This window comes from Diceros bicornis, chromosome 2, assembly GCF_020826845.1.
Source record: "Diceros bicornis minor isolate mBicDic1 chromosome 2, mDicBic1.mat.cur, whole genome shotgun sequence".
NCBI lineage: Eukaryota > Metazoa > Chordata > Mammalia > Perissodactyla > Rhinocerotidae > Diceros > Diceros bicornis.
In genome coordinates, this window is record NC_080741.1 from 92,375,083 (window position 1) to 92,519,261 (window position 144,179).

At 49.6% G+C, this 144,179-nt stretch overlaps 1 protein-coding gene across 1 annotated transcript; it reads right to left on the reverse strand.

Moving 5' to 3' along the window:
* Positions 1 to 4,329: 4,329 nt before the first annotated feature.
* MGLL (monoglyceride lipase) lies at positions 4,330 to 117,597 on the reverse strand. Its single transcript, XM_058566905.1, has 7 exons — positions 117,467 to 117,597; positions 77,965 to 78,071; positions 34,792 to 34,928; positions 33,384 to 33,494; positions 22,153 to 22,242; positions 8,126 to 8,341; positions 4,330 to 4,520 (listed from the first exon to the last, which is right to left on the reverse strand). Exons 1-7 carry the CDS (start codon positions 117,589 to 117,591, stop codon positions 4,395 to 4,397), a joined length of 912 nt encoding a protein of 303 aa, XP_058422888.1. The 5' UTR covers positions 117,592 to 117,597; the 3' UTR covers positions 4,330 to 4,394.
* Positions 117,598 to 144,179: the final 26,582 nt, after the last annotated feature.

A 144,179-nucleotide genomic window follows, 5' to 3' on the forward strand; every position in this document is an offset into this window, starting at 1 on the left:
GGAGCTTCTGATGGTCCGTGAACACTCACAGGAGGCAGGAAAGGCCAACAAAGGCAGGACGCTGCCCAGCTTTGACTCAGTTAGGCTCAGGGTAGACTTTGGTCAGCTGTAAGTAGAACACAGACCTGGGGGAGCAGACTGTCCTTCAGGTCTACGCACTGTCTGAAGGGCCTCTGCACAGAGGGCAGGGCCAGGGCAAGGCCAGCTCCACTCCACGTGCAGGGCCCCGTGCGGAATGGCTAGGTGGGGCCTTGTCCAAGTATGAATGAGGATTTCGACAGCAGCAGCAGTGCGCTAAACCAAATGGGGGCCCCTTTTAACGCAGGCCCCTGGGTGACTGCATGGGTTGCACGCCCACGAAGTTGACCGTGTCCATCACCCCAGTGTGAAGCTCAGGGTCTGGCTCAGAGAGAACATTTGTCCCCCTGTTCTGCTCCCAACCCTGTCCCTCCTTCATTCTCCAACTGGCTCTCTCTCTGTCTCTCCCTTCCACCCTGCCTCCATGGACAGATATGTCCTGGGGGCCCCCCGAAACCACACAGAGGTCTAACGCAGCACACAGGCTCCTGCAGCTCAGTTCCAGTGCGGGGAGAGAGCTGCCCAGTGGTCAAGCAGAGCAGGGGTCGTGGCAGAGGGCAGTGAGTGTGCTGGAGGAAAGGCAGGCAGGGAAGGGGCCAGGGTGGGTGTGATGACTTTAGACAGGGTGGTGGGAAGGTGGCCAGTGGGGAGGCTGGCTTGTGGGGGCTGGCGGGCACAGGAGCAAGGGGGAGCAAAGGTGGGGAGGCACAGGCCCAGGGCCTGCCGGCTCGGGACACGTCTCACTATCTGAGTGAGACGGGAGCCACTGTCTGACTCATCTAACAGCCCCTCAGGCCACTGTGTGGAGAAAGACTGAAGGGGGGACAGGGGAGACCCTAAAGATGCTGCTCTCACCACTCCTGGCTGTGCTTTGGAGGCAGAGCCGATAGGATCTACCTGCTGCTGGGTCAGATGTGTTGGGGGACCGGGGAGTGGAGGAGGATGTCCAGACCTTTGGCCTGAGCAGCAGGGAAGCTGGGGTTCCCTATGCTGAGAAGGGCGAGGCCGAGGTGGAGCCGCTGTGGGGGTGAAGCTCAGAGCTTGTTTCTGGACGTGTCGGGCATCCGTGGGACTGTGGAGGAGACGGTTAGCAGTGGAGTCGGAGCTGGGCGGCCAGGGCTCCACTGGTACCCAGCGTGGTGGAGGCTGTGAGAAGAGTGTACGAGTGGAATCTGCTCCCCGGGCAGTCCCCAGGCGTGGAGGAGAGAATCACACCCACACACGTTGGTTTGTATTGGATGACCGGCTCAGCCCAGACTCTCAGCAATATCTTGCAAAAGGGCCTGCTGTTCTCTCTGCAGGGAACACTGTAGTCCTCGGTCAGACAGACAGACAGACAACACCATTCAGAAAACACCTGGTTTATTAGGATGAGCTGTGGCGCACATTGGTTCCTTTAACAGTTCTAAACTGATATGCGTGTCCCCACTCACAGTACACGTGTAGGGATGTGGTTGAGCGGCAGTGACAAAAACAAACCGGTAAATTGCTCAGAAAATCATTGTGATCCTAATGGGTTTATGTTAGCAATCAGCAAGAGAAAGAAAAGGTAGCGAGCGTGGGGTCTTGCCTCGCGGTGCTGAGCAGAGCCAGGTGGGTTCTCACGGCATGCTTTACTGCTCTCACCATGAGCCCCAGTGCGCCCCAGAAGCTGAGGGTGAAGCTGGGGCGCTGCTGGACGGGAGGGAGGCTGCCCATCCCTGCAAAGGAACGGGGCCTGGTGGGGTTGGGACCCCCCACTGGCTGCAGGCGGCATCTTTTCATGAAACCCCTTTCTGTGCGGCCCGCATGACCTCTGAGTCATGGGGGAAGGTGCTGTGTCCACATCAGCGCTCAGGCCTAGTGTCCCAACTAGCCTGTCCCTGCCCCCAGGGGTTTGGCTCAGCAGCGTCTCCGGGAGCCCCTCCCTGGCCTTTGCCCTCCTCTCACTTCTCAAGGCCAGACCGTGCATGACCTAGCTTCCCTTCCAAACCAGCTCCTCTGCGTGGCGGCGATGGCACAAGTTTGAAGCTCCGAACATCAGCATGGAGCCGTCAACATTGAGGGTGAACTCAAGTCAAGATTCGCACAGCCTTCCAAGGACAGCAGGGGCGGGAAGCCCCGGAGTGGCTGTGTGGGAGACTCCAGACACAGCTCCTGTCTGCCTCCAGCGCCCGGTCCTGATTCAGCAGGCGAGCGTGGCATGGTGATGTCCCCTGTCCCCTCTCCCAGACTAGGAGACTGTCCCGGTTTCAAGTAACTATTTTCTTTTAATATAGGCGATTCTTTAACCAGATATGTAAATACGACTGTAAGAACTTTCATATAAATAAATTCATGCATCAGAAAGATTCCCGCTCAAAGCATGTGGCTGATATTTAATTTGGGAAATGGCATTGCCGTCACGTGCTTCTGGGAGAGGTGATGGGGCCGCGGGGTGGGGACTCTGTGTGATCTGTGCTATCACAGCTCCAGGCTCCAGCTTCCAGATCTGGGCTCAGGAGTGTCTGGCAGGTTTGGGGGTTTGTGGGTAGAGTTTCTGCTGTTCCTTAGCTGAGGAGCAGAAACATTCACACCCAGCTGCCCAGCTGAGCGGGCAGGGGCTCACCTGCTTTCTCAGCGCATTTTTTACATTTTTCTCCTCCAAAGAGAAGCCAGAGAAACAAGATGGGGTGACGGAAGCCGCTTTCTGTGGGGATCTGGGCCCTGTGCCCCTGGGTGGACGCCTGGGCACTTTGCCCCTCCCAAGAGGCAGGATCAGGAGAACATAAACCCTGGCCCCTGTGCAGGCATGACCTTCAGCTGCGGGCTGGGCCGCCCACCCGAGGGGACCAGCTCTGGCTCCACCATGGTGCGGTCAGGGTCTCTGCAGGGAGAGCAGAGGGGCTCCCCTCCCTGGGAGAACAAGCCCCAGAAGAACAAGGCGTGGGTAAGGGGCAGAGTTCCCGCTGCTGGAGGAAGAGAGGTGGGAGCCCCAACTTCCCGCCTCCGTGTCAGGGGCCCGGCAGGGGGAGTGGCCGCCACGGCCTTCGGGCCCCTGACTGCAACTTCCATGGGGTTCAGGGCCCCTGGCGGCCTCCCTGCGGCTGGGCAGGTGTTCCCCAGTGGCTCCGCCCACCCACGGCCACATCTGCACTAAGGGGCCTCATGAGGTCACAGCGAGTCCACTTGAAGTGGAAGCGCTTCCGCGGTGGTGGTGTTCCCCGTTTATTGCTGCCGCTAAGTGAGGGCCCAGGGCGGGCGGGGCTGGGGGTGGCACCGAGAAAGGTCAGGCGTGGCTGTGGCCTCGCTGGGAAAGGGTGGCCCATCGGCTGTGGCCTCAGCCAGCCGGCAGCTCTGGACAAGGCCACCGCGTTGGGACTCTCTTCTCCCGCCACCAGAGGTAGCTGTGCTGCCAGCACCGAGGCTCCCAGGGCGGCTGTGGCCCAGGCGGGTGGGGTCCAGGGACAGGCCTGCCGCTGCCCCTGCTGGCGCTGCCCACCTGCCTCCCAGGGGCTCCTGCGCCTTCAGGCCCCCCTTGTCGCACCTACCCAAATAGTCTCTGTTTTAGAATATACATTATATATTAGACATTTCATCGTCAATACAACTGTCCCCTCATCGTGTCAGGTAGAATTTGTCCCAGGCGGAAAGGCAGCACCTGAACACACACACAGCACTAGGGGCGGCTCCAGCTCCCCTGGCAGGAAGGCGGGGAAGGGGTCTCCTGCCTAGTCCCCCTTCTGGGCCAGGCCTCATCTTGCCCCAAAGCCCAGCTCCCAGCCCACAGGAACTGCCTTGGGTCACTGGTGGCTACTCATTTTGAGGATGTATTCGGCATTTTCTGGGTCTCAGAGGGCACAGGAGTCTGCCCGGGGGAGCTAACACTGGCCACCCCAACCCATGGCCAAAGAAGAGCCACTGAGCAAGGCCCACGGGGGAGGGGTGCTGGGGGGGGCTGGAGGGGGCAAGAGGGGAGGCCCCCCCCAGTTATTGCAGTCAGGTGTCCCGGGAACGCCAGAACTCCTGGGAACCTGTGGGAGCTGGGAGAAGCAGGCAGAGGCTGTGCTGTGTTCTCAGGACATTTCGGCACATTCTGTCTCCAGAAGACTGCCTGTGACCCTTCTATGTGTCTGCATAAAGCGTCTACTTCTTAAGGTAGACCCCGTGGCAGACAGCCTAACACAACAAGAATGTCTTTTTTTTTTTCTTTAAGTAAATTGCACTAGGGGTTCCTCCAATTTGTGGGGTTTTTTTTTTGTTTTTTTTTTTTTTTTGGCAAGCCACATCTGAGAAGCTAGCTTCTGCCCTTCCTCTCCCTGCTTCCCTGACCGTGGATGGCTGCTGGGCCAGGGCACTCAGGGCGGGGACCCCCTCCCTGCCGCCACGGTCCTTTGAGAGACCCACATGTTTATTTCACGGAAGACGGAGTTGGTTACTTCAGGAAGCTCTTTGTGGAGAACGTGGTAGGCACCTTCGTAAATCTGCAATTAGGAGAGACAAGAAGTCAGGGCTACAGGATGTGACAGGTGAAGGGAGGGAGACCATGGGCAGCGGATGGAGCCCTCCAGACTCTCTCCCCACACCCCAGGACCCCCATCTTCATGGTACCAACGCCTGTTGATCAGATGATGGTTCAAATAAACGAAAATGTCCCAACATGTTCTAGCACTTCCTCTCTTACATCAAATGCACACCTTGCCGTGATTCCACTTCTCCCTCCAGCTGTGGATGTGAGCTGTGCCTCCATCTCAGAAGGGTGACTTCCATTTCCTGTCTCCATTTCCTTGCCTTCCGTTTGACCTCAGTTTATCCCAATCTGACTTTCACTCCCACCGATCACGGCAACTGTTTTTGGCACAGGCTCCGACGACCTTCAAGTTGCCACAGCCAGGGAACACTTTTGTTCTTGTATGATGTGGCTTCTCAGCATCATTCAAAAATTGACCAGTGTAACCTTCTAAAAACACTTTCCTCTTGTGGTTTCCACGGCTTTCTACTCTCCTGGTCTTCTTCCTACCTCGCTACCAGCTGCTTCTCAGTCTAGGCTGGACCACCTGATTGACTTCTATAGGCTGGTGTGGCCTAAGGGCGTGTTGTGGCCCCACGCACTCTCTCTCTCCCTAGTAATCTCGTCCAGTCCTGTGGCTTTAAAAACCATCCATGTGCTGATGACTGGGAATTTCTACCTCCAGCCAGACCTCTCTCTGAATGCTAGATGTGTATATCCAACTGTCATTCCCAGTTGAATTTCTAATAGGTATCTCCAAATTAAACCATTGTAAAAAACACATAAAATTTACCATCTGAACCATTTTTAAGTGTACAGTTCAGTAGTGTTAAGAATATTCACATAGTTGTGCAACAGATCTCTAGAACTTTTTCAACTTGTAAAACTCAAACTCTGTACCCTTCAATTCTCCCTCCTCCTTCCCCTCTCCCCAGTCCTTGGCAACTACCATTCTGCTTTCTACTTCTATGATTTTTGACTACTTTAGATATTTCATATGAGTGGAATCATACAGTATTTTTCTTTCTGTTTCTGGCACATTTCATTTAGCATAATGTCCTCAAGGTTCATCCATGTTGTAGCAGGTGTCAGGACTTCCTTCCTTTTCAAGGCTGAGTAACATTCCAGTGTCTGGATAGACCACATTTTGTTTATCCATTCAACCTGTCGATGGACACTTGGGTTGCTTCCACCTCTTGGCTATTGTGAATAGTGCTGCAATGAACACTGGTGTGCAAACGGGTGTTCGAGACCCTACTTTCAATTATTTTTCCAAATTTCCTTCATTTTTGAGGAAGATTGGCCTTGTGCTAACATCCGTTGTCAATCTTCCTCCTTTTCTTCCCCCTTTTCCTCCCCAAAGCCCCAGTACATAGTTGTATATCCTAGTCGTAGTCCTTCTAGTTCTTCTATGTGGGACGCCCCCTCAGCATGGCTTGATGAGTGGTGAGTAGGTCTGTGCCCAGGATCCGAACCCACGAAACCCAGGCCACCAAAGTGGGAATGCACAAACTTAACTGCTACACCACTTGGGCTGGCCTCCATTTTTCCAAATTTCTAATGGGACTCTCTAACAGGTATCTCAAAATGGAACTCTCGATATTCCCCAGATCTGCTTCTCCCCCACTGCTACCCATCTCAGAATAGGGTGTCACGGTCTCCTCATTAGCACAAGCCCAGACCCCAGGGTTCATCCTTGATCACTTTGATTTCATGCTTTCTCCTGGTCTGCCAGGTCTCCCCCGCCTTTGTTGCCCCACCCCAGCCCAAGCCCTCCTCTTGGCCTGGGTGACAGCGCCATCGTCCACCCCATCTCCCTGCCTTCTCTCTTGTCTCCACATGGCAGCTGGAGGATGCTTTGAGAACTGACATCAGCGCATGTCACTCTCGGGCTCAAAGTGCTCTTGTGGCTTCTTCATTGCACTAAGAGAAAAAGTTCAGCTTTCTCCTGCTGCTGAGGCTCCCACCCTGCCACACGCCGTCTTGCCCTCGCTCCGCAAACTGCCACACGCTCTTTTGGTTGTTTGCATACACGGGAACTATCCAGTCTTGGGTCTTCACGCTTGCTCTTCCCTCGGTCTGGAATGTTCTTCCACCACTCCGGTCACTGTCAGATCTCAGGCTTGCCTGCTCTGTCTGAAGTAGGCGCTTCACCCTTCCTCTGGCCCCTACTCAACCCCCTGCTTCATTTCCCTCAGGGCACAGACCCCTCCCTCGTCATCTGTTCAGCTGTTTGTTTCCCACTCATCCCCTTAGGACATGGGCTGCATGGGAGGACAGGACTTGGCCTGTCTTGTTCTCTGGGCCTGGCACAAAGTAGGCGTCTACTGAATACTTGAATGAAAGAAGAAATGAATGAATGGTGAGTGAATGAATAAATGAGTGTCCTTCCTGGACTCCTTTCATAGGGTCAACAAGGTTCCATGCTGGCGAAGGGCAAGATCCGTGTCACCTTCACCCAAACCGCAGTGTCCGTCGTGTTCACAGTCTCTAGCACTAATAAGATCCGGCTTTCCTTTTCCTTTTTCTCCATCATTCTGTTCATCCACGAGTCCGTATCTGGTAGCTGTGTGGGCCAGGGTCTGCAATTCATAATGTCATGAGGGAAGCACTTGATGGTTCGCAAAGAAATGAGAGTCTTTGTTACCACAGTGTGGAGCGAGCTAGACAGTGTACTCAGGTCAGAGGATCTGAGTTCAAATCCCAGCCTTGCCTCTCAGTAGGTGTGGGCTCTGCAATGACTGCCTGCTTTCTTTATAACTGAGTGGGAAGTGGCCCTGGACCCCGAGCCTCCACACAGCCATGGCACAGGCTGTGGCGGCACAGTCCGGAGACATGTCTGCTCATGAATGTGCCCTGGGGCTGTGCTCTGCCGGACTGACCAGAGAGAGCCACCTTCAGGGTCAGCTGTCACTGGATGGTACATAGCAGGCGCTCTGCTCCCCCCACCCCCCCATCCTTCCAGCTGGGGCTCTTCCCAGTTCAATCAGACAAACAAAACAGGAACTTCTTGACCCCAAAACAACATTTTCCATCTCAAAAGGCCCTCTGAGTTCGTCCACTGCGGTCTTTTGGGTCTTTTGCATCTGACTTGCCACGTGGCTAAGCCGCAGTTCCTGTGCCCTCTGAGGGACTCGCTCTCACAGATTCCCTTGCAGATGAGACCCTGACAAGTCCCAGCAGCACCTGTGCGCCCTGAGCCCATGACAGCGGTGCAGGATGCCGACCCAGGGAGGTTGGGCACCACACACGCCCCCGGACCTGGGACACGACAAAGCGGAAGACACTCTCCGGGGGGACTTTTTGCTCAATGGCCAGTTGCAGCTTCTTCTCTTGACCATGACATCTTCTGAGTGTTCTCTCTTTCTTCCTTTCGAGCTCATTCATGTGGACAATCAGCTAAGGACTCGTGTACTCTCTTACAATTACAGATGCCTCGTATTCCTGGTACTTACTTCCCAGCGGCCCGGCTGCCCCTACCCCGAGGTGCCTTGCCTGGGGGCGGCCTGGGGGTTCTGGGCAGACGTGCCCAAAGGGATGCCACCTCCCCTGGCCTTGGGGAAGGGGGCAGCTGCTCACCTTAAGTGTCTTGTCCTGGCTCTTGGAGGACTCCATGAGCAGGTAGGCCCCTTTGCTGTCGCACAGGCGGTCAGCAGAGCCCTGGAGCAGCAGGAAGGGCAAGGTCAGCTTGGGGAGGGCCCGCTCTACCCGCGAGACGGCATTGAGGAGCTGGATGCCGAAGCACACTTTCAGTCCCGCCCGGCAGATGAGGGGGTCCGCGTTATAAATGTCAACCTGGAAGGAAAGGGAGAGAGGGATCCATCAGCTCAGGGGCGGGGGCTCCCCTCCGGAGGCCCAGATCTAGTTCTTGTACTTCCTTCTGCTCTGGCCGGAAGAGCCAATTCCATTCAAGTCAGCTCTGTCTGGGGAGCGGGTGCCGAGAGCCAGCAGCTCCGCGGCCAGCCCCTCAACAAACCCGACCCAGGCTGCTTTCTCTCCTTCCAGGCTTTGTTCTATGCATCCCACATTCATACATGTGCCCGTAGACAGGGTCAAGTATTGTTTTTCTTTTTTAAATATGAGCAGCATCATGTTGTTTCCTCTGATGACGTCACTCAGGAGGAGCTCTGAAGATGTTTTGGCGTTAGTCTGAGTGGACGTTTTTTTCTCTGTCTCCCCTGACTTAACATCCGCCTTGTTGACGGGGGTAAGGGGCACACACAACGTGCGGGAGCAGTGGGGGCCATGCTGGCCCGTGGGGCCAGTGTGAGGAGTGGGCACTGCTCCACGGGCTTCAGGAGGTGCCCAGTTTCCGTGCCCTCTGGGCTGCAGAAGGCTGCCTGCCGTTCTGACAGGGAGGGCTGCTGCTGTCCTGCGCTGTGGCCATGTCTGCTCCTCTTCGGGACATGCCTGGAGGCTGGGGCCTCCCTCTGCAACCATCAGCCTGCCAGGGACCGGACTCTCACACTCTCCCTGCCTGTGGCTCAGAATCTGACCCAGCCTTTTGTGGGGCTACCCCAGCACCCTGTCCTTCGTTTCTGGCTTCATTCTTCTTGCCTCTAGGGGACAATGAGTTGCCTGCTTACTATGGCCGAGCTGGGGCATCTGCCCCACAGGATCTGGGTGAGAAGTTTCTAGAACTCTCTCAGGCCCATATGGGCGGGTGTGAGGCCATGACTCATCTTCACTCACTTCCCTCATCCTTGCCAGTGAGTTCTCGGCTGGTTGGAGAAGTACCACATGGTGTCAGGACTGGGTAAGGGAGCACAGGGGCCACGGGGACAAGGAGCGCAGGGACAGCTGCCCTGTGAGGCTGCCAGAGTGTCCACTGTGTTTCAACTCTGATTCTCCAAGGGTAGGGGGCTACATCTCCCCTTCTGTTGCCACCGCCTACAAGGCCTCGGCCAGAATTCTGGATGCGTGCTGAGAGGGGACAGGCTGTCCTTGGTCACCCCTGCCATCCCTGATTCTTCCCATGCTGGGGACCATGCACAGCAAACGAGACCATTTGTGAAAAGCCACATGAGACGGATTAGCCACTTCCTGCAGCTGAACTGGCACGAATCCTGCAGGGCCAGGCCATCTGTTTGGGGGGCTGAGAGGACAAGGTGCTGGCAGGGGCAGTGCAGGGGCAGCGCATGGCTGCAGCAAGGGCTCACTCAGGGTGTGCAGGAAGCCCTGTTTGGAAAGAGGGCTGTGGGGCCCACGAGAGAGCCCAGAGCCTGGAGTCAGTGGAGAACTGACACTAACGACAAGGGCAATGGCACTGCGGCACCACTGACCCGCACAGACTTCATGCCCAGCATGGTGCCAGGGCATCACGTGCAGGATCTCATTTAGCAAAAAGAAATAAGGATAGCTAATATTTCTGAGCTCTCCTGACATGCCTGGCACTAAGTATTCAACACGTTTAGCCTTCATAAGCACGCTGTATGAGGGATGGCTCTCACTATCCCTGTTTTACAGAGGAGGAACCTGCCTGTTATTAGTTACCCCAGTTCCTGTTCTCCCCTATAGAACCCCGGATGTTTCCTTTGGAACACAATCACCTGAATAAAGACTACATTTCCCAGCCTTCCTGGCAGCCAGGCGTGGTCACGTGACCAGGTTCTGACCAATAGGAAGTAAGCAGCAGTGCCCTGTGTACCCTCGGTCAAGGGCTTGTCCTGTCTTCGCAGCTGTCCCTCCTCCCACTGGCCAAAACACGGGCCGAGTAGGGAGAGAGTCGGGGCCACAAGGAAGAGGGCTGCACCCCAGAAACAGTGAGCAAAAACATGGGTGTCATTGATGCTGAGACGTCACCATACAGAGGAATAAGCTTCTCTCCTGTTGAAGCCGCCGTTGTCCGGGGTCTACATCCCAAACGGACCCAGGCTCCAGAGCCCATTCGACGCTGGCTGTGGGGTACGTGTCCTGATGAGTGCACAGGGCCAGATCCCGTTAGACCACCTCCCTCCTGAAGCAGCCTCCACTTTGCCTTGCTGACCCGGCGTGTCCCAGGCATGTAAGGCCCCTCGGGGAGTCTGCTCCCGGGTTCAATTGCTCTGACGGCCCACGTGGCTTCCCCCTCTTGGCTTCATTTTCCCTGTCTTGATCACGTAGGCCCTGTTTACACAATGGCCTATTTTGGGCCTGGGGAAGGAGCTGCCAGATGTGTGGGGGAGAGGGCAGGCCCCCAGTGCAAGCCATAGCCGGGGCAGGAGGCAAGGAGCAGAGGGAAATGGACCAGGAGGGAAGAGGAGGGCCATACCACGTAGGGAAACTGAGGCTCAGAGGGCCCAAACCCTCCCCTCAAGTAACCATTCTGGCCCAATCATGGCAGCCTTTGTTTTTTCAAAGCTTAAGATCTAAATCCACCAAAAGTCCTCCTTGCCGGGAGGGTGTTTCCTGTCGCCCCCAGGAAGGACACAGTCAGGGCTCTCCCTCTAGACCAGGCCCCAGCCCAGAGCACCAGTCAGCAGAACAAGCCCATTCAAAACCAAAGACCAAAACGTCAGTCCCCAAAGACGACACAGTCTGACTCCACTTCTACGACATTCTTGAGACAACAGAATTAGAGAAACGGAAGACAGGTTAGTGTTTGTCAGGGCTAAGGAGGTGGGGGTGGGAAGGAAGTGGGTGTGGCTATAAAAGGGCAGCACAAGGGGTCTTTGTGGTGATGGGATGGACAGCATCCATGTCAGTGTCCTGGTTGTGATGTCGTCCTAGAGTTTTGCAGGATGTCACCACGGGGAGGAGCTGGATAAAGGGTACTTGGGATCCCTCTGTAGTATTTCCCATGACTGCATGAGAGTCACAATTGTCTCAAAATAAAAAGTTTAATTAAAAACCCCTGACAAAGACCCAGTCTTTGCCACTCTCTCTCACATCTCCACGCACCCCCCCCCCCCATTTTTTGGACCACAACTGCTCCTGCCAGCTGAGAACAGTGTCTGCTGGGGGCGTACCAGCTGCAGGCTGTGGATCTGGGTCAAAGTGACCGCACCTTTGCTCCAGATGACCGACCTCTGGGGGTGCCTCCACTGGCTGAGACTTGGAGCCTTTTTTCTTGGGGGCTCGCCTGAACGATGTGACGAAGACTGGAGGAGTGAGGACCATCCAGCCCTGACATTTGTGTGAGGGGCTGTGTGATCCAGGCAAGGCTTTTCTCTCCAAGACTCAGTTTGCTGATCTGTGGAATGGGGCTGATGGTGGAAGCACCTCAGAGGACGTGGGGAGATCCAGTGAAAAGAAAGAGCCCCAGCGTCAGGCCCAGGGCCTGGCCCACAGCGGCGTCGAGGATGTGTGGGTTGCATCTGGATCTGACTCCGGGAGGCAAGGGGAGGAAAGACACTCTGCTTGAGGCCTTTCTACCCAGAGACCTCAAGCCACACGACCTTGGGTGAGCCCTACTCCTCCCTGGGCCTCAGTTTTCCCATTGAGGGGACCTGGAAGGTTCCTCTTGGGTTTGAAGTTTCAAAGCTGTGAATATTTTCCCGGCCTCCTGTGGGGTGTCAGCGATCCTCTAGTCCGTTCCCTGTTTCCTGGGGCTCTGAGAGCTGTCAGCAAGGTTGAACTTGACACCCAGGAATATGCCAACTGGGGCTTCTGACTTTTGAACACTGTCTCCCTGGGGGAAGAAACTTTGCACAGTAAATAGAGGTGCAATCCACAGCCAGGAGTTTTCTTAAACTTTTGGTTGAGCAAAATCCAGGCCCCACCCCTACAGTCAAATCTCTTGACCTATTTTTAAAAAATCTGTTCCATGATGGATTGCAAAATTACATTTTTAATTAGAATAATATTAAAAATAACTAACACAGTGAGCCCTTAACTCTGCGCCAGGTGCTGTGTTAAAGCACTTGCGCTTGCTCATCAAATCTTCGCAGCAACCCTATGTAGGGACGACTATCATTATCATCACCATTTGACGCATGAGGAGACGGAGGCTCAGTGAGGCTAGGCGACTCACCCAAGGTTACACAGCAAGTAAGGGGGAGAGCCAGGGTACGACCCTAGGCAGTCGGGCTCCCCCCTCAGCACTGTTAACCACCCACCATGCTATGCTACCTGCCTAGAGAAGAGAAAGTAAAGGTGGGGCCTGCGGACTCACGGGACAGCCAGGATGTGGAGGTGGCGCTCCTCAGAAAAGAAACTGGTGGGTCCCTGGTGAGGACGATAAATACCTGGGCCTGACGGAGAGTGAAGTGACTCAGTGGGTCCCAGAGGGCGTCCCCCTTCATCACAGAGTGCCACAGGGGATGGGGGCGCCCTTCTGGGCACAGACAGACGTGCCCTCCCCAAATGACATTGCTTCCCACCTCACAGAGCAATACAGCCCAGCAGGCCTAATCTCCAGCAGTTCCCCTCAGGTACGCACAGATATGTCTACAGCTGGGTTTTCTTTACCCTCCTTCCCTCCAGCCCCCTCCCTTTTCCTGTGGAAGCCTCACCCTTCCACTTGTGCTTTAGAGCTTATCCCAGGATTCCCACCTCCTTCCTCTATTGTTTAGATCTCTCTTAATCCATCCATTTTCACCACAGGGAAATCAGATAGCCTTCTCTGGCATACTGGAGAGAAGGTGCACAGCAACTTGACCCAAGTGATCTCTGTGAAATCTAGAAACTTGTGGGAACCCTAAAATGAATTGGCAGGTCTTTGCGGAGACAATCTCTTCATTCCCTCCCCCCCCATCTTGAATGGCAGGAGACACGATTTGTTATAGAAAGAGTTGGAGAAAGAAAATCCTCTCCTGTGCACAGTGACTTCCACCTCCCACCTCATGTGGTTTTCTCAGCCCATCACTCTTAGGCTAATTAACATCCACTCCTCTTTCAGGCCTCGGCTCAGACATCCCCCCTCCAGGGAGGCCTTCGAGACCCCTCACAGGCTCTCATGGCTAGCGGTCCTTCTGTGGCCCCACACTCACGCCGCTCCTTGATCAGGGCTTTGTGCCCCTGTCAGTCCCCACTCGAGTGTCGCCCCTAGGGCAGGGTCTGCCTGTCCTGCTGGCCGTGTCCGGGCGCAGGAGGCCTGGGTCAGCATTGGCTGCAGGAGTGGACGAGCCAGCCTTGCTCTAACCCAGCCCGAGGAGGGCCCGGTGCAGACCCGACTGCAGCTGGGAACCCTGGCTCGCTAGCTCACAGCTGGCAAAGGGCTGTCACAGCTGGAAAGACACTCAGCGCCTCAGAGGAAAAGTCCCTCATCCCTGCACCCAACAGAGCACGAGTGGGCGCGAAGGAGGGAACCCCAGAGATCAGGTCTGTGGAGCTGCCGCCCTGCTTTCCCTGCGGCTCACGGGCTGTGTCCTCACCAATGCGAGGCTCGTGGAATATTCTAAGTGCAAATAAAAACTCACCATGGAACCTGGTCTCAATACAGAACGTATGGAGCGCAGGCATGTCCGTGGCCAGCACACGCTGCCTCTCTGCACACGTCCCCTCCCCTCGGGCCTGACCAGTCTCCTCCAGCGGGCTTACCGCACTCGACCACCCACACGCTGTGCCCAGACTCCCCCAGGACCCCTGCCCCTGAGAACCCTGCCACGCTTCTCACCACGCAGGGCCAAGTCCAAACTCCTCCCGCGGCTTGGGAGGCCATGTGTGATGGGGCTCCAGCCACCCCTCCACCTCCACCCTCAACACTCTTGGCCCCCCTGCACCTCTGGGCCCTTGCATGGCTGTCCTCTCAGCTTTGGCTGCCTATAGAGTTCCTCTTCTCTTTCGACACTCAGTTCAGGTGCCCCTTCCTCCAGGAAGCGCCCCTCCCCAGGGGCACCATGTGCGCCCTCCCCATCTCCACTCCTTCCCAGGCTGTCTTCATGTGCTCATCTTCTGCACCTAAGACTGGGGGCTGCCCCTGATGTTTCCTGTTTCCAGATGGCCGCTTTCCCACGCCCTTCCTCCTGTCTGCCGGCAAACCCCTGTCCCCTCTTCCAGGCCCAATTCAAGTGTTTCCTCCCATCCATAGGTGCCCAGACACCATCAGTGAAACTGCGCTTCTCTCCCCTGGGCCACTGTATCTTCGCCGACATCTCTTTAAAAACAGCCATGATAACAAGAGCCCCTGTCTACCCGGGTGTCCATGCTGTGCCAGGCCGCTGTGCGGAACCCCAGGGGACCCGAGGATCAGCAACACAGAGTGTGGTTTCCAAGGTCACACTGTGGCGCAAAGAGCCGGAGCGGGAGAGCTGGGTCCAGCCTCGGGTCTTTCTGCTGGGAGGCTCATGCACATCACATCCAGCCCTCCGCCCGTCTCTGTCCTCTGTAACAGAGCCAGTGATGCGCTTTCCCCCCACCCCGCCCCGACTGTGACTTATCAGAAGTCCTGGCCTCTAGCCCAGGGCCTGGCCGGAAGTGGGAGCTCCACCCGAGTTAGTGAACATGGTGTGCCGCCTGCACGATGCAGAGGGTAGATGAGGGCCCCGCCTGACTTGGCAGAAAGCCTCCTCGACCCACTGGACCAAAGCAAGCCCTGCTTACCAGGAGGCCCGAGTTTCCACTAGGACCGCCGGAGCAGGCGCCCAACTCAGTGGCTGAAATTTCTGAGCCAGACAAGAACCACTGGAAATAAGGACGCCACAGTTCCATTTTGATGTGAAGAGGATTAACCAGGATTAGCCTACATGTATGAATTGCCCCTGAACCAAGGGTATGTGAATTACTGAATATTTTTTCCCAAGAATTACTTTTTGCTATTAAAGCTCGAACTCCTGGACATCCTGGTATCTGGTTTTTTGAGCAATGAGCTGGGCCGGCTCATCACGGCCCTGGGCACGTGGGCGCAGGCAGTTTGCACAAACCCACCACAGGGCACTGGGGCCTCCTTCTGGAGGGCTGAGGGTCTTCACAGCCAGAAGTGATGCAGAAAGTCATCGCTTGCTCCTTTCAAGTGGAGGTTCCTGAAGTGTGACCCTAGACCCAGACATAGCTCCTGAGTGGTCCCCAGGGGAAGGGAAAAAGCAGCCACCACATTCTCCACCCAATCACACCGTCCATGGCCACCTCTTCACAGGCCCAGGGATTGAATAAATCATAAGAGAAACAACAAAGAATCCCCGGGATCTTGCAGGACCACTTTCATAATTGCTGGTCACAAATCAGCAAGATCATGTAGTCTTAAGTCTTAAGATCAACAGTTGGTGACAACTAAGGAATCAGAATCCGGACCAGAGAGAGAAGGATGATAGGGAGCTATCGTTATTTTCCAAAGTGTGATAAGGTATAGGGTTATGTGTAAATGTCTTTATTCTGGGTCCTTCGTTTACGCAACACAGGCTGAAGTATTCAGGGGTTAGGATCATGGTGTCTGCAACTTACTTTCAAAAAGTTCAGCCAAAACAATGTATCCACTTCATGACATTGGATTAGGCAATGATTTCTTGAATATGACACCAAAAGCACAGGCAACAAAAGAAAAAAACAGATAAATTGAATTACATCAAAATGAAAACCTTTTGTGAATCAAAGAACTAGTGTGGCAACTCACAGAATGTGAGAAAATATTTGCAAAGGGGTTAATATCCTGAATATATAATGAACTCCCACAACTCAACAACAAATAACAACCTGAGTAAAAAACGGACAAAGTACTTGAAGAGACATTTCTCCAAAGAAGATATACAAATGGCTAATAAGCACATGAAAAGATGCTCAACATCATTAATCGCTAGGGAAACACAAATCAAAATGATCTGGCAATCCCACTTCTGGGTATAAACCCAAAAGAATTGAAAGCAGGGTCTTGAAGAGATATTTGCACACCCATATTCACAGCAGTATTATTCACAGTAACCAAGAGATGGAAGAATCCCAGCATCCAGTGACAGATGAATGGATAAACAAAATATGGTCTGTACATGCAATGGAATATTATAAAGTCTTGAAAAGGAAGGAAATTCTGACACATGCTACAACATGGATGAACCTTGAGGACATTATATCAAGTGAAATAAGCCAGTCACAAAAGGACGAATACCGTGTGATTCCACTTATGTGAGGCACCTAGAGTAGTCATACTCCTAGAGACAGAAAGTAGAATGGGGATTGCCAGGGGCTGGGGGAGGGGAAATGGAGAGTAGTGTTTAATGGGACAGAGTTTGAGTCTGGGAAGATGAAAGAGTTCTGGAGATGGCTGCACAACAATGTGAATGTACTTAATGCCACTGAACAGGACACTTAAAAATTATTAAGATGGCAAATCTTATGTTCTGCATATCTTACCACAATAAATTTTAAAATATTTAATATATATATCCATACTCATATCTTCATATCTAAGCATAGATAAAGTACGGCAGAATATTTCCAATTGGTGAATCTTGGGGAGGTAGACATGGGTGTGCGTTGTACTCCCATGTCAACTTTTCTATAGATTTGAAAATTTCCGTAACTAAAATTGGAGAAAAAAGCTGGTAAGTGGCTTTGACCTCTCCTTTCCCCACAAGCTCAGTTTTCACATTCTTTATTTTGATTCCCTTTGCCAGCAGGAGCCACCCGTCCCTTGGGCAGGCTTGGGGCAGGAAGACCCCTGTGGTCAGAGTCCCTATTTGGACTGGTGTCTGGCTCAGCCACCTCTCCCAAGCCTTGGCAAGTCAGTTGCATGCAATCCTCACGCAAAGGGAGGTTCAACCCTTGGCTCCCGGGCTGCTGCAAGGTGACCGATGGTGTCGGGGAGAGCTTTGCCCACGCTGTGTTCCTGTGTGAGCCCAGCTGAGCAGGCCACTTTCTTCTTTGACCGCACGAAGGTACTGGCAGAGAAGCTTAGCTGGGCCTGAGGGGCCCAGGGAACATCTCATTTTGTCTTGGGTCTGGCTGGCAGCTGGGACTACCCCGACAGTCTCTAAGGAATGACTGGCTTTTCTGCTGCCATTAAGGCTGCTGACCTCAGGGACCTGCCTCTCAAGCACTCAGGTCTGCTTCTCCCAGAGTCAGCGGCGGGAGGAGGGTTGGGAGCAAGAACATCCAAGGGAGGGCAGGTAAATCAACAGACCTCACGCGTACAGGGCCCAAGAGCAGGTAGATCCATTCACAGGTTCCCCCGCCAGCTGCCCCATGCAGAGCTATACACGCCAAGAGAGGTCCTAATGGCTCATCATTTGTTCCGTAAGGTATTGCTAAATTATTAGCTGCCTCAAATAGACAAGTCTTCTGTGGGGACTATACGATAAGAATGATGGAGAGTTACAAAATACACTCAGCTAACTAAACCTGGCGTACTGGAAAGTTAATAACCGGTTCTCGGAGGGGACTCGGGTGGGAGGCTGTGTCCTGGGGACAGAGTGGGAGGCTGTGGCCTATCTTTAGCTGTGGTTACAATTAGTCAAAAGCCTCAGTACAGCTGGGCTTTCCAAGACCTGGCAGGAGCCTTCCGAGGGCTGTGGGCAGACATGGCCTCCCAGCAGTGTGGGTAGAAGACACACCGGGAACGGGGGGGCGGGGGGCCTAATCCTTAATGCTGGGCACATCTGGAATGCTGGGTGGGGGTCTGAAGTGGTGGCCGCCCACAGACATGAAAGGAAGCAGAGCTGGCCACTCTGCACAGCTCTCCAGGCACCCAGAACTCACCATATGGCCTGCCAGCACGAATATAAACTAGCCAGGATGCGCCTGGAGGCATCCCAGTGTATTTATAGAGAACAGAGACTTGTTCTAGAAGACAAATTGCCCCAGTATATAAACAGTGCATGTCTCTAGTAGAAGGAGCACTCAGAATGGCAGCGTCTCTCCTCCCGGCTTCTGCCCAGTCCACAGGGCCGAAAGATGGAGCGCGGAGAGAGAGCAGCACACTCTGTGAGTAATCCGATGGTTGTTGTTGGTTGAGGGCCTGAGGAGACCCTCAGCAACCTCTCCTCCTCATGTCTTCCCCCTGTGTCCTTGGCCGGAGAACTATTTAGAATATTCAAGGCTTTTCAGAGTAGGAGGGATTCAAGGCTTTTCAGAGTAGGAGGGATTCATCGCATTCTGAACAACCCATTGTTGAGGGTGGAATGATGAATATGCCAGTACTCCAGTGTTCTGAGCAGGGACTCTAAAAGTGTGGACAAACATTAAAAAAACCTGAGTAGCAACTTCTTTGTTCCCGGGATTTTAGAGCCAAGAGCACTTGGCTCAGAGTAGAGAGATCTGGGCTCAAATCCTTACTTAATAGCCGTGTGTCCTTGGGTAGGTGACTTGCCCTGTCTGGGCCCAAGCTGCAACAACTGCAAATACTGGTAGTGAGACTGACTTCCTGGAGCTGTGGCGAGATGGAAGGGCTAGTGTGTCTGACAAAGAAGAGGGGCACGACAGTCGTGCGCTGGATGGTGCAGGAAACAAGGCACTCTCTGCCTTTACTCCTGGAGGCTCCACGCGTGCCGAGAGAACGTGCCTCTGTGGGCTGGCAGATGTGGAGTGATGCTGGTGAAGAGTGTCACGCTGACAGTCCTGGGTGGGTTGTGAGAACACTAGCCACAGCAAACACCAAACAAACATCCTGCTTTTGTCATGCGAACGACAAAGCCAGCCGGCTTCCCTAGAGCCAGACTTCCAAATCCCTGCAGGGAGCCTGCGCCGCCCGCACCCTGCGGCCCCGCCCCTGGACCTGCTTTAGTGAACATGGTAGGCAAACGTTTCTTTCTGAGGCTTTTACAGCTGCAGGGTTCTGTGGGAAATCTCTTAGCTAAAGATGTGCCTGGAGACACCCTGATGTGAGACCGGGCGGTCCTCTTCTGAACACATTTCCTCCCGGGCGCTGCTATTTTTAAAGCTCCCCAGAATGTTCAAAGGGAGACTCAGAGTGGCGACAGGTAAGGGGCTAATTCTCTCCGCTGAGGGATGGCAACTCTTGCTCCTTATTTATTCCAACGGGGGAGCAGCCACCTCCCTTCCTCTGAGTCTTCCCAGCAGGGAAATTTATTAGTGTTTCTAAAGAATCATCCCATTCACCCGACTAGTCAGAAACCTGGTGCATGACAGTGTGCAGCTGTGGGTGCGGCGGGGACGAGCAGAGAAGGGAGAGCCTGCATGCTGTGTGTCTGCACCAGGCTCTTCCCTTTTTCATAAGGCCTTCAGTGGAATTTTCCATTTTTTCAAAAATGAGAATAAAGCTCTACAATTAGCTACTTTTAAACAAAGAGGGTTTGGAATCATTTCATTATCTCTTTTTTCCTTCCTCCTCGCCTACGTATTTTCAGGTGGTAAGATAAACAACTCGGATTTACACCTGGATCTTTCCTCTCAAAGATCTCAAAGGGAAGTCCCCCCCCCCAGCCCATTGTCGTCCTAGCACAGCTGCCACAAAGATAATTGGTGTCACCACACACTGCACATTTAAACCAGAACCATTCTTCAGGACTCTGGCAGGTGGGGGAGGCCCTGTCCCGCACTGAGGTCTCCTCACAAAGTGAATCCTGCACACAGAGCAATGGCCCCCGCCACAGGCTTTGTGGACCAGTCACTGTACAACAGGAAAATGAGCTTAATGATTATAAAAGCCAGCTAGAAGGAGGCACCCAACCATGGACCTTTACTCCAGTGGGTTCAAATTCTAGCTCTGCCCCTGACTGGTTGTGCAAGTTTGGACAAATTATTTAACTTCTGAGCCTCAATTTCCTCATCTGTGAAATGGGGTTAATGTCGATCTCATTCACCTCAGGATTAAATCAAACAGCATATGTTGGGCCTTTCTGGGTCCTAGTGGGTCAAATTTGGCCCCAAGATGTGGGTTTGGGAGGCACTATGGGTTCTAAAAATTAAATTAAAGAATTTTAATTGAATGTGATGACTTGGATGGATCAGATACCCTCTGGCTCCCACAGGCCCCACTGCTCCCTAGAGGGTCTCACCAGCCTGGTTCATAAACAGCTGAGTCTGGGAGGCCTGGGAGTTTTGACCCCTGATCAAGGATGTCTCCTTCCTACACAATAGGGATGACTCTTGTTTAGCTGCCCACTCTCTGAGTGACTCAGAGGCCAGGAGGTCACATTTTATAATGAAGCTAGAATCCAACTGCTCAAGTCCCGGAAATCCGAGAAAGCCAGCAGAATGCCAGAGCACCCCACTCCATTGCCCAGGTCCTCACGGAGCCAACAATTTCGTGATTTCAAATTCCTAAGGCAAGAGGGGAAACTGAGGCAGAAAAATGGCAAAATGATTTGCTTAATGCTGAAGCTAATCCAGTATCTTCCCGATGCCCAGGGTTGCCTCTCACCAGCTGGCCCCAAGCCTGCAGGAGGCTGCTGCCCCCACAGACAGAGCCGGGCTGGACCACACCCACTGAGCTCTCAGGTTCGCCCTGCCAGCGGGTGACCCTAGGCAAGTCCTCTCACCTTGCAGAGCCTCAGTCTGCTCATCAAAAATATGGGGCTGCTGTGCGTGGAGGAGCGTGCAGCGCCCGGCCTGGCACAGAGCATAAGGGCCCAGTCAAAGGGAGGGACGGTGCTGGCCTTTCAACAAATGGGAAGTGGGTGGGCTCGCTGAGCAGTCTCCAGGCTTGTGGACTCTGCTTAGGCCCAGTCCCAGGCACAGGAATTCACCCTGACCCTTTGTCCATGCTGCTCTTGGTGCCTGCTCCCAGAGGCCGTGACGCCAACTGGAGGGCACGACCTCCCAGCCTCTCTCCAGTGCCACCTTGCCTCTTCTTTCTGAGCTTCTTTCAGCTGGTTCTGCCTTTATAGAAGGCAGTACAGGCTGTGACATCTTCCTGGCAGGGCAGTGGCTCCTGGGAGACAGGGTTCACGGGGTGCCTTATGATCTGACCTCAGATCACCCCTCACCACTCACCTGCTGCCCTCTATATTGTGGTGGAACCAAACTATTGGCAGTTCTGCAAATAGGCTGTCCTCTCTTCACGCCAGGTCTGTACCAGTGCTGTTCCCCGGCAGGGAACCCTCTCCCTCTGACCCCCCTTCTGCTCCGGCACGGGCCCCCACCAACCCGTGGACATATGACTTTTGCCCTGGCCTGAATGCATTCTTCCGTCCTCTGCTACCACTATCCCAATTCCCAGCCCCCCTTCCTGGGGATTGCCCTTCTCTACTCTCAGTCTATGAGGTTGGGTGGGGTTGACACTGCCCCCTTTCCTGGAAGTCAGCCAATAAGATTCAGCCCTGAGGCTTTTGTTGGAAAGAGGTGCTATCTTTCCACTGGAGCTGCTCAGGTAAAGCTGCTGGTGGCCAGCTTTGTCTCCACTTGGGGAAAGTTTGGCTGGGAATGAAGCTAAACCAGGGGATATGAGGGTTGGGGAGAGGAGATGGTGAACAAGACTTTTGAGCCTCTGGATCCAGCCATGCCTGAAACCTTTAGTTACATTCATCAATAAATCCCTCTTTTTGCTTATATCACTTTGAGTTGGGTTTCTATCACTTGCAACCAAGAGACTTGGCTGATATACACACAACTTCATCTGGTTAGCTCCTTTGCATATTTAGGACACAGCTCAGGCATCACAACCACTCATCCCTTCCCACCCAATTCTGAAGCCGAGCGACGTCTCACACGTCTTCTTGTCCCCATCGCTTGCGCAGGGCCTTGGCGAAAGGGCAGCACAATGCCGCGGACAGAGCTAAAACGTGGATTTCCCACTAGGGCTGCTGCCCTCACTCTCTCACCTGCCCCCAGCGACCCCAGGTTTTCGGAAAAATTCTTACCTCTGTCTTATTCCGAGAGAGCATGCTGGTATCGATCGGGCCCAGGGACATGTTTGGCAGGACAAAGTTGAGAACTTTCGCAGCAAAGACCTACCCGGGGAGGGAAAACAAAGGGTGTGAGTGCAGCGGGACCCACGCCCAGCTCTGCCCACGGGACAGTTTACAGTAAATTAAAGAAAGTGACACCCAAGCTGAACATCGGCCAGGTTTGTTTCCAAGGCTGAACACCCAGGACTCTGCCTGCTCTGATTCAGACAGCCTCCAGCTAGTCTGGCTCAGATCCGCCGTGGGTGAGCCGGGCCAGAGGCGGGCCGCTGCGGCGGGCGGCAGGGACGCTATGCCTATTTTTTGCCTGCTCCAGCTTCTGTGTGGTTGCCCTCCCCGAAATCACTCATCGGTTGTAATTTTGAATTACTTGCAAGAGCTGCCCACCTGAGCTCTTGTGCACAAGCCACTTCTCAGGGGACCCTAAAAATTCACAGCAGGAGCAGAATCACCCAGGTCACCAGAGAGTGAAGTGGGATAGCTCAGCAGGCCCCAAAGGAGCAGCTCTGATCAGAAAGAATCTGTTGATTGTCTTGGTTTCTCTTGGAAGGAAACAGAAATAGCCACCAGCCCAACTAGCAGACGTGTGGCAGAGGGAAGGAGACTGGTTGACTCCTGGCTCTGCCGCCTCGTGCACTGAGACAGGACATCTGAGCATCACTGAGTCTCCGCTTCCTTAGCTGCCAACGGGGACCTTGGCACCCCCCAGAGGACCACTGTGTGCAGAAGTACCAGACACACAGTAAGTGCTCAGTCCACGCTCCTTGAACTTGAACCTGATGCAGGTACAAGCCTTCCTACCCCACCCCATCTCTCCTGCTGGATCCGGTGTTTACCCAGGAAAAGCATGACCCTGGACGGAACACTTCTGCCTGCAGACGGGGGCTGTTCTCATTTTTGCACTGTGCACAGACACTTGGGGATGAAAGATGCTATTTCAAAAGTGAGCTGTGAAATGCTGAAATTAGAATCACATGGAAGGTGGCGAGCAGTGAATTCTCGGTCCGTGTGGAGAGCGCACATCATAGAGCTAAGAAGTCACGTCCCCTCGGTCCCGCTGGTGGGAGGTGAGGGTACGAACGTCTGCCGAGTAGCAATCTTTCAGTGTGTCAGGCACAGTTGTAGGTGCCCCGTCTTTAATCTTGACAACAGTGCCATGAGGTGAGGGTTTATCCTGATGGCACTGACCACAGAGGCTCAGTGCCACCACACAGTCCGCTGGAAGGCGGCAAGGGTCTGGGGGAGGCCGTCCTTTCCCTTCATGCCACAGCCTTCCTTATTCTCCCTTTGTATGAATCAACTGGAGGCCTAGCCTTTCCTGTGGATGCCACTGTTACTCTCCACGGTGGCACATCGCTGTCCTTCCCCAAATCTCTCGCTCACTCACAGCTATAAAGCGTCCTATTCCCCGGGCGGCAAAGATGTAACCTCATACCACAGCTGTTTCTCAGGCTGCCAGCCATCAGGCAGAGAACAGAAAAGGGCTTTGCTTCTAAAGGATCACATGTGCGTGAACCTATTCTGAGACCCACACTGTCACCTCTCCATTTTTCAGTGCAAGCATGGCAGCCCCTGCCTCTAAGACTGTCGTAGCTCATTGCACCCCAAGCTTGGTGTCCAACAAGCAAACCCCATTCATGCTGACTCGCTGTCATCGATGTGCCGGGCGCTACGAGCCCTGGGCTGACCTGCGACAGTCTAGCGCAGAAATAAAAGGAAATCCAACTTGGAGCACTACGTTAGCGCCTTGAGTCAGGCACACAATCCAAAGCCTCATGGGATGGACATGATCTGTTGGGTAGGTTCAAGACTCAAGGTGGGCTTGGGGGCCCGCTCCACAGACAAGCACAGGACTGGAAGGGCTCAGAATTCTGGGAGCTCTACAAAAGGAATTGATCGGGGTGTTTCCAAACACCGATCAAATGTCTGTGAACTCCAGGAATTGGGGGCTCCTCCGGGAACCCAAAGTCAGGAGTTGGGATCTGTGCTTTCAAAGGTTAACATTTTAAATGAAGAGAAAATACAGCAGATCAGAAGTGCACGGCTGGTGTGCAGAGAGGTGAGGGGCTTCGGCCCTGTGGCCTTCCCTGGGCTCCAACTGTGTCCGGAGGGTGGACTTCAGGAGCTAGCTCCTCCAGCAAGAGGAGCTCAAGGACAACATTATTAGGAAAAGGACTGAATGTGCATTCCGGAGTTTGTGGAACTGACTTCTAGATATTCTGCTGTTCTTGATGACTCTTGCCACGGCTCCCTGAAAGGACACAGGGTCAGGCGTTGACTCCGCGCGTGACCTGCCACGCCCAGGAATCACCAGGAGGCTGTGTGTGATAGGAGCTTGCACAATGCCAGTCTCCAGACACTGCTGCCCAGTGTGGTCTGTCTGCCTGCCCGTCTGGCACTGCCTTCTCAAGGACACGGCTGTTTTTCTGCAATCCAGCTTCCTACTCATTCCCAGGTTAGATGGCTGGGAGCCAGGAAAAGTCCCAGGGAGAGTACCATCTTGGCACCTGCCTGCACAGAAGTGAAGGAGAGAGACTACGAAGCTTCATTCCATCTCTCCTGAGCCCACCACCAGACTTCTCGTCTGCCAACAATTTATGTTTTCTTGCCCATCACCTGATTCTGTGTGGACCTGGGCACACCGGTGCTGGCCACTGGTGAAGAGACAAACTTACCTTGGTCTTTGAATCTATGCCCCTGCCACTGGCACTTCTTAAACCAAAATATTTATACCTCAAAGTGCGAAGGCCTCTACTTCCCAGAGAAGACGCTAGCAGTGTAGGCTTGACCAGGATTGGAGAAGGCAGCGCTGTGGCTCAAATGCCCTCTAGTTTCACAGGAGGTGGGGAGGGGTACTAGAGAGCCAGGGAGGACTCTATCTCCAGGAGAGAATTACAGGAAAACTTGCTCTGTCCTCTCTCTGAGTGAACAGTCTTTTCTTCCTCTTAACAGGGGAACTTTCTGCAGCTAAAAGAAGCTTTTAGGAAAAGAGCTTCACAAGAAAAATAAGAGGAGGGCCAATTCTGGAGAAGTATTTGCTTTACAGAAGGAACAGCGCAAGGGTTTGGTCCCTGGAGGGAACTAAATAATCAATGGTAGTTCAGTTGACCACCTACCTCCCCCCTTCCCAGGACAATAAGCCAAGTCCTGGTGAGGACTCTCCCTCCTGCCACTGCCAATGACCCATTGCCCAGGGCACACAGGAGGAGGCGTGGCCAGGACGCATTATGGGGAGGCCTGGGTGTGGCAGTGGCTGGGCAGCTGTACGCTTCCCACCACAGGGATCCATGGGCAGCTGCTGTTCTTGCTCCTCTAAGGCAGCTGGTGCTGACGGGTTCAGGATGGAGGAATGCGCCTAAGAGGACCAGCTCATAACAATAAGCTCAAGTGGCTGCCCACGTCCTGGAAGATCCTGGTGTCCGAGCACCAAGAGCTGGTGGTTCTCCCACAGACACAGATGAGGCTCAGACCTCCAGGAATGCAGGTACAGAGACTGCAGATGTTTCTCCGCTCAGCACCACTGTGTCCTGGCACCAAACCTGCAGGATGTCACCCCGAGAACACAAGGGTCTCCGTGTGTAGACAGTTGCTAAAGCCCTGGGTGTGAGTTAACGCCAGAGGGAGGCCATGGAGAGGCCCCAGGCAGACACACTGTTCACGGGACAGGTACAGGGAGAGACTTCCTGAAGTGACCTGTGGCTTCCTGTCTTCCCAGAAAGACAGCAGCTCGTTTGAGTGCTCTCTTCCTCCACCCGGTTAGCATATCGGTAGGGAGGCGGCACGCCCGTCCGGCCCATCCCTTCCTGATGTGCTGTGGCTTTCCTTCTCCAAGTGTGGCCCTCAGACCAGCAGCACGAGCAGCTCCTGGGGATGCCCCCATCGGATCAGGACCCCCAGGGCAGTCGTGGCGCTGTGAAGGCTGAGGGGCTGGCAGCCTGTGTGGCTCAGAGAAGTGTCACAAACACCTCTTCCCAGGTCCCCCCGAGAGATTCCGATTGAGCTGGTCTAAGGTGGGGCTCCGGCATCGGGGTGGTGTTTAAAGCTCCAGAGGGGATTGCGACGTGCAGCTAGCACAGAATGCGTGCTTAGGGCCCGGCCACGGTGTCCCTAAAGGGCAAGCCATCCTTTTGAAGGGGCCACCACAAGAGATGTTGGGATGGCCCTGACCCTCAGCTCTCCTTCTAAACCTGCACAGCAAATCCCAAACCACGTTTCCAACAGACCCAGTTGGGTAGAGGTAAATCTTTCAATGACAATAACATCATGGCTTAAAAAAAACGAGGTGCTTGGCCCCTTCCGAGAAGCAGAAGAAGGTATCATGCAGTGGCAGGACGCTCTGAACGGCTGCAAAAGATATTCCCTTCCCCTGGTCTTCTGGGGTTTACTTCACACGCCTGACGGCTAATGGAGGAGGAAAGGGTGGGATGGGGGAGAAAGAGCCAGCAGAGGCAGTGGGTTCACTGGAGCAATGGAGGAAGACAGAAGGCTTGAGAAGGGGGTCTTGAGGTCACATGAGGAGGAGGACAGAGAGAGCCTGGCAGACCCCACACCCAGAAAGATCAGTTTTGTCCAGGTTGCCCAAGAGGCTGCTGCTGTTTCCCGTCATAACTTACCTCAGCCTCCACCAGCAACGGTGAGAGCCCCTCTACCCATTTCCAAGGGAAGACCAAGGAAGCCGGCAGAGGTGTGAGGGAAGGAGGCGGCTCACGGAATTGAAGAGATTACAATTCTTGTTGCCATTTTCACCAAACTCTTTGGATAATCCTGCAGGAGTGTGGAGAGAGCCTCGGATCCAGCTCAGGAGGGGGAGACCCCAGATGGGCCTCCCTTGAGGTAAGACCCTCACCCTCATCAGGACCCCGACAGGCTAAGTCAGGCTGGTGCAACCAGAGAGCTCCCAGCGATGCCGACTCAACAGGATCCAAGGTCTCAAGGCCTGAGGATAATCTGGGGAGCTGAGACCCATGATGAATGGACTTCTGGTCGCTGGACCCCAGCCCAGGAAGAGGTAGGCTGTGAAGTGGAGGAATCGGACCCAGAGCCTCAGAGCCAGGCAAATGTGGATTTAAACTCTGGTTCTGAATCCCCGAGAAAGTCTGTGATCCTTAGTTCCCTCATCTCTAAAGTGGGGATAATAAAATGATACTCGCAGGGTAGCTGTGAAGGTTACGTGAGACCTGATTCCCACAGAGCTCCTCCCTGTCTGCCTTTCTGGCTTCTGGCCCCAAGAAGCCACTCAACAAATAAGGGTCCGCTGACCAAATGAGTGAGCACAGGCTGACGATACTCAGAGTGGAGGCTTCAGGAAAAGGGTGTGACCTGTGGCTGTGCAACAAGTGTCATGGTCACACGTAGAACCCCCAGTTACTTCACTCACGAAAGGGGACAACTCTCTCAGGAGTGAGCTCCAGCTCCCGAAGAGCAAGAGACCAGAATGTGTCCCTCAGCCTCGACGTGCCCTTGGGGCATTGCTGGGTTCGCTGCAGGCCCATCACTTTAAATACTGGCGACTTGCACAAATGCCTTTATTGATCCAAAAGGTTTTAATGGCTCCTTAAGATCATTTTTAAGCTTCTGCCAGTGAACGACTTGACACGAGGGAGGGAATTACAACTGCTATCTTCTAAAGTGGCTCCAGCGAGTTGGCCTGTCAGGAGGAGGCTAGAACTGCACGCCTTCTATAGTGGCGGCATCACACGAGGTCACAGGACGCCAGGATCTCCTCTCGGGATGGAAAGTGCACCCTCAGGCAGACAACAAGAGAAAGCGCCCTGAGCCTTTTCTGGTAAGCAGGCTGGAAAGGACGGGACACTTGTGTAACCGCGGGCTCTCCAGGACAGTTCAACTGACCCCATCTCTTATCAACAGAGTGATTAAGAATTGCCTTTCAGAAAATGTGCAGTCATGTAGCCAGAGCATGGGCAGAACAAGAAATCTTGACCTGAAATGACCGCAGAACCAAAGATCCTTCTTCCCACGGAACTCAAGGCCCGGGACATGACCAGAACTTGAAAGCTGGACTTTCATCAGAAGAGAGGGCTCCCTCATTCAGGAAGCTCTCATGTTAAAATTCCTTCCTCACCTCATCAAAAGTGTTTAGAACCCTATCATAAAAGTTTAGAATCTCATCTTAAATGTATAGAACCCTGTCATAAATGTTTAAAACCTTACCATAAATACTTGAAGCCCACCATTGAAACCTGTCCCACCAGCGTTTCCACGTGCCAGCCTGTTCTCCCTAATGTCTTTTTTTTTTTTTTTTTTTGTGAGGAAGATCAGCCCTGAGCTAACACCCATGCTAAGCCTCCTCTTTTTGCTGAGGAAGACCAGCTCTGAGCTAACATCTATTGCCAATCCTCCTCCTTTTTTTTTTCCCCCAAAGCCCCAGTAGATAGTTGTATGTCATAGCTGCACGTCCTTCTAGTTGCTGTGTGTGGGATGCGGCCTCAGCATGGCCGGAGAAGCGGTGCGTCGGTGTGCGCCCAGGATCCGAACCCGGGCCGCCAGCAGTGGAGCGCGCGCACTTAACCGCTAAGCCACGGGACCGGCCCCTAATGTCTTAAATTTCACCCCAAATCCTGAATCGGTGAGACAGATCTGAGAGCACACGCCCCGTGCAGATTGTCTTGCAGAATAAAGCTGATTTCTCCCTCAAAAGCAGGCGCCATAATCAATTTTTCTGCGTGTCGGGCAAGAGTACCCCACTTTCATGCGGTAATGCTTGCTGCTGCACGCCTAGTGCCAGACACATAGCAGGTGGCCCCCGCAGATGTGGGGGTGACTTAGTCGGAACCCTCAGCTATTAGAGAGCTAGAACCTGCAGGACAGGGGTGAAGCTGGGTCCCTGAGGCATAGTGTAGATGGTGAACCAATTCGATGTCTTCCCGCGTGACTTGAGGGGTGACTTAGGGGTCTTGAGGATTTGTGAGCTTGTTTGCTAGAGAAAGAGAATGCCTTTGGGGAGGCTGTGATCACGGATGGCCGGCCCCCAGCAGCAGATGAAGCCCAGAAGTCAGATTGCCCAGGGGCTCATCGAGAGTGACCCCTTTGTTTCCCCGAAGCCCCTCCTGCCAAGCCCCTCAGCTCTATAAACCCCCTGCTTTCTGTTCTTGGGGAGGTGGATCTGAGTGAACCCAGGCTGCCGCCTACTCCTTTTGGCCAATTCGAAGTAAGCTTTCTCCATCTCCAAGCACCGAAGTCTCAGTGTTTGGCTTGCTGGGCGTCAGGCACGTGAACTTGAGATTAAGAGGTTTGGTATCAGAGGTACCCACTCCTCACAGCACATTGCTGCTGCCAAATGGGCCAGTTCATGATCACAGCTAAGTCCCAGAATCCTGGGTCTAACTTTACCTGAAGTTTGAAAGAGTGGTAACTCCCCACACTCCCACCCATCTCCCCCAAACCCCCCCGCCCCCACTGCCCCAAGGGCCTTCTGGATTCTGGTGACTGAAAATAGAGGAGTAACATTCAGACGAGAAGTAGGCTAAAGTCAAGGGAAGCTGCTCTTGGGCACATTTCAGGGTGAAAGGGAGCATCCTGCCACATTTGCTGCCCGAGCTGGTGCTCAGGCTGACCTTGAGTGAGATAATTGGCCTCATTTCCTTGTCTGTAAGTTGGGAATAATTTTCCCTCCTTACAGGGTGGTGATGGAGAGGAAATGAGATGATGCATGTCACACACAGAGGGCTAGGTTCATAAGTGGCCACTCACTTCTCCCTACATGGCAGGTGCCCTTGTTGACCAGCAGTGGAAGCATCTGGAAGCACTGGGCTGGCTCCTGCATCTCTGACCCTGGACCCCAGGGGACAACCTCCAGGCAACAGGCAGAGAAGGTCATTTAGAAGATTACCCTCCTGGCAGGCTGAGCACCCACCCTGACCACAGGCTCTGCTCAGGGGGATTTCTGGTTTTGCTCCCCTCCCTCCGCAGCACGTTCCTGAGTATTATCCCAGAACAAGTCCAGGTGAGGAGGCCCGAGTCCAGGGCAGAGTCTGACACCCTACTACCTGGGCAGCAAGTGTTCCCCACTGTACTGGGGAATTACTCCAGCCCTGCCTTCCCCAGTGCATGGGACAGAGAAAATCTCCACAAAATGGCCTCATAAGCAGCTGAGACTTGTTCTGATGCACTGGAATTTTGTTTCTAAATTTCTCCTGCTGTCACATCCCTTGTGCAACCACATTCTTAGCACAGACAGTGTTTGGGGGCCAGAAGCCCCTGTTCTCCTGTCTCTTCTCCAGGCTAAATATACCCCAGCTTGTTGAAAATGGAGCATCAAGGTAAGAAGCAGATGTACTCGAGATTTAGGGGGATCTGGTGTCCTCATGTTTCCGGGAGGGGCTGTCATCTTCCACATGCCTGTCTGTGCTCAAAGGCTTAGGTAGCTCATGCTGCCTGCTTTGATGATTGCGGGAATTTCTCTAGCAGGAACTCGGTGCCATGAAACAAACGGTTGAACCGTTGATGAGCTGAGCTGTGGGCAAGGAGTCACGAGGCCAGGCCTCGGCTCTGCTCTGCTCTCTGCGGCCCCCTGACAGTGCGACTCCACCCAGGAGAGGCCCCCTCCTTAGTCTCAGCTTTCTCAGCCAGAGGTCGTCGCTAGGAATCTGTCCATCCTTGGGGTCTGTAAGAGCAACCAACTGGAAATGACCCAAAAGTCGGCCAGCAACTAATCCAGAACCCATCCCGAGAGTGGGACCCTTGTTAGTCCTGATGGGGAAGGAGCGCCAGGAGGTATCGCTAAGCAAAATGACCAAATTAAACCCCACAAAAACAAACAAGCCAACTAGAACAAAACAAACAAAAAAGTGCAGAGAGCATGTTCTCGTTTGTGTAAAACACAGGAACAAATGGAGTGCGTGGGCACCCACAGCAGATGCAGAAACTCTCTGCTAACCAGCTGCCCACCTCCACCCGGGAGGGAGACTTGTCACCGTATGCCCTCTTTTTATCGTTCAGATTTTGAACTGTATAAATGTATCATTCTAAAAATGTTTACATTCAATTTTAAACAAAGATTCTGTGAGACTCTTCAGGAAGGTTTTCAGACAAGACCAGATGCATGGAGGGTAATCTAGTCGTGAGGGGGCAGGTAGACAAATGAATCCTAGACTGTCAGTCAAAATTGCCCAAGACCCAGGGCCAGCAACAGATTTCATGGTGGGGAGGACGTGTCCTCAGGTCTGGGGACAACAGGAGATCTAATTTGTCTTGGTTAATAAACGAAGACATGCATCCCCCAGGGGCAGCTGGCTCCTGATATGACGAGGTAATCTATTAGCACAAGGCTCTGAAAGGTCACGTTGGTGGCCTTGCCCAGAAGTCCCACCTCCACCAGCGACTCTGGGAGGAAATCTGGCTGGCTCCACCCCGAGCCCGGCTGCCCTGCCCTCCCTGACGCACTTTATCTGAAAAGCCCCACGGTTCCTGCCTTTTCTCTAGGGGAAAGCGTCCACTTTCTTCTTTGGGGAAGCAACTCTGCTTCCCCTCACATGCATCACACAAGTTGTGTGATCCTGGCGAGTCACTCATCCTGCTGAAGCCTCAGTGTTCCTGTCCGTAAAACACAGGTCGTGACCTCTGCCTAGGGGGATGATGGGAGCTGAGCGCGATATTGCACATGAAAGCATGGTGTGTGCTGGGCGCTCACCCACCGGAGTGAATCATGAATCCAAGTCCCCTCCGCTCCGTGATCCTGGTCTTGCTGATTCTATTTGGACAAGAACCCTTCACTGATTTGACCTCACAGGGTATAAGTCCAGTCATGATGGGAGCTGTTCAGGAGGTCCTGCCTCCTCTTGCACGTTTAAATGACCAAGAAGTAGCCCGTCTGCGCATTACCTGATTCTGTGAATGACCCTTATCTTTCCGCAGCAGAGGCAGGACAGCTCCGCCTCCACTGTTGTCCCATACAGCACTGAAATTTACTAAGGATAGTTGATTTCAATGAGTCAGTGGTGATTTCCTCAAAATGGAGTAAAATTCCAAGGAGCTAGCCATCTCCCTTCTTCAGTGGATTAAATAAATCATTGTTCTCTGATTAAACCATTGGAGAGTTCCAGGTTTCTCTTTTGCTCAGCCTGGCTCCCGTTCAGATTGGTTAGACTGTCTATATCTAACTGGAAACCCACACACAGGACCTGCCTGCCAGCTCTAGGGCCAGGGTTAAGTCTGTGGCTGTGGCTGGAGGAAACGTTTTGAGGACATTTTTATAAGGTGCCACCCCCTGTCCTGTGTTCCATTTTTTGGGTCCTCATAAGAAGCCAAAGGCAGCAGAGCCCAGGCAATTATTTAAATGGGCCCACTGCCATTTGACGGTGAGGCCAGGGAAAGTAGGGTAAGCTGATGGCTGCCCAGTGCCCCACGGCCCTGTGACCCATCAACTCAGCCCTCATGCTCCTTTGAGAGTCCTGAGAACCGGCTCGGGAGGCAGCAGCCCCACCGAGCACTGGGGAGAGATTGAACATTCCTTGGGGATACGCAGGGCTGGGATTCTCTTTCTCTGGGTTACGTATCTCTCTTAAACCTCATGCCCCTCAAGTTCAGGTCCCTAATATGTCAACCCACACCCACAATTAAGCAGCCTGCAGAGCCCACTGGTTTCATCTCCTTTTTCAGGGAGGTGGTATTTGTTGGCTCATTTGCCTTGTCAAAATAGCTCAAAGCCTCAGCTCAAAGTATGCACCACTCAGTGTGCCATTGTGTAACATTATAGTCAGAAAAACAAAACGATGGGTCCCTTAGAATCAGGGATGGAGGAGAGCTACAGTGAGTACCACTCTGTGTTGCAATTACAAATTGCCTACAATTCCACTCACTATGCTCTTCTGGCTGAACTTGGCAAATAGTCAGCGAAAAATCAGCTCGAGCCTTGCATGTGACTTGTTAACAAAGGTTACTTTGCTGGATTCCTAATTCGTGTAACCTTTTCTCCCTTTAACATTCACCAATAAAATATGCACAAACAGGAAGTCATTTTTGTTTTGTCTTTGGGAAAAAATGTACCTGACTTTAGAAATTATAGAACGCTGGTGGCAACAATGTTTGATATTTGTCCAAACCTTCACACAATAGTGCATGAAGTCTGAGAACAGACGTTGGCCCTTTTATCCAGACTCTAGCTGTAAGTGGACGCTTCGGGTCCCGGGGAAGCTGCAGGAGTTGCACAGAACCCGAAGTCTGTTTACCTTGAAAGTTGTTGCAGACTCAGGACTGGCAAGAACCAAAGGCGAAATCAGAACCATGCCAGCGAAGTGGCCTGGCCTCTCTGCTGCCGTGAGGATGGCGATAGCACCTCCCTGCAATGCAAAATGAGCAGAGTTGCTGCGTGCTGGCTACCAGCAGGACGTGTATTTCTAATGAGCATCATCAATGAACTCCTCCTAAGCTGGAGGACTGGCCCAGAGCCCTGAGGAGGCCTTCCTTGGAATAGACCCCATCAAATGTTGGATAAACCGGATCTGCAATTATTTTATTATGCATGTTGTTTCTCTGGGTTCTCTAAGAGCAAACATTTCAAGAGAGATATAAATAAGGTTCCTGCCTGTGGGCTGCAAGTTAAACAATAACACACTCCTACTTCCTTTCAAGCCCAAAGCTGGCAGACCCTCAATTCATCCATTCCGTCAGGCTTAATACGCGATTATTTTTTTTTTTTTTTGGTAATCTGGTGATAATAAGAGATTGCTACACTTTTTTCCCTGGTTCAGTAAAGGTCCCAGAAATTTAGGTTCCAAGAAAAGTACTTAATGAAGGTGGATGGTGCTGAAGGCAGGAGGCATTGGCTGCTGAAGCTGAAGGTGATGTGAACCCAGGGTTGAAATCCCTAATGCTTACAGGTCAGGCAGGTGAGAGGTGTGTAGGAACAGAGCCAGGCTGTGATGAAGGGGGCGAAGACCCTGGCCCGCTGGCATTCAAATTTGAGCAGTTCACAATTCTCTGCCAGCCAACCTGTCAGGTGGTCTGGAGGTAGAGTTGGCCTGGGCACTGCCAGTTGGAAGACCCCGATTTAAAGATTATACTTGGTTTATTCTTAAAGAATTTTATAAATTTAAAAGGTGAAAAGGATTTTGAATGATCTTTAAGGAACCGTCTCCACGGGGAGCCTTTGTCCCTGGTTCCCACGAGCACGGCACAACTTTGAAACAGGCAGGCAGTGTTTTGGCACATCCCGTGTGCTTCTCACCTACTGCAGAGCCATCCCTGCTCCGACAAGGGGCTCTGCAGGGAGGAGAGGTGCCCTTGGGCCTCCCTATGAAATGGTACCGAAGGGCCAACGGAGTTTGAAGAAAAGATCCGTTTCCCAAGAGGCCCCACACCTGAGCTCCTCCGTAAGGCCTGGCGGGCACCTGCGGGCGCCTTGGGCCCTGAGGGGAAGGATGGGCCCCTGCGAGCCCCTCTGGGGCTGTCTCCACAACTTGGAGCCTGGGAACTCCAAGTGTGGGGCATGCAGAAGGGGACGTGCCAGCAGGCAGGATGCGGGTGGGCAGGGAGGCAGGGCCGCCCCTTCTCCATCGCTGGGTACTCACACCTCCCATCCAGCGTGAGGCTGGAGACCCGGCTTGATTGGGACCGGGTCCTCTGTGGTCTACTTACCATGGAGTGGCCCAGAAGGAAGACAGGAAGCTCCGGGTAGTCTTTCTGCACCATATCCACGTGCTGTAGCACGTCCCTGACGAAAACGTGGAAGTCAGACACTACCATCCTCTCCCCTTCGCTCTGTCCGTGGCCAACTGGAAGGGAACGGGAGACGGGAGAACTGCAGTTACCAGGAGGTTGACCCCTGCCCAAGCTCAGCGGTTTCCTCACCAAAATTACCAGGCACTCCTTATCAAGGACCTGAACGTATCATCTCCTTGAACCCTTTCCAACCACTCTTGAACGTGGGAGTTCTTCTCCCCCCATTTCACAGATTAGGAACCTGAAGCATAGAGTGGTTAAGCAACTTGCCCAAGATCACACAGCCAGAAAGTGACGAATCGGGATGTAAATATCGCAAAGCCTGTCCACGCAGCCAGGATGCCTTCCTTGTGGCCGTTTCCACGGAAGAAAGAAAGGACAGGCACACGGAGAGTGTCCAAGAGCCTGGTTTTCTGCCCAGCGGGCAGGAGTAAGACAGGTGTGGAATCCTCCCAGGTTTTCCCTGTTCCTTAACCCTCACGGTTGTGTTTCAATGTCAGCCTTTCACCAGGTAAAGTGTTGCATCCTGTCACCTCACTTTACAGCTTTTGGTGACAATAATAAGACAAACATCAAATAAAATTAAATAGTCACATGTGCTTGCCAGAAATCTCAACGAAGCAGCAATAAAACTAGGTCAGGGTCTGCCCGTCCTGGATTTTATTATCTGTCACATATCCGTGCTTCCATTTCCCTTATTCTTTTCTTGGGGTCTCTGCACGTCTTCTCTCTCTGAAGGACATCGGTCACTGTAGAAACAACGATCTGGCTTCCTTATTCAGGCCGAGAGCAGCTGATAGTTTGAAAACTGCAAAAAAGAAAGAGCGCCCAGAAAGCAGGGACCACACAGCGAGAGTAGCTGCCCGGACCCTGCCTGCCGCCTTTGCAGGGAAACTGTGACGGTAGCAACAACAGTGACTCATTTCACAGATGGAAAGGGTGAGGACTTGTCAGCGCCTCGAACTGACTGGCTGCCCAGACCTCAAACTTGGAAACCCTCGTCATGGTCACCCCACAAGCTCCTGTTTCCTCCTGTCCTGTCCCCCTTGCGTCCCCACTCTCCCACTGCCCAGCCCCACCCGCCTCTCTGGCCATCACACGCAGCCCACAGCCCACAGTCCCGGCACCCTCTCAGCAGCACCCTCGTTTCCCTTCCCCAGTAAGGATGTTTTCCCTTCTTAAATTTATTTTTATTTTTTATTGTGGCAAAATATACATAATACAAATTTGACCATCTTAACCATTTTTTAGTGTACAGTTCAGAAGTATTAAATAGATTCACACTGTTCTACAACCATCACCACCACCCGTCTCCAGAACTTTTTCATGTGTCCAAACTGAAACTCCAAACTCGTTGTTAAGGCTCAATTGTGTCCCACGCCCCTCCAAATTTACAAGTGTCGAAGTCCTAAACCTCTGTAGCTCAGAATGTGACTGTATACGGAGATAGGGTCTTTAAAGAGATAATTAAGTAAAAATGAGGTCACAGGGGCGGGCGCTATCCAATCTGACTGGTGTCCTTCTAAGAATAAGACATAGACACGCACAGAGGGACAACCATGTGAGGATACAGAGGGAAGACAGCTGTCTACCAGACAAACAGAGAGGCTTCAGAAGAAACCAATCCTGCTGACACCTTGATCTCGGACTTCCAGCCTCCAGAACTGGGAGACAATAAATTTCTGTTGTTTAAGCCCGTGGTACTTTGTTATGGCTGCCTAAGCAGACTCCTACACCCATTCAACAATGACCCCCCATTCCCCTCTCCCCTAGTCCTAGAATATAGGCCAGAGTACTGTGTTCAAAGGTCAAATTATTACAAGTATGTAATAATTATTTTCTCTATATGCTATGTTACTAATTTAATATACTGTTAGGTTCATTAATTTAAAATTAAATTTGTTTTCAATTATAGGTTTAGCTTTTTTGCTTTTTAATTTAATTTTCTATTCTGAAGATGTGAACATTTACCTGGTACCACAGTCAGAAATTTGTAAAAGGTTCGTCCAGTGAAGTCTTGCTTCTCTTCCTAGTTCCTCCCCCCATCCCTCTTCTTCCCTGTGGTTAACCATTTTAATTATTTTCTGGCTTTTTCCTTGAAGCATTTTTTTTTCTTGCAAAAATGAGAAAATTACCTATCTATCTATTCTTATTTTCCCTACTTTCCTACATAAAAGGTAGCACGACACATATCTATCCTACTCTACACCAGGTTTTCTTCACTTTTAACCTATTCTGGAGACCGATCACTTTGTATCACAAACAGGCCAGGCCACAGAGTGCCTCTCCATTCGGTTTTACTACTGCATAGTGCTTCTTTGCGTGGGTGAACTAGTTATTCAAGCAGTCTCTTACTGAAAAACATTTGTTCTACATCCAATCTCTTATTAAACATGTGGGTGTAATGAATAACCAGGGAATATTTCATTCCATCCTTGTGAAGGTGTATCTTCAGGGTACGTGCCTAGATGCAGGGTTACTTGGTTGAAAGGTATGTGCATACGTCATTTCGGTAGATGTTGCTCAATCCCCTTCATGTGGGACATACAGTCTCCTCCAGCAAGGCCTGGGGGATGACTGTTTCCCTCAGCTTATCAATAGCATGTGCTGGTTGATGTTTGGATTTTTGCCCATATGACAGGAGAGAAAGTGTAGGTTGAGCATCTTCTCATATTTTAAGAGTCATTTGCATTTCGTTTTTGGTAAACTGAAATTTCATGTCTTTGCTTATTTTTTCCATCAGGGTTTTATGTTTCTTCTTGATATTTAAGAACTCTTTGTACATTAGTTGGTCGTTTGCCTTTTGACTTTGTTTATGTTGTGTTTAGCTATGCAGAGGATTTTTATTTTTAAATAGTCAAATTATCAATCGTTTCTCTTTATGGCTTCTGAATTTTGATTCTTAGTTACAAAGGCCTTCTCCACTCCAGGGTTATAAAGAAAGTCAGCCCTATTTTCTGTGAGTTCTTTTATGGTTTCATTTCTTTTTGTGTGGTGACATACACATAACATAAAATTTACCTTCTCAACCATTTGTAAGTGTCCAGTTCAGTGGCATTAAGTACCTTCACATTGTTGTGCAGCCATCACCACCATCCATCTCCAGATAAGATTTCATTTTTTACATTTTAATCTGATCCATTTGCAGTTTATCTTGGTATATGGTGTGACACAGGGATCTCTTTCCCGATGGTTCTCTTTTTTTTTTTTTAATTGAGGTGAAAGTCACATAACGTAAAATTAACCATTGTAAAATACCAATTCAGTGGCATTTAGTACATTCACAATGATCAGCTACCTCCTCCATCAAGTTCCAAAATGCAGATGAGTCTTAGAAGAGAATTTATGAAAAAGTCCTTCATTAGTTCACTGAATTGTGATGTCATCCTTATCATATAGGCAAGTTCCTTTTTCAGTTGAGTCTAGTCTATTTTTGGATTTCCGCTCACTTCTGCTGGTCTGCTTATTCATGAGTCAGCCCCTATTACTAAGGCTTGGTAGCATCTGCCTCTCTTGTCTACGTATCATGCGCAGGAGGCCCCTGGTCCTGCAAGCTCTCCCTTGTTCATGCCCATTGTTCCCATGCGATGACTCTCCTCTATTTTTTTTTTTTTTGTGAAGAAGATCAGCCCTGTGCTAACATCTGCCAATCCTCTTCTTTTTTTGCTGAGGAAGACTGGCCCTGGGCTAACATCCATGCCCATCTTCCTCTACTTTATATGGGACACCGCCACAGCATGGCTTGCCAAGCGGTGCATCCGTGTGTGCCCGGGATCCGAACCAGCGAACCCCGGGCCGCTGCAGCGGAGCACGCGCCCTTAACCGCTTGTGCCACCGGGCTGGCCTGCGATGACTCTCCTCTTGATGTAGATGTCCCCTAGCTACACTGTCTCTGGCTCTGCAGATCCACGTCGCCAACTCCTAGTGAGAAAGAGTCCCCTGGGTGTCCCATGGCTCCTCAAACTGCTTCCAAACTGGCTCTCCTCCTGGGTTCCACACGGTGGTCATCATCCTCCTGGATCATCCAGGCTCAAATAGGGCTGTTGTCTTTGACGTTAATTGTATTCTTCCATCCAGCTGGTCCCCAAATCCTTCTAGATTTCTAGATCCACAGCCTCCTGAATCAGTCACCTTCTTTGCACTCCTATGTCACTCACAGGGGTGAGATGCTTGTTGCCATTTAACTGGCGATAGCTCCCTAACCAGTCTCCCTGCCCGCCCCAAGCTCTCCCTGCTCTGACCCACTCTGCACTGTCCCGCCTCCTCTTCCAGAAGCTGCTCTGATCTTGTAGTGGTCAGACTCCCCCCACTGTTTCAGAACGCAGTCCAGCCCAGCACTGGGGGCCCCACAAAAAGCTCCTCCTGGTCCTTCTGCCTCGCGAGAAAGCACGTTCAAGCCACATCCACACCCATCTGCCCACTGTTCCTCCAGCACATCCACACTCTCCTGCCTGTGCCTCTCACTGAACTGCCCCTCTGCTGCGGTGCCCTCACCCCTGCAGCAGGCCAGGAGTTAAGTCCCCTAAGGCGGGTCTCAAATCCTGTTACTCCCATGGAGTCACTTTCCTCAACACAGGTGTGACTTTTTCCCCTTCCACACCCACACAGCACCTCTTGTCTCTATCACACTTGAGTTGATGAGAGTTCCCTCTCTCTCTCCTCCAGCACCACCCCTCCCCCATGGACTGAGGGTCCCTAGAGCCAGGGCGACAAACAGCTCTGATTGGTGGTTGGAGGCCCCCGGCTGCCCTGTGCCGTGGAGGATTCTATGGTGAGTCTGGCTGGACTGGGCAGAAGAGAGAGCTGTAAGCAACCAGTGATGTCTGTCATGCGGTTAGTGATGTCTGCCACGTGATCAGTGATGTCTACCACGCAATTAGTAATGTCTGCCAGGGACTGGGGGAGGAGGGTGGGCATGTGTGTGCCTCATATTTGCCAGGGCTGTCCTTGAGAGCAAGGATTGTACTTTATTCACCTGCATGTTCCTCAGGGCCTTGCACAGGCCTGGCAGAGGGTAGACACTTGATACACATCTCTTGAAATGCATTGTAGGTGGGATTTCCAAAATGGCCACTCACCAAAGAGAGTCAGCTCCGTTACTCCAACAATGGCTGATATGATACATTTCTCTTCCCACCATGGAAACTGAGTCTACTGAGCAGCAGTTCTGCATATGAAATTAAAATTCTTCTTTTCCTTGTATGTTTTTAAAAGAAAGAATCCTGTGCCACAGACCTTAATCCCATGTAGTTTTAGTTTTGTTTACCCTGATTCTGCTATGTACTAACTATATTTTTTATTTTCTGTACTTTGATTCTTTAACATCTGGGTAAAGCTGACCCTGGAGGGACTATCCCTCCCCGGGTTAGCTAATTTCTAGAGATGAGAAAGGACTCGCCTGTGAGCTAGCCTTTCATATGCAAACCAACCAATCCAGTGTCCACACCCTCAACCACCTCCTCCACTGAGCTCTCACACTCAGGGCCACTGCCCTAATCACCCAGGGCAGGTACCAGACAACTTGGGACAGCTTGACATTCCAGAGTCCTGAAATTATTCGAACCAGCCAGTCCTGAGCCTTTCCTGCCCACATCCCCCCCACCTCGTCCCCCTCCTGACCACTCGGTGCTTCCCCATGTGGCCCTGGTGTGGCCATGTTTCCTGTTTCCAGGGACCTGTGAGTATAATAAAGTCTTCCTCCATGACAGTCATTTCTGTGTCTGTGTTTCTTACCATACCTGATTAAAACAAATCCCAGGTACCCTTAAAACCCACTAGCACTATACTCGATGCAAAATAAACACTCAATAATTCTTTGTTGAATGATTACATAATCCTAGTCTCTGTCTCATATTAAATATGTCTACCTGAAAATAATTTTCCATGCTACTACTGTGTGCAAAAGAGAGATCACTGGGAAGTATCCAGAAGCTGATGATCCTATTAATGCTAGAACAGGAAGAAATGAACATTCCACTTCCCTTTTCTTAGGGAACCAGTTCTACTTAGTATCCCTCTTCTTACAAAAGAAAAAGCTGGTCAGATACAGCCTGGAGCAAGGAAAGAGAGATTAAGCATTCAAAAAGCAGTAATAACAACACCTGATATTTGCACAGCAGTTTACAATTTACAAAGCCCTTTTCCCAGAGTTCATTTCGTTTGATCCTCACACTCTGAGTTAGGGATTCTTTTTTTTTTTTTAATAATTTTATTTATTTTCCCCGCCAAAGCCCCAGTAGATAGTTGTGTGTCATAGCTGCACATCCTTCTACTCGCTGCACGTGGGACACAGCCTCAGCACGGCCGGAGAAGTGGCGCGTCGGTGCGCGCCCGGGACCGGAACCCGGGGCCGCCAGCAGCGGAGGCGCGCACTTAACCGCTAAGCCACGGGGCCGGCCCTGAGTTAGGGATTCTTTCCCCCATTTTCTAGCTGAGAAAACTGAGCCTCAGGTAAACTGGCTGGCGCTCAGCCTCCCAGTGCATCAGAGGCTGGGCAGGACTCGAATGCAGGTTTCGGACTCCAAATCCAGTGCTTTTACCGTCACAGCTCAGTGCAAAACGTGAGCAGGAAACAGGAGGTTGAGGGATGGATGGAATGAAAAGAAAAGCCCTTTCCAATAGGATAAAGAACCCGCTGTGAAAACACACAGCTGGCACCTTCTCTCCCAGCTTGTGTCAGGAGCTGCTCACACCCGAGGCGAGTCCTGTGAGTGATCCGGCGGCCGTCTCATGTGGAGATGGGTCACACTTGCCACGTGGCTGTGCTCTTTAGCGTCTGCAGATGTGCAAACGCGGAGGCCACCGGGAAGCGTTCTTTTGGAGCCTTCACAAATACTTAAGGGCAGGGTACGGCGGGAGCATAAGGGCTGGGCAGAGAATGACACTGGAATTAACCACAGCAAATAACAGCAGACGTTCACTGAAGACCTCACATCTATGAGCTCCCGTGATCAAAGATGTTCCCTGTGGCACACTTCATGGGCACACGTGTGAGCTTACGAATAAGAAGCCTGGCCCCTGGGAGGTTCAGCAGCTTCCCAGGCCCAGGGCTTCCTTGAGGAAGTGCCGTCTGAGCCGAGCTGGGAAGAGTGGCCAGGTCCACAGGGTGAGGTGAGCATGCCTCAGACCTGGGGACACAGTGGACAAAGATCCCAGGTAGGAGAAAGTGTAGTGCCTTGGGTCCAGGGCCACAGTCCGAGTGTGGCCTCTACTCAGCAAGTTGGGGGGCAGAGGAGGAGTTTAGGCACAAGAGTGAAATTTGCATTTTTAAAAAATTGGCCTCGTTTTATCACTTTTGCCACAAGATCATCACGGAAAGACTTGTCCGAAGCTTTGTCTATCAACTATATCTACATCTCCCTGGGTATAAGGACCCCAAAGCGGCCTTTGCTCTGGCTACCAGGAGTTAGGAGGGGAAGCTTTGCCTCTGAGTGGAGGGAGGGAGTTTAGGAGTGTGGAGCTGCCCCCTGGGGTGAGGCGGGGTGAACACACAGCACGTCACAGAAGATCCTAGATGCAGAAGGACGCGGTGGCTGAGGAAACCCTCTCTTGTCTCGCCTCCAATGAGTGAGCCACACAGAGGAGTACAGCCATCAACTCAAAGGAGGGCCTGCAGCATTGTCTACTTTCCTTGCAGACAAGGGGACCGAGGCACAAAGAAGTTGAAAACCCCACCTCCAGTGGTGGAACGGTAAGCCATGCCTGACTTGTATAATCAGGGGAAAGATGTGGCATGAATTAGTTAAAATGCAGGAAAATGAACACAGGTGTAACATCAGACCAGAACTTTCCCTCATCAGCTCCTTTATCTTCTGAAAGACGCAAGTCAGCGAGGCAAGCCTAGACTGTTGAGATGGGTTCCACAGGACGCCAGGGCGCCTGGCTCCCAATTTCGGCATCTTCACTGTGAAAGCATGGCCATCAGCTCTCTGGTGATGGGTCTGCAGCAGGGGCCCACAGTTTCAGTTTTCCTAACTCCTAACCCACATGCTCTCCACTGGGGGTTTCTGTACAAACAGAAATCTCTTCTCATTTCTCCTGTGCTCCTTTGGAGGTGTCAACCAGACAGTGCTTCCAGACCTTCCAAGGTGGCCACCCTCCCTCAGGCCACACAGGTGACCCTGAAGGATCTGCTCAGCCTGCCAAAGAAACCAACTCTGTTAAAAGACGAAAGAACTAATTTAGAAAAAGGGCACTGGTCGTGGCTTTGTCCCAACTCCACGACACCGACACCCCAGTAGAGAGATCCAAAGGCAATCAGCTCGTTAGCAGGCTGCTGTATTTATTCACAGCAGCCCAGCCAGTTCCTCCTTCTTGATTTTCCAGGGGATCTTTCCTGCTGTGAGTAAGGCAGCCATGGGAGGTGCACGGGGCTGAGCAGGGCCAACGTCTGGAGAGCTGGCTTTGGTTTCCCTGGGGACATCTGACAGGTGAGAGGACAGACTCTCTTTCCACCACAGTTAGGGTATCGGCCCTGCACTCCTGGCCAGCCCACAGGAGGTCAGCTAGTACCAGGAGGGGTACTCTTACAGGACGTGTGGTTCAGGCCGAGACAGACAGTCACTGTGGAGTCTCTGGCTTCCAGAACCACAGGACTGGACTGGCAGGAGCGGACATGGGAGTCACGGCTACTCAAACCCAAAGGGAGAATGACAGCCACTTGTGGATGAGCACCAGAGTGGAACACAGCGCTGTTAGGAGTAGGCAGGGGGACCTGATTAAGCCTTCACTTCTCAATTTAAAGGGAGCCACAACTCATATATGTTGCAGGAGAGAGACACTGGTACAACCACTTTGGAAAACAGTTTGGCATCTTGTAAGGTTGAAATTCCCTACTTTACAACCCAGCAGTTCCACTCCCAGGCACACCTACGACCGAGAGAAATTCCTGGTGCACACACATGCACCAGGAAAAAGGCATGAGTGTCCATGGCAGCCTGTGTCACAGCTAGAGAATGGACACACTGTAGCAAAAGGGATTATTCTACAGTAGGGAAAAATGAATAAACTGAAGCTACCTGCAGCGACATGGATGAAGCTTAGAAACAAAATATAAAGCAAGTCATAGAAGACTGTAAGTAGGCAGTTTAGCCATTTTACATAAAGCTGAAAAACAAGCAAAGCAGGGACCAGCCCCGTGGCCTAGTGGTTAAGTCTGGTGCGCTCTGCTTTGGCGGCCCGGGTTCAGTTCCAGGGCATGGACCTACACTCATTGGTGGCCATGCTGTAGCAGCGACCCACATTCAAAATGGAGAAAGACTGGCAACAGATGTTAACTCAGGGCAAATTTTCCTCAGCAAAAACAAAAAAAACAAGCAAAAGCAAACAATATATTTTTTAAAGAGCCATACCGATGTGATAAAAGCATAAAATAAAAAAGCTAGGGAATGAAACACAATTTGAAGACAGCAGTTACCTCTGGTCATTGCCCGTCTGTGGCATCTACTCATCTCATAAAGTTGGTGGGAGGGGAAATGAAATCACATAACATACCCAGCATGTCATGGGTCTTCAACCAGCGCTAACTACCACCCCCTTTTCAGAGGAGAAATTCATTAGTTATCTTGGTGTTCAGCATTCTTCCCTGTCAGAGATGCTTCTATATGTCTAACCTGTATTTCTCACTCATAAAAGGATTTCCTCGTGTTCGGCTCTCCAAAGAGACAGAGGACAGTTGGTCTGCATCCTCAGTGCAATCATGGCTTTCTTGTACTTGAAGCATTAAATTACCTTTCAGCTCAGTTTCCTTCAAACTAACAATTCCCAGGTTTAACATGTGACAGGCCTTTTTTTCCCCTTCAAAAACATTAAGTTAGATCTGCTGTGTCCTCCATAGATTATAGAAGCTCCCAGGTAGAGCTGTTACAGTTGTTTGGAGCTTGGGGTTGATAAAACAGGATGAAAACACAGAAACTCTGCCACCCAAGTTTAACTTGTGCTGAAACTGTAACAATGCTACTTTTAAAAAACAAAGGAGCTTGCAAGTGGTAAAATGAATTTCTTTAAAAAGAAGTGCAGATTCATTTCTCCAGGATGTGAGACTGTTATATTTTTAATATTTAAGGAGTGGAACTTTCTGAAAACCTTGGCGACACAAGCAACTAAAAGCAGCTGGAGTCAGGATCCCCGAGAGGTCAGGAAGGGCAGCGGGTGGGCCAGCATCTCCTCGACCACAGGGAGTCAATGGACATGACCGCAGAGCGAACGGGGCATGAGAAACGCTGCTCTGCCCTGGAGAGTTCAAACTTCCCTCCAAGGAAGGCACGGCTCCTGCATTTGTGCCCGGGCAGGGTGGCGGGGTGAGCGCCCTTACACATTCACTCCATGAACGGACGAGTGAACAAACACTGCTGCAAATTCAGACTCGCCTACAAGGTGCCGAGGTGAAAGAAGAGACTCACTGGTTGAGCACTTGCCACATGGGCGAGCCCTTGGGCCTGCCACTCCTCTTGCTTGATAACAACCACCCAAACCTGGATGGAGGAGTCACCATCCAGTTTCAAGATAGGAGACAAAAGCCAGAGAACGGTGGGAAAGACAGGACCGGGGTTAGGAGGAGGTCTGCAGTCTCAGCTCTACGTCTGAGCGACCCTGGGCAGGTGACTTCACCTCTGGAAGGCTCAACTTCCTCACGGGCAGGAAGGGGCACTCATGAAGCCCACTCCACAGGTGCTGTGAGAACTGACTGTGCGTGTGAGTGTCAGGTGGTCGGCACCGTGTGTAGCACTGGGTAAGCGCTCAGTGAACGCTCACTGCTGTTATTAGCTTATTACGGGACCAGAGCAGCCTGCATTCTTTGCACTGGAACATCTGCCAGATCCTTTTCAATTCCAGGACATCACTGACGACCTCCAGGAAACAGGGCGATCATCTACTGCTCCTTGAAACTGGCATCACTACTCACTAACACACGGCACATGGTAATATCATGTTAGTACGTGAGAATAATGTCAGAAGGGCTCGCGATTCCTGGAAGTTTGGAAATGGTGATCTAGATCTTTCCTGTCGATTCCTCAAGCAAATGCAGGAGCAAGCTATACCCCAGGATGTCTTGTTTCCTGAATCAAATGTCTACTTCATAAGGAGTTGTGTGGGGGTCCCAGCATGATGATGGTGGAGGGGTGGAGGCTGGGGGCCTGGAATGAGGCCTCAGGCATTCTACACCCACTCAGTCTTGTCAGAATAACAGACAAGGCAAAGAGAGGCCTTTGGCAGAAGCCATCTGCCAGGGCCGTGGGCGTCCTGCTAGCTTGAGCCCCGACCCCTCCCAGCCCTGCCTGGGAAGAGGTTAGAGACGGGCCATCTGGCCCTCTCTGCCTACCCTCGCCATCTGGGCACGCTGCTCCTCTCCCAGCACAGAGGGACAGAGCACGGTCCTGCAGCTACCAGCCCCGTCCCCTGGGGGAGGGAGCACTCCCAAGTAGACCGAGCAGACCGGGTGGTGGCCTGGCTTCTGCTAGCAGGGCACCGAGTCCTTCATGCCATCAGGCAGCGTGACTGAGGAAGGTGCGGCACCAAACTGCACTGTCCAGTATGGTAGCCACCAGCCACGTGGGTCAGTTAAACTTAAATTTAAATTAACTAAAATGAAAACTTCATTGCTCATTCTCACCAGCCACATTTCAAGCGTTCAACAGCCACACACGAGGGGTGGCTGCCATATTGGGCAGGGCAGATACAGAACATGTCCATCATCACAGAACATCCTACTAGCAGCGTTGAAAATGCTTTCTACTCAGGAGGTACCATGTGGACTGAAGAAAAACACCTGTATCCATTTGCCTGTGTTTTAAATAATACACCCTGCGTTCTTGCTCTGCTTATAGAAGTAACACATGTTCAAGGTAGATACTCGGGTAAAAACAGAAAGCATGGAAGCACCACTGAGTTAGATGGGTTAGGTGGGGCTCTGGAGTTAGGCCTCCTCAGATCCAGTCTGGCTCCATCATGGTGAGGCCCCAGGCAAGCTTTTCACCTTCTTTGGGCCATAGTCTCCTCACCTGCAAAGTGGGGATGACAGTAGTCCCTCCTGGGACATAGTCACTAGAACATGGCAGAAGCCGAGACACACATAGGGAGAAAGGAATTAGTGTAAGTCAAAAGGCAATAGTTGCTTTGAATGGGAAAGGAAAAGCAGAGAAGGCAGAGAGAGAGGGGAGGGAGATTCTTCAGAGAAGCCAGGATGGAGGAGCTGAGTCACCGGGGAAGTGCACTGGAAAAAAAAGAGTCCCTTGTTCCTTGGATTGTTGGTAAGATTAACTGAGATAATCTACACAAAGTGCTCCATCAGCGCTGGGCACAGAGGAAGTGGTCAGTAAATATTAGTTGTAGAAATGAAAAATTAAACAACAACAACAAAACAAACCACTCCTGCCCTTGCCAACCAGAAATAAGTATTATTAAAGTTTGGTCTCATTTCAATGGTTTGCCAACATGAGCTACATGAGCAGACCTGGGAAGACCTCTAAGACACATGGTTGAGAGAAGAAACTCAAATCGCGGAATGATGCCTACATAGCTCACCACTTAGGTTTTCAAAAACCACAAGATCATCCGTGGCCATCTCAGGCTCTTCTCAGCCAGCCAAGCTCCCCCAGAGAAGACGAAGCTGCCTGGTGTGCGTTTACTCTGCCTTTGTCAGGCACGAGGCTCATGCTGGGACACCATGACATGTGGGCAGGCGACGAAGGGGCAGAAGGTTTAGATAGAGGTGGCCACGGATGTGCCTTCCAGCAAGAACAGCCAGAGAGTGTAATTTGACTCCTTGCTCCTCAACACCCATTATCTCATGGTGGTCCTGAGGGTTATGTGCAAGGGCATGGGGTGGGGAGAAAGTCAGTCCTCCAACTGGACAAGGACTTTCTCTCTCAGGGCTGCTGCAGGAAGACGGGGAAAGCAGGTCATTTTCACCGGAACAAACATCTCCTACGTACCTGTTGTGTGTCAGGTCTTGGCTAGGTGCTGGGGACCCACAGTTGATTTTGAACTTAAAATGTATGATATATGAATATTTCCCTACGTTGTTACAGAATTTGTACTTGTGATTTATAGCGACTGCATGATATCTCATCAGGGAGATAAATCAAGACTCACTTTACTTCTAATGGCAAGCACTGAGATTGCCCTCAATCTTTGCTACTATAAATAACACTGAGATGAACATCTTTTTACAGATGTTTACAGAATTGTTAGGATAAACTTACCACAATGGGATTTCTCGATCAAAACACAGGAATATTTTTGTGAGTCTTAATTCACTGAACCAAAAATAGTTTCCAACTTAACAACTTTCATTGTCCCAAGCAAAATTTGAATTTCATCACATCCTTGTCAGCACAGGGAGTTAAGTCTCTGTTTATTATACAGGACGTGGCAAACCCACCTGCTTTCCATTATGGTGCTTGGTTTCCAGATGAAAACCCAATAGAAAGCTATTGTTTTGGTCTGAAGAACATGTAGCTCAAGTCCTATGTTTTTCTCTCCTTTTTGTAAGGTAACGCCTTTCTCCACCTTTGGTAGAGAGAGAGCCATAGAATGTACACATGCGACCCAAACAATGGGTCATAAAGCAGTCCAGGCTTTGGGCTGACTGATTTGGAAATCCTGATCGCAGGCAGAAGCTGTGTGACTGCTTGAGCCATGTCAAATGCACCCAAAAGGGATGTGACAGAAAACTCACTGAGTGGCCGCATCAGACCGCGGTCTCCCGGTTCCAGCAGACTTCTCTGTGATTGTTTTGTATTTTCTGATTCCAGCCTTTAACCTCCATGCTTTATTGGAATGAGGATGCCAGCATCCCCATATTTCCTTCCTGCTTTTAGGCTACAACGTGATTATGCTATTTAAAATTTAGATATCACAGTTTCAAACTCTGTTTTCTAACAAAGGTCTGGTTTGTTTTCTGTGCTTCTGTGACAACCAATAGCAGAAATCCCATTAGCAAGGGCATTCTATACCAAAGTGTAAGGACATTAGACTAATAACAAATTAAAAGTAAGGGAATTGCATCCTTAAGATAAAAGGTCATTTGTCCACTTGCTGCCACCAAAAAAATATGTTGGGCCATCAGCCGACATATTCCACTAACGCTAAAAATGTCCTTGTTAGGTTCCAAGAGCAGAGAGTGTGGGAAGAAAGGGAGACTCACAGTCCCAGGCCGAAGGCACTACAGCAGCGATTTGATCCAGGTTAGACGAGGACGGCGTGCTACCACGTGGGCAAGGAATATCGGATGATGAGGGAGGCTCTGCTTCTGTCTCTCTCTTTTAAAAAAACATGCATATGGCAAAAAGTCCAAGATCACAGCTTGTTGGCCTGGAAAACAGTTTGTTTCCCTCAACAAAAGCCATTTCCCCCTCTTCTGTTTGCTGATGGTCCAAACCTCCATCCGTGGACACTGGAACAACACGTTTTCGTCTCCCCAGCTACCGCTGCACTCGGGTACCTCCGGCCGCAGGAACGTGTCTCCCTTCGTAGCTCTCCGCAGCACCCGAGCAGGAGCCCAGTTTTACAAAGGACGTAAAGACAGAAATTAATTTCTTTACTAATTGACAACAGATTGAAAAAGGTATAAAGATGCCAGAAACCAGCATATGGGCTATGGAAACACATTTAGGCTCAGATTTTTTTTTTTAAAGCTGTTACAACATGCTTTATAATGTAACCAGCTAAAAGGCTGTTAACGGTGCGGCGTTTTAGAAATAATGCATGCTCAGGATTTCATATTTAGAGGGTTTATTTGAAAACATCCCACTCTCCACCGTATAAATAAAAGGAAACAGCATGACAGAAAGTGTCATAACTATGGTTCTTGGCATCTCACAAGATGATCTTCCTTTTGTATCCCGCTGCAGGATGATGATCTGGTTTTGGAGGACGGAGTAGGGCTGGTGCCCGCTGCAGGATTATCGATCATGTTCCCACGTGTCATGGCTGTGGGGCCATTCTGTCTCATGAACTGGTCGGGGTTGGGGTGATTCTGAGTTATCCAGAAACATCCAGAAATGCCAGACCTTTCACACAGATCTTTCCAATAAAAGTTGAATATACAGAAAGTGCCTCTGGCTTATAAACAGGCAACAGCTGTGGGGTGGGGAGAGGCGTTCACTACCAGAAACTTCCAGGAAGCAAGGAAATCAAGGAATAAAAAGTCTGTAACAAAAATAACAGGATGCTCTGCAAATTCCAAATAAGGTCTGAGGCAAATTACAGAACTCCACGAGATCAGCAAGCCTCAGGGTTTGAAACTTCAGAAAAATATTTAATATAAAAAAAATCCTCATGTACTTAGAACCAAATAAAGGGGAAACGTCACACAGATCGGCAACAACATGCAAAATTAGGCAAATTCCTGACCTGACCCGGATTTTACAGAATACTTCATTTTTAAACTACTTTCTCCTGTCCTTTAGATTATCTTCATTTTTGTTAGAAAATAGGCTCCATTTGGACATGTATTTGCCTCCACACCACAAACCCACTCACTGGCAGAGTTTCTGGAAGACGGAACATGGGCTTTGGCATCAGGTCTGGGTTCAAATCCTGCCTGCTGCTTTTTAGCTGTGTGACCTGGGCCAGCTCCCTCCCTGCTATGATCCTGGTTCTCCCATCAGTTAAAATCGCCATCGGGACAACTGCATTTAGCTCGCATGCTGCTGAAAGGATTGAATGAGACAGCAGGTGAAGGCAGCTGTCACACAGTCTATGCCCCGCAAATGATCCTCTTCCTTCTTCCGCCCTTGGCGTTTCCTTCCCGCGGGCAGTACTCCAGGAAGGGAAAGCCTGTTTTAGGACGCTGGAGTGCGTGGCAAAGTGTCTGTTCACCCTCCTTTCCCTGTCAGGCCAACAAGGCTCTGCAGTGGCTGCGCCCAGAGCAAGTGCCCCCTTCCCGACTGTCGTCACGAGCTGTCCCTGTGGTGGGGCAGATGGCCCTGGAGGATGGGAGGAGAAGGCTGACCCCACCAACCCCTACCAGACCAGCAGGGAAATGTCCTATTTCTGCCCACTGTGTTAACAAAAGTGATTTTGACTTTTCTGAAGCAAACGAAAGAACCGAGTTTGGATGGAATGGAGACCCAGCAGCCAGGAGGCTGGGAGAGGGGTGGCCCGATGGAAACAAGGGGGGAGGAAGTGAAAGAGACAGTCCCGCCAGCAGCTTGGAGGACAGCGGGGTCTCTCAGGGCTGCAGAAATGGAGCAGAGCCGGCTGAGACGGGAAAGCAAGTTGTCTCAACTCTCCGTCAGGGAAAAAAGCAAAACAAGAAAGCACAGCCGCTTCCATCGAGTTTTCTAACATGGCGGCTGCACACATGGCTGTTCCTACATTTCTCCAAGTCTCTCCAAGCCACTCACATCCCTGTGCAGTCGGTGCCACCTCCTTCCACTCGTGAAACTCTCCTCTCTCCTGGCCCCTCTCCCGGCCCCTCCATCATCCATCCTGCCCTCCCTTTTCTCTCTTCCTGCCCTGGGGGCCCCACCACACTGAGCACCTGAGCTGCCCCGAGGGATGCCCGGGCTGTTTTCCTGTCTTGTTTGGCTTCCAGGTCCCATCCCCATGTTTTCCACCTGCTTAAAACTAGTCCCTTCATGTGCCCTCCCAGCCTGGCCCTGGCACTGCTGTGTTCCTTATCTTTGCTGGTGGTGGAACCACAGGATCGTTCTCCACTCTTCCTTTGCCCTCCTGCCCCCACGCTCTGCAGCCCGGTAGTCTCCACAAAACCCCCCGTCTGGGGGCCTGGGGAGGACATGCTCCTGCCCCTCTCTCCTCTCTCCTCATTTTCCACAGGGAAGGGGGTCTACTAATCTGCTTGGCCCTATCCTAGGCAGTGGGATCACCGTGTGTTAGAAAGTTCTCTCTCTCATGCTGTCTGTCCCGCCTACTCAGTAGGAACAGGAAGCTCCTTGGGCACGTCTTCAGCTCCTGCCCTTCGATGGCCTGGGGCTTGGAGGAAGGAACAGAACCCAAGGCCACCGTCCCAGGCCTCTGCCCTCTGTCCTCCCCGGGCACCAGGCGCCACACGCTGAGCAGCCACACTCGCACATCCCTGGGCCTTGCACAGGCTCTTGCTCCATCAGGAACGCTTTCCTCACTGCTTGTGGAGATCTGCTCATCTTGTCTCTCCCCCAGGAGGCCTCCCCTAACTTCTCCCCGCACACCCGGGGCCCCCAACTCTAGGGCTGGCACACACAGTGTAATCACACTCTACGCTGTAGAACACACTCCCGAGACCATGTGCTCCTCGGGCTGGATGCCTTATCTTTCTATCTCCAGCATCTAGAAAGTGCCAGGCCTACAGCAAATTCTCGAGAATGAGCAAACCAACGAGAACCAGAGGTTGTGGTTTATTGGGTCACAAACAAGAGGTTCGCTCCAGGTCAACCAATAGGCTCACCGGGAATTGACTGCAGGGTCTCAGGTCCAGCCAGCCCCGACTGGGGAGAGTCACAGAGTTTCCATCAAGTGGCTGTCCAAACACTTTGAAATAAGATCTCAGGATCCCTCAGGATGCGGGCTTCTGCCGGCACACCTACCTGAGCTCCTCAAAGACTGTCGGGAAGGAACTACTTAGAAACCGTGGTTGGAGCTGGAACCGCGTTCCGCACCCGTGGGACGGCACACAGACTCCCGAGCTTTCACCAGCAAGTGGCAGTCACAGCACAGGAAGGGAGGCCCCCCCACAGGAGCAGGGTTCGGCTGCAGCCCTGGCACTCTGGGACCTGACATCGAAAACCGGCCAGACGGGACCAGATGCTCTCTCTTCTCGAGTCCACTTAGGATTTCACGAGGGAAGGGGCCCCAGAGGTGTTACATAGAGTAAAAAGTAATTAGCAAGAAGGTTCAGAGTTTTCTGCGAAATGACAAGTGTTAAAAGCAATTGTAAACGGGGCCGGCCCAGTGGTGCAAGCGGTTAAGTGCACGCGCTCCGCTGCGGCGGCCCAGGGTTCGCCGGCCCAGACCCCGGGCGCGCATCCACGCACCGCTTGTCAAGCCATGCTGTGGCGGCGTCCCATATAAAGTGGAGGAGGGTGGGTACGGATGTTAGCCCAGGGCCAGTCTTCCTCAGCAAAAAGAGGAGGATTGGCAGATGCTAGCTCAGGGCCGATCTTCCTCACACACACACACACACAAAAGCAATTGTAAACAAATATCAAACAACTTTTGACAATACTTTGTGGATTCCACCAGTACAGTATACGGAGGGTGATTTTAGGTTTTTCCATAAAAGCATGTCCACCTACCATGGCCAGAGAGGGTTTCCCTCTATACCAAAGAAGAGGCAACTGGCACTCAAAGTAACATCCGAGCTAAATCCGAGTTCTTCTGAATTCAGGGCTGTACGTCACACTCTGTCGACATTGTTCCTTCCTCGATAACTCCTGGCCACAGCACCCAGAGCCTTCCACGCCTCACCCGATTCATTTCCTATCACGGTGCTAGGGGCTGCGTTGTGTTCCCCCAAGTTCATATGTTGAAGCTCTAACCTCCAGTACCTCAGAATGTCACTGTATTTGAAGACAGGCCTTTCAAGAGGTAGTTAAGTTAAAACGAGGTCATATGGGTGGGTCCTAGTCCAATAGGGCTAGTGTCCTTATAAGAAGAGGAGATCAGGACACAGACACACACACAGTGAGGACCCTGTGAGGACACAGGGAGAAGACGGCATCTACAAGCAAAGGAGAGAGGCCTCAGAGGGAACCAGCCCTGCCGACACCTTGATCTCCGACTCCCAGACTGCACAGCTGTGAGGAACACGTCTGCTGTGTAAGCCGCCCCTGTGGTCTCTGCCACAGCGGCCAGAACAGACTGATGCGCGCGGCGTCCTTTCCTTTACGCTCCAACCGCAAGAGGTCTGCGGTTCTCTCCATCCATCTCACTGTTCTGGGACTCTGTTCTTTTGCAAATGCAGTTCTCTTTGCTTGGAAGGCACCCTCCTCTGCCCACCTCACAAATTTCTACTCACCCATCAAATTGCTCTGTAGACGTCACCTCCTCCACGCAGCTTGCCTCACCCTCTGCCCCCTCCGCAGGGAGCTGCTCCCTCATCTCTATGTCTACAGCCCCCATTATGCTTTGCAGCCTGCAAACGGCAATTTGTTGAGATGCCTGTTATCTGGTGTCAAGTCTGAGCCCCCGACACCAGGCTCACGACCACTCCCTAATTGAACAGGACCAAAGCAAACGTTTCAAAGAGCTCTCCTGCTATGATGCCTTCAGAATGCATCGATTCAGATAATGCCCATTGTAAAAAGAACAGCGCAGGGTGGCCTCCTACAGTCCTTTCTCTCCGGCCCTCCTTCATTTCAAAGTCCACTCCCTTTTTATTCATCGGGATGTTTACTGAGCACTTGCTGTGTGCTGGGGGGAGGGGTCCAGCAGTCAGCAGTGGACAAGACCTGCAAAGAGCACCCCCACGCCCCCCCCCCCTTCCAGACCTTTGTCACTCCAGCAGAATCAGAGCAGGTCTGCAGAAAACAGAGCAAGGCGGTGAACAGGGAGTTCACGTGTGTGTGTGTGTGCGTCTGTGTATGTGGGGGGCTGAAGTTTCAGAGAAGGCTTCATGAGAAGGTGATGTCTCAGTAAGGATGAGAAGCAGGTGACAGAGGAAGCCATTCAGACACCTGGGGACACATGTTCCCATGGCAGAGGGAACAGCAAGTGTGGCGGCTCCACACGGGTGCCCGGTGGGTGCGGAGCAGAGAGGAGGCCAGTGATCTGGAGCCTGGGGGTCGGGAGGGGACAGGGCCAGATCATGCAGGGGCAGGAGGGACTCCTCGTGGGGAATAGACTGTGGGGCAAGGGTTGGGGTGGGGACTGAGGCTCCCTGCTGAGGAGCCACCACCCTGTCCAGTTGGCTTCCTGGTGGAATTCAGGGCCCTTTTTACCTCTGGGTTTGCTGTAGAAAAGGCATCTGAGTGACAAGGAGGCCACATAAGGCGGTCGGGACAATGGGCTAGGAATCAAGAGTCCCCATTTTGCCCCCCACCCGCTGGGTGGCCCTGAGCAAGACACTTGCCCTCTCTGGGCCTTCACTTCTTCAACTGTGCAGTTAAGTAGATGGTCTCCATATCAGATCCCACCAAGCGTCAAAGTGCTGTGCTTTCATTTTCCAATTTCAGAAGCAATTTCAAAAAAAGTGGAGGGGAGTACAAAAAATGAGAAAGACAGCACCAGGTGAAGGAAACAGAGACGCCCCAAACAGCAAGAGGAGGCTGGAGCCAGGTGACTCATGAGGGGACATCTGTGGATTCTGCTGGCAAAGCCACTGGTGTCAGTCGTTTACACACACACACAGACACACACACGACAGACACATGCACACACACATAGAGACACACAGACACACACGTACACACACATGGACAGATACACACACACAGCTGAAAGGCTACACCACAAAACAGGTACTGGTTGTCTTTCGGTAATGGGATTAAGGTTATTTTAATTTTTTTATCCTTTTTTTGTATTTTCCAAAATTTCCATAATGAATTGGTATTTTGTCATAAGCGGAAAAAAATAAAGGTTGTTTTATTTTTTTTAATCACATATGTACAGATACATAAAGCACGAAAATAAAATCACCCAGCTCTGCAATCAGCCTACAAATCATCTGCTCTTGAGAATGACTGCAATTGGAGTCAGGGCATTCATACATTAAACCAAGGTGCCAGGGACGCGGCCAGGTGCTGAGAACACGAAAATAAACGAGCTGAGTGTGGAGTGGGCGGGAACAATGACAATCTGTGTGAAGAGCCCTTTAATAGGGCAATGATGCTTCGGCTAGCCTGGATCAGAGCCATCAAGAAAATTCCCTAACCACCGCCATGACACCCTGGGATAGGAAAAAGCAATTATCAGAAATAGCTCCAAGAAACACTTTTCATTCTTTTCTGCCATCTTTGCCTTCTTGGAAACACCTGGAAGCTTATCTTGATCACTTGGTCAGCTGACTGCAAAATGGCTGCAGTCCTTCCCCCTCTCATGAGCCCCCGCTGCTCCTCCCGCCAGGCCCGAAGCCACGCTCGGGGCTCTCTCTCACTGAAGCCAGGTAGCAAAGGTGACATTTGGCCAGGTCTGAGCCTAGGCTTGAAAGATCTCGCAGCTTCTGGAAACCCTGCTAAACCTGCTAGATGACAGAGACCAGCCCAGTCACCTCCACAACCTCCGTCACCCCAGCCAACTGCCAGCTGATCCCCAGACCGGGGCTGCCTTGCCAACCTGCAGCTGAGCCCTGACTAACTCACTGGCTCGCAGGATTGTGAGCCACCTAAACAGCTGTTGTCTTAAGTCACTCTGTTTGGGGTGGTTTGTTACACAGCTAACATAGCTGATTAACTGATTACTGTCACAAATGTCCCTGGGTGAGAAAACCTTGGCTCAACTTAAACTGGCCCTCAGAGAATTGTTTCAGACCAGAAGGCTCTGGCCGAGAGAATCCTTCTCCTGTGATGGACATCTGGGGTCTCCCAGTACACAGGGGGGCCTTTCAGAGATCAAGCACTATGGCAGGGGAAGAGCCACAAATCATAACTTGGTCAACAAGCACTGCATCTATTGATTTTAAAATTGCATTTATTTTAAATTACAAAAAACATGACTGTAATCTCCGATTTGCCAAGCCTATCACTTTGGCGTGTCTTCTTCTAGAACTTTTTCTACACATTCACTCATATGTCTGCACTTCCCTACAATTTTGGTTATGATCTTTTTCTTTCCATAAACAGTACTCTATTTTTTCCCTTCATGATATGTCTTGGAGATCTTTCCAGAGCTGCAATCAGCTCTCGTTCCTTCTTTTTAACCACAAGGTATGAGTGGGCCCTCCCCAGTCTGTGTAACTGCTCTCTGCTGGGGGCACGTGGGCTGCTCCTGACTTGTCACTAGAACAAAGTTGTTCTCTCTGTGCACACCTGCCAGGTCCCTCAAGGGTGGAAACCAAAATGTGGAATCACTGGTCAAATGAGCATTTTAAAGGGAAGACAGTGGCAGATGGAGACTTTCCAAAATCCATGGACCAATGAACCAACCCTTTCTGAAAAACCAGCCAAGCATCCCCTGCCCTGCTCTTTCTGGTTTCTGTCACCCCCTCCTCTCCCGGGCTCCCTCCCTTTCCTCTCCTCCCACAGCCTTCAGTGTACAGATCATGGGACTCTCCTCAAACACAGTTTTCTCTTTCCAGCCTTAATCTAAAAAGCATGTGCACTGAAGTTGCTGTAATTGTCTAAGAGGGGAAAACACTGCCCTCCATTTACTCACCCTGTGCCCTTGATTGATTTGTTTTCTTAGTCAATGGTCTTGCATAAAAAAGAAAGATTTTCTCCCGTTGCATTATAAAATAAACACTCGATTCTTATGGGAAGAAGACTATCAAAGGAATCACTATGAAAATGGGAGACACAATACTCACAGGAGTAAGTAGAAAAGAAACACGAAAAGAAAAGAAGAAGAGAGGTAACAGAGCAGTGAGGAGGTGCAGAGCATCCTGGCCCTGGTCTCCAGGAGCCTGTCCCACAACAGCTCCTGCTGCCAAGGGAGGCGGCAAGGAATCAGGAAGGTGAGGGCTGCGGGCCATGCGGGCGGAGCCCCGCCCACACCTGGAGCTGATGATGCTAAAGGTCATGTACCTCTGCCCTGGTGACATTCTCGGGGTTAGGTGTGAGGCTATTTGCCCCCACATAAAATGGCCCTAGACCACGGGTTTTCCAGGTTGGCAGGGCTCTTTGTTCCCCGCAGTCACATTCCACTGATTCTCCCAGCGTCAGCTACGGGGCTGGGTGCGTCTGCAGCGCTGCTTCACTGAATCAGCGCCAGACATTTCTGGGCCTGAATTTTGCCTCTGCCATCGGACACCTGTGCGCAAATGCTGTAACCTCTTTGACCATCACTTTCCTCGTTGAAAGTGGCAACAATAATGAGAGCAGCATAGAGTCTGCGAAGATGGAAGTTCCTTCTCCAAATAAGAGGAGCCTCAGAAGCAGCCCGAGGACTTCATCAAGGCCACAGGTTACAAGATGGCAAAGGCACCTGGTCTACAGGGACACGCGGGGCTCACCACCCCCAGCAGGGGCCCCTGACACCTTGTCCGTGGTGCTGGGTCTCCATTTCCACCCCTGCTGCATCTCGGCCTCTGACTTGCCATGCTAAGGTGGACCAGCCTGGACTGGCCGGTATCTCATGAGCCCTGTCTTCCCTTGGGTGGCACTTCTTGCCACTGGCTGCATCACAGCCTTCATGAATCTGGGCACCCCAGCACTCCTCAGCTACCGTCCTTGTTTCTGCAGGCCCCACTTCCACGTGCACGTGGTTCTGTTGGGTCACTTCTGGCCACTGGCTGTTGCAGCGCGTGGGGGCCGACGGTGCACCGTGGAGAGCAGACCACACTCTCCCGCCTACCCAGGCCCTGGTGTCACTCTGCTTTTCTGAGCTTCCTTCTCCTGCGCGAGCTTCCTTCTGTGAACTCAGCCCACAGCCTGCGAGAGGCCCCCAGGCTGACCTCTGATCCCATGACCGGCAGGCTCGGCCGCCCACATTCCCACCACTTCACTCCAGCTCCCCAGACCCCCATGAAAGAAGGAGGTTCCTAGACTGAGCAAGAAAAGGAGGTTCCTAGACTGGCTGGCTCTGCTCCGACCACCTTAGGCTCTTAGTCCTAGTAGGTGCCTAGCAGGCCACCCTGCAGGCCAGGAAGCAAGGGTCCTGGAGGCCCGGGAGGGGGAGGCATGGCCTTCTCTGAGGGCCGGAGCACAGGCCTCGCCTTGGCTTAGGAGGCGAGGGAAGGCTGTGCTTTGTCGCCCAGCCTCCCTGCAGAGGCTCCCAGCCGCCTCCTCATGCCCCCTCCCACTCAGCAGCCGAGGAAACCAACCACGGGGAGAAGGGATTGTCAAAATGAAAGGGGGGTTTTGGGTAGGCATCCTGTAAGATGCATTTTTACATGTGTGTACTCACATTGGCATACCCCACGCCCTTTAGACGATAACATTCCCTCCACTGTGTGCATTCTGTTTTAAAAACTCACGTTGAGCCCAAGTGAAGGGATTGTGTAGGAGGAATGCAATGACTGACAAGCTGGTGGGGTGTTTGTGTTGGTTTTTATGAGTATTTTTTGGCATCCTCAGACTTTTGGGCAACGGCACTTGGCTTGGGTCGTCACCCAGCTGTGGCTTCTGGGAGGGGCTGTGCTAGAGACAGGGCCCCGACAGCAGGGCTGCCCTTCCGGCCTGCACGGCCTCATCTGCATGCCGATGCCCCAGACATTGCTCAACCTCACAAGGAAAAGCAGAACAAAAACCTTAATTCAAACAATTTCACTTCTCATGAGCCACTGTGACCTGGGAACAAGGGAAAAACCAAAGTTAAAACTGTGTTCACGTTAGCTATACCCTGCTCTTTGTGAAAGAGGGAAGAGGTTATTTAAAAAACTTTAAAAGGTTTAAGTGTTTGCTCTCAACTGTGTAAAGGATAAGGTGCCTCTCCCACACAGCCCATCTTCCTGTGTCTCAGCCCCCTTCCCACCACCCCCCATGACGGTCTCCCCACATGGGACTAACACTGAATGCCAGGTGTACATCAAAGGATATTTAATGACAAGTGCAAACAGAAGCCTGCTTCTGAATGCGTGTGGGTGGGGAGGGCAGCCACCAGACGGCAGTGTGACTTGGTGCAGCTGGACACTGGTGGATTTGAATGGACATGTGTCACTGGTGCTCTGAACCCAGAGCAAGGGGGATCCACTGTGGGCCCCAGAGAAGGCATCAAACCTTCTGTGCCCCCAAACCTCTCCCATAGGAGTCAGAGTCACCCAATCTCCATCCCAGGGTACCACGTTCACAATTTTGTCCTGGCCACACGCTGACTCTATTCCTATTTACCTAATGTATTTCTTTATTACATGTATTCATTTTTTCATATCAATGTCTTTATCAAAGACACTTTCTATCATTACTGTTAAAGGAAAACCAGAGTCACTTCCCATAGACAGAGAGTAGCTAGCAGAGATTGCTATTTGCTCATCCAATATCCATTCTCTCCCTTCTTCTTAGAAACTTGAACCTGATTTATTCAGATTGGCAATGTTCCCAGCTAATGTACTCTCTCTCCCAGCCTCCCTGGCAATCAGGTGTGGCCATGTGACTAAGTTCTAGTCATTAAGATATAAGAGGAAGTTGTTAGATGGAACTTCCAGAAAGGCTTCCTCATAAAAAGATAGGTGTCATTTCTGATGTCTGAAATATAAATGTGAAATGATGGCTGGAACTCTAGCAGCCCTCTCAGACTAAGAGGGAAACTTGAAGCTGGACGCTCTAAGGGTGGCAGAGCAGACAGAAGAAAGCTAGTTTCTTGCTAATACAACCGAGCCATCATCCCAGGGTATATTACGTACGTCTTTTCATTCTGACATTTTGACATCTGGGGCCTTACTGACCCTGGGGAAACTGCCCCCCCAGGGTTAGCCAATTCCTAGAGAAACCAAACAACTGGCCTTGGAGGGCACCTTTCATAAGCAAGCTAACCAATCCAGAGCCCACGTGCTCCCCATCTTCTCTGTCAGGCTCTCACACTCCAGGCCAATAGCCCCCGGCCCTAACCACCCTAGGGTCAGGTACCAACAACTAGGAACAGTCCCTATGCCCCAGAGTCTGCTGAAATTATCCAAAGTAGCCAATCCTAAACCTGCTTACCCTGCCTCACCCATCCTTCCCACGGAGACCACCACAAAGGCTCCTGTCCACAGTCCCTCTGCCTCCTGAACGCCCCTGGCGGTGTGGCCGTGTGGTCCTGCATGGTGGGGTGTACTATCTTTTCAGTGGCAGGCATCTCCTGATCTGTTGGCCTCACCATACCTGAGTAATAATAAAACCTACATTTTAAAACACAGGCCCAGAATATCTCCAGACTTCTTTTCGGGGAGAGAGAAGTTAACTTTTTCTTGTTTAATCTACGGCTATGACCAATCTCTGTTCCAGCAGCCAAACTTAATTCCTAACTGATATAGATATCACAAAATAAATACATATCTTCTAACACAAAAAGTGATTCCTATGTACTATTTAGAATCACCTTGGGTCCCACCCTTGATGGCCGAGGCCTAGGTCAGTGGCAGGATGGGCCTTAGGTCTTTTCCAGGGTGATCTCCTCCACCCATGCTCTTTGCCACATGTCACTGTGGGCCCTTCCGCCAGGTGAGGAACATATGTCCCCAAACTGTGAATGCTGGGCTTGGCCATGTGACTTGCTCTTGCCAGTGGAATATGGGCAGAAGTGATGATGGGGCAGTCTGAGCCTAGATTTAAAAAGCATCACAAGATTCTACCTTCGTCTTGTGCTTCTGACGTCACCCAGGAAAGAACATGACTCAGCTACTCACTGGCCCAAGGAGGATGAGAGACACGAGGAGAGGACTGGACCCAGTCTGAGGCTTAGAACTAAGCCCAGCCCAGCCCAGCCTGAATCAGCTGACCTGCAGATACACGAGAAAAACAAAGGGAGTGTTGTCTTAAGCTAATGAGTTTTGGGGGATGTTGTTATGCAGCATGATTGTGGCAACTGCTGACTGATGCAGTCAGAAAAGAGCAATCTACAAATATTTATTGATTTCCTACTGTTTGTTAGAAACTGTACTAGGCATATCCCAATGCGTATATAAATACATATATAAAATATGTAATACATAATGCACAATACACACACACACAAAATTAGTGACATGGTTCCAAGCCTCAAGGATTTTATGTCTTAGCTTTGGAACTCTCCACTTTCAAAGACCATCGAGCTTGGCTCGATGCCCAGTTGCAAGCTCCAGCAGGAACTGTATCATCGGTCCCCAGATGAATTGACTCCACCACAGAAAGAAACTCTTCACTGAACTCCCTAAAAGACAGAGCCTCTGCGGAGCCTTGGGGACAACTAAGGAAGGTGTGACAGTATCGTAAAGCTGGGGGGACCTGCTAATGAGAGAGCGCTCCTTGATGCCCATCGGGGTGGCTCTGACCCCAAGCCCACCCTGTGCAGCTGCCTTCCACCACGTCTCACTGACTGCTGGGAGTGGAGCGCTGATCACCTGCATGGGTGAAGTGGGAAGGATGCACATTTGGCTTACCATCGTGGAGCGCCTGCCGTACGTGCAGGCAGTTTTGGTATACGATATCCCATCAAATCTGTGTGACAGCCGCATGAGGGCCTTTATTTCTAGTTTACGGATGAGAAAACCGAGGTTCACTGTGCCCTACACGGCCTGCTCCCTGTCACGTCTGTCTCATCTGCCACTCTCTTGTCTCTCCCTGCACCTCGCCTCCTGGTGTCCTGACTGCTCCGCTCCTGAGCCAGGCGCCCTCCAACTTAGGACCTTTGCACTGGCTGTTCCTTCTCCCCCCATTTACTGCCTGGCTCCCCCTCCTCCAGGTCTTGGCTCCTTTGCCACTTTCTCAGAGGCTATTTAGAATGGCACCCGCCCCCACTGCCCTGCCCTCCCCTCCCCCCATTTTATTTTCCTCCATGACACTTATTTCCAACTTCTGTTCTCTGAAGTCATTCATTCCTGCTCACGGTCTGACCAGGGCATGGATTTCTGTCTGCCTCGTTCACAGCTGTACTTCCTGTGCTTACGACCAGGCCCCGCCCATGGCAGATGCTCGAGAGACTAGAGAGCAAACGAAGGAAGGAAGGGAGGAAGGAAGGACTGAGGGAGGCTCAGAGATGTGAAGGAAATGCAAAATGTCAATAGGAAGAAGCTTTCTGAGCAAGCTGAAGCCAGATCTGCCCTGCCCTCACACGGCCCAGGCCACCTCATGGAAGTAACCGGTGGCCGCACAGCTCTGCGGCCTGCTCCACTGTTGGCTCTGAAAGACCAAGGCTCAACGTCTTAACACTTCTGTTGTGTGGAGGGAGGAGAACAGGGAGTCACTTACAATTTTCTTTTCTCTCTTGCTCTCTCTTTTTAAAGAAAAAGGCCTTTAAAAATTAGATATATTTCATAGGAAAGCCAGTCGATTTATCATGTCAATGAGAAGCTATTGCTAAAGGGAAAATGTCATTGTTGAAGATGTGCAGAAATGCACTAGCTGTAAGTTGTAAACGGTATCCTTGCAGGTGAGGACGATCCAGGAGGTTCCCGACAGCTAGTTCAAACAGTCCCCTTGGTTATAACCAGCTCCCCTATTCTGCGACTGCAGCCGCTGGAACGCACGGGGTCAGGCGGGTCTGCAACTGCCGCTCTGCCACTGGGTGACTGGCCAATGTTTCGAACCTTTCCAACCTGTCCTCACCCCTCTCTGTGTCCCTGTGCCACACATGGATGTGGGACAAAGCTCTCAGCGTGGTGCCTGGCACACAGTAGGTGTTCAGTGAAGGTCAGTTCACCTCCCTTTTGGGTGTCTGTGTCCACCTGCAATTGTTTAGAAATCTTAGCCACAGGCGTGTTCTCATTTCTCACTGCACCTTCTGCTTGGACAGGCTTTAGTTTACAGACATGGTGCCATTTTATCGAGATACTTGGAGTCATTCCGGGAGCCTGATGACCTCAGGGACTGTTGGTTCGTGGGCCAGCTGGGAGGAAGGAGAGGCCTGACCTGCCTCAGATCAGCCTGGCCCCGCCTCCCTCACTCCACCCAGGGGCCTTGGAATCTGTCCCTTTGGCCTTCAGATGAAGTACCGCAGACGATTCTTCTCCTTTTTCGGTAAAAGAGAAAGTTTCCACTGAACAAACTCTCTAAGCGACTTTTCCAATCTGGTCACATCTGCACAATAACCGGGGAAAGAAAGAATTATCCTTGTGGTGCCTGAGCGACCCAGCCCTCGTCCTCGACTCTGGGGAGAGAGACAGCTGGCCCCTGCCTCTTAGGCTGACAGTCTGGCTGGCAGGACCTGCCTGGCCGGCTTGGTTTTCTGCGTTGAAGAAAGGAAGCTAGTGGCACGGTGGAGAGGGCTGTCCCACGTGAGTGCAGCCTTTCACATGAATGCAGAGAGAAGGAAAGGGATAGAATCATAAGGGCAAAGGAGCCAACATTTATTGTGCGCAGACATTGTGCTGGGTTCTGTCATTTAAGGTTTTCAGGGGAAGCCTCAGGCCACCACACAGGTGGGAAAACTGAGGCTCAGAGAGGTAAACTGACTAGTCCCAACCACACAGCCAGAAACAGTGGGACTGGCCCTGCGCTCGAGTCCCTCTGCCTCCATCCAGGAGAGTCACATAAGAAAATGTCCTGGGCTGAGCTCAAGCTGAAGACAGGGAGCAGACCCCTGTGTGTTGCTCACAGAATGTAGTTAGTGCGGGGCACGCAGTGCTGTCTCTGCCAGGGTGGGAGCTGAGGAAGTGGGGTGAAAGGATCATGTTTCCACTCCTGGATTTGACCACTGACACTGTGTCCATCCCTCGGCTGGGCTTGGGTGCCACCTTAGGGAGTCAGAGCATCTCTGTGCAGAGACTTGGCAGAAGGCGCATGGTGGGGAGCTGGCACTGCACCCCCAACAGACTGCATGTCACAAGCTCTTCCTGGAGCCACCCGGACACTTCTGTCGGATGGTGCAGAAACCCCAGGGCCACTTGCTGGGGGACTGCACTCCAAGCCAGCTCCTCAGAGGCACAGCACCAAGAGAGGCATCGCTGGTCGGACAGAGGCTGCAGCCCCCCAACCCCACTGCAGTTTTCTAAAAGTTAAAATCCTAGCAAGGTGAAAGAGTGGGGGATTTGAATCCACCTTTACCACTCGATGGCTGCGTAACCTTGGGCAAATTACTCTACACCTCTGAGCTTGTTTCCTTAATGGGCACATTGCCTGCCTCGCCACATTGCTGCAAGGATTAAATGGGCTGACCCATGGAAAAAATCACTAGCACAGAACTGAGGGATCTTCCCAGGCAGGAAAGCGCTATTTGATTTTCTTTAAACAGGGCCCATCCTCCAGTCCAAATTCATACACACACATGATTCATGAGCCTGAACTTGGGCAAACCCAGAAAAACCATCCTTTTTAATCAAATGCCTTGTAATTCAGTAGACCTCCACCGAGCAGCTATCATGTGCTAGGTACCAGGTGGGATGCAGAGATGAGCAAGCCTCAGTCGCTATTCTCAGAGCACTTACAGTTGGGGGGTGTTTTGTAGAGATCATGCTGAGAGAGGGACCTGCAGTGTGGGAGGGAGCACCGGGGAGGCAATGACCAGACTGCCCTGCTTCTGGACTCCCCAGGCACATGGGCTCTTCCCTGTGCTGCGTCTCATTAGAGCCTCTGTGTTGGGGTTGCTGGCTTGGTTCAGGGTGTGGGTGAGATGGTGTGAGGGAGGGGGATGTCTTTTCAGGGCTCCTCCTTCTCCAGCAGCCAGTGCCACCTGCTGCCCAATTACTGCTTCCAGAATCACGGAGGAGACCACAGACACCCATCTGCAGCCTCAGCTACGGGGAATGGCCTGGAGCAGAAACTGCACACTGCTTTTCAAGCACCATTGCAAGTGCTTTCGTGTGTACATGTGTTCTAATAAGTCACTCGGCTACAACAGTCCACGTCGGAGGTATCGTTGGTCTCATCTTTTGCAGATGAGGAAACAGAGGTTCAGAGAGGTCAGGCATACAACACAGCCTACCTTGGGCAGAGCCGGGCTCAGCTCCAGAACTCACAACACAGCCACTCCAGCCGCCTTGGTCCCCGCATGTCCTGCCCATTCACTTCACCGGCCTGGCCCTTGGGAGCCCAGCTCTCCAGGCTCGGACTTGCCCAGCCTTCATATGCAGAGATCTTCATTCTTGAGTGTCCAGTCGAGCCCTGAGTACGCACAGCACCCCAGGGGCCTTGCCAATGAGATCTGACTGCGTCTGAGTGTCCCAGGCAAGGCTGGGGTCCTCGGGTGGCCTTTCAATTTTTCCTTTTACCACTAATAGGAGAGAAATCAAGGCACTGAGAGTGCGACCTCACAGAGCTGTGAGTAGGAATTCTGATCCCAGCCCTCCCGCTCCTGGCCCGTTCCCTCATCTGTGAAACAAAGGCAACAATCGCTCTGCCTGCCTTGGAAGCGACTTGTAGAAATGAAATTAGGCAAAGTCGATGAAGACCCTCGGGAAGGGTGCCATGGAAGGCAGCCAGTTATTTATTATGCCCAAGCTGGTAACATGCGCATTTTAAAATTGCCACCAAAGGCTTATGAAGCCCCTCGCCTGCCATAACGAAGTTCTTTTTCCGGTTTGAGGAGGACCCTGGGCTGCTCCCCTAGCCTGTGTTCTCCCGGCATGCCCTGGCAGTTGGCACCGTCTCAGCCATTTATTTTTAGTTCTCGGTGGGCCGGCCATTTCCCAGTCACATGCTGTTTGAGCTCCCACTTCAGAAAGGCTCCAGCTCACAAAACAGAGACAATGCCCCCTCCCCCAGGCAGCCCCCATGGCGGCCTGAGGCACTCAGCGTGGGCCCAACAGAGCCATGTGGTCTCCCCCAGGGACACGTTTAAATGCAGCCAGCCCTGGCCCTACTTGTTTTAAAATTTCTCGGAGTAGCTCCTTTTTCTGGTCCTTCTACAGCCAGCGTTACTTTGAATGTTAATTTACAGACGGGCGGCAGCGGCAATTTCCAAGCCTGGGAGACACACAAGGACCTGGTCCCGGGAACCTGGAGTCCTAGCCCAAACCCGCCGTTTGCTGGCGGGAACTTGAAGCCCGCCCCTCCCGCGCCCCTAGAAGAGAAGACAGGCCTTTCTTGCAGGTTCGCTGTGGCCTGCCGCTTTGTCGGTGACCCATAAATGACTGTAATTATGATCATGATTTTAGCTTCAGTTATGAGTATGCATGTAATAGGCACCATTTGCCGACATGCTCCTCTGGGCCAGTCCAGCTCTGAGGGCTCTAAAGACGGTAACTCTCAGGAGCTCTACGTGTAGGTACATTGCCACCATCTGCACCTCACAGGTGAGGAAATGGGACCCCGGGGTTGGGTCCTCGCCCGTGCCTTGAGGCTGGGGAGTGGAGGAGCTGGGATCCGAACCCAGGCGGTCTCTCCAGAATCGGCCTCTCACCCTGGGCAGCAGTGTTAGGTCGCTCTCCTGCCCTTGGCCTCATCGTGAGCTGGAAGAGTCTGTGTGTCCCTAATACTGACTGGGGACAGATGCCTGATCCACCCGACTTGAATGTCTTTGGGAAAATACTCAGTATTTGCAGACAGGAAAAAAATAATCCAGGTGATTGTTCCCTAGCCGTGTGCAGGCTGTTTAAATTCAGAAGGTGTGTGGCGCGTGGCGGGGAGGAGCTGGCCTCACGGAGCGCGCTGCAGGGCACGTGCTCAGTCCTTGGCGGGCTGCTAGGCTTGCCTGCGCGGACACAGCAGCCAGGAACAGGCGTGCCGGAAAGAAACGGCTCCAGAGGGCCAGCGTCTCCACGGCGGGCCTGTCAGGCACAGCGAGGGCACCTGCTGGAACACCGGCCGAGCATGCTACAGAATGACGGCCGAAAGCATCAGCCCTCCCGACGCCACGAGGCCGTGCTGGAAACTAAAAACGCCTGGCCAGCACCCAGTCACTGTGGGAGCGTGGGCAACTCAAGCTCAAGGCCAGCTCCGACTCGGCCCGCACAGGGGACTCCAGGACACGCTGAAGGCCTCCAGGTGCCCGGCAGCGTGCCCTCGGCTTCCCAAGCGGCCTGCCTCGGCCAGGGCGGCCTGATCGGGGCCCCTGCCTGACCCCCGGGGGGACCCCTGCTGCCCAAGCACCAGGCCTGCCTGTTGCTGAGCGTGTCTAGACCCCGGCTGGTGTGGGCTTCCTCCTCTGCTCCGAGCTCTGCCATCACGCCCCGCCCTCTGTGGAGGCCCTTCCAGCTTCCCTCCTGCTGCCTCCCTACCCCTCTCTCCTTCCTAGTGCTCCCCCATCCTGCAACTCTCTCGAGATGGAACCCCTGCTGGAGGGGGAAGATGGACATTGTCGTCAGGGAGCTACTAAGCTTGTTTATTTCACAGTCATCACACCTCCTTCTCAGGGAGTGACCAGAATCTCAGCTGTGCTAGGGATACAGGAAAAAAAAAAAAAGACACAGTTCCAGTGCTGGAGCAGCTGAAAGTCCAGCAGGGGAAGCAAACATGTGAACAGACGACTAAAAATACACAGTGGGAGAAGCGCCACGCTCAAGTCAGGGAAAGATGCTCCAGGAGCACGGAGGGCTAGGAGGGAAGGAAAAGCTGCCGGAAGCTGTGAGCTGGGGCCGCACGCTGCGGTTGGCCAGCATCGGCAGGCCCCCATGCCATGGATCTGGGCAGCCCAGCCGCGGGCACAGCCATCGGTCCAGCGTCTGCACAAAGCTGCATGTTGGGAGATGGCTGATGCTCCCAGGGCCACTGTGGGCAATACTAAGATGTGTGAAGATGGTGATAGGAATGAATCCAGGAGCTGATTAACTCAACAGCAGCTAAGCCCTGCCTTGCAGCCCTGGTCTGGGCTGTCTGCACGGCTCTCTGCAGCAGCACATTGCCCCTCCTCCCCGAGTGGCTGGACGGTCATCTCCAAACTCCCGCCCACACTTGGTTACCAAGTTCCAGGCTTTGGCCACTCCGACCAGATTGTGGTTCCTCAACCACCCGTGTCGTGGACAGTGCAGGGAATCCATTGTGCCCTTCCCCCCATGTGACCCGGCCTTCCGCTTCTACAAAGCTCAGTATTCTCATCTTTAACGTGGGAGGACACCCCTATGGTGCTTGGCCTGGGACATGGAAGCTCGTTCCCCTGTCCTGCCCTAGCCTCTGCACCTTTGCCCGGGCCGTTCCCGGGGCCCAGGATGCCCTCTCTTCCACCCCGCTGTGTCTGGGACATCCCAGTTGTAGTTCAAGGCTCAGCTCACATGGGGCCTTCTCTGTAAGGACTTCTGGCACCCTCCCCTCTCTCCAATTTTCCTCCCTCCTGGCCATCTCGAATGCCACCCAGCTTCTCCTGGAGTTTGTAGTGTCACCCAGCCCCACCCTGATAACCTGTGCCTCGAGCAGGGGGAGGGCCCATCTGGGTTTGGACCTCCAGTCCTTGCACAGGGCCTCCCAGGTGGCCCCCACGCCTGTTTGCTGAGGTAACTGAATACTGCTCCCCCAGGCCAGATGTCCTCCCCTCTCTTCCCAGATGCAAGAACCCAGCTCCGACATGATGAGGGAGGGACTGGGGAAAACACACGTTCCCTTACGAACAGCTGGCCACGCAGCAGACTCCTTGGACTCAACGAAGCCCAAGGAGAAAGAGCAGCTCTGTGGCATTCGTGGGGGAAGCTGCCTGTGGGGGCAGAGAAGAGGGAGACTGGGCTGCAGGCCTGGAGTAGAAGGAAGGCCAGACAGCCTCCTGTCCCCTGTGTGCCCCTCCTCCGCCTCCCTGTCTGCAGAATGGGCATACGAATGTCTAGGCTCCAGATCTGCTGTGCGGCCAGGCGAGATGAAGGGTGGGGACTGCCCGGGAGAGTCCTGGCCCAGAGTGAGGGCTCAGAATGGTAACTGCGGAGGTGACTACTGGTGGGCAAGGGGAGGCGTGCATGTAGGGGTGCACACGAGCCCTCCTCCTCTGTATAATAAGTGTACCAACTTCAAGGGGGTCATGGGGTCAAACAAGGCAACGTTTGAAAAGCTGTTTTCGTGGACAGTCAGGGGTACAATTTTGTCGTCGTTAGTGCTGTCGAGTCAATTCTGACTCCTAGCAACCCTGTAAACAGCAGAGTGGAACCCTGCCCAGTCTTTGTGCGCCCTCCTCTCACCTCCCGGTGCTGTATCAGACAACGCTCCACTGCTACTCATAGGGTTTTCATGGCCCATTTTTTCGCAAGTGGGGGGCCAGGTCCTTCTTCCTCGTCTGTCTAGTCTGGAAGCTCCACTGAAACCTGTCCACCATGGGTCACCCTGCTGGTGTTTGAAATCCCGGTGACACAGCTTTCAGCATCACAGCAACACGCAGCCACCACAGTATAACCAACAGACAGATGGTGGGGTTCCCTGACCAGGAAATGAACCTGGGCCGTGGTGGTGAGAGCGCCTAATCTTAACCACTAGACCACCGGGGCTGGCCCAGGAGTACAATAAATATTAATAAATATTAATTAAATATAAATATCATCTCACCCTGTGAGAACTCATAAATACTCCATGAGATAAGTAATATTAACATCTACTTTTCGAATTTGGAAACCACACTAGTATGAATCTGCAACTGGTGTCAAACTCAGGTTTTTCCAAGGCCAATAAGTAGTCACCCCATCATAGCCAATATTTATGGGGTATTTACTGTGAGCCAGGCACTCTACATGGATTACCTCATGTAATCCTCCCACTAACTCTATGGAGTAGGTAGAGATTTTAATTCTTCTCTTGCCGTAGTTGAGAAAACTGAGGTTCAGAGAGGTTAGGTTAAGTTACCCAGGGTCACACAGGAAGTGAGTGGTTGAACTGACTCAAACCTGGGTCTTTCAGATGCCAAGTTCTATCTTTTTGCTCTACTTCCAAATATACCCTATGTATACGTTATAACTAGGTACATCTTTTATCAGTTTCTGAACCATGGCAAAGAGCATCCACGATGCCAAGAATTTCCTTCCCTAGAATCACTTGGCCTTTCTTTTTAACACAGCATCACATGTAAGTAATTTGACTTTTTTTCTCCTCCAACAAGTGACTCATTTGAACACTTCAGAAACTGCTCCTTTCACAGAAGTAGAGTGATGTCTGTTTTCTCCTTACCAGAAAACCTTAAATATTTCCATCTCGGGGACCATATGAATAATCTCAAATGGATGAACACTCCCTTGGGGTAAATTCCTTTTGAAAGACAACCAGGTGGCAAATTATCAGGCAACTCAAGCACCGAAACGAGAAAAGATGGCACTGGATTTCCGGAAGCATCCATGTGGTTCTCAAAGCCCGTTACACTAACTGGTGACTCAAGATTCAATTACACACTTGCCTATGGTCCTCAGAGGGACGGCCTGTTCTGTCACTTCAACACGGCCGAGTGAACGACATGCCTGGTCCACGTGTGGATGACTCAGTGCTCTGTGTGTCTTCCACAGCAATCACATTCTCAATTTCTCTTCAGTGAAATCACCAGCGGGTGAAAGACCAGAGATGACTCCAGCAGACACCACCAAGGGGAAACCCCCGGATGCTGATGAAGAGGCTGCTTCTGAGACCGTGACGCCCCGCAACAGCGGTCCCCTCGTGGCTGAATCGCTCTCGGATTAAATAAAATGAGAAGTGTGAGCAACTTGCTGCGGAAAAGATGGAAAGTCCACTTAATCAGAGGGAACTGAACATAAAAGTTTTTCTTCTTAAGGACTGTCTAACGTGTGGTGAAGAGAGAGGGGTCTGTGCGGGGGAGGCCAGCACGGCAGTTACTGAGCGCCTAGGTCATGCCAGCAACTACCACATTCATGTGGTCCTCACCACGTGGGTCCTCAACTCAGTCACAGGTGGGGAAACTGAGGCTCGGTGAGGTTTAGTGACTTGTCCAAGGTCACGAGTGTCATGTCCTGGGAAGACTGTCGCCATGAACACTCCCCAAGGTCGACTCCCTTTATCCCCATGCACACTCTCGCCAGAGCCCGTAATACAGCCTCCACTCACGTTCTCCTAGAGCATGTCTGTCTCCCTCGTTGCACTGAGGTTCTTGGAGGCAGTAACCGGGTCTGTGCACTTCCACATCCCCACACCCAGGACAGACCCAGCACACAGGAGGTCCTCACACAATATCTGTTATATGAGATACTGAATCTGTTTGTTGCAAATAGTATGTTTCCAATTTAACTACATCTACACTGCACTTTATTTAAAGTAAATTCCACACAAGAAACACCTGTGGGGACCCTGGCCCCCTTCTCCGTGGAATGTGCCCAATTGAATCTGAAAATCTGGGGTGGGGCGCCGCCCTCTGGGTTTCCACAGCCTTTCCGGACACGGATGCTGCTGGGGTTTGAGAACCCTGCCTTCTCTCATTTTATCCACAACCACCATGTAACCTCGTTATTATTATTACCATCCTCATTTTACAGATGAGCAAACTGGGGCTCATGGAAGTCTTTGTTTTATTCAAGGAAGAGGCAAGTGACCAAATAAACTCATGCCAGAGATTTGTATCCAAGAGGGAAGGTTTGGGTACACTAAATTACTGTGAATAAAGAAGGAGGAGGAGGAACGGACTGCAAGATCTCTGAGGGCTACGGGGGCAGCACTCCGACAGCCGGTGCCTTTGCAGGGAGTCCATGACTGAACACCCACGCCCACACTCAATGGGGGGCCCGTGGACTCTCCAAGCCTCAAAAGGCAACTCACTCTATTATTTTCACTCTCATACTTACTAAGGCAAGAAAAACTAACACATTTTTCAAACATTTCAAACAAAAATATATTCCTGTAACTGATAGCAGTCTATTTTAGAATAGATACAGCAAGAGACCTTGACTCAAATCTGTCTCCTGTGTGGAAAACACACAGGTATCTTCTTTTTTCCCCTGAGTTTCCTAAATACCCTTCTTCCGACTGCGCAGGCCCTGCCCCCAAGAGAAGCAGCATAACTGCCACCCACAAACCTTCCCTCAGAACTTCCTCTTCGCACATAGCCCAGCTCAGTGAAAAAACTCCCTTCAACACTTTCCCTCAAATATTTGCAGATAATTAATGCACTGTTAATCAGTTGAGAGTAGTTCTCGTATACTTTGTAAATAAAGAGGGAGCATCCCCGGCCCCAGCAAATGTATTTTTCAACGTGTCATGACACAGAGTTAGGAGGCTGCTTATGGGAAGGGCGGCCTTGCTCGCAGCCTTGTCACCCACTGTGGCGATGCCGCCTTCCAGGATGGAGCCAGCTTCACCCTCCCACGGCCACCACCGGCAGCACCTCCAGGTGCGTCTGGGGCGCCCGCCCTGCCTCCTCGCCCCTCTCGTGGTCACACCGCTGCTTCTGCCTGAGTAGAAGGCCAAGGGGTTTCCAGTGAGTCACCGCAAGCAGCTGGTGACCGAGGGACCGCCTGAACGGGAGCCCCGGCTTTCTCCGTGCTATGTTTGGAACGGCACAGAAAAGCCCGTCCTCCGGGGTTGCCACCCACTCAGACGTCCTGGCAGCTCCCCCGCTTCTGCCGGCTGCACCTCCCCCTCGCTGGGTCCTGCCGGGGCCCTGTCTTCTGACAGCTCCCAGAGTCTCCAGGTGGCCCTCCCCGCTTCCAACAACCACCCTATCACTCCTGCTTAAATTCCTCTGTGAGCTCCAAGTCCCCCGAGGGGCTCCCTACAGAGCCCTGAGCTTCGCAGCCAGAGGCTCGTCTGCTCCGTTCCTGCTGCAAAGCTTCAGGGTCCAGCTAAATCCTTGGGCCGGGATTTCTACCAGAACAGGACATAAGCATGTGGCAGCGTGTATCTGTTTTTTGCCTGTATGGTCTCCTCTGCCTGGGACGGTGGTTCTCAACCTGGCTGCACATTGGAATCACTCAGGGTGATTTTAAAAGTCTCAATGCCCTGGGCAGACCGAAGACTCCAAGTCTCCAGGGAGAGAGGACCCAGGCATCAGTATTTTTCAAGGCTCCCCGGTGATTTCAACCGGCAGCCAGGGCAAGAACCTCGGCTCTCAATGATCAGTGCCTCTCTCCCCTCCCTTTCTTCTCCTGGCACGCTCCTACTCACCCAAGACTCAGCCACCTTGCCAGCCCTCCAAGCACTAGGGAGGCCCGCGTACCTCTGAGGGGCTGTGCCCCACCTTGGCACACCCGAGTTATAAGCCTTGTGGCTCCTCTGCTCCGGCCTCATCCACATCACTTTCAGGTTCCACTGGACAGCTGCCCTGCCCCAACCTTGGCCACCAGACTCAGAGGTCCAGCGGCCACTCTGTTGGGTCCTCTCCACAAGGATGAGACTCAGCAGTGCCCTGCCAATGTGGACACTTTCATGTGGCTGTTCTACTGTTGAAATTGAAGACACTTCTGGTCTGATCTATTCTGGATCATAACTCCTTCATTCATTCAACAAACACTGGAGATGCCTCTACTCTCTGCTCAGTCCTGGGCTCCACAGAGCAGGTGAGGAGGTTGTGGGGGCAGAGCGAGGAGCTAGCACAGGACACAATAAGACACAGTCTCTGTCTGCCAGGAGCTTGCTGCCTCCATCACAGAAGAATAGTTGCCACACAGGAGAATAAATATTATCACGAAGCTGAGCACTTAAGATGGGCTGCTTAGCTTTTCTGGGGAAGACAGCACCCCACTGTTAGGACGACAGTCACCGTGTCCACATTTCTCCTTGTACAACACCTAATTCAGGCTGGTGCACAATTAGGCACTTTAACCACTACTTATTGATGATGCTAGTAATAACTTTCACATCAAAACTTTATGAAAGAATATAGGGATGGTGAGACAGAAGGTGACACTCTTACACCCAGAAAATATATAAAGTAGGAATGGTTGAGAAGTGCTGTCTCAAATAATAAACCTGGAGTATGGTGTGGCACAGGATGAGAGGCTACTGGCAATGTCCATTCTCTGCTTCTTTCTTACTCATAGGACCCTGTTTTGTTTGGATAGTTAAATTATACTCCCTGCCCCCCCCGCAGCTGGGGGTAGCCATGTGACGCAGAGCTGGCCAACAAGACGCAGCTGGAATCCGCCAGGGAGCCCTAAGGTTTGCTTTCCTGAATGAGCCCAGCCCCTTCGTCTGTGCTGCTTCCTGCACCTCCTTCCTGCCGCAGGCTCTGTGTGGCATGGGAGAAAAATGAACTTTTATTTGTGAAGCTCCGATGGTCAGGTTCTGTCACGTGCAGTCAAACCGGCCTCCGACTGGTGCGTGTGCTCTGGTGCAATGAGAATGGGCTCCCTTAGCTATACATCCTCAGAATCCTCCCCTCTAAAATGGGGCAATAACATTAATCATGATGAGGAATTACAGATGGTATACAAAAAGTGCCTACTCCAGGGCCTGGCATGCAGTCGGCACTCAATAAATGGCAGAATCATAATTCTCATTGCTGGCAAGCTGTTCATACCTAGGAGGTCATCCTGTAAAATTCTAAGGTTAAACCAGAAAACAAAGTTAAATGAGATACTGATTGAGCACTGCTCTGTGCAGGCCAGTCCCCCGGCGTGCTGAGGGACACGGCCAGACCGCCACAACCACGTTTCTCGAGATCTCTGTCTAAACTACGAAATCCTGTATCACAGTGGAACAACGACATTTAACTTCAAATCGAGGTAGCATCAGATGTATAGAAAGCCGTGTCTCTATAAACTGTGCTAATGGCACCACGTTGGGAGCTCTGTTCCTTTGTGAAGCACTTTCACGTCTGTGGTTTCATTCTGTCTCCACAGCAGCTCTGCAGGCCCGACCCGCCCCCCCCAACCCGGGCAGCAAGGCCCACTCGAGAGCCCAGCTCCCCTGACTCCCGGCCTCGGCTTCACTGGTCCCACTCAGAGCCTTGCAGTCCCTTGATCGGGTACTCAGCACACCAGCTGGTCTGCATCGTGGCCGGAGGGCGTCTGGGAAGGGCCGAGGGAAAGGGAAAAAGGCCCCCACTCTGCTGGGCCCTCTGTATGCATTATCTCACCACAATCCTCACTACATCACAGCATTTGGGAGATGACAGCCCATTTGGCAGACAAAAAAACTAGGGCTTGGAATGGTTACACTGGGTCCCCGAGATTGCACAGCTCAGAACTACAGTCGAGTGGGGCCTTGGACCCAGGTGTGTTTGTACCTGAGCCCTTTTGCTGTCTGAGATGAAGGTTCCAGCAGCAGGCCTTTGACCACACACACGAGTGCAGGATGACAACATGACTGAGATGGGGGAGGTTTGGGCCAGGACAGCACTGGAGGGGCTATAGGCCCTTGAGCAGGTGTTTTTAGCCCTGTGTTTGTGTGTGTGTGTGTGTGTCTGTGTCTGTGTGTGTGTGTCTGTGTGTGTGAGGAAGATCAGCCCTGAGCTAACATCTGTTGCCAATCCTCCTCTACTTTATATGGGACACCACCACAGCATGGCTTGATGAGCGGTGCGTAGGTCTGTGCCCGGGATCCAAACCCTCGAACCTGTGAACCCTGGGCCACCGAAGTGGAGCCTGTGAACTTAATCGCTATGTCACCGTTAGCCCTGTGTTTTTAATCCTACGTGTACCTCCAACTGGCCCAATAAACACCCTGACATTCTCCCATCTATGCTTTATTTAAATTTGAAGCTATGTTGGAAAGAATGATGTCTGCCTATGTCTCTGTGTGTGTTCACGCCTGGTATGAATACGGAATCATCAGTGATAAAGGAGGCCAGGCTTTAGAACCAGCAGTCCTGGGTTCAAATCCCTCCTTCTCCACTCACTCTCGCATTTCTCAGCAAGAAGGAAATAAAGCACAGATCATCACCAATATCTGCCTCTCCACCCTGCACAAGACCCCGCAACACAGCCACTCACCCACTTTTTCCTACTAAGTAAGGCACGGTCAGCTTTACCTATAGACAACGAAAGTCACACACATTGAACTGGGTTCGTTTCTGGAATAAAATACGCCCCTTAGGCACCTGCCAGAGAGATTACCAGTGAGTCACTGGAAGAAACCAATAGATGAAGTAACTTAACAGACAACAGGCTTCCAACTGCACTGAGAAGATCACGGAGCTGCACCTCTGCTTTAGATGTGATTCCGGAAACGTCAAAAGGGGGCTGCTGCTTTTCTCCCTTTCCTCTAAAAAAGAAGTCTTTTAAAATTGTTTTCCAAATTTCCACAGTCAGACAAAATGAATAAGGCAACAGGTACTTGCTCCCACAGATCTGGCCAAGGATATCTGATAAGAAGGTAATTGACGCCAAGAGTCAAATCAGAGACTTCTCTCAGGATGTCCCTATATCTCTCAGTTCAAAGATGAAGTGCAACACATTTTAATGGAGACGAAGGCAACAGAATAAAAATCATTCCTATCTTGGGCCTTCACATAAAATGAAAAGTGCCAAAGTTAATAATGACACAGTCCTCACAGAGAAAATCAAGATAATCCTCGAATGTTATTTCTCACGCAGTCTCACAATTATTACTGGCACCCTTTGCAAACCAGTAAAGAACATTACAACCACAAGAAGAAAGAATTTAGTCAATACTCTCAATTACAAGGATGCTTGCACATATCCGGCTTAAAAAGGGCTCTTGGTAAACCAGATTTTAGTGCTTTATGTAGAAAATGCCCTAGCAAGCTTTTTCTGCCCCGCATTAGCATCTCTCTGTACCCATACAGCTTTCCCTTCCCGTTACAAGGACTCCCAGGCCCCATCACTGCTCCCCGCTCCCTCTTCTCACAACATCACTTAATTACCTATTTTAAAATCAGATAAAACAGAAGCAACATTTCTGGATCTGGGCCAGGATAATAGATTTCTGCACTGAAGCTGTGGTGATTACCATGTTCAGTCACAGAGAACTCTTCTTTTAAAGACTGTTAGGCAAAAAAAAGGTCTAAGTTGGGAGCCTGCCCAGCCATGGAGAAAGTCCCAGAAACAAGGAACCTCACATTGACTTAGGCAACGAACACTGCATTTTGATAGTTATTGTGGATTTTATTACACAACAAAGAATCAAAGACTTGACCTGGGGACATGTGTGCATGCATGTATATGTGTGTATATGTGTGCATGTGTGAGGTGTCTGCGTTGGGGGTTCTCTTGTGAGCAAGGGCCTCCTGAGATGTTTACCATTCTCCTGGTCTGAAATGTTTTGTAAACTCCTCGTGGTCGTCCTGGGGTTTCAGCTGTATTGAGGACGCCACATCCCTCTGGAGTCCCTTGGGAGAAAACCAGAGCCCATTTTGTACAGAAAGCGCTTTGTAAATGGAAAAGAAGATTACTCTGCCTGGGGCAAATTCTTATGTAAACAGATTCCAACTGGATTTTTCAGTTGAGGTTTCTAACCAGCCTGTATTCAATCCCAGACACAACAGAAAGTGCTGGTCAGACATATTTTTTGTTTATATAACTACATTTTTTTTACTTAGAAACATCCCGTGGAGAAAGTCTTTTCCCAGTCTCACTGCAGGAATCAGAAGAGAATAGGAGGAAGAAGGACGGAGGTGAAAGGGACTAGAAAGAGGGCTCCCCAAATTGTCAGGCACCGGCCAGCAGCCTGGCCCCTGCCCTCCGGCAGCCCTGGGGGTACTCACCGTGGTCGTGGGCGAACACCAGCAGCTGCAGCCCCACCAGCATCTGAGCCAGCTCATCATAGCGGCCGCAGTGTTCCCCGGCTCCGTGGGACACAAAGACAAGGGCCCTGCAGGGACGAGAGGAGAGCCGGGTCAGGAAGGCGGCAGACCACGGAGGCTGCAGCTGGAGCAGTACGGGGCCTCATGGCATCAGCACCAAGTCAGAGACTAAGTCATGATCTAATGCCTTAGTGAGAGGGCTGGGCTTCAGGGTCGCACAAGATGGAGCCCAAATCCTGGCTCTCCTGTGAGCTGTCAGGCAAAGCACCCATCCCACGAAGCTTCATTCCTTCACCTGTAAAATAGTAGTAACAGTTAACTCCAGGGGAGTGGTGAGGGTCCCAGGCACTAATTTATGCCCAGGCACCAGGCACAGTGCTGGCACGTCCTCCATGGGTGATGGTTTCCGCCTAACGAGGCTACCCAGGGGGCCCAGACCTAGCCAATTAGGGCACTCTGTGGTCGAGGCCACAGTGATTGGCTCAGGGACAGGCATGTGACACAAGCCAAGCTGACCAGGTCCAATCAGAGGTGACCCCAGAGCTTTGGCCAAAGTAGCCAGAAGACATTTTCATTTTCCCGCCAGATGGGAGGTGCGGAAGCTGTTGGGCTAGAGTGGCCCCAGCCGTCCGGCCAAAACTGTGGATGAGTTTTCTCCAACAGAGGAGAGCCACGTGAAGGAGGGACACCAAGTCCTAAGTGTATTGTTTGAGCCCTGAATCCAGCTGGACCTGAATCCTGCTGCACCTGAAGCCCCCACCCTCGCCTTTTGTTGTATTGTTGAGGTCATTGGGCTTTCTGTCACTGGCAACAAGAAGAACCCTAACTGACATGCAGGTCTTCCCGTTTCTGAGAGCAATAATTGTACTTCTGTATCATTCTTCCACAGGCTACTGGCATTTGTATTATGTGTGCGCCTTTTATTCTGTTCCCCTCTTTCTCCATCTGGCAAACTCCTCCCCGTCCTTCAAGATCCAGCCTTAAGGTTCTCCTCCTCTGAGAAAGATGTTACAGCTTCCAAAAGGCTCTGCTAGGTCTCCTCTCTCCTCTGGGCTTCGGTAGCCCTTTTTAATCTCGCTGTCACTGCAGGGGCAACAGCTGCTTTCTGCCCACCTCCACCACTGGTTATAACCTTCTTGAGGACACACAGACTTCTCCCTCACTTTTTCTTCGGTGGCCAGCACCGTTTTGAACTCATGGTGGGCACTCCGCAAATGCTGTTTGAATGAATGAATGAATGAATGAAGACGAAGGTTGTAACGTTTGAAAATAAACAGCTATATTTCGCACCTAAGATCTGTGGAAAAGAAGCCTCAGGAGCTGGAAGCAGAGCTTGGCCAGGCACTTAGTCACCAGGAGACCCTTCCATGTGGCCCGGCCACTCTGGGACGCCAACAGCACCCATGCGCCAGGGCGCACACCGCCTCCACACGAGCCAGTCAGCCCAGCAGTGCGGGCTCCTGAGAGGGCCCTGAGATTCTTAAATGTACAATAGTCAAGATTCATATTCTTAGCATAAGACCCGTGGAGGCTGGAGTCCCCTTCAGGCAAGCAGCGACTGCTGTGAGCCACACCCACCCAACTTCTGCCAATAATGAGGAGGAGGAGGGCAATGACACAGCTGCCACTTCACTGAGCATTTACTATGCGACGGTTCCTCTGTTAACTCCACATTCAAGAGCTCTAGTCCTCATAATCATCGTACACTTTATCTTCCTTACAGCTGAGAGTGAAGATCAAAGACGTTAATTGCCTGTCACAGAGCAAGTCAGTAAAATGTAGATAAGAGCATGTCACCACTGGCTTTCAAGTCCCCAACGGGCCACCAGTGGGCTCTGAATATAAGCCATCCTGTCTCTTGCCTGCCTCGCCACTCCTGGCCACCTCCCCAGCGCACCTCCCCGGCCCCACGAGGGGCTTCCCGCCATTCTCCAGCAGCACCTGGTCCTTCCCACTGCGGGGCCTCTGGCCTTGCCAACCCTTCTCCCTGGAACTCTCTTCCCTAGATCCTCCACGGCTGCTCCTCGTGAACAGGTCTCAGGACAGACGTCACCGCGGAAAGGCCTCTCCTCCATCCCACCTCGGGTGGCCTCCCTCCCTCGGGCCTTTCTGACCTGCACTGGTCCCTCACCGCACATCAGAGTTTGCTGTTGTTTTGCTCATTCCCTTGCTTGCTTGGTTCCTGGCTCCCTCCTCCACTTCCAGGAAGTGGCCAGGAGCCTCGTCCACTTTGCTGCCGGCAGAACCCCAGACCTGCGCCCCAGGCTAGTGGCACTGAGCAGGGACCGGCAAACATGTGCTGCACGAATAAACGCCTTGTTCAAAAGCCTGTGTGCTTTCTACAGCTCCTCTCTACCGGGCTGTAGGGGCAGAGTGGCATCAGTATGTTTTGCCATGCCACACACTTTATTCTTTGAGCAGAATAGCACAAAGTACCAGCATTAACCTCTTTTTCCTTTGGCATCTGTCCTCCCCGCCTTCTTCCTAAAATTACAAGAGAAACATTTCATACCCTCTTCATTGCTCCGTGGAATGCCCAGCCACCTCTGCTTGATCAGAGGTCAATTTGGGCAGATTACACTTGCCCACCTGACCCTTCTGGGTTGGCTGATGGGATTTCTCTCAGCTACTGAGGAGCATGGCTGGAACCTCTGCATGGTCATCGTCTCTCATCTGCAGAGGGGGCTGCGCTTCCAGAAGGGCGGCTCAAGCACTTGAACACCCTTTGGGAATGTGGCAGCTGCTGTACTAATGCAGCCCACAGCTGATGCAGACAGGCAAGTGATCAGGCCGGGTCAGCCTCTCACTGTGGTCAGGGTCCAACTAACTCGGCCAAGGAGGAGGACTTCAGGGCGTCACTTAGCCTCCAAAGGAGTGGCACAAGGCACTGTCACTGTGCCTGGAATTGCCTGTTAATAGATTCCAACCCTGAGGCAATATGTAGAGAAATACTTGGCTGCTCCTCTGCAGAAATCTCTTCTAATCCAGTTCTGCCAGTTTTCAACTTTGGCTACACCTTGAAATCACCTGGAGAGCTCTCAAAAATGCTGAGGCTGGGCCCCAGCCCTTGAGGAACCTCAGGGTTTAATGGGTCTGGGGTGGGAAGAGCCCCTCAGCGGTTCTGATGTGCCGCCGAGGTGGAGAAGCACCTGCTCTCCTCACAGTGTGCAGCCTGGGCAACGACGCTGCTCAGAGGCCACACAGAACTCACCACCGGCGAGAGGGCAGCCATTGCGGCGGGGAGACTTACAGCCACTTTGGGGCCACTCTTCTCCCTGAGGGACACGCTGGGGAAACCACGGGCTACAGCTGTGGAGATGCTGAGGCTCCCGGAGCTTGCTGCTGCCATCCCTTTGGAAACAAAGCAGACTGACGTGCCGCCCTTCCCCGCACAGGAGGGGCAGCAGCTGCAGACTCAGCCCCTCTCCGCCCAGACCCAGGTCGGGCATCTCAGCAGACATACACTCTGACAACTGGCCTCACTCTGGTCTTAAGCCGGTTGCTGCCATGAGTGGGGCTCTCCTTAGTGCCTGGATTCAGCTATCGCCTGGACCCCAATTCTGATCACCAGTTTCCCTCCCCTTCCCTATACTTACTAGCCCCCTGGACCTGAGTGTTTTGTGGAATCATCTGGCAAAGTGAAAATCAAATCGTGTTACCTCTGCGTTAAACCCTTCGAGACTTCCCGCTGCAACAGGACAAAGCCTGCCGCCTCTGTGGTGATCTCCTGCCTCCTCCTCCCCAGGGCCGTGGCCTCCTCCCCGATGCTCAGATGTGCCAGTCGGAGTGTGCTGGTAAATGCTGAACAACTGCTAGGGGGAGGGGGTGATCCTGATTTGTAGCGTTTGCCAGTTTCCCTGGTGTAAATGTTCTCAGCACGGCTGATTGCAAGTTATTAACGTGACGTCACGGAGCACGGAGTTGAGAAAAGGTGTGCAGATCAGCTCTGTGAGCCAGTCCCAGCCAGCTCAGCACATGCCTGACCAGCCTGTTCCCACCTCGGGGCCTCTGCCCCTGCTAAGGCCTTTGCTGGGGACCCCCTCACTTTGCGTGCTGGCTCTGACTGTCGTTCGGCTTTCAGGCCTTTTCTGGCCACTTAGCTGAAGCGTCTCCGCAGCAGTGGTCACTGTCTGAAATTTGTATCCATCTCTATATTTTCTTGCCTCCTCTCGAATGCACTCCACGAGGGCAGAGGTCTCACCTGCCTCACTTACTACTATATTCACCGCTGAGAAAAAGGCTGGTGCATAGTGGGAGCTTAGTAAGGATTTGTTGATGGACTATATGGCCCCTGGGGCCTGGATCCCTCTGCCCACTGCAGGCCCCAGGCTCGGCGCTCAGGGCCAGAGGCAGAGGCCTCAAGAAGCCGCTGACATTGGGGTTTTCCATTGCTTTGTCCCCCTACCTCGCCTTGTCAGACCTTCCTCCCTCCCTCCCTCCCTCCCCACACACTTGCCGTAGGCGAAGCCACAGTCTAAACCTGAAGCCGGGCTGTCCCCAGCTCCCTCCGCTCCTCGGTCGCTGGGCCCACCGCCAGGTCCTCACCCTCCACCTCCCCCACCCTGTTGCCATGAACACATGCAGCATGTCCCGAGCTGTGTGTGTTTACGGTGTCTCTCTGGGGAAGGGGAAACCCCCAGCACGGGGCTTCCTGATGGGACTTCCACATTCACCACTGGACCTGGTCACCACTTGGAACTTCTCCTTTGGGGTTTCCCAAGACACTGTGATTACATTTCTGCCCTGAAAACCCACAGCACTAAGGAACCACAACATTGAGAACACAAACACCGCCATTGCTGGGAGGCTGTGAACAGAGAGCAAACTCTGAAGCCAGACAACTTGGTTTGATTCCCAGCGTCACCATGCGTGACCCTGGGCAAGTTACCTGGCTACTCTGAGCCTGCACTCACAGGATGGCGGCAGGGTGGTCCTTCGACTCTGCTTGTCCAGAAATATTGACTCCAGGCTTAGCACGTGCCAGGCCCCGGGAACACAGAGATGGACAAACAGCATTGTCCCAGCCCTCACACGGCTGACAGTCTAGCAGGAAAGACAGACACTCAGCAGAGAACACACCTGTACGTGTGTATTGTGAGAAGGGCCATGAACACCAAGAGAGGGGACGGCCAGGAGCCTTATTTGGATGGGAGGGAGTGGCCAGGGAAGGCCTCTCAGTGTGTTTACGCCGAGAACCGCAGGCTGAGAAAGACATGAGTCATGGGCACAGATGACAGCTGTCCGGGTGCAGGGTCCCGCCCAGGCCAACACAGGTGTGCCTGTCCCAGGCACAGACGGAAGGCCTTGGAGGTGAGGCAGCCAGAGCCTGCAGGGCCTGGGGGTGGCAGGGGCTGGGGATTTCTCTGCACAGACGATGGTACTGAGGAGAGCAGTGACCTGCTCAGACTGTTTGAAGCTTGCCTGGCCGCTGTCGACAACGGAGTGGGGAGACAGGAGATGATGTTTGTCAAAGAACCTGCACAGGCAAGCGCTTCGCAGGTACCAAGGGAAGCGGTTCCCTCCCTCCCTTGGCATTCTACAATCTCAACAAAGAACAGCAGTAGAAAATTAGCAGGGCCATTTATGCAGACAAGGCAGTACCCACAGGGGCAGAAATTAGGTTGCAGAGGAGGCTGGTGAAGATCTTTTTCCTGGAATTTCTTCAACGGCTGCAGCCAGTAGGGAGCCAGTCATTCCGGGAGAAGGCGCTGACTGTCAGGGGGAGGCCCAGCCCAGGAGCAGATGGCCTGCCTGGCATCCAGCCCCGGGAGGTGGGGCAGCTCCCAATAAAGCATATGCAACCCTTGAGATGAACACACTGCAGAACTTCTCAGAATTTATAAGCCTGGCTGGCATATCCATGCCCAGGTTTGACGAAGTAGAATTTCCCCTCCATCAAAAAATTAATTCTCCCTTCACATCCTTTGCTTATTTGTTGTTTAAGTGATTAACCTCTCTGGGTCTCGGTTTGCTCACCTGTAAAATAGGGATAATCCTAACACCACCAGCCTCCGAGGGCATTGTGAGTGACTGAGAAAATGCGTTTGGAACACTCTGGGTCTTGCCCCACAGAGAAAGCACTGTGACTGTCCACTGTGGGGCGGTTTTCTCTGATGCACAGACAGATGGTCCACTGCAGTCTGGAGGCCTGAGTTTATGCTCTGGTCCTCCCGTGAGCTGGTTCTTGGATCTGAACAGTCCCCGGTGTTCCTGAGACACTGGCACCTCCTCACCGGGGTTTTAGATGAAATGAGAGAATATACAAGAAAGTGTGCTGAAGGGCCCTGCAGCTCAGGACTGAGGCCTCTGCCTTTCCAGTCATCCGCTCTGCCTCGCTCACTGCCCGGACGGCAAGGCCCACTCGTGGATCCACACTGTGCAGGGTCCCCTGGAAGGATGGGCGGGAAATAGGCCGGCATCCACCAGTGCCTTGAAAGACAGAGACCAGTGCTGGGATGAAAAGAATTCACTCCTCCAAAGAGGCCCTCACTGTTTCCTAGAGGACTTGGGACTTGGCTGGGACCTGCTCCCACCTCTACCCGCACATCTGTAGAGCAGAGATCACAAGGCCGTCGGGAAAATTAAATGAGCATGGCCTGGCACCAAGCAGGAAACAGTGGTCTCCTTCCTGCCTGCCCTTTTCCCAGCAGTGCCAGCCTTCATCTAAGGAGGAGCTGAATGCCCAACTGAAGAAATGTCCTGTCATTTTATTATGAAAAATTCAGAAAACTAACGATTTGTTGGAGGAAACTAATGGTCACAGGGGCACAGTGGACGTTCCTACCTGTAGGCAGCAGCTCAGGTGGCGAGGTGGGGTCATCTGACCCGGGTTGGGGAAGGACCCTGATGGTGTCCTCAAATGAAGGGGGCGGGAGGGTGTAGCCCGCCTCTTCCAGGGCAGTATGTGCTGTTGCATCTTGCTTATTTCCAAGGCATCCCACTCAGGCAGCTGGATGGCTCGCTTCCTCATCCACATCCACCAGGCTCCTTACTGCCAGATTTCATGACTTTAAAATTTAAATTCGGGGCCGGCCCGGTGGCGCAAGCGGTTAGGTGCGCGCGCTCCGCTGCGGCGGCCCGGGGTTCGCTGGTTCGGATCCCGGGCGCGCACCGACGCACTGCTTGGTAAGCCATGCTGTGGCGGCGTCCCATATAAAGTGGAGGAAGATAGGCACCGACGTTAGCCCAGGGCTGTCTTCCTCAGCGAAAAAAAGAGGAGGATTGGCGGATGTTAGCTCAGGGCTGATCTCCTCACAAAAAAAAAAAAAAAAAAAAAAATTTAAATTCACCCGGCACGTCTGTCACGGGGCCTGTGAGTGGGACTGTGGGGCTGAGTTGGACCCCTTTCCCATAACTAAAGCAGGAACATGATTGGCTCTGCTGGAATCCACATTTAACTGTTTCCCCTCCTCTTTCAGAGTTCCAGGAGCATTTTGTTCCTCTCTCTCCCTGGCCCAGCTCCCGCAGCACAGACAGCATGTGGCGGGGATGGAAATAGAACAAAGCCCGTGGAGGGGTCTAAAATTTCACAGAGGGAACTAGAAATAGACTTCTCATTTGTAAAACAGATCAATAATGCCTATCTCCCAGGGTCTTTGCGAGGACTGATTGAGAGAATTTATGGAAAATAACCCAGCAGGATGCTTGGTGCAGAGTCAGGCATTACATAACAGCCAACGCTAACAGCTGATATTTAGTTAGGACAGATACTGGTCCAAGTGTGTTATGTGCTAACTCATTCAACCCTCACGACAACCTCACAAGGGAGGATAGCTATTTTCTCCATTTTACGGATGAGAAAAGTGAGAGGCTCAACAGCTCGCCTGAGGTCACACAGCGAGTAGGTTTGGAACTCAGCAGAACTTGAACCCAGCCTGGCTGGCTCTCCAGACTACACCCCTGACCACAGAGTGGTTATATAATAAGAGGAAGATTCCATGTAACTATGTCACTGTGTGTGGTCAAGGGGTGTCCCGAAGCCCCCTCGCCCTGACCAGCTTATCACTCTGGCCTCCTGCCCCAGCCCACTCCTTCTCCCACCCCAGACCCCAATCAAAGAACGACATCGGCACGTCGCCTCTAGTTCCTCAACACGCCGCCTCTTCCCATGCCCCGCGATTTGGCACAGATTCGACTCTTCTCCTCGACGAGGTCTTTCCCAGCTTCCAGGCTGAGTTAGCTGCTCCCTCCTGGAGCCCTGTAACACTTGGTTCCCATCTCTCTATCCAGTACCCACCATAATCTGTTGTAAGTAGACCACGAGTTCTCTGAGGACAAGGACCATGTTTTACTTATTTGTCCTGCTGTCCTGTCCTTAGCAGCTAGCAAAACTTCTGCTCCATAAATGCTGAATGAATGAATGAATGAATGAATGAATGAATTGGCTGAGAGAAGACAGAGACAACGGTGGGCTGGAACAGTCAAGAGAGAATTCCTGGAGGCCTATAGACCACTCCCGCAGCCCCTCCAGCTATTCTGAAAGCACCTAATTCCCCTATTAAATCCCCTTTCACTCTGCCTGGCTAGCGAGGCTTCTGCTGTCTGTCACTGACACCGAACGTCCAACGAGAGGTCGGGACTGCTTTGGGCCCATAGGAAGTGGAGAGCGAGGACGGGGAGGAGGACCGGTAAAGGGCAGTCAAGGCGACTGAGGAGGTGGGTGGGGAGCTCTGAGGAATCGGGGTGGCTGGAGGAGGGAGGACACTTGACACGAGAGGGAGCAGAGCTCAGCTGTGGGGAAGAGGAGACAGAGGGCAGAGCCCCAGGTGCAGGAACAGAACTGCTGATTACATCCTCCAGGGTTCGCAGGTGCCATGGCTTCTGGGCTAGGATGTGACAAGGCAGAGGGACACATCTACAGCTGGAAGGGAAATGCAAGATCCAGAAACACAACAGGAATTACACTAATCATCTCTGAACCCCAACCCAATCTTAGGTTTTTTTAAAAGGCAGATCTTCAATGGAGGCATTTTCCAAGGAGAAAACAAAATTAAAACCAATTTTTAAAAGGTCACGGTGAAAGTTGCCTTAAGCATTCTTTCATTTAATACACCTCTCAAGATGTGCACAACCCAAACCCAGAACAGCTTTGCATCCAGCATATTTTACCTCAAATGTTGCTGTCCACCCCCAGATATATATATATATATATATATATATATATACATATTTTTTTTTTTTTTTTTTTTGCTAGGAAGATTCACCCTGAGCTAACATCTGTGCCCATCTTCCTCTATTTTGTATGTGGGTCGCCACCACAGCATGGCTGATGAGTGGTGTAGGTCTGCACCAGGGATCCGAACCTGCAAACCTGGACCACCAAAGCAGAGTGTGCCGAACTTAGCCACTACGCCACCAGGCCAGCCCTATATTGTTTTTATTATCATAAAAAACACTATAAAAGAGAAGACTTTGGCTAAGCCAAGATAAGACATTCAGTAAAGATCATTAAAAGTAGATCAGCCGACAATGACCCTGATTAACGACAACAGTGCTGACACGTTGCACAGCAGCACCCGGGGGGCCGGCCCTAGGGTCACTTGCTGGGCTGGAATCAGGGTCTGCCCCTCACCAGCCACAGGCCTCGGACCAGTGTCTCAGTTTCCTTATCTGTAGAATGGGCACCAGTCGCAGTACCTCCCACTGCGAGTCACGAGGATGGGTCAGTAATGTGAAGACCTGAGTTCATCGCCTAGCAGCTGGTGAGTGCTCAACCCACGTGAGCTAATGTTACCTTGCCAGGCGTGAGCTAAGTGTTACTATTTTATGCCATTTTACAAATTTAAGACACAGGCACAGAGATGTTAAATATTCAGACAAAATCACACACGTGCCAAGTTCTGAAGGAGGGAAATTTGGTTCAAGGACCCTCCTTTTTAACCAGTACATTAAATTTGGATGATCTCATAGGAGAGGGAAATTGGCACGCAGGGCTCTTTGTGTTCCCGAGGGGTGAGAGGGAGGGATGATGGACTGTGAATAGCTCCTGTGTGGGACGAGGTCTTCACAGAGGGCATCAGTCACCGTCCCATTAGCTAGAGATTATCTACGGAAGGTCCGCTTCTATTCTACAATCCTGAAATGAATGCACTGACTCATTCATTCATTCATCACTGATTGAATGAGTGATTTACTAGACTTACCACATGTCAAGGCATCTAAAGTTCCCATCCCACCCCTTCCTGCAGCTTCTTGCCACCCCCCAGAGTGAATGCCTGGCCTTCTAGTTCAGTGTCCCTAACTCAGTCCCACACCTGTCTGCCTGCCCGCTTCTTGTAGGACCCTGGTCTAGGAGCCTGGACTCCTTCTCCCATATGTGCTCCCTCCACTGCCCATTACCCCTGGACCCACCATGGGTATGAGAGCAGCTGCCTCCACTCTGATGTGATCCAGGGTTTACCCAGCCCGGCTGGATGAGGCCCTGGTCCTCCATGCTGCCCGCTCCTCCCTTCCCCACTGGAGAGCACTGCTGGGTCCCCAAAGTGCACGCTTAGGGCGTGGCCAGCCATGCACCTGGTGAGGCACACGTGCCCCCTCTCCCAGACCACAATGCTCCCAGAAATAGAAGACAAGGAAGACAGGCGCCAGCGAAGGCCCCCGAGCCTTCTCCCACATTCGCCATGTTCTGAGCTTTACCTGTCATTGTGAGCTGCTTCCAGATCATTTGAAAGCTCATCCTGCACACCCTCCTGCCCCAGGTGCTAGACAGCCACCCTTCTCTTTTTCTTGTTTGTCTGCGAGCCCCATATTTTAAAGCACTCTGGGAAGAATCTGCAGCCCCCAGGGTAGCCACGGCCCAGCCACAGTCCAGATTTCACATCCTAATTATTCCACACAGTTGCAGTGGGTTATTTTCGTATTTATGCTGAAGTATCTGTGCATCTCTTAGCTACCCCATTACGCAAAAACGGAGAAATTCTTATTTGTTGAGGTAGGTGCTTTACACACGTTATGCTGTTGAATGAGCTGCTTGATTATCCCACCCCCAGCCTCCTCCCAGGACCAGGACCAGGACACTCAAAGCCAGTATTCCCAATACTGAACTCCTGAGGCTGGGCGTTTCTCCCTCACCTTTCATGGAAATTCTTCCTACCGCAACTGGCTCCATTTGCTTTTGTTCTGTCCTCGTGGGAAGGAGAAGTACAGGTCCCTCTCCTTTAACATGCCCCATGCCAGCCCCTGGAGGCCGCTCACTAGGCCCAAATCTATGTATCTAGATCTCTCTCTATGCAGACCTATAACCATTGATCTGACTTTAAGATGCTTGTGTTAAATCAACTCATTCACTTCATTTTTATCTCACAGACGAATGATACAACAGAAAAACATGGCTGCGGTCCATAAACATGTATCTATAAGATTTGAGGGAAAGGGATTAGAGAAAACCTGGAGTAATGGAAAAGGGGAAGCTTTAAAACTCAGCTCTACCCAGATTGGAACCTTGCCTCTGGTGTTTGGGAAAGTGCTCACAGCCTCGGGTGCCTTACCTGTCAAAGAGGAATAAGAGGCCCTGCCTCGCAGAGGGGTTTGGAAGATTGAACCACAACATTCTCACAATGGCCAGAATCACACCTGCCACGTAGTACGTGGCTTCCTGTTCTCCTCACGCGCATGTCAGGATTGTATAAGTCAAGTCATCTGAGAACATGCAAAGGACGCTTGCACTTTGAAAACTGCTCCAGATAACCATTTAGTTACACGGCAGGTCACCTCCTGGTTTTCCGGTCTGTGTATCTGGGGTTTCCTATATCCCACTCACATAAAGCGGACACCTATCTGTGCCAAAAATGGATGGGCCTAACCCTGCCCGGCGGTCATGACTTGAAATATTTTTATTTGGGAGCAGTGATGGTGATTGTCAGCCTACCTAAATCTGAAGGAATTCTGTATTCCCCCTGGCTGCAAGCCAGATGGAACTCTTCCCAGCTCCAACATGCTAACTACAATGGCTCCCACCAGAGGAACAGAGCAATCCCAGTGGCAGTAGGCATTTGGCAGGATGACAGCCGCCCTGGACCTCAGCTGGCTCAGCTCTCCCTGCCACGCTCAGGTCTCGGTCTGCAGCCCACGTGTGTCTACGGGGAGGAAGAGAAGAACGTGGTTTGGCAGATTTGCACAAACTGGATGGTTTCAAAAACCTCACTTAGCATAACTCCTAATAAACCAAAGTTATTAAAACATTAGAAAAATAGGTAGTGTGTGTATGGGTCTATAGTTTATAACATAAATATAATTTTATTTTAAAAATTATAACCACCACCTGTTTGAGTGCCTCTGTGGCAGGTGCCGGGCTAGGTGCTCTGTGTGCACAGTCCCATCTCCCTGACTGGAAAAGCTCTAGATCCCAAGAAATCTTTTCAGATGTCAGTGGATTCCCTCTTCATAAGTGCCCGTTCTTTTTTCACAGAAGCCCCGTCTGCCTGGATCCTGTCGGAGGTTATTGGAAAGTTTTCACATTTCTCACAGCGAGGCCACTGCAAGAGAAGATGCTCTGGGAGCCCTCAGCGGATGCCCTGCTCTGGGCCGCTGAGCCGCTTGGATTTCTGGTGATGTTCCACCTTTTGCTCATCCTTTCAGAAGAAGGTCAAGATTTGTCCAGTATTAGAAATTGGGACGTGGTTGTGAGGGTTTCTGCCCAAATCTTCCAGTCCAGATGAAGCAAAAGGTTTAGAACTACTTTAAGTAGCTACTAAGAATTACATGAAGGAGGAATAATTAACATTCCTGGTGAACTTATGAAGCGAAAAGGCATGCCACCAAATCCTTATTATATAATGTGAAACAACGCACACGTCCGTGACCACACTCAGTTATGTACGTTTGAAAAAGGAATGTGGGTCATTTTGAAAAACGGAAAAATATAGACAAGCATACAGAAAAAATAAAATCCAGCCACACTCTCACCACCCAGTGATAATCAATATGAACATTATGAACAATATAACAGTATATTTCCTTTCACGTTCTTCCTCTCCATATATATTACAATTTGTTTATAATTATTATAATTTAATTATAAATTTATAATTACAACCTACAATTGTAATTATAATTTATAACTATAATCACATTATATGTTTCATTTTGGATCCTGCTTTTTTGTTGTTGTTGTTGAGGAAGATTGGCCCTGAGCTAACATCTGTGCCCATCTTCCTCTATTTTGTATGTGGGATGCCACCACAGCACAGCCGCTGATGAGTGGTGTAGGTCTGCGCCCAGGAACCAAACCCGGGCTGCCAAAGCAGAGCATGCCAAACTTAATCACTAGGCCACAAAGCTGGCCCTGGATCCCGTTTTCAATTCCTGAACATCTTTCCATGAACACATCCCCACGAGACGAGCACCAAGAGAGTGAATGGGGAGAACATCTGAAAAAGCCCCCAGCACAGTGCCCAGCACCTGGGAGGTAGCTAGGAAATGGGTAGATGACAAATGTGTGGCACTTGGGCCACTATACCCCCTCCTGAACTCAGAGAAGACATTACTAATCAATCACAGTTCCCTGTTCTGCCGAATCCCAGGAAGGCTCTAAGCCTTTTTCAGCACCACGCTCTAGACAGCCACATATTACACACCCGTGCTGGGCTGTGGTTTTGAAAAGGCTGATTCTGAGTAGCTTGAATTCCCAATTTCCCCCTAGGATGATGTCACCACTACCTGGAGCATCAAGCCTCTTGCATTCAATGAATCTGCAGTTAGATCTTTTACATTTAGCTTGAACCTTCACTAAATAGCACTGTGGAGCTAATGCATTCAGGCTGCCAAAATCAGGGTCTGGCTTCAAAACCTCTAGTTAGGTTTTCAGCAGATGGGCAGCTTCCCTGCTGCATGATTAGCAACAGGGCAGAATTTAGTTTGAGACCAGTCCATCTCCATTCCTGGGCCATCAAAAGAATGTTATCATACAACCCTCAAAACAGCAATATACTGAAGCCAAGGTGCCCCATGATAAGTGTCCCAAGATGTCTGCAGTCATCCAGTCTTCTGAGCACTGAACCTTAGTAAAGCCCTCCCAGTATAAGGATAATTAAATTCCAAAGTGGGCCTGCCCTGAAGTTATTCAACTAGAAAATTGCAAGCCACAGCAAAGATGCATTTCCATATAAATGTGCAAAAGCAAATCCAGCATCAACCAGCCTGAAACAGAGGGGAATAGACAGTCTGATGCATTTTAACACCTCAGTTATCGCACTGCTAACATCTCTCTTTGGGCGCTTATTGCAGCCCCCTGGGCCACCAGGATGCCTGCCTTATCTAGCCCGCTAAGCCGAGAGGTTCTGGAAGGCCACGCCTTACCCACTCTGCAGAGCCTCATGGGAGCCTGAGATCAACTGGCGTGCCTGCAGGCAGGGCTGGCAGAACAGAAGCACGCGATGCCACACTGTCACCAGGCACAGGAGGACATGTGTGCCACCCACATGCCTGTCACTGTGGGCTGCGTGACCATGTCGACATTGCCCCCCACCACCACTGTCCCCCTTGTTTCTCTGCAGAGGACACGTCCAGGACTGCTCTCCATTCAGCTTTTGGGACATTCATTCCCGGATCTCCGCCAGCCTCTCCTTTGCTGGCTCCTCTGGCTCTTCTCTTCCATGTTGCTGTCCCCAAGACGACGTGGGCACAGCAAAGCAAGGCCAAGGCCCCTCCTCAGCCCGCAGCCTCGCTTTTTGCAGGGAAAGAAAAATGTCTCCACGATGCACAAGATACCATATCTTCTAAACAATATTCCCTCTTGACCTTTCAAGGCTCAATCTAGTCTTGCTCTGCATATAGCCTATTTTCTGAGCTGGAAGGCCTCTGAAAGCAGAAACCCAGGGCAAAAACATTGAGATCTAGCACAATCCTTTTATTATGGCTGCCCATAACTCCTTATTTATGTGCCTAAGATTTTATATAGTCTGAATATCACTAACATCCTGAAATATTTCAGATTAGAAAAACAATGTAAAATCAAAAACAGCATAAAATCAAAATTCTTTATATAGCACAGGAGAGCCTTCCCAGCGTGCTCCCAACCCTCGTCTCTAGCCTCATCAGCATCAACGCTGATTACACCAAGGGCAGTGCTGCCAGGCTGGCAAGGTTTGTGTGACAGCTCATTGCGAATTTGTGTCGGTTAAATAATCGCAATGAAGTGGACACCCACGTACAGAACACCACCGGCACTGTGGAAGCACGTGTGGACCTCCTTTGCCCCCCAAGAAGTCATCACTTGTCCTGACTCTTATGATAATCACTTCCTTGCTTTTCTTCATAGTTTAACCGCCTATGCAGATAGGTAAACAAGGATCTGTCTGGTTTTGCCTGTGTTTGAACTTTTATGTAAATAGACTCATCCTAATGGGTTTTCTGAGTCTTACTTCCTTCTTCAGTATGCTTTGGGGACTCATCCACATGGATATGTGTAGCAGTAGTGTGTTTTTCACTACTGTATAGTATTCCACTGTGAGAATATTCTATAATTATTTATCCATTCTCCTACAGATGGACATTTGGATTGCTTCCAGTTTGAGTATGTTACAAGTGATGCTGCTATGGACATTCTTGTGTATGTCTCCTGGTGCTCATGGGCAAGAGTGTCTCTATGATGTACATCTAGTAGGAGAGCCACTGGATAGGGCATGAAGACATACAGCTCTACCAGGTGGTGACAAATTGTCTTCCAAAGAGCTTGGTCCAGTTCATACTCCTGCCTCTAGCAGATAAGCACTATTTTGCCCACATCCTTACCAACACTTGGTGATGTTAGACTTTGCATTTGCCAGTTGAATGGGTATGAAATGGAGTCTCATTGTGGTTTTCATTCCTGTTTCCCTGATTATCAATGAGGTTGAGTGCCTCCTGGTACATGATGAGCCTGTGGGCTGTGCTGTCTTGTGCTGCCATGACTGTGTACATTCTGGAGTATACTTTCCTCTCTGCCTGGTGAGCTCCTGCTCATTCTGCAACACCCAGTTCAAGTGGAACCTTCTAGGGGGACAGCGTCCTTCCAGTTCTCCCAGCCAGAATTAGTCACACTTCCCTCTGGGTTCTCACACCCCTGGGCTTGGCCGTGTCACAGTTCTTGCTCACCCTGGGCTGAATAACCTGTTTCCTTGCTGTTTCTGCCAGTAAATGACAGTCTCCCTTATTTTCCCTTGTTTCCATCACTCAGAACAATGCCTGGCCCAGAGCAGCTGCTCATTATGTTTGTTGATGGATTTCATCAGCTTTAGAGAAAAACTCACTCTTTCCAGCAGAGAGCAGTTTGGGTTTAGGTAGAAAAGAAGTTTGGATTGAGATAAAAAGACAGGCGTGGACTCCTCACAGTCTCTGCATCAGACCAGCACACGGGGACTCTCGAGGTGCCGTCCTCTGGCGTTCAGCCTCTGCTTTGCTTTGATCCCCCAGTCCTGGGGCTCCTCCAGCTCCTACTGCCCGGTTTGGACTCCCGCCTGGTTCCCGCCTCTGTGACCATGCCTGTGCTCCTGCAGACGGCCTCTGGACACTGAGCCCAGGACTAACGCCCCCACATAGGCCTTCGCCTAGTGCTCACCTCTCTCACATTTACTGTCTCCATTCCCTCTGCTACCACCCCCAGCCCTTATTACCTCAGACCTGGATGATTATAGCTCGACACTCTGCCCCCAGCCTCTCCCACTCAAATCTGTGCTGACACAAGGCCCAGCTTTCCACTGTGTCGACAGCCAAAAGTTGTCCATGGCTCTGCTCCTACATCTGACTCATTCTCAGCCCCACACCTTTGCTCGGCCCTCTCCACTGCCTAGAGCGTTCTGCCCATCCTCTGTGAAGTTTCCCATCCTAGGAGGCTCTGCTCTAGGGCCTTCCCAGAGTGCTCTGGGCACTGGGACCCCGGTGGCACCGTGGGTGGTCAGGGTGTCCACAATGAGCTGAGGCCACGGATGACGTGGCCAAGCCAAGGAGCACCCGAGAGAAATCAGGGGTGGAGCAGACCGAGGAAGGGAGGACTTGAAGGGATAGGCATGGCTACCTCCAACATCATCAAACGTGCAGGACAAATTGTCAGAGACCAAGAGCTCCGAAGAAGCCAGAGGGGAAGGAAACACATACCAGGGAGCGTCCACTTACCCAAAGACTAATCCATTCTCCCAGTAGATTCTTCCTAGTAGCCCTCTGACATGAGTAACCTTAGCACCAGTTTTACAGATGAGGAAACTGAGACTCAAAAGGGCGAGGTTGTTCGCCGGTCCTCAGAAGAGTTGGAACTAGAATGCAGATGCACCTGACTCTGAATCTGTGCTTTGCCCATTCCACTGCAACCCTCGAGAGACCTCACCCCTCGTCCTGCTCCATCCCTCACCAGCCCCGTGATTTCTGGTGCTTATGCAACTTCTCTGAATCTACTCTGCTTCTCTCAGGATGGGCGAGAAGATGGAAGAGATTATGCATGTGAACAGCATTTTGTCAACTGTATATTATTACAATTACACTACCTCAAGCCCCTTCTTAGAATGAGACGTGTAAACAAATGAGTGAACGAATGAATGAAATCATGAATCAACTCTCTTTACTCTTTCCTATTTCACGGCCAATGTCTCATCTCCCAGCTATGTCACCGGCAGAGATGTGAATAGGGCTTCTTGGGGGCCCCCAAACTGCTCACCACAGAGCTGCCTGCCAAAGAAAGCCTTTGTAATATTTATTAAATGAGTAAATGACCACATGCCTGCATGATAATAATGAACACATATAGCACATTACTTGTGAGAGACTAACATTAACATTCATGAAAGAGGAGATGGTTTTCACGGCAGACTGCTAATTGACGGCCCCAAACTCCGTTCTCCCTCCCTCCAGAGTAACAGAATTTTACTTGGACATGGCTGCCCAGATAGAGACCATATTCCCAAGCTTTCCTTGCAGCTGGGGGAAGCCACATGACTAATTTATGCCAACAGAATATGAGCACAAGTGAGGTATGCAATTTCCACAACACCCTCTTGAAAACAATTTGCTTGCTTTGCTCTCTTTCTCCTTTCCATGGTCTGGAACACAGAAATGGCAATGACCCAGCTTTGCTCATTGGACCACAGGTGGTGGGGCAACAAGATGGGAGGAAGCTGGGCCCCTGAATGACTGCATGGAGCAGAGTGGCCACGCCAACCTTGACTCACTCTGGACTGGTAAGGGAGAGAGAAACAGACTTCTATCTTATATAAGCAACTAAATTTTGGGGTCTCTTTTTTACAACAGTCAGCCTATACCTTAACAAATGCAGACTTGCATTAATAAGATCCCTCACATGTGGAGGAACAAGTTGACTTGGGTTCAAATCTAGGCTCTGTTACTTCCTAACTCTGTGACTTTGGGCAAGTTGCTGAACTTCTGTTTCCTCATCTGTGAAATGGGGATGACAACAGGACCTGCAGTGAGAATTAAACGACACAGAATACACACAGCAAAGCTGGTTGTTGTTATCATCATCCTATCAAACATCTTCCTGCCAGGAGAGCCCCAGCCAGGTGACCCTGTGTCAGTCATCCTGTGCCAGAGGAAGTAGCTTTTATGTTGGTCCCCTATGTGGTTAGCTATTGTCTTCCTGCTGCAACAGATTTTACTGTCCTCACATCCATTTTACTGCAAGATCCCTAACAAGCACGGCAATAAGAACTGCAGAGAAAAGTTCAGACGCATTCGAGGTTTTGGAATATTTCCCAAAGCATCTATTTCCTTTAAACATATAGATAATACTATATATATACATACAAGTAAATAAATAAAATTTTTTTTCAAGAAAATATGAAGCCCCATGAGAGAGGCTGGAGGCTGCTATGATTACACCCACAACATGACATGAAGGAGCAGCAGGACTGCCTGTCACCAGCCTGATGCCCACCCTGCTCTCAGCCCTTCATCTCTTTGTTAACAGACAGTTGCTGAATGCTTTGTCTGGGCCAGGCACTTGTTTAGGCTCTGGGGACACATCTGAATTAGATTAAGTCCCTACCTTACAAAGCTTCCAGTCTAGGGTCAGAGCCAGAACAAGCAGCAATACATATATGCCCGGTTGTGTTAAGCACTATGGAGAAACATAGTCAGGGGCGGGGGACAGAGGGGTATTCTGCTCTGTCCTTCACAACACAGAACTGCTTCCTATAGTCCTAGACATACTAGAGCTACTAGGTGCAAGACTTTAGTCAGACATTTTCCAAAGAGGATATATGAATTGCCAACAGGAACATGAAAAGATGGTCAACATCACTAATCATCAGGGAAATGCAAATCAAAACCACAATGAGCTATCACCTCACGCCTGTTAGAATAGCTGTCATCAAGAAGACAGAGATGACAAATGCTGGTGAGGACGTAGAGAAAAGGGAACACTTGTACACTGTTGGTGGGACTGTAAATTGGTGTAGACACTATGGAAAACAGTATAGAGGTTCCTCAAAAGATTAAAAATAGAACTACCATATGATCCAGCAATTCCACTGCTGGGACTATATCCAAAGGAAATGAAAACACTGTGTTGAAGAGACATCTGCAGCCCCATGTTCACTGCAGAATTATTCACAACAGCTGAGACGTGAAAATGATCTCAGTGTCCATCAATGGATGAATGGATAAAGAAGTTGTGGTACATGTATACAATGGAATATTACTCAGCCATAAAAAAACAAGGAAATCCTGCCATTTGTGACAACATGGACGGACCTTGAGGGCATTATGCTAAGTGCAATAAGTCAGGCAGAGAAAGACAAATACTGCATGATTTCATGTCTATGTGGAATCTAAAAAAAAGAAAAAACTAAACCCATAGAGAAGGAGATCAGATTTGTGGTTACCAGAGGTGCAGGGTTGGGGGGAGGGGGAACTGGAGGCAGGCAGTCAAAAGATACAAACTTCCAGTTGTAAGATAAATAAGTGCTAGGGATGTGACGTACAACAGGACGACTATGGTTAACATACTGTATGAGATGTAAAAAGTTGTCAAGAGAGTGAATCCTAAGTTCTCATTACAAGGAAAAAAACGTTTTTTTCTTTTTTTTCATATCTGTATGAGATGATGGAGGTTTACTAAACTTACTTTGGTAATCATTTCACAATATATGTAAGTCAAATCATTATGCTGTACACCTTACACTCATACAATGCCGTGTGGCAACTATATCTCAATAAAACTGGATACAACAACAAATAGAATTTGATCAGAGAGAACTTCACTAACTTAAGTGCATGCCTTATTGCTGCCAATAAAATGCAAAAAAAAACAAATATAGGGGCCTTCCAAGGCACCGGCAGTTCTAGTGCCCAAGATGCACCAATGAGTAAAAGTGACACCCTGGATGCCCTGAGGAAACTTACTTAGCCTCCCCCACGTGTCCCTCCTTCCCGCGGTCTCCTAGAGGGGCCGACATCTGTCAGCTCCAGGGAAGTGAGATGGATAACTGCCTCACATAAACTAAGTGGAAACTTCTACAGACATTATGATCCCTCCAACGTCAGATATGTCCTGCCTCAAAAAAATTTCCTACGCAACCTCCAGGAAGGATTTACTTTTAATTGCAAAGCAGTTTTGCACCAAAAGAGGCCAAGAGATTAAGACCCTTCATTAACACCCGTAATCTCTTCAGAGGCCTCTTCTGGCAGCCAAGGCCCTGGCCAGCTCTGAAAAGGTTCTCGTGTCAAAGGGCTCCTCAGGGGCAGCCATCCAGATCGATATTTGGAACTGGCCTTCTGGGAAATCATTAATGGTTTGTGGAAGGCACATGGCATGACTTTTAGGGTGGTCCATTAATGAAGAGCTTCACAGCTGTTCCAAGACTCTGGAAAAGGAAAGCCGAGGGGCCAGATGTTGGTGTGACTGACTTGGCCCCTGTGAGAAAGAGCTCTGAGCTCTGTTTTCCAAGCCCAAGTCTCTTTTTTGCTGAGTAGAAGAAAATCTGTGTTTGCTCTTGTTCCCAACAGTGGGGTGCACACCTGCAGGCCACCTGAAGGTACAGAGAGGAGTGCTCTGCCCCCCAGCAGCTCCCCTGCATCCTCCCAGGTGCCGACAGTCTCGCAGCAACAGCTGATGCAGGCGAGCTCACACCATCTGGGATGCTTTTGCTGTACAGGCAAATTCCATAGGAAGAGAACAGCACACTCACTGAGAGGGTGACTTTCAAATGCAGATGTGTGTATATACCAGGAGGGAAAAAACATTGAAGAGAGCTAGACTATCAGTCTCTTGGAGGGACGGTGCAAATCCTCAACAGTGACTCTCTGGTATGACGAATCGTGGGGGTGCAGAACTCCCATCTTACAGGCTCTCAGCCTGCAAGATTCCCATGGTGGTGGAGCTCAGGATGAATTATGGAGGTTCTGTAACACGGCATTAGATAACCTTACGACACACAAGGGGAATGTTACTTACCCCTTAGTCCACCCCATTCTGATCTCTGAGTATGTAAGGGAGGGTCTCAGAGAGGTGCTGATCTGTCTTAAACACCTCTTGAACACTAGCCAATTTCCATTTTCAGGACACAGACAGAGAAGCCACAGGCTCAGGGCTTTCAGGGCACTGTGGGTTTCTTTCTCCTGTGGTCACCTTCTATTGATGGCATCTGATACTGGTTTCCCATTTCCAGAGTTAGAATAACGTTTCCTCTTAAAATAGATTTAAAGTGAAAAAGAAAGTGAATTGGCCAAAGAAAACTATGAAAAAATAATACTCAATTCAAATAGCTACAGTGAAAAGCACACAGGCGGCACATGAACAACTGAGGTGTGGGGAAAACGGACTTAACGAGGACATGCAGGGTCTTCCCCCATGATGGGCCAACAAAACTCTGACTGGTGGGGGTCACCAGCCCCTCCCACTGCTGGGTGCCCCCTGTGGCCCTTGGGAAGCATTTGAGACTCACTCAAGAGTAGAGATGGAGGAGGGAGCCATGGGACAGAAATTACCTGAATGAGAGCTGGTCGGTTAGGAGGCAAACCTCCAAAACGGCCTCAGAGGACGAGGAGCCAGAAAGCCTCCTTGTCAGCGAGGCAAGCACCAGAGCGAGCTGTGAACAGCAGAGCACTGGGCGGCAGGCGGACGTGGAGCTCAGGCCTGCCTCTGGCACTGGCCAGCGGGCTCCCGTCCCGAGCCAGCTCGAACGTCACCTTGGCTCAAAGCCGTCCCGACCGCCCTGGCAGAGGCAGCAGATCGCCTCTGCTCACTTGTCACCTGTCCCACATCCCCCCCGCCCGTCACCTATCCCTCAATTATTTTCTTGCTTGCCTGTGGACTTAGGGCTTCCTGGGGATGGGACCCTCGGCTCACTCGGCTCAGACTCCCAGCTCCTGCTGCTGCCACTAGATCTCTACCAGGGAATGAATGACCCTAACTCCTCCATGCCTCAGTTTCCCCATCTGTAGAGCCAAGAGAGAAATGGCAACCGTCAGGCCAGGCCAGGCGCCCCAGAGAGGCTCTAGGAGGAAGTGGCTGAGGGTCCATGGGGACCCTCAGTCTCTGGAGACAACCACCATTCCCACCCAAAGGACAAAGGACAAGGCGGCCAGCAGCGACTGCCAGGAGGAAGGCCACCCGAGTGCTCAGGAGGAAGCTCTCCTCACAGAGCCCGGGAGACCCTGGAGACAGGCAACTCCACGCAGATCTGGGAGTAACATTTAGATTCTTCCTAAAGGCCTCACGAGGAAGAATGTTTACAAAGGTAGCTGCAATGCGATTTTGGACCTGGACAAAACAGGAAACAACGGGCAGAGACGACAGGAAGTTTCTGGAGTCAGAGAAGCGGCTCCCAACCTTCCTATAAGAATGTGCTGGGTTCCAGCTTATGTAACATGAAATTTTTCTTCCTGGAAGGAGAACAGCCTGAACTTTCCAAGTCTGCAGATGGCTCTAAGTTCTTCTGGGTGGTGAAATGCCAAACGGATGGCAATAAACGATCAGGAATTTATTGAGAATGCAGGAGAGGTGAGATGAGCATAGAGTGCTGAATTTAAGGGAAATAGTCACAAGTTTACGGGCACAATAGGTCCTCTGAGCCCTCTTACGAGGCTCTAATGGCCAGCTGCAGCCAGGCTGGCATAATCAGAGCAGATGCTGGAGTTGGACACCTGTGGAGGGTGGATGGCCCACAGACCATGGGCTTACACCGCAAACCTGTCATTCCACCACCGGACCTCATCAAGGCCACTGTGCCTTTCTGAGCCTCAGTCTTCTGGTCTGTAAAATGGAGTTATCATCCCTACCTCCACAGGTTGTTGTGAGCATTAAATAGCATCTGTGCGCAGAGCTGGGTTATATGAATGGCTCTATCAGTGTTTCATGAGGCAGAGGCAGGGTTGGGAAGAGAACAGTGCTTTTAAAGCAAACAGATGTGGGTTCAAATCCTGTCTTTGCCATTTAGTAGACTATGGCTCTCTGAGACTTGGTTTCTATGTCAATAAAATAGCAAGAATGATGCTAACCACCTCATGGCATTGTGAGACTCAGGGAGGTAAAGCCAAAGAAGTATCTATCTAGCAAGGTGTCAGATTCAGGCTTGGGCCTTCCTGAAAATTTATTTCCTTCCCCTTTCCAAAGATGATACAGGCATGTACTCAAGGAAGCCTGGCTTCTTTGCTGCCTTTTGAGGTTCAGCCATGGAGATCAGCCAGGCTCTCTCCTCAACTCTCGGTTGATGCCTCAGTGGAGACGGAGCCTGACAATGCCCATCTTTGGTCTGGTGTGTGGAACTCTGAATGCACCAAATGGTCAGGCAGGGTGTGAGGATGGGACTGCGAGGAGGGGACACTCAGTGAAGCTCTCTAGCCTCTCCAGACAAAACACCTGGCCTAGACCCCAGACCCCACTGCACCCAGGCACATTCACAGGTGGCTTGGCTGCCTGCCTTTCTCTTTGCACTGTGACCCTCAAAAGGCAGATGCTATTGGGTCTCGATGATTTCTCTACATCCCAAGGCCCAGCACAAGGCCTGGCATAGAGTTGGTGTTCAGTAAATATTTGTTGAATGAAACTAATGGATGGATGGATAGGTGGGTGGATGGGTGGATAGACGGGTATGTAGATGGATGGGTGGGTGGATGGATGGATGGATGGATGGGAAGGTGGATGGATGGATGGATGGATAGATGGATGGATGGATGGATGGATGGGTAGATGGGTAGATGGGTAGGTGGATGGATGGGTGGGTGAAAAGATGGATGGATGGATGGATGAGTGGATGGGTAGGTAGATGCATGGATGGGAGGTTATAGCTACACATTTGTCTCTTCCCTCGCAAAGCTATAGGACATCCAGGCTTTCTCTTCTTGGGGCCTGGAAGTTGGGGCCTGTTGACATCCAACACCCTTCTCTCTTCAAGGGGTCCCTAAATCATTTTGGGAAGAGCTATATGAAGGAGTGCTCCTGCTCTGTAGCTGAGACCACCCAAGTCAGGGAGGGGAGACTCCCAGGCCAGTTCTTGTCCACAGGAGCCGGCTCTGACAGCCCCGTTGTTCCTTCTGTGCCCATGTTGTCTCCTGGTGCTCCCTCTACTCTACCTACTATTTTTGGTCACTCCTTTACACACTTCCTGATCCTGAATCTGCTGTTGATTTCAGCAACGGGATCTCTGCTCTCCTCCCTGTATTAACTCCCACAGACTCCCACCAAAGGAGTCTCAGAGGCCTCCCCACTGCCCACAAGTTAAAATCCAAACAAGGTACACAAGGGCCTTTCTAGCTAGACACCCACCTGCCTTCCCAGCCTCATCCCCCCGTGCTCCAGCCATTCGCTCTGTCCCCACCTGCCTTCTGATTCTATCAAATCCTTCTGCCTGGAACACACTCCCTTTCTGTTCACATCCCACCATCCTTCAGAGCTGGGTCAGGTATAAAATACTTCAAAGGCTTCCCCCAAACTGCTTCTTTTAGAAAACGTGGGAAAAACAGAAAAATCTAAAGAATAAAATGAAAATTACCCATCACAATTCCACAACCTAGAAATGACCACTATTTGTATTTCTAGTCTTTTTTCCATGATTCCATTTTTAATATGGTTGAGATCACAGTTTTATATTGTTTTTCCTATGTACCATTATATCCCAAACAACCTTCTGTGTCATTAGACTTCTTTTGTAAACATCTATTTAAAATGTTTGAATAATACTCCTTAACACATTTCCCTAGGTATTTGCATTTTTTGGTAACAGCTTTATTGAGATATAATTCACAGACCATACAATTTGCCCTTTTAAAGTGTACAATTCAATGGTTTTTAGTATATTCAAGAGTAGTACAATCATCACCATCATCAATTTTAGAATATTTTCATCACTCCAAAAAGAAAGCCTATACACATTAGCTCTCACCCCATAACTTCTCCAACCTCCACTCAGCCCTAGGCAATTACTAATCTACTGTCTGTTGCAACAGGTTTGCCTATGCTGGATATTTCATATAAATGGAACCATATAAATATGTGATCTTTTGTGTCTGGCTTCTTGCACTTAGCATAATGGTTTCAGGTTCATCAGTGCTGTAGCACGTATCAGTATTTCATTCCTTTGTATACCAAAATAATATTCCATTGTATAGATATGCCACGTTTTATTTATCCATTCACCAGTTGATAGACATCCTTGCCAATACTTGTTATTGTCTGTCTTTCTGATTATAGCCATTCTAGTGGATGTGAAGTGGTATCTCATTGTGGTTTTGATTTGCATTTCCCTTATAACAATTGATGTTGAGCATCTCTTCATGTGTTCACTGGCTATTTGTATATCTTCTTCCGAGAATTCAGGTCTTTTGCCATTTTGGGATTGGGTTGTCTTTTTATCATTGAGTTGTAAGCATCCTTTTTAGATTATAGGTACAATTTCCTTATCAGATAGATGATTTGAAAATATTTTCTCCCACTCTGTGAATTGTATTTTCACTTTCTTAGAAGTATACTTTGAAGCACAAAAGTTTTTAATTCTGATGAAGTCCAATTTATCAACTTTTTCTTTTGTTATTTGTGCTTTTGGTGTCAGATCTAAGAAATCATTGTCAAATCCAAGGTCATGGAGATTTACTCCGATGTCTTCTTCTGAGAGTTTTATAGTTTTAGTTCTTACATTTAGGGTTTTGAGTTTATTTTTGTATATGGTATGGTGTGAGGAAGAGGTTCAACTTCATTCTTTTGCATGAGATGTCCAATCGTCCCAGCATCATTTGTTGAAAAGACTATTATTTTCCTGTTAAATTATCTTGGCGTTCTTGTCAAAAATCAATTGATCATAGATATTTGGGGTTTTCTGGACTCTCAATCCTTTTCCATCTTTATGCCAGTAGCACACTGTTCCACACTGTCTTGATTATTGTTGTTTTGTAGTACATTTTGAAGTTGGAAAATGTGAGTCCTCAAACTTTGTTCTTCTTTTTTAAGATTGTTTGGCTTTTCTAGGCCCCTTGTTCCACATGAACTTTAGGAACAGCTCGTCAATTTCTAGAAAGAAGCCATCTGGGATTCTGATAGGGATTGCATTAAATCCGTAGATCAGTGTGGGGAGTATTACCATCTTAACAATATTAAGTCTTCCAATCCATGAACATGGGATGTCTTTCCACTCATTTGGATTTTCTTTAATTTCTCTCAGCAATGTTTTGCAGTTTTCAGAGTATAAGTTTGCATTTCTTTTTTAAAAATTTATTCCTAAGTATTTCTACTCTCTTTGATGCTTTTGCAAATGGAATTGTTTCCCTAATTTCATTTTCAGATTGTTCACTGCAAGTATACAGAAATACAATTATTTTTGTATATTCATCTTGTATCTTGCAATCTTGTTGAATTTATTTATTAGTTCTAATAGTTTTTCAGCGAATTATTTAGGATTTTCTATATACAAGATTATGTCATCTGCAAATAGAGATAGTTTTACTTCTTCCTTTCCAATCTGGATGCCTTTTATTTCTTTTCTTTTTTTTTTTTTTTTTTTTTTTTTTTTTTTTTGCCTAATTGCCCTGACTAGAACCTCCAGTACAATGTTGAGTAGCAGTGGTGCGATGGACATCCTTGTCTTGTTCCCGGTCTTAGGAGAAAAGCATCCAGTCTTTCATCATTAAGTACAACGTTAGCTTGAGTTTTTTGTCATTACCCTTTAGAAAGCTGAGGAAAGTCCCTTCTATTCCTAGTTTGTTGAGTGTTTTTATCACGAAAGTGTGTTGGATTTCGTCAAATCCTGTTTCTACACATAGATCACTGAGATGATTGCGTGTTTGGTTTTTATTCTACCAATATGGTGTGTTGCAGTAATTGATTTTCAGATATGAGACCACTCTTGCATTACTAGGATAAATCTCACTTGGTAATGGTGTATAATTCTTTTTTATGTTGTTGGATTCAGTTTGCTAGTATTTTATGAGGATTTTTGCATGAATGTTTATAAGAAATATTTGTCTGTAGCTTTCTTTTCTTGCGTGTCTTTGTTTGCTTTTGGTATCCAGGTAATACTGGTCACTTAGAATGAGTTGGGAAATGTTCCCTCTTCTCTTTTTTTAGAAAGATTTGTGAGGAATTGGTATTAATTCCTCTTCCCATGTTTGGTAGATTTCAACAGTGAAGCTGCCTGGGCCTGAGCTTTTCTTTGGGAGTAGTTTTTTTGCTTACTAATTCAATCTCTTTACTCGTTATAAGTTTATTCAGATTTTCTATATCTTTTCAAGTCAGTTTTGTTAGTTTGTATCTTTCTAGAAATTTGTCCATTTCATCTAAGTTATCTAATTTATTGGCATACAATTGTTCACAGTATTTCTTTATAATGCTTTTTATTTATGAAATATTGGTAATAATGTTCCCTCTTTCATTTCTGATTCTAGTAAATTGAGTCTTCTCTCTTTTTTTCTTGATCAATCTAGCTAAAGATTTGTCAATTTTGTTGATCTTTTTGAACAACCAACTCTTGGATTCATTTATTTTCTCTATTGTTTTTCTATTCTCTGTTTCATTAATTTCTGCCCTAATCTTTATTATTTCATTCCTTCTGCTCGCTTTAGGTTTAATTTGCTCTTATTTTTCTGCTGTCTTAAGGTGGAGGACTGGTCCTACAGCCAGATCTAGCTGCAAATGACACTGGGAAATAAGAATAGACTAGTCACATCTGATTAAAACCAATCATAGTCGTATCCCTCGGGACAAAGATCAGTAAGAAAGAAGGGGGAATAACTACAGAAAAGGCAAGGACTGGGTCCAGTGCTCTGACTCCACAAAGACAGAATTTCTCCCTGGCATGCTCCCACTCTTGTGTCTGATGCTGCCCCTGGGCCAGCTGGCCAATGGAATCTGCTGAGATTAGATGGTCTTAGACACAAGACATCAAAGCAAATGGTAAATCCACAGCAACTTCAGAGGGGTTGGGGCATCCACCATAAAACCACAGAGAAGCACAAATATGACAAGTCAGGATCCTCATCCAAGTTCAGCCATGGAAGATTTTCCCAGTTGCTTCAAAAGTACTAAACTGTAAACAATAACCAATCCCACCTGACCCCTGACTCTACATAGGTTCCCACACAGCCTACACAATAAGGCCCAAACCCCTTAGCACATCAAAAACACTTGCTACAGATTGAATTGTGTCCCCCCAACAAATTCATACACTGAAGCCCTAACCCCTAATAAGACTCTATTTAGAGACGGGCCTTTAAGGAGGTAATTCACGTTAAATGAGATTATAAGGATGGGGCCCTAATCCAATAGGACTAGTGTCCTTAGAAAAAGAGGGAGAGACACTAGGAGCCCGCATACACAGAGGAAAGGCCATACAAGGACACAGAGAGAAGACAGCCGTCTTCAAGCCAGGAAGAGGGCTCTCGGCAGAAACCAACCCTTCCAGCACCTTGGTCTTAGACTTCCAGCCTCCAGGACTGTGAGAAAATTAATTTCTGTTCTTTAAGCCACCTGGTCTGTGGTGTTTTATTATGGAAGCCCTTGCAGACTAATACAATGGCCGTTCAAATTCAGGCTCCTGAACCAGCCATTCCAAACCCATCTTCTGCCATGTACTTTAGACTATAGTTTGCAAGAATTCCTGTCGTTTTCAGGACATACCCTCATGTCTGTGTGAAAGTGTTCCCCCTGCCTAGAACGCCCCTTTCCACCTTCAACACCCAGCTTAAAGTCATCTAAGCTTTTCTCGGAAACTCCGACACAGAATGCACGGTGTTCACAAGCAAACTCCACAGTGCTTGGAACTGCCTCCCCCATGAATGTGCAGAGACATCTTCAGAGGCAGAGACAGAGCCACTTCATTTCTGTTTCTCCAAACCAGAATGAGATACGGCGCATAAAGGGTGTTCAGAGAGAACGCGTGCGACCGGAGGTCTGCACTCAAAGAGGCCCCGAGTCTCCATGCTGTTTTGTGGACCCTTCACTGCCGTGTCACAGGGTGCTGAGTTTACATCTGGAGCTCAGTTAATACCTGTTGAATATCCCCCCGCATCAAAAAGGAAGCAGACCTCATCTCCAGATTCTGGTGTCCATGCTGACTTCTGTGCTAAGGTGGAAAACGCTCTCTGCTGTCCTGCAGTTTCCACTCGTAGACGCATTTCCACGTATAGAATTTTACTTCAAAGTTAAATTGGCTAAAACACAGCCACCTAGTCTCTCCGGGGATTACCCGCAGGGAGTGTTCTTACTCTAGGTGTTACCAACTCCTTCATTGAGACTTCTGGATGTAGGTGCTCCATTTCCCGCATAAAAAGTTAGCCCCTTTGATCTACATTCAACGGAAACGCTTCTGTTCTTTTCCTAGCAAACCATGCCAGAGGGGACTTTGGGGAATCATCCAGCCCAATCACCTCACTCTAAATATGGGAAGTTCATTCTTTGATTCAATAAACATGTTTAGATCCCTTATTTTGTGCCAGGCATGAAGCTCTACAAGAAGCAAGCAATGGAGTAGAAAGAATAAAATTAACCATGAACTCTGCCCGGAGATGCTCACAGGTTGTTCTACCACCATGAGGTGCAAACTACCCCTGAGTTATATAGAATGTAAACATGAACCACGAATTTGCTGGAAGGTCTAAGCGATGATACTTTGTCTGAAGTTACTCAGAGGTGGAGGCAGAAATAAAACTTCAACCCTGGTTTCTCAGCTCTTAGCACAAAGATCTTTTCCCCACGGGGTAGATTTCAAAAGTGGCCACAAAATATTCTCTCCCGTCATCCTTGCTCCTTGGATGTGCCCTCACACCGCCTCTGGGCTGGCTTGCTCTGACAGCAGGACATTCATAAACTTGATGCAAGCAGAGACTTGAAAAGCACTAGCACGCTGGGGTTTGCTCTCGTGTTGCTCTTGAAACGTTGCCACCCTAAGAACAGATCTGAGTAGCCTGACAAAGGATGAGATACCACGTGGAGAAGAACTGAGGTGCTCCTGCCAACAGGCTGCCAACACCAGACGGGTGAGGAAAGCCACTCGAGACCAGCCAGCCCCACTCTGGCCGGCCAGTGCCTGCAGAGGCAGCGGCTGACCACAGACACTGAGGGAGCCCAGCAAGATCAGCAGAAGAACTGCTCAGCTGAGCCCAGGACAAACTGCCAACCCACAGAATTGTGAGCTAAATAAATATTGCCAGACTACCTGCCCACTGCAGAGGCAGCAAACGGCAGGGTGGCACTTGTCGCAACAACCTCATTCCTTGCAGCACCAACATTTCCGCACAACCCTGACGCACAATCAAGACCAAAGGAGAAACACATGCCAAAGACTGACATAAGACCCAGACCACTGAAAACGGCTTGGCTGCTTTTCCCAAGGTTTGTCTGCACCGATGCCCAGCCTTCCTCGCTGAGGCTGTCTGGTTCTCCTGCCAGTCAAGAGTCAGACTTCAAATACTGGCACAGAAGTTTTATATGAGATAAAAGAAAAGTGTCTAATTACCCTAACTACATGTTATCTCAAAAAGAATTTCACCACCAACTGCTTCCTCACAGCTTTCTTGTTTCGTTTACTTTGTACACTAAGCACAGTAGGAGTTTATCAGGGAGTTTGCAATCTCACTGAAATGGAACCGAGTTTTAACTGTTAAGATAGAAAAAAGTAAGTAACCTGAAGACTGGAGGACAGCACGCAGCCTGGTGCTGTGGGAGAGAGCAGTAAAGGCGGGATTTACGAAGATCCTCTTGCCTTCACTCTAGGGCTGATGGGACTGATGTTGGCCATGAGGGTGGCCGAAAGTAAGGGATAGTGGTGGGTAACAAAGAAGCACAACACCTGGTCCTCAGAGCCTACCAGACTGATGGTGGAGGGAGCCAAAGAGGTCAGACGAAGTAATAAGAGCCAGCACTCCCATCTCACTTACCACATGCCAGCCACTGACTCCGACGCTTACGTCTAACCCATACTGCCCTGGGGGAAAGGTGCTAGTACTCTCCATTTTAAAGATGAGAAACCAGTGCAAGACTGGTCAAGTAACGGATCCACAGCCCCACACCGCATCCACACGGACCTGCTCTGGTCCCGGCGGTCTGGCTCAAGGGCCTACGTTGTTCTCCGCTGCACCATCCTGCTTTGCTTCCCAGAGAGATCTGCTTTCTCTTACCCAGAGAGATCAGTTTTCCAAAACATGTCTCTTTAAGATCAACTGAACAGGGTAACTGGAGTGGAAGTTCTGAAATGTCGACAGGCAGCAACTTCACCCTGGGGCCTTTCACCTCTGATCCGGCAGGCTGAAAACAACCTGGGGAAACTGATCTGCTTTGACAAGGAGAGATGAACCAGAGCCTATGTCCGGCCAGATCGGCAGTTTTCTCCTTGCCTTCAAGCTCTTTCTCTTTCCATTCTTTTTTCCCTCCTTCCCCCTTCCTCTTTATTTGGGGCCCCTTATGTCTTCTGCTACATTCTTCTCTTACTTTCCTAGAGGCATCCTGGGCTTCTCTTCCTCCTACAATGTATCCCCTTCCTCCCACCCCATCTCTTGGGTCCTCTAAGTCAGTCTTCTGCTGTCTTTCTGAAGTCCATCTACCCCTATTACTCAGCCTCCTTGGGCATCACCTGGTGCTAAACTTCTCACCACTGAAAACAGAACCATCAAAATGGAGATGTGGTCAAACAGCTTCTGGGAGGGAGCTGGCAAATGAGACCTCTACAAGCCCTGCCCCCAACTGGACATTTGTATAAAATCTTACTGGGAGAGGCTAACTTGTGGTTTAAACCCTTCCTTCCTTCCTTCCAAAATATTGATGGAGCTGTGACCCCACAAGAAATGGAGTGTTTGAAAATTCTGGAGACAGGTGAGGTGTGCCTTTTGACCACTGCACACTGGAGGATGCGTTGGATACCAAGAGCAGAAACAAATGGTCAGCATGGCGCAGGGGAGAGGCATGTTAGGAGGCGGCCGTGAATGTTAAATCAGGGCTGCTGCCAATAGAGTGCTCCTCTTGCAGCCTGCTAGTTACACAGCCCTCTGCTGGACTGGGTCAGGCCCTCAGACACAGAGAACAATGTCACCCCCAGACCCACTCGGTGACCAGCATCAGCATCCCCACCCCCATCCCCTAATGAACAAGGCTGTGTGAAATGAAAAGAATCTCCTACCAACAAGAACCTTGGATGACCCTAAAATATGGGACAAGGGTCGTCTTGTAATCTCAGCTGTAAAAATTCACACCACTAAAGACCATTTCCTCTATGCATGCAATAACCGATAGTTTGGTTTGCATTGGTGGACCAAGTGCATCTGGGATTAAGCGCGAAACCTCCAAGGTGCCCATAAATAGACAATGGTGGACAACAGTCGCTATTCAGGAAGCAGCTTATTTTGCTATTTTTTTTCTTAGACTCCACTGCAAAACAAAGACAGATTTGTATCTGCAGAACAGTCTTATAGCAACTGGAGGAAATTATCCCTTAAGGAAGCTGTTGGAAAAGTCAACGGCAGGAATATCAGCCGGCTTCTCCTCTTGCCATCAAAGGATCTTTGCTGTTTGGAGAGTCTTTAAAAAAAAGCCCAGAAGAGATGCCCTATTTAAAAATCAGGCAGTTTGCTATGCTATTACAAAGGCAGAAGCATTGAGAGGAGAAATAACAGCTTCATACAAGACAAAGAAACTTTTGGAAATTCTTGAAATAGGCAAAAGAAAATCGAGGTGCTGCTGAAAAGCAAATAATCTGATTAAAAATAATGTCATTGCTCCAAATGCATAGTAAGGTCCATTTTTCTCAGAGTTTAAGTGTAAACTTCATGAAACAACTGATATGATTCAAAGGTGCTTACTTTTTGATTCCTCCTTGTGGGGAGACAATGTAAGACACGATTCCTTCCTTACCTTCACGAAAATGAAAGTGTCCCTGTCATTAATATTTTATTGGTAATTCGGTTTGCTTGGCCATGCTTCCTCTCCTCCATCTCTCCTACTGGTTTGTTTCAAGGCTGCTGCAGTGAAGAGTCCCACAATATTCGGTGGCCCCACCCGTCCTCACTGTCAGAAAGCAGCTTGAGCATCTTCGCAGCAGAGAACAATCGCAAGCTGTGTGCTGGGAAGGAGACCCTCATGTATGCCCATCGTTCGGGGTGACGCCTAGGAGCCATCTTCTCACTCCACCGCCCATCCTCACCAGGCCAGGTCAACTGTAATGTCTCTGTCTGCCTCTGCCACACGGTGCCACTACTATGCCAAGACTCAGCCCTCTTCACCTGTCACCTGGATTACTGCAAACACCCCCAACCACTGGTTCTCCAAGTTACAAGTCTGACTACACCACTTCGTGGCTTAGAACCTGTCCAGGGCTTCCTACCCACTGAAGGTTCAAGCCCAAGCCTGTAGCTTGGCCTGCAGGACCCCCCAGGGCCTGGCCTCCTCTTGCCTCTCTAGTTTCATTTGTCTCCTGCCACTTTGCCCTGTGCTTTGTGCCCCAGTAATACCACACTGCTGCGGCTCTGAAACTCCTCGTGCAGCTCACGCTTTTGTGTCTCGGTTCCCTCCCCTCGCATGCCCTTCCTGCAGGTGCAATACCATTTAAGGGCACTGGCTGAAAGAGTGAGTAGGAGCTGAAATCCAGCCCACATTTTGCTCATCAAGCCACGCACCTGCGAGGCTGTGTCTACCTGGATGGTCTCCTTTTTCTAATTTGCACAAAGGCTCTGCATGGCTGAGTCTCAGTCCTATCTCTAGGGACTTGCCACATCGTATTATAATTACCCATGTGTTCGTATACCCCCGCCTCTTCATCAACCAAAGTGGTCTTTGCCACTCTCTCCCCACCCTGGTGCCCAACACAATGTCCGGAACACGTAGCCTTCAATAAATAAGCGTCTGCTGTGCTGACTGGTTGACGGGGAGCACGGCGAGGCTGAGCAGCAGGGACGCTGCAGAGGTGAGGCCCAGAGCCCATCCTGCCACAGAGGCTCTGGGGAGCCAGGACCTACCCCAGCTCCTCACAGTCGGGGAAGGGCCCAGGGGCTGGGCTTAGGGGCAGCTCGGCTGGAGCTGTTGACCCGTGGGGACAACAGGCTGGAGCTCAAAACAGCTACTTTTAGGGACAAACAAGGGATGCCATTTGGTCGACCCTGGGGATGTATCAACCAAAGGTAATGATGTGGTAACACCCAGTCACAGGTGGGCAGAGTTCAGAGGGGAAGAGGCCATGAGGGCTGCAGGAGTGAGCAGGGGCTGCACGGGGAGGCAGAAACACTCAAAGATGTGAGTAGGACCCGCCAATCTTTGCCCAGAACTGAACCACCACCCTAGACCACAGAAAGAGAGGCACAACATAACTGACTTACACCCTGACTAGAAAGCCTCAGGGGAGGGGAGAACAGGGAAACGCCAGTCTGATCCATGAGAAGACAATTTCCAGAAGGCAGTGGGGATCAAAATTATGTCCAGGCAGAGGGTGAAGACTCTGCATCCCCATGGTCTGTATCTAGCTGGCTGAAAGGGGCCCTTATCTTCCGGAGCCACAGGTGCTACACCCAAGTGGCTGGTTGCTGATGTGAGGAGGACACAATGAGGGTGGCAGGAAGGGAGAATGTTTTCTAACATTTAAATATATCCCAGCTTTGGGGAATGGCTTCTTCTCCAGGTAAATTTGCATAGGTGGGAGGAAGTGTCCTAAGACAGCGTTGCCCAAAACTGCCGATTGTGAAGGCTTCACGGAGAAAGGGATCAATGTGACCCAGGATAGCGCAGGGCAGAGGTAGGGGCCATCAGGTGAGCTCCACTCCGGGGAATCAGGAAGAAGGGGGGGGGGGGGCTTGGTTATTGGTTCTAGAGCCAGTGACAACAGCTCGGCTCTGAGAACTTGAGGAGGCTCCAGAAATGATGCTACATCAGCCTTGTCAGTCCATCCCCTGCCATGTGTCCCGCTCCCAGCCCCAACTCCATGTCACCAAGAGGAAAATCCTGAAAACCACACCGCCACAGACTGCCTCAGGGCAGCTCAGACTGCTGGACCTGAGCCGGAGAGGAGGCATCCATGATGAGGGTGTCGTCGCAGGGTTACTGGAGAGACAGGCCAGGTTACTGAAGTCAGAGGCAAGAAAGGAAAAGAGGGTAAAGGCAACAAAGTCTGGAGAGGAACCCCAGGGGCTTATGTTCTGCAAGGTCTCTGCAAATGTAGGGGAATTCGGAACAAAATGCTAAATGGAACTTTCAAAGATGAGTCCCTTGTGAATTCCAGCGATTCTCCAGGCAGGGTGGGAGGGCTCACCTCCTAGGGGTTTGCATCAGGGCATCTGTAAGTGGAGGGACAATCACAGTTTGAAACAGCTCCCTCAAAACGCCAGTTGTTATCGCAACAGAAACTACAGAAAGGAAAGCTTGTCAGCTCTTCAGAGTTGAAGGGGCTACCCACGGACCAAGTGCACACAGCATGAGGGAAGTATCAGCTTTAGAGAAAGATGAAGAGGCCGAAGTACTCATTCAACATGTTATCTACTTCACGTTGGCCCAGCCGATAAACAGAGGAACGTGATCTGGCTGGTCCACGCCTGAACTAACCGTCTGGTGGGGGTTGCAGCTGTGTAATCACATAATTACAGCACGCTCTCCAGCCTGCCTGGTCACATGGAATCAAAGGAGGACTTTTTTGGAGTCTAAGTCATCAAACTGAGTATCGTTTCAGACCACCCCAGCCTCCGCCCAACAATGGTATGCAGTCAGTCATTCATCACATGGGGCAGGAGTACCTTCACTGCTCTGAGAACGGCTAAGTAACAGAAGTTAATTTCAAGTCCTCCTTTAAATGGACTGAGGGGCACTTGGAGGGCTTAATTCAAAGGTGCTAAATATTGTTCAACAGCACAAGAACCCACAGGCAACTCAACCCCCGTCTATGGGCCAGTCTCCATTACCCTGTGATACCATGGGCGGAAATTTGCTGAAGAACCAGTATTTTGAAATTCTAAGATACTGAGTCTGGATAAGGCAGCCAGTCCCCCAGGGCATCGTAAGATTTTTTGTTTCAGAATGGATACATATCTTCAATCTATTTCCCACTATTAATATATTATGAGTAAATAATTAGGGGGAACTAATTATTCCATTACTCTTCACCAACAAAAAACATAAGAATTTAACAGGAAGACACTCCTACTTAAAAAGACAAAAGTCTGTCTTGCTCTGTGGTTTGTTGAGAAGAGCAACTGACTTGGAGCCAGAGGAATCTGACCAAACCCAGTGACTGCTGGCTGGGTCATCGTGGGCTTCTTTTCTCATCTGTTAAATGGGAATAGTAATGATAATATTTGTCTCACAAGACGATGTGAAGACAAAATGAGATCATGTCTGTACAGAGTCTAGTTCACACCCCAGAACATACTCGAGACTCAGTTAATATGAGATATTTCTGCTATACCTTAACTATAACGTTCATTATTACCGTAAAGACTACTAGATGAGCGTGAACCTGCTTCGGCACTGCCAAATGTTGGTTCAAAATCTCTGGTTCATAATGATTAAAGCCTGAGCCGCTGGTCTGCTATATTAAAGCTGCACTGTGTTGGGATGGACACATTGAAAGCACTGTGCCAAGAAATGCTTTCTTCTTTCTTCTTTCTTAGGGCCCAGTCTGATGAGGCTGGCATTTATTGACATAATTTGTTTCCATGAGCAGGTTAAGCTGGTTTCCCAGCTATGGCTGACACCTGTGACCCAGTGTTGCTCTGAGCCACCTGCAGAGCTGCTGTGGGAGCCCAACAAGTCTTCTGAGGGCAGAGTGTTCCAGCAGGTGGTCTGGGCCGGCCCTAGGAGCTGGAGGCAACTTGCTGACCAGAACACCAACCCAACCAGTGCCAACTAACAGAGGCAGGCACAGACACAGCCCCCGGGGTGGTATCTGAGGTCTCAAGCGCCTCTCTGAGAAAGATTGAAAAAAAACAGAACAGAGTGGAGTGAAGGTGACATTGGCTGGTGTTTTCCCTGCATATCGTACAGTAGGGAAGACTCCGAGCTGAATTAGGCAAAAAGGGCCTGGAGGACAGTCCCTGGGGGGATAAACTGAGGCCCTCTCCCCCTTCCTAAAAGCAGCAGGCAGCAATGTTGAAACGAAACAGCAGAGATGTCCCAGACCAGGCACGGAGGCAGCAGGGAACAGAGTGGCAGGTCTCAGTTATGAAGATATGGACGTGCTTCCGGACCAGCTGGCATAAACCTCTGCCCTGAAGCCCCCACTGCCTCCCTGCCACTCTAGCTGCTAGGATCCCTCCTCAGGGCCCTAGGCCTTCCCAACATGCAGCAACCACAGGGTTAACATCTGTCACTGCAGGGGGCCTCCAGGACTTTTGGCTTGGTCAAGGCTGGTTGTGAAATGTTTTAAAGATCACCCCTGACAGAGGGAGGGCTCCAACCCCAAAAGGGAGTTTATTGATCTGCATCATGTCCAGGGGCTGGAGGCAGAGTAGATAGGCAGGTGGCCTCCCCACCACGTTTCTCTTCCGAAGCCCAGGGCCCAACTGCCTCAACCATCCACCCCCATTCTTATTCCCGTCGGCATCCATGAAGCAAACCAGAAACAGCTCAGTTTCAACTACTGGGGGGTTGCCATCTCTAACTGGAGCATAAGCGAAGGAGCAGAGAGAGCTCCCCACAACGCAATGTCAGCGTGGAGATTGTGAAAACCGGCACAGCCCAAGGAGGGCTAAGGAGCCGATCTGGCCTCCTCAGCCACCGCCCTGCCCCACTGGAGGACTGCAGGCCCTCTTTCTTTCACTGGCCTCCAGCTAGGACAGCCTCCCCACTCGGCCGAGAAAGCACCCAAGTCTGAGACCCGGACATCAAAAACTTCTACTTTCATTTCTTTGTCTTCTTTTTGTATATTAACCAAATAACACATGGTACACTACAAAGTTGTTAGAAATTAAACCAAGACTCTGTAATTCTATAGCCAGTTAAGTCAGAGTGGAGAATAAGTCAGATGGAGAATGGAGAATTAACGATAACGCCTGACAACCCTCTCTCTCTCTCTCTCTCTCTCTCTCTCTCTGCCCCCCCTCCCTCTCCCACTCCCTCCCTCCCCCTGTTCCCTCCATCTGACACATATGCACATATAGACATACCCACTCATCTCTGGAGGAAATCTTTAAGAAAGACATTGCCAGAACTGGTAGGAACTATTAACAGCCCTTTATGACAGCCAGTTTGTGTAGCTGCTCTAAAGCTATGATTTTAAGCCAGGTCTTTAAAAAGTCTGTATCTCTCTATATTTTTTTTAATATGTTGCTACCTGGATTATATACACCTTGTTGAAAATGTAGGAGAGATTTTATAGCTGTGCTGGGGTTGGGTGATTTCTGAAACATAAAGGGAGCCATAATCCACAACACACCACGTCCCCAGAGACAAGAGGCCTGTGAAACAGGTGAAATGTCCACTCCTCACTAGGCCGATCGCTTACCACAAAAAATTTCTTTCCCCGAACAACACAAGCAAGCAGGGTTTTTCCAGTTTCATACAAGAGGAGGGGAGCAGCAGGAGACCAGCTGTCTTACTGTGTGTAGTCCCAACGGCAATTTCTAATAGCAAGACAAATCCTTGATGGAAAATGTACAAAGTAATTGAGCTGGCAAGAAATCAGAAGGAAATACCCGGACCCCTTTCTTCCTCATTACACACACATGACACCTTCTGAAGCCCATAAACAGCAAAAGCGAACAAAGGTTACTATACGTATATATTATTTTGATTTTTCTTATCCGGTTAGGTGGTTTTCTGTAATTGTTGGGTTTGATTATAAAGGAACACCTGTACAACAGGAAATCAACTCTAGGATGAAAAATAAAGTCATGTGGAGTTTTTGAAAACTGCCATACGGTAGAATCCGTATCCTAATTGTTATAATGAAAATAGAACTCCTGCTTCTTAATTTAAAAAAAATGATGAAGTATAAATCTCTGCTTGTTAGCACTGCTGTGCCCAACGTTAAAATGGCATGCGAAGTAGGTCATGAGAAAGCAGCCCTGCAGGAGACACTCCAGGAAGGAAGGAGAGAGGCAGGCGTGAACGCTCTGGTGCATCTGGGGCAGCCCTCCAGAGGAAACTTACTTGGGTGTGCCCGTGGGTTTCCAGTACCTGCAGAAGAGGTACTGTCCGTCAGCGTTGACCAGGTGAGGGAGGTCCCGGTATGGAACGCTCTGTGGGGTCCGCCTGAGAGAACTTTCCTCTGGCATTCTGAGAGGATCTTCAAGTCCTTGAAAGAAATGAGGACATATTCCAAAGTTAGAAATACAGCAAAAACACAGAGAGGAGAGGAAAGTCTTGTTCAGAGTCAGTAATATTTTTTTAAAAAAGCAGTTAAAAGAAAAAAAAAAAACCTCCATTTCAAAGATTTTTTAAAAACACATATTTCTTGCAATCTCTCCAAGACTGAAAAATCCCATTTGTTCTAAAGAAAATGCTCACTTTATTTTTTAAGTGCCTCATTATAGCTTTTTCCCCCTTCCCATCTGTGTTTATTTTAAATCATTTCAGGAAACTTCATCTTAAAGACTATTTTAGCTGTAATCAAGTGGAAATTATAGTCAGCTCTGTGGGCATAAAGACCCAGCTGCAACAAGCCCCATCTATCTTAAAATCCCCAAGGAAGTTTCAAAGGGGCACAATAATGAGGTGGTTGATACTCCGATTAATTCCTCCTCCGAAATTCCAAAGATGCTGTGACAAACCTGTTTCCATCATGTCCTGGCTTTTGCATTCCACACCCACGACAGCCTGGAGCATCAGAGCCAGGCAAATAAGGGCTGATCCCTCATCTCGGGCTTATAGGGCGGCATCCGAGCTGTTTCCGAGCCCCGGGCCCCCACCCGGCGCCCTGCCCCCCAGATCCTGCCGTTCGGGCTTTAATGGTGCCGAGCTGGAGCCTGCTTCCAGCTCTCACTGACAAGCTCTCCGGGGCTCTCCTCCCTCCCCAGGGCGGGGAACAGGCTCCTGCGATTCTCCACTACTAGTTCATGTCATCACTTTTCCTACACAAATCACGGGAGGGGCTCGGAGAAGGGAGGGGCTCGGGCGCCCGGCACCCCACTGCCCGGGGAAACTGGAAACTGGCTCCGCGCACACTGAGGCACAAATGTGGGTCCCCGAGGCACCGTCACCCCCGAAGCTCCGGACAAACTTTGCTCCCTGCCTGTCTCCGACAGCGCAGGGAATGGAGCCCCTCAGCTGTCATTGGAAATGCCACAGGAAAAACCAAGAGACTTCGCCCGACGTCTCTGCACGGGGACGGCAGGGACCGGGAAGATGGAGTTGATGGGGACAAGTTGGTTTGGGGGCTGGTGTGAGGGAGCAGGGGAGGGTGTGCGCGCACACACAGCCACGCGCGCACACACACTCGTGCACACACACGCGCACAAGGGGGCGCGGGAGCCCACGCCGAGCGTGCCAGGGACCCCCGAGGCTGCTGCCCACCCCTGGTGACGGCACTTGCAGGCTGGGGCGGGGACCGGGAGGCAGTTACCGGGGCCACGAGCGCCGCTATCGCGTTCCCCGAGAGCCGCGGGTCCTCGTCTGCGGCGGGCCAGGGCCGGGTCGAGCTGCGCGCCGCCGGCTCCGCGGCGACAGGGCGCGGCGTCTGCGCCGCCACTTTATCCCCCGGCCGGCTCGGCGGCAGGGGCGGCCCGAGGTGGGTGGGGACGCGCAGGACAGGCGGGCGGCGCGGGGAGGCGGCGCCCGGGGCCCCACGTGTGCCCGGCCCGCGGGGAGGAGCAGGGGCGCAGCCCGGGACCCGGCCACGCGCTCCTCCCCGCCCGGCATCACGGGCGGCCGCGCCCCGGGGTGGCTGCCGGGGTACTGACCCGGCCGTGAATGAGCTGTGCTCTCAGGAGTCTCAGCGGTAGGACAAGCCACACCCACGCACACACACACCATGCACGCACACCGACCCACACACAGACACACATAGGGACGCACATGCACACCACACACACAGACTTTACACGCACACGGATAACACATGCACGCTTGCACAGACTCACACAGATACCACAGGTACAGACGTAGACAACACATAGGGTCACACACGTACATACAGACACGACATGTACACAGGGACGCAGACACACACAAATATCAAATGCACACACACACACACCACAGGCATGCACAGAGACCTCCCCACAGAGACACACACACATGTGGCCACTACACACACAGACATACAAACAACACACTACACACACAAACACAGACACATACACACTCAGTACACAAAGACAGACATGATATCCGGAGAGACACACAAGCCCACATAGACACACAGAAAAAGGAACACACACATACAGACACACACAGACTCAGACACACAGAGACACACATGGACTTATTCAGGCATACACACATGACACACACATATGGGCAGACACACTAATACCACACACATACAGACACACTCACACCCACACAGAGACACAGTCAGACACACACATGAAAAGCTGGGGGGCAGAGGGCACCTCTGTCCCCATGTTACTCTGTCTCTGTACAGGGAGGCCCAGGCTGCCCAGAGCCTGTGATCTAACTTAACAATAGCCTTTGAGAAGCAGCTTGGGTTGTGAGCCTGAGAGTGGCTCCCAGGCCTGCTCTCTGGTCTCAGGCAAGTCACCAGGCCTCAGACAGAGAAGGGGTGGCTAGCTCACTGCTCTTGGAGGCAGAGGCAGCTTTACCATATGCGTCGGAACGGGGAGGTGGGGAATGGCCTTCCAGCTGGCTGTGCTAAGCACGCTGTGTTTACTTGGATTGTAATTTATTCAAGGGGAGCAGTTGGGGGTCCAGTGGGTGTTTGGGGGGCCCAAAGCCCACCAAGCCACCTTTTTATGCAGCAGTTGTTTCAAATTTTCCCAGCTCCAACATTTCATGATTTTAAATATAGTGTGCAAGTTTCGAGGACAGATTTCGCTAGAGTTGGCAGTGGAGCCCCATGGAAATGGTGGTTGAGAGCTTGAAGTTCCTTCTCGTTTGGTCACCTAGGTAAACGAGAGTGTGGTGGGTGTCAGCAGGCTGGGAACCCAGGGGTTAAGAGATTGGGATTGTGCTACTCTGTATCTGCCTTTTGTTTTAAATTGAACTTTTTATTTTGAGATAATTGTAGATTCACATGCAGCTGTAAGAAATAATAGAGAGATGGAGTGCACCCTTTACTCCAATGGTAACTTCTTGCAAAACAATGGGACCACATCACAACCAGGATATTGACACTGATACAATAAAGATGCAGAACATTCCATTGCCACAAAGACCCCTCGTGTTGCCCTTTTGTAGCCCCATCCATTTCCCTCCCATCCCCATTCACCCCAGGTCCCCTGATGACCACTAATTTGTTCTCCATTTCTAAAATTTTGGCATTTCAAGAATGCTATGTAAGTTGAATCATACAGTATGTAACCTTTTCGGATTCGCCTTTTTCATTCAGTGTTTCCAGGTTGTTGTGTGTAGCATTCCACCGTATGGATAGACCACAGTTTGTTTAGTAATTCACCAGGTGAAGGACTTCTGGGTTGTTTCCAGTTTTTGCCTATTATGTATAAAGCTGCTGTAAACATTCATCTACAGGTTTTTGTGTGAAAAAAGGTCTTCATTTCTCTGAGATAAATGCCCAGGAGTGCAATTGCTGGGCCATATGGAAACTATAGGTTTGGTTTTTTTTTTTTTTGAGACTGCTAAAATGTATTCCAGAGTGGTTGTGCTTTTTTACATTCCCACCAGGAATGTATGAGAGATCCAGTTTCTCTGCATCCTTATCAGCATTTAGTGCTGTCACTATTTTTTTTTTTATTTTAGCGATTCTGTTACATATGTGGTGATATCTCATTGTGGTTTGCATTTGCCTAATGGCTAATGTTGTTGAATATCTTTTATGTACTTATTTCCCATCTGTATATCCTATTTGGTGAAATGTCTCTTCATATCTTTTGACCATTTTCTAATTGGATTTTTTGGGTTTTTTTACTGTTAAGTCTTGAGAGTTCTTTATATATTCTAGATAGTGGTCCTTTGTTGGATATGTAATTTTCTAATATTTTCTCCCATTCTGTAGCTTGTCTTTTCATCCTCTTAACATGGTCTTTAGCGAAGGAAAAGTTTTTAATTTTGATGAGATACAGTTGATCTATTTTTTCTTTTATGGGTTGTGCTTTTGGTGTCAAGTCTAAGATCTCTTTGCCTAGTTCTACATCTAAAGATTTTCTCCTATTTTTTTCTCTTTAAAGATTATACAGTTTATAATTTACATTTAAGTCTGTGATTTATTCTGAGTTAACCTATGTATAAGGTGTGAGATTTAGATCAGGGTTCATTTTGTTTGTCTGTGGATGTCCAATTGCTCCAGCACAGTTTTTTGAAAAGGCTTTCTTTTCTCCATTGAATTGCTTTTGCACCTTTGTCAAAATTCAGTTTGCGAAACTTGTTAGATCTACTTCTGAATTCTCTATTCTGTTCCATTGATCCATGTTATCTATTTCTTCATCAATACCACAGTGTCTTGATTATTGTCACTATCTAATAAATCTTGAAATTAGATAGACTGGTTCCCCCAACTTTATGCTTATTTTACAAAATTGTTTTAGTTCTTCTAGTTCCTTCACCTTTCAATATAAATTTTAGAATATTATTGTCTATATCTACAAAGAACCTTACTGGGATTTTTATAGGAATTGTGTTAAACATGTATATCAACTTGCTGAGGATTGGTATTTTTACTATGTTGAGTCTTGTAATGCATGCTCACAGTGTGCCGATTCAGTCATTTAGATCTTTGATTTCTTTCACCAGTGTTATCTAGTTTTCAGCACAGATTCTGTCCGTGTTTTGTCAGACTTACACCTTTCCTTTTTCAATGATTGTACATGTGGTGCATTTGTAATTTCAGCTCCACGTGTTGGCCTCTAGCAGGTGGAAACATGGTGTATGTTTGTGTGTTGCTCTTCCGTCTCCTGACCTTGCTGAGCTCACTTATCAGATGTAGGAGGCTGTTTTCTTGTTGTGGTTTGGTTTGTGGTTCTTGGTTTTGTAGCTTCCTTGAGATTTTCTATATAGATCATCATTATATTTGAAGTGAGTTTCTTGTACACAATATATAGTTGGGTCATTTAAAAAAATCCATTCTGCCAATCTCTGTCTTTTGATTGGTGTATTTAGACCATTTACATTTATTGTAATGATTATTATGTTAGGGCTTAAGTCCACCATTTCATTTTTTGTTTTCTGTTAGCTCTGTTTTTCCTATAAAAGTTTTCGTTTTCATGCCTTCCTGTGGGTTACTTGAATAGGACTGTTTAGAACTCCATTTTTATTTATCTATACCGTGTTTGAGTGTATCTCTGTATAGACTTTTTAATGGTTGCTCTAGGTATTGAATTTTATGTATCATAGCTTACTGGTGTCATTTTACTAGTTCTAGTGAATTATAGAAACCTAACACCCTTTTATGTCCCTTCACTATACCCCATTTATACTATAATTGTCTTAAACATATCCTCTGCATACATTGAGAATCACATTAGACTGTGTTACAATTTTTGCTTTGGCTATCAAATATAATTTAGAAAACTCAAGAGGAGAAGGAAAGCCTATTTTATTTGCCCATATTTTTTCTCATTGTGTTCTTTCTTTTATCCTGGTATTCCAAGGTTCCTTTTATCATTTCATTTCTATTTAGATAACTTCCTTTAGCCATTTTTTGAGGGTAAGTCTACTGGCAAAAAATTCTCTTAATTTTCCTTTGTCTGAGAATGTCCTGATTTCCCCTTCATTCCTGAAGGCTATCTTCTCTGGATATGGGATTCTGGTTAGCAGTTCTTTTCTTTCAGCGCTCGAAACATGTTTTGCCACTTGCTTCTGGCCTCATGGTATCTGATGAGATATACACTGTCGTTTGAATTGTTTTTCTTTTATAGGTAACATGTCATTTCTCTCTCGCTACTTTCAAAATTTTTCCTTGTCTTTAGTTTTCAGAAGTTTGACTATGATGTGTCTTGGCAGGGATTTCTTTGAGCTTACACCATTTGAGGTTTGTTCAGCTTCTTGGATCTGCACATTTATGTCTCTTGCCAAATCTAGGACATTTTCAGCCATTATTTCTTCAAGTATGTTTTCAGCTCCACCATCTTTTTTCCTCTCCCTCTGGGACTCTGATGATACGAATGTCAGATCTTTCATTGTAGTCCCATAGGTCCCTGAGCTCTGTTCATTTGTTTCCCAGTCTATTTTCTCTCTATTGTCCAGATTGGGTAATTCTAGTGTCCTATCGTCCAGTTAACTGATTCTTTCCTCTGTCCCCTCCATTCTGCCCTTGAACCCATCCACTGAGTTTTTTATTTCAATTATTATATTTTTCAGTTCGAAAATTTCCACTTGGTTCTTCTTTACATCTTGGATTTCTCTGCTGAGATTTTTTATTTTTAATTAGTTTCAGGCATGTTCATAATTGCTTATTGAGGCATTTTTATCATGGCTGCTTTAAAATCTCTGTTTGTTTGGTTGGCATCTATTAATTGTCTTTTTCATTCCATTTTAAATCTCTCTAGTTCTTAGTAGGATGTCTTATTTTCTGTTGAAACTTGGACATTTTTGTATTATGTTGTGATACTTTGGATCTGATTTAAACCTTCTGTTTTAGCCGGCTTTCTCTGACACTGCTCCAGGCTGGAAGTTGATGAGGAGCGGGGCGGGCCAGGTGCCTCATTATTTCCCAGTGGAAGTAGAAGCCCAGGTTTCCCACTCAGCCTTTGTGGGTGTGGGCCATGTTTTCTTTCTGTGATGTTTGACTGATGTAGAAAGTTTAATGTCTGAAAGTTTTCTGGCCTGTTCCGCTTTCCCTCTCCTGGCCTTTTGGCTAGAAAGAGCAAGCTTTTGTTGAGTATTATTTGGTCAGTGCCCATGGCATTTCTGGGTTGCTGGCTTTCTCAGCTCCAAGTCTGGAATATATGAGGCAAAACAAAAACCCACCATGTCATTCCTTGGGTCCCAAGTTCCCTAGCGAGTCTGCCTTTTCTCTTAACCTCTCAGAGTCTCCTTATGTTTGTTTTATATATAATATCCAGGGTTTTTAGTTGTACTTGGTGGGAGGATTAGGGAAAAGCACATCTCCTCCGCCATTGCAGATGCAGAAGTCCTGTATCTGGATGTTTATTTCAGTAGTGAAATCACCACATCTCTGCCTGCCTATGTGCCCACAGAGACATCAGGGCCCAGTTTCTCTAGACAGGATCACTCTGGATACAGTGATCTCCCATAAAAGTGCTGGTTGGCGGGATCTGCCTCTACAGCCTAGGATGAAAAGGCACGGTGGCAATTCAAGTAAAAGTGGCATCTTTCTGCCCCCACAAGAGTTCTTGTGTGGCCTTCCAGAGATGCTCTGAGGCTTGAGGAGAGTGGAACATGCTGAAATACCTGTGAGGAGAAAGGGAGAAAGAGGAAACTAGGAGACAGTAAGAAAACCAAGAGTTTCTCTCATTAGCAAGTTTAGTGTGCGTGAATGAATATCTACAGCTTTTTGCAAACACAAGAATTTTGATTGTTATATACTTCAATTGTAAATCACTCCTGGTGAGAGAGAAATAGAGGTTGGGAATAGAGATGGTACTTAAAGTGAATGACAGGGAAGTAAGACTTTATACAACCAAACTTAGGAGAAAAGAAAACCGAGCAAAAATACATAAGCCTCAGAAATAAGCTCCATGACTAGCTGTGTGACTTCCCGGCAAGGTGCTCTACCTCGCTGACCCTGCCTCCTCACCTGGAAGGGAGGAATGTGAACACCCCTCGGAGCTGGGGTGAAGGTCAGTTGACAGCGTGTCTGTGGAGCACTCAGCACGGTGCCAGGTGGGCAGTCAGCTTGCACTAAGTCAGGCGTGACAGCCTGGTGGCCCTGATGTCAAATCTGACCCAAGAAAAAAGTACTTTTTCATCTGAAAATTTTTTAATACGAATTTTAAAAATTGGTGGGTTTGCATGCAAATCCAGATTCCCAGCTTCACTTGAATCACAGAGGGATGTGGTCATTCGGTGCCACGATGTTGGGTGTGCTGAGCACGAGGTGCCTGTAAGGCAGCTGGATTTGTGGGTCAGGACCCAAAGAGAGAGGTCAGGCTGGAGACATAGGAGTGGCCTGGAAATAGCCCCTCTATCTGTGGGAGAGAATGTGTTCACCTCCGGAGAGTGAGCAGGTAGAGGTGTGACTTGGCAGCCTGTGCAATGCATCTTGTCAGCAGGAGATTTGGCTTGGCCTGTACAGTGCTTTCAAAATATTTGAATTAGTACCCAACATTTAAAAATCAGGACATTTCCCATGATAGTGCTGGTTTCTGAGTATCCTTTGAAAGGCCAAAGGCTGGCAGCATGGGGCCACATTTGGGCCTGGTGGTGGTCTGCACTGCAGATAGGGGGAGGCTGCCCCCATCAAGGGGTGCAGACATCTGGCCATCTGCCCTCCCTTCTGCTGTGCTGCCTTCCAAAGCGCTTACCCTCAGGTTTCTGGTTTGTTTTACTGGGTTGGAACATGAAGGGGGAGGTAGGTTTTGATGGTGGTAGGCAAGGCATGACATGTAATTCTGATAGTTTTGAGTTCTCTGGGACATCCAAGTAGAGGCCTGATGGGCAGTAGCAGGTGCAGTATGAGATTCAGGATGGAGGTGAAGGTTTAGAAGTAATTGGTAATTGATGTCATGGGAATGGATTAGATTGCCCAGGAAATGTGGACTGGAGGGAGGAGCGGGCCTAGGAGAGATCCTTGTGAGGAGGCGAAGGAGAAGGAGGAGGAGGAGGAGAATTTGCAAAGGTGATGGAGACAGAGGAGGACGACGCAGAAGGTGTGATTTCACAGAATCCAAAGGCACAGCATGTTCTAAGGAGCAAGGACCAATGGAGTCTAACACTGTCCAGAAGTCAATCAAAAGGACTGAAAAGAGTCCAATAGATTTAATGATAAGAACGTCGTTTGTGAGGCAGTAGAGCACAGTGGCGACGTCTATGGATTTTGGAGCCAGACAGCCTGGATTCAAATCCCAGCTCTGCTGACTGTGCAATCTTGGGCAGGTGATTTATCCTCTTTATACCTCTACAAAATGAGGAAAATTAGGAATACTGTCTATGTCATGGGACTGGCATTTTCTCAATGCCTGACACATGGTACGTAGGGCACAATAACATTTCACTGTTATTAACTTAAGGTAATATATGCATGTGTTAAAAATTCCAGTGAGAACCAAAAAGTTAAGAGAACATTGTGGATCTCCTTCCCACTCCTGTGCCCTGGTCCCTGTCCCCAGAGGCAACCACCCCTACAGGTTCTTGTATAACCTTCTAGAGATGCTCTGAGGTTGGAGGAGAGTGGGAGTAACTGAATTTCTTGGGGCTCCACACAGCTGGGCTGCTTCAAGAGGCAGAACCAAACTGTTGAGTGTGGATGTTAAGGACAGAGCTTGGGAAACATCTCCTCAGCAGGGTGTGGAGGTTTGTTATATCAATCGCTGCTCTGTCCCCATGCCATTTTGCATTATGACTTTGCAACTTTTCCCATCAAGAGATGGAATCTAGTTCCCCTATCTTGAATCTGCTCTGGCCTGATGACTTGCTCTGCCCAATAGAGTGTGGTGGAAATGATGCTATGCCTGTTCCAAGCCTAGGCATCAAGAGGCCTCACATGCTTCCTCTCTCTCTCATTTTTCTCTGCTATGTCAGCCAACCTGGCTAGCTTGATGGAGAATGACCAAGGTACATGGAGGAAGCCAAAGCTCTCTGGCAGAAAAGCAGCCGATCCCCAGAAGCAGATCTGCCCTGCTGACCTGCAGCTGCCTGCAGATGCATCATGGAAACCCAGCTGAGATTGGGTTCCCTGAAAGAACCACCCAGCTGAGCCCAGCCCCAAATTGCAGACCCACAGAATTATGAGCTAAATAAATGGTGGTTGTTTTAAGCCACTAAGTTTTTGGGGTGGCTTGTTATGCAGCAATAGCTAACTGATGCAGCAGGTCACCCATGACATTTGCCATCTTACACATTCAAGTTATCCTTTCTCTATAATCACTGTGGGACCCAGGAGGTGGGAGTCCACGGTTCTAGGCAAAAAATTGAAAAATCAGTGAAAATTTGGCTGGAGGAAGAGTGTGAGATAATAGAATATATATATATATATATATATATATATATATATATATATATATATAGTCTCTGCCCCCAGTTCCTGGCACAGAGCTCCGGAAATTCTTGCAAATTCCTAAGTGATAAGAACACTAGGAGCGTCTTTTGTTCTGTTGAGGCAATGCTGAATGGGCTCCTGGCTGGCTACCAAATGGGGGCTGGTCACTAGAAAGACCCAGCCACGATTAGAAGCTTGAGATTTTTAGCCCGACCCCTCCCCATCCTCCAGAGAGGGGAGAGGGGCTGGAAATGGAGTTAATAATTGGTCATGCCTAGTGAGGAAGCCTCCATAAAACCCCAATAGTCTGGGGTTCAGAGGCCTTCCGGGCTGGTGAACACCTCCCTGTGCTGGGAGGGTGACACACCCAGCTCCCCCGGGACAGAAGCTCCTGCACTCGGGACCCTCCCAGACCTCACTCTACGTATCTCCTCATCTGGCTGCTCATCTGTGTCCTTTATCACATCCTTTAATAACCTGGTAAACATACGTGTTTCCCTGAGTTCTGTGAGCTGTTCTCGCAAATTAATCGAATCCAAGGGTTAGTAAGTCATGGGAACCTCCGATTTGTAGCCATGTCGGGCAGAGGTTGTGGGTAACCTGGGGACCTACTACTTGTGACTGGCATCTGAAGTGGGGGCAGTCTTGTGGGCCCGAGCCCCTCACCTGCGGGATCTGACGCCATCTCCAGTAGACAGTGTTAAAACTGAGTTAAATCGTGGACATCCAGCTGGTGTCACAGAGAAGTGCTTGGTGTGGGGAAAACCCACACACATTTGGTGACAGAAGTGTCAGAAGTGAAGTGTTCTGTGTGAAAGTAAAGGAGAAAGACAGAGGAGGGAAGAACTGGGGTTTTCCCTACTCAGGAAGACTACTCGGTTTTTCCAAAACAGAGAGAAAGGAAAAAAGAAATACTTTGTATTATACACAATATCTACAAAAAAGAATTTATAAATGGCAGGCAGAACAAACAAATTATTAGGATGTACCCAATGCTGTAACTAAAGAGGTCATAAATATTCTTATGATAGGGTATGTTAATTCTGTTGTTCTGTCTTACTGAAATGTATATAAAAATTTTCCCCAAATTATTTCTGCCTTGACCCCTTTTCCCGGTTTTTCCCCTGAAGTCTCAAGTTCCTTCTTTATAAATTCTTCCTGCATAGGAGATTTGGGGCCACTACTGCCCATGGTTGGGAAAGAACTGCTGGCTGTTAAATGTGAGCTGAAGTTCTAACACGTGTGTGGGTGCAGAATGGCCCCGGAGAGCTGCCTCGGCCCTCCACTTTCCTCTTCCGTGAGGACACAGTTGTCAGTGTCACTGGGAGCTTTTATACCAGAAGGGCAGGTGTGGCGGTCAAAGGCACTTTCCTTCTTTGCCTTGACCGCTAAGAGTCATACAGGAAAAACAAGAGAGTGAATTTTAAATCCTTTTAGTGTGATTCGTACAGAAGTCGCATCAGTTGGAATCAAAACAGGGAGGTAAATTGTTAAGTCCCAGTGCCAATGCTGCCACCATTGTCACAGACGACCCTGTGAGTGGCCTCTGACGTGGAATTGACAGCTGAGGAACCGGCACAGTCTCTTACTTGCCCACGGCCATACGTGGGGAAGTGGCAGAACCTTTGAATCTGACTGTGCCCCTCCGATGTTCTCTCCTGTCCTTTAGACTTGTGTGTGGACCAAGGCCGCTGGGGAAGGTGGACGTTGGTGTTCAACACCTGGGGAATTCAATAATTCCTGGCTTCCTTGTGAGAAAGTCCCTCTTCAGTTCTCTTTCATCTTTCTGATTAGTAAAAAGCAAGGTCTTGATGAGGCTTGTACATGCCGATGACACTCTCCAATGAAGACAGTCAAGCTCGCTGTCTTCCTTCTTAACAAAGGCAACCTCATGTCCCTAGAGGTTGACCACTTGGCTGTGTTTTCCTTCATTATATTTGTAAGGTCGGCTTAAATTTGTGGCAAGCATTCATTTTCCGTTTAAAATAAATGAAGTTTGAAACATGAGTTGATTTAAAGAAGATATTAAGTAAATAACAGAGCATGTGCGGCATAGGTATGGCAAAGTCATAATGTCAGTGATGTGGCCATAAATGAGGTTGGGGACACCCAGGGAGGAGCCCTGGGGGGAGAGCTGGGTGTCGATGTGGCCCCTTCCCTTCCCTGCTCTTCCTCCAGCGTGCCCACCACACCTGCCTGTTCAGGCTCCTTTCACACCAGCCTGATGCTTCACTTCTGGGTTTCAGCTTCCCGTGATTGGCCGGGAGAAAGACTGGCCCAGGTGGTCCCCGAGGGTCCTTTCCCGCTCTCAGAGACAGTTGTTCTATGGATGGCTATTTTTGCTTTGTATTTAAGCACCAGGGCCAGGCCTGTTGGGAAAGGCCATTAAGGACAATCAAATCTACAAAGATGAAAATACAGGTCCCCACCCACATGCCACCTTCTTTAAAAGCGTTTGGCAAGTCCAAAATGTCAGCAGTTAGTAACTGGGCCCAATCACTATAACGAGATTTGCACTCAGCGGTAAAGGATAAATTCTCCCACTGGCTAATCTGGTTAATGGAGCAGTTAAAAGTTATACACGCTGAAAAATATTCCATTGAGGTCATTATAAGCACAAATAAAATGGACTCTGCTAGCAAGTAACAGTAGCGGGTCACACGTGTATCTTTCTGCTTTGCTGTTTGAAGAAAATTTTTTCGACTTCTTTGGAAATAGATGCCACTGACCTAATGCTGTGTTCTGGGTTTTGAAGGCAAATAAGGTGGAGGTTATGTTCAGGCAGGGAAAGTCCAATGATGGGTTGAGTAACTATGTAGAAACTGCTACATATGTACAGATATTTCCAGATAATCTAGGCAAGGTTAAGTGGGGAGAAAAAGCACACTACACAGCTTTTCTAAACAATAGCATTTTTTTTTTTCCTGGTCTGTTTTTAATTGGCTGGTTTTGGTCAGAGAGGCCATGAGGCATGCTTGTTGAGGGCACAGACCCTGGGGTCTGAATCAGCCTTTGAACTTACAAGCTGTGTGACCTTGAGCAAGTTACTTAGCCTCTCTGTGCCTCAGTTTCCTCAGCAGTAAAATGGAGGTATTAATAGTATCCACTTGATAGAATTGTTGTGAAGATTAAATGAATTAGTACATTACAGTGCTTAGAACGCTTGGCATATAGCAAATGCTTTACCTGTGAGCTATATTATTATTATAGTTATTTGTAATTGGAGGTTCCCATGACCCCCTCCTCAGGTTCTATTAATTTGCGAGAACAGCTCACAGAACTCAGGGAAACACTTACTTATGTTTACCAGGTTACTAAAGGATGTGATAAAGGACACAGATGAGCAGCCAGATGAGGAGATACATAGGGTGAGGTCTGGGAGCGTCCCGAGTGCCGGAGCTTCTGTGCCCGTGGAGCTGGTGAGTCACCCTCCCAGCACAGAAAAAAGATGCAAACAAATGGAAAGACATTCCTTGTTCTTGGATAGAATGACAACATCATAAAGATGCCAGTTTTCCTTAAATTAATTTATGAAGTTGAAACAATCCCAATAAAAATAGCAACAAGCTTCTTCTTGGAGTTAGACAATTGATACTAAAGCTCTTAATTTTAAAAATGCAAGAACAGTATTTAATGTCTGGTGAGGCAAGAATGGCTCACCAGACATTGAAGCATACCTTTTTAGACAGTGTGGTACTGGCACGGAAATAGACTAACAGACCAGTGGAAAAGAACAGACAGTCCAAAAATAGACCCAGGCACATCTAGGAGTTTGGTATTTGATAAAGGTGGCATCTCAAATCACTGCGCAAAGATGGACTTTTTAACAAATAGCCCTGGACAACTTGTTAGTTGTTTGGGAAAAGATACACTAAATCCACAGCTTACACCTTACCCAAGAACAGATTCCAAAGGGATCAGGGATCTCAATGTGAAAAACAGAACCGTACAACTACTAGAAAACCACTGGTATCAAGGAGCTCTCAGGTGCCTTCCGACTCTCAGATGCTGGGATTTTAACAACCCTCCCACAAAGTAGCTTAAGGCAGAGTGTCCCCCTGAGAACAAGTACATTATGGATTTCAAACCACTTCTGGCTCGCCTACCTGTGCAGCGTGGGATGACACTGTGATGTACATGATGTCCTAAAGCCATATTTGCGGCAGAGACTGCCAGCACACCTCCCCCTGGGCATACTGCTACACTACATTTCCCAGACACTCTTGCGGCTCAGGGGGCTCATAAAGCTGCATTCTGGCCAAGAGAATGTGAAGGAAAGTCATTTGTGCCGCGGCCAGGCCTAACCTACAAAACCTCTCTCCTGCCCTGTCTGCCAGCCAGGTAAAGAGTGGAGGATACCTAAAAGATGATGTGGAGGCACACAAGGGAAAGAGCCTGGGTTCCTGAATGACTGCATGGAGCAGAGAACCCCACCACCCACTTGCACTGGGCTGTGAAACAAATGAGAAATAACCTCTTATTGTGTTAAGCCGCTGAGATTTGGGTTTTATCTCATACAGCAGCTAACATTACTTGTTCTGACTAATATGATGTTTGAACTGTTACTATCCCAGTAGGAAACCCTTTCAGCCCTTTAACATCTTTTAGTTCTTTCCTGCCTCAGTACATATGTGATATGTCAACACAGGAACATGCAAATCTGAAGATGAATAGATGTGTAGCAACCCACATCTAGGCTGCTGCCTCTCCAGGCTCAGGAGACATAAGAAAAGAGGGGGGACCTGGCCATGGGACAAAGAGAACAAAACGCCGGAAGAGACAAAGTTCTTTAAATTCTGGCACCTGAAGCAGATCATGAAGGCCAAGTGCAAAAATGTTTGAATTAGGGGTCGGCCTGGTGGCGCAAGTGGATAAGTGCGCACGCTCCACTGCGGCGGCCCGGGGTTCGCTGGTTTGGATCCCGGGCACGCACCAACGCACTGCTTGGCAAGCCATGCTGTGGCGGCGTCCCATATAAAGTAGAGGAAGATGGGCATGGATGTCAGCCCAGGGCCAGTCTTCCTCAGAAAAAAAAAAAAAAAAGAGAAGGATTGGCAGATGTTAGCACAGGGCTGATCTCCTCACACACACAAAAAAAGTTTGAATTAATGTGTGGTTCTACCTCTAAGTTAAAACACTCCTATGTTTATTTACAAATTAAACCAGAACAGTAGGGAGCATTGCAAGCGTCCCAAAAATGGTACTGAAACAAAGTAGCACAGCCATGTCAGATCATGAGGAGATGGTGGCCTGGGTAGGAAGGGGGCCACTAGTCAGGCCAAGCTAGTACAGGGTAGTAACATTTGGGATTTCCTTTTTTGGGTTAAAAGAAGTTGTCTTCACATAGCCCAGCAGCCCCAGGTCTGTTATAATAGGAATCCTGGCTCTCCCCTCAGGTAGGGGAGCACGTGGCCCAGTCACTCTGAAACCACTAGAAAAAAATGCGCATTTAACCAACATTTATAAAGCTTCTGTCATCTCCAAGCATTGGGCTAGGAACCCTCAAACATTCTCTCGTTTTTGGAGAGTGATGAGCGTGACTTGGCCGACAGCCTGAAGACAGATGAGAACTTGCTCGGCAGCAGGAAGTGGACGTGGTGGTCACACCACATGGACCTCCCGACCCCAGGATGCCAGAGAGCAAGCTCAGAGCTTAGGGGCTGAGGGGAACGGCATTGCAAGAGAAGGCGCTGGGAAAGGGAGAGGAGGAGGTGAGGGGCGATGGAGACGCATCTGTAATAGACCACGGAAGTCTGTAGAAAGAAGCAGAAGGGGACACTCCCAGAAGTCAGCCTCCCAGGGACGCGCACTCCAGCCCACAAGTGCCAGCTGATGCTCGCTTGATGCACAGCTTTGGGGGTAGCTTCTCGTGGTCCCTGCTCTCGGGGAGCACTGCAAATGCCAGGGAGTGCTCCAAGAGTGTGGGGACTGGAGTTGATCAGCAGCACAAAGAAGATGTGGTTAAGTTAGGCTTCCTTGGTTAAGGGAAAGGACAAACGTCTGATCCCAGAGAAAAGCTGATAATGCACTTATAACCCTCTTTCTAAGCGTGACTCTGATACGTGCAAAATAAAGGTATTCAAACGGCGTGCTAGTGACTTGTGACACTCTGCGGGGAGAAATGCCCTTCAGTGGCGTGCATTGGCGTGTGATCCCCTCCCAGCCCCAGACGTGGTATCCACGTGTCCAGAGCACAGCGGACCCACGACAGGCACTGTAATATAGAAACCCTTAGGGACACCCAAAGAGAAGACATGCCAACAAACCACACTTAAAGTGTGAATGCCCTAAGACGGCATGAGGGAAAGGCTGTTAGACTTTTTACCCTTCAACGTGGAAGAAAATGAAACATCTAGGAAACAGGAGCATGGATTCATGTCCTCTGAAGACAGGATGTGGGCACGGTAGGCCAAACTCCTTGCCTGGCCTGTGAGGTTCCACTGGGCCGGCCCTACCCCTGATGGCTCCCCCAGTCTCACCCTTCCATTGCTCCAGCCACACGCACCATCTTGCCATGGCTTGACCGCTCCACGCTGGGCCCTGACCCAGGGCCTTTGCTCTTGCTGGGCCCTCCACCTGGGAAGCTCTCTCTGCAGCCTTGGCGTGGCTCTGTCCCTCATTCCCTCCAGTCTCCACTCAAGTGTCCGGTCCACAGAGAGGCCTGCTCTGACCACCCTGGCCAAACAGCTCCCTTAGCCTCTATCACTTGTCCTGCTTTAGTTTTCCTCATGACACCCTTACTGTTACGTGTATGTTGTAATAATTGTATTATTTACAAACATACTTATTACATACTACAACTTTGTTTATTTGCTTGTTTATTGTCTAGAATGACACTATCCAACTCGGTAGCCACTAGCCACCAGCCACCTGTGGCTATTGAGCACTTGGAGTAGGGCTAGTCTGAATTGAAGTGTGCTGAAAATGCAAAATACACACCGGATTTTGAAGACGTAGCTTATTTTTTTAATAAAAGAGTGTAAACTGTCTCATTAATAATTTTTATATTAATTACATGTTGAAACAATATTTTGGATTAACCCAATTTTTTGAGTTAACTACAATTTATTATTGAAATTATTTTCATTTGCTTCTTTTTACTTTGTCAATGTGTCTACTAGAAAATTTAAAATTCCACATGTGGCTTGCACTTGTGATTCTCATTCCATTTCCACTGGACAGTGGTGATCTGGGATGAACATTCCACGAGAATACAGACTTTGTCAGTCTCGTCCCGGTATCTGGAATAGCACCTGGCACATGGTGAGGGCTTTGAACAAACGGGACTCTGTGTTCAGTTGAAAATTTAGCCATGTGCAGTCTCTCCCTCTGCCCTCAACCTCCCTTCCCGCTTCGTCCCCCCCCCCACCCCCCGCCCCGCCACCGGCAGTTCCTTGCCCCAGATATCATCATTACATAGAAACTGACAACCTTCCTGTCTGTTTACTTAAGCCTCTGTCCTGATTTAGCCCCTTCCTGCTTAGGTTTTAAAACATTTTTAAAACGCTATCTTCTGAAAATAACCTTAATTCTTTTCCAAAATAGTTGGTGCGTTTTGAATGGCCCATCTTATGGACAAATTAGTTAGTCTAATTAACCTGAGACAACACCTGGAAGAAATGGAAAGAAAAACAAACAAGCCAGCGTGCATCACACACCGCAGCTGAGAGCAAAGGCCTGGGGCCCAGAGAGGTGCCACATGCCTGATGAGGACAGGACAGGAGTGAAGAGAGCCAGGGGACGAGCACTGAGAACAAGTCTCTACTTTCCAGATTAGTCCAGGCATGCTCCACTCGGAGCAACTGGCAATGCAGCAAGTACGTCTGCAGAGGAGACACCCTTCCTTCAGTCGCTGCGCAGACCAGTTGAGCCCTCCCGTGTGCCACGTGCCAGGAGACAGCCAGAGCAAAATAGACAAGACGCCTCTCCTCCTGGAGCTCATGTTCTGTCTGTAGGGACAGCAAATGAGCAGAGAAGTACATAAGTATATATATGTATCCTATATCCTTTATTATTGCATGCTCAGAGAAGGGAATCTATGCTCTCAATTTTTAAAACCCACAGCTTAGGGGATAAAGTTGGGCAGTGGAATTTTTTTCATAGAATAATTTAAGGTTTTTTTACAAATTAAGGATATTCAAGATAAATGTCTGGGCCACCACCTAAAGGAGCGTTCAGAATGGGGGTAGATTCAGTCCCAGCACAGTGCCATTGACGCGGGACAGCTTCAAGACTTGTCACACATGTTGCAAGTCGAAACCTAGAAAATGCTAAAATTATATTTCTAGAGAGGAAAAAAATAACTTTTAATACCAGTATTAGCACTGGTACAAAAGTAGTACAAAATGCACCTGCAGCCTTGCTAGAGTTGGTATGATATTTGGCAGAGAATGAAAGAAAAGCAAAACCTGCCCCCCCTGGAACAGAACCCGCTAGCCTAAAAAGCCCTGAACTCCACCGCGTTCCAGGGCAGGAGGATGCGCCCGTCTCTTTAGCTCTGAGCATGCCTGAGCATTTTCTGGAAACTGCTGGTGCTGCAGCCCAGATCGCCTGCTCTGAGCTGAAAGGAGACGGAAACAAACTGAGCAGAGGCTTTGATTTAAAATTCTGCCGTGGCTGCAATCCCAAGGCAGGGGGCCCGTCAACAGGACTGTTTAGCTTAGGACAACTGACTAACCTATAATGCAAGTGTTCAGGCAATGAGTAATCAGTCCCTGGTTGATAAATTATACAAGAGCAAATTTATGCTCGTTGAGTTTCTGTAGGTGGAATGGGTGTGCTATTCACAAGTGGTGTCTTAGTAAAGAAAGAAACACGTTTTTGAAGAGTGAGGATTTGTATGGGTATACATGTAATTATATCATCTGTGTTCATTCATCCGTTCACCAAAGATCTAGTAGGGCCTTTTAGAAATTCAGTGTTGGGGATGCAAAAATGAACAAAGTATGGTCCCTGACTTGAAGAAAACTACAGTCTAGTTTGAGAGATCAACACATGGGCAAATAACTGTGGTACCACGTAGTAAGTGCTAACAGAGGTTTGGACGCTTTATTATGGGCTCAAAGAAGAGAAAATAATGAATCCTGCCTGGCAAGAGAGAAGAGTCAGGGAAGGCTCCTGGAGGAGAGGGTATTTGAGTGGCGTATCAAAAGGCGAGGAGGAGTTTACCAGGCAGAAGAGGGGAGGGCGGGGATTCAGGCAGAGGAAGCACCACACAAAAACCTCACACGCAAAAGCAAGCATGTGGAAGCACAGGGTGTCCTCAGAGAACCGCAGTGTGAGAGGAGGAAGGAAAGCAGGGGTAGAGATGAAGTAGGTTGTGGCCTTGAGGGTTAGTTGGACATAGGTTGACCTGTCCTCAAAAACAAATGTCCCCAAATATAAGTGGCTTTAAAAATAAAGATGTTTATTTCCCTCTCACATAGTAGTATGGGCATGAGGAGTCCAAGGCTGGCAGGAAGACTTCTCAGTGTCAGAGACCCAGGGTCTTTCCAGCTTGGTGCCCGCACTGCCCAGGGCTTGGCCCTTGGCCACATGGTCCAACAGGGCTCACCCTGCCTGTCTACATTCTACCCTTACCACCTCTGAATTCTACCCTACCTACAGTCACAGTGCACCCTCCATTCACCCCTACAGCCTACACAGTCACAGTGTACTCTCCACTCACCCCTACCACTTTTACATATTCACGCTCTGTATTCTGGCTGGAAGGGCAAAGGGGAGGACCAGTCTCTTCCCCCTAAGGGTACAACTTGGAATTTGCACCTATTACTCACGTGGCATAATGACATGATAGACCTAGCTGCTGCAAGGAAGCCTGGGAAATGTAGTTCTTGTTCTGGGCAGCCATATGGGCAGCCATCTGCCAAGGTTAAAGTGGGAGGTCCTATTTCCATGAGAAAAAAGGGGAGAGTGGAGACTGGGAGCCCTTAGCTGCCTCTGCCATTGCACGTGGTACCAGTGATCTCTCGAATGCCTTTGGGAAAAAGTGATGTAACAGGCTTGCATTTTCTGCTTGATTTATTCTGACATGCTGACTTGATAGTGATTTTTTGATTTCTCAAAACTAGAGTTGTTAGGATGTGAGAGGTTACTCAATGCCAGCAAGTAACAAACAAGTACAGACCCAATCACATGTGCTTTGTAAGCACAATTTCGGACATTATCTTACAGGACACTTTCTAACATCTCTGGCCTGCCGAAGTTTTAAGAGCTCCACTGCATCCAGGTTGCCCAAGTATATAGAAGCAAGTCATGAGCACATTTCCACTGCCCCAGACTAAGGAGATGGAGTAGACTTCTAGGCAGGGGGATGGGGGGCAGGGAAATGAGGCAGATGTCAACTTTCACTGTCTTGAGTCTGAATCCCAGTATATCGCTTAGGGTGCTACTTGGAACAGATCACTTATTTTTCTTGGCTTTAACTACCTCATCTGTAAAATGGGGATAACGATGATTCTTCTTGCCAAATTAAATGGGATACTCTATGTGACCCACAGAGGGAACTCAACACCTGCTTGCTTTCCTTCTAGTTCAGGACATCAACTGTCAGGATAGAAACCACACCTCAAGAAAGGATTTCAAAACCTGGTTTCTTGTAAAGAGATGAGGGCGTCTTTACAAGAAACCTTAACCGAGTGATCAATCCACCATGAGTAATAAAGGGACAAAGTGACATCGTGTGCCACCTGTTGTGTTGCACTGGGGACAGAGCATCACTTCTATGATATTCCTTCCAAAAAACACATGACCTGAATTTAGTCACGAAGAAACATCAGACAAACTCAAATCGAGAAATATTCTGGAAAACAACTGGCCTGGACTCTAGAAATGTCGATGTCATGAAACACACACACATACACATGCACACACAAAGGAAGAGGAACTAGTCTAGCTTAAAGGAGATGAATAAGTATAACAAATGAATGCAAATATTTGATTAAATGTTCTATCAAAGAAATCCATAAAGGATAACATAAGATGTTATGAAGGGAAAGAATCTGAATTACATATAAGAGGGTTAACTGAAGGCAATATATTCAAGAGAGCTTCTGGATCCTGCTGATCTGTTGCTTCTTCCAGTGACAATGTAGAAAATAAATATAATATTTACATAAAAAAAGAAAAAAGCGAGGTGTCTTAGTCCATTTGGGCTGCTATAACAAAGTACCATAGACGGGGTGGCTTATAAACCACAGAAATTTATTTCTCACAGTTCCGGAGGCTGGAAGTGCGAGGTCAGGGTGCCGGCACAGTGGGATTCTGCTGAGTGCCCTCTTTGGGCTGCAGATGGCTGACATTTCATTGTGTCCTCACAAGGAAAGAGAGTGAGCTTGAAACCCAGGACGAAGGAGTTGGTTTCCCTGGATTAGGGTGAAACCGTGCTTGTACCCACAAAGATAACGTGGGAAACAAAGTAACCAAAGTTTCTGAGCTTGTTTTGCAGAACACCAGGCTGATACAAGAGCAGCTTGCTGACAGCCCCCCTGTCTGACTAAGCATCGTGCAGGTGCATTGAGGAGCTAAAATGACTGATTGTAAGATTCACAGGTCACAGACCTGTGACATGCATCCACCGCATGCAACACATAGAACCCCCTCGAATTTGCACATGTGACCCATGAAGAAATATGAAAGCCAGTTGCCCGTGAACAGAAGACTCTTAGAACTTCAGCCCCAAGGCCACATGCTCCCCTCCCCGTCTTATTCTCATAATGTGCTTTGGAAAAACGCTTAGAACTACACGCATGCAAGCCAATCTGTAACCGGTAGAAAGAATAACTTGTTAGCAGAAACTTTGTGTCCTCTGCCCAAACTGTCCCTTCTGTCCCAGATAAGGAAGTAACTAAGGTTTTCTTAGATTCCTCAGAAATGTTGCATTCAGCAGATTCACTAAGGAGAGGTGCCCAACATTCTGTGGTCATGCGTCCCCTGACACTCCTGAGCCCCCTTCTCAACCCCATTTGCCTTATATAAGTCATTTCCAAATCAGTTCCCCTTTACGATGTTTTTTTAGGACAATAGTCCACCATCTTCTGATTTGCTAGCTTATCACTTATTAAATTTCTTCCTCTACCACCACCTGCTTGGCCTTTTATCTTGTGGCGAGCAGATTGAGCCCTTGCTCCGTAACAAGCTCACTCTCCGGGGTCCTTTTATAGGGGCTCTAATCCTGTTCATGAGGCTCCACTCTCATCGCCTAATCACCTCTCAAAGGCCCTACCTCCTAAAATCATCACATGGGTAACTAGGTTTCGACATATGAAATTTGGTGGCACACAAACATTCAGTGCATAACACAAGGGTCCCTTGCTCACAGTGGGCCCAGCACTGTCGGTGGGCAGTCGATGAAGCAGAAGGAAAGAGAGAGCTGTCAGCTTCACCCCTCCCTTGTGGACATCATCAGGTTTGTCACTGATAATAGCACATAAAATAAAGTTCAGAAGCTGAGGCAGAAAAGTAAGTGGACAGCTGTCTTGTAAAATATGTTCACACAAACTTGAATTTCCACCAGTGAGATCAAAAGCCATCAAGCGGCCGATGACAACAAGTCAGGATTCTGGCTGCTGGAGGTGGGAGGAGCTGGAAGAACCAAAGAATGCAAAGGCCTCTGGGGGGATTTGAAATCTTTCCCTCTATTTTTCCATTTGTTTGTAGAAATCGTTTACTCTCATGCAGCTGGATGATGGAGTAACCCACAATTCAGCTTCGTTAGGGAGGACTTCCCATTTCAGGGATTAACTGCAGGTGCAGATGACATAGAATTGCCTGATCTAGTAGCAGTGAACATTGATTGCCAAAATGATCCAAAGAGGACTCAAATAAAAAATATATATATTAAGAAAACACAGGTGAAAGCTCCCAGCTTTCCAACTAGCAATATCTTGAGTATAGTAGGTAGCCAACAAATTTTACATTAAAAATAACTTAAGAAACTTCTAGAATGTGACATATGTCGATGGAGACGTTATATATATATGTGTGTGTGTGTGTATATATATATATACACACACACTTTATTTTCCATATGGAAGTTACTTTGGAGAACTCGCTGTTAAAAAATTGGCACCAATAGAGGAAGATCCATCTGCAAACAGCAGGACCCATCCATTCACTGGAGTTGGAATCATTTACACTGTCTTTAGGTTTCTATCTGCAGCCTGTCTGTGACATGGGTACTACACGTTCCTGCTTTTAAACAGTAGATTCGAAGTAAACAATGCTGGCACAGTGATTTTACAGAGGAAGAAAGGGAACTTGGTCTACTTCAGTTCTGTTGTTCTTTTATGTGATGACTTGGAGTTTTACTTCTGTTTAAAATTGAAAACACTGAAATCAAATGTGAATGCAGTATACATTCCCCCTTTAAAATTAATGTAATTAAAACTAATAACCATTGCTTTTTCGTTTTTTGTATGTGTGTGTGCTGACATGATTTTATATACAAAGTTCAATAAAGGAAAATTTTCGCTGTCTGCAGCATTTCTCTTCTAGACGCTCTTCCTTAATTATTATTATTATTATTTCATGATTATTATTGGAAAGAATTTTGTTGTATAAAGAGAGAGATGTTAAAAAAGGTATTCTTTTGAGGGCCTCTCATGTTAGGTATGCCAGGTAGAGGCAGTGGATGAGCACAGACATCTATTTTGCTTCCTTCCAAATCCCCTTTTAGATGATAATAAAAGAGTGTCTTTAAAGTCACAAAGTGCAGGGAGAGGAGACAGGAAAGGAGACAACTGAAACACAACTTTGGAAGCTGGAGCACAGATGGAAGAACTCAACCAGATTTACCCTGCAGAATCCCCGAAAGCCCAGGACTGGGAGGCACTAGACGCCTCTGGAAGTAGGGGTGACGATGACAGAGATGAGGAGGATTTGAGGAGAGTCAGATGCTCAGACCTTCCCCCTACTCTGCGTGGTGATTGCCCTTCTCCCAACCCAGCAGAAGACAAGAGATTTATTTGTGCTGAAGGATAAAAAAGTGAGTCTTCTGGACTGGGGGACAGCAGGCACAATTGAAGTCAGTGTTGTCATCGAAAAAATGAAAAGATTTTGTCTTGTGGGTGCTGAAATCCCCAGCCCTCTTCCTGACAGTTGCCAGAAGTCTTCCCCTTGAGGCAGGAGACTGGTGGATCTTTCTGGATGGAATCTGAGGGTGACACTGGGACGTCCTTGACTAAATGACCTAGCCACACCACCCTGCAGTGAAGCTCAAAGTTGACAGACCCCGCCATGCCCTTGGTTTCCAATCTGCATTTTAGTGTTCCATTTCTGAATGTGAAGAGAACAACATCAGAGGAGAAGCTCTAACATGAAAGATGGAGACCAAAATGCAGATGGAGATGGACCAAGATGGAGACAAATAGAGACTGGTGATCTGGAGACAACAGAGATTTTTGCAAGAAGAAGAATACCTAAAAAATAAAGATCATTAATATCCTCAGAAAGATAAAAGAAGATATTGCAACCATGAAACAGACAGGACGTAATAAAAATTAACATTCAGAGAACAGAAAAGAATTCTTGGAAATTAAAATCCTGATGGCTGGAATGAAAAGCTCAGTAGAAGGGTTAGAAGATAAAAGTAAGAACAGAAAGTAGACAAAAAGACACTTGGAAAATAAAGGAGAAAACTTAAGAAAATTATAGGAGTGGTCCATGAGGCTAAGTATTCAAATAATAGGAGTTGGGAAAAAAGAGAGCAGGAGAGACAGGGGGTGGGTAGGGGGAGATGGGGGAGGAGTCTAAGAAACTCCCCAGAAGATGAGTTTTCACGTTGTAAGGACCCACCAAGTGCCCAGTGAGCCACACCATCTCGAAACCTTAGGATGCTGGAGACAAAAAAGACCCTACAAGCTTCTAGAGACAGAGAAAGCCTGAGAAGAAAAGGTGAAGAAGCAGACTGACAGCATGGCTGCTATAGTTTCCCATTGCTGCCATAAAAACAGCCACAAATCTAATGACTTTTAACAACACACATGTAGTATCTCGCAGTGCTGGAGGTCAGAAATCCCAAATGGATCTTACTGGGCTGAAGTCAAGGTGTAGGCTGGGCTGCCTTCCTTCTGGAGACGCAGAGGGGAGAACCTGTTTCTTTGCCTTTTCCAGCTTCTAGAGGTCGCCTGCATTCCTTGGCTCGTGGCTCCTCGATCTTCAAAGCCAGCAGCGTAGCATTTTTGAGTCTCTCTCTCTCTCTGCTCCTCCCCACTCTGACCTCTGCTTCCACCCTCACATCTCCTTCTCTGCCTCTCCTGCCTCCCTCTTATGAGGACCCTTGTGATTATATTGAACCCATCAGGATAATCTCCCTGTTTCAAAATGCTTAATTTAATCACACCTGCAAAGTCCCTTTTGTCATGTAAAGTAACATGCTCACAGGTTCCAGGGAGTATGGCCTGGGTGTCTTTGGGGTGGGGGCGTTTTTCTGCCCACCATAGCACTGGACTTCTAAAGAGCTGCACTGGAGCCTAGCTGGCAGGGGAGCAGCCCTCTCCATCCTGCAGAAAACTATATCCCGCCTGGAAGGTTTCTCTCCTCAGACTAACTATCAACCAAGTATGACGGTAAAGTAAAGACATTTTCAGATGCGAGTTCTCAAAAAATTGACCTCCCACACATCCTCTCTCAAAGCTCCTGGAGGATGTTTTCAAACAAATGACTCAACCACGAAAGAGAAAGCATTGAGGATACAGGAAATAGTGGATCCAATGTGGGGACAAAGGGAAGAGTATCAGCAGGATGATGTTAGGAGACATTCCAGAAGGACAGCTGTGAAGCAGTCCAGATTGGAGCGGTTCGGAAGATTCCAGAAGAGACTTCCTTGGGAAGATGAACTGACAGTATGTCTGCTGCGTGTGACTGTATAGTGAGGAAATACAGACAACAGGTAAAGAGTTTGGGATGGAATTAGCAATAAGTTCATGGAAAACCAAGCACATGAAAATAGAAGACAATTATTAACTCCAAGGAAAACAAAAATTGTGCAGGAAAAGAAAATTTAATCATAGTTTACTACATTTGGCAGTTTCATAGCTGCGAATAGTATTTCCGTAGCCCTGATAATGTGAATACCGATAATCAGTTTAACCAAAATCAAGCTAAAACAACAATGGGAGGGAGGGGGATGGGCCAGAGGAGGAAGCAGGGCAGAACTCGAGTTTCAGAGTGGGGATCACTAGATACGGAAGAAAACTGAAAAAACAGGAAAGAGAAATATGAGAATGTTATTTAGGAATCTGGAGGCACACACCAAGATAATCATCCAGAAGAGGTGAAGGTGAAGGGAAATTCGGATGGAGAAAGAGAAATGGGGGCTTTTCAGTACAAGCACAGCAAATTTTTTCTGCAAAGAGCCAGATGGTGAATGTCTACAATACAAAACGTATCTGGGTTCGTTTTCTAGGCTGCAAAACAAATGATCACAGATGTAGTGACTTAAAACAACACCCGTTTATTGGCTCTCAGCTCTGTGGGTTAGAAGACTGGCACAGCATGACTGGATTCTCTGCTCACAGCTCACGTTCCCAAAATCAATCATGCCGGCCTCTTATCTGGAGTCTCCGGGGAAGAACCTACTTCCATTCATCTGGGATGCTGGCAGAATCCAGTTCCTTGTGGTCTAGGACAGAA

What these genes read in the sequence shown, in the direction of transcription:
- MGLL (XM_058566905.1), bottom strand. Translation starts at nt 117,591, where the DNA reads ATGCCAGAGGAAAGTTCTCTCAGGCGGACCCCACAGAGCGTTCCATAC. An exon ending in GGTGTTCGCCCACGACCACG is followed by an intron (nt 34,929 to 77,964) that starts GTGAGTACCCCC and finishes GTTCCCTTCCAG; the next exon opens with TTGGCCACGGACAGAGCGAA. An exon ending in TCCTTCTGGGCCACTCCATG is followed by an intron (nt 33,495 to 34,791) that starts GTAAGTAGACCA and finishes TTTGCATTGCAG; the next exon opens with GGAGGTGCTATCGCCATCCT.